Source organism: Saimiri boliviensis, chromosome 7 (assembly GCF_048565385.1).
Source record: "Saimiri boliviensis isolate mSaiBol1 chromosome 7, mSaiBol1.pri, whole genome shotgun sequence".
NCBI classification, from domain to species: domain Eukaryota; kingdom Metazoa; phylum Chordata; class Mammalia; order Primates; family Cebidae; genus Saimiri; species Saimiri boliviensis.
This window is the reverse complement of record NC_133455.1, coordinates 84,015,761-84,159,939: the sequence shown is the minus strand read 5'-3', so window position 1 is coordinate 84,159,939 and position 144,179 is coordinate 84,015,761. Positions and strand designations below refer to the sequence as shown.

The following is a 144,179-nucleotide window of genomic DNA, read 5'->3' as shown; positions in this document are numbered from 1 at the left end:
GCAGGAGGCAGAGGTTGCAGTGAGCTGAGATCGTGTGACTGCACTCTAACCTGGGGGTGGGAAACATTGAGGGTCCTGGAGCAGTGACAATGGAATCGCTGTTGGGTGGAGCTCAGCTGAAAAGTCAGTTTAGGAGCTATCAAGGCAAGTGGGAAGAGCTAGTGAAGAAAGGGATAGAAGATGGAGCCCCGCAGACCCTAACATCAATGGGAATGAAACAGTCCAAGAAAAGCCAAGAAAAAAACATCAGCCAGAATTAGGAGGAAAACCAAGATCATATACGGCTATTGGGTTATCATTCCTGAATTGTGAGAGCACAGCACCTATAGCAATAGAGGTGGAAGCCAGGTTGAGGGGTTTGAAGGGATGAGATGTGAAGAAGGGGAGCAGCAATAAGAACCACTCTTCAAAGTAGTTTTTTGTTTGTTGGCTTTTACGGGAGCCTGGAGTTTTATTTTTTTCTCAAATCAGTCTCCCCGAAATTTGGGAAGGAGAGTTTTTAAAGATAATTTGGTGGGTTGGGGAAGGCCAGTGAGTCGATTGGTTCAGAGATGAAATCATAGGAAATTGAAGCTGTCCTCTTGCACAGAGTCAGTTCCTGGGTGGGGGCAGCAAGATCAGATGAGCCAGTTATCAATCTGGGTGGTGCCAGCTAATCTATCAGTGCTGGGTCTGCAAAATATCTCAAGCACTGATCTTAGAAGTTTAGGGAGGGTCAGAATATTGTAGCCTGCAGCTGCGTGACTCCTAAACCACAGTTCTCAATCTTTCAACAAATTTGTTAGTCCTACAAAGGCAGTCCAGTCTCCAGGCAAGAAGGAGGTTTGTTTTGGGAACCGGCTGTTATTGTCTTTGTTTTAAACCATAAGCTAAGTTCTTCCCCGAATTAATTCAGCCTACACCCAGGAATGAACAAAGGCAGCTTGGAGGTTAGAAGCAAGGCGGAGTTGGTAAGGTCAGATCTCTTTCACTGTCTCAGTTATAATTTTGCAATGGCACTCTTCCAAGAAGTTTGAGAATAGAGGATGGGGACCAGATGATGTGGGATCTTGGGAGAGAGAGGTAGGATTAAGGCACAGATTAGAAGTGGTTGGGGAGAGAAGATGAAGGGAAGTCAGAAAGACTTTAGAAAAGGATAGGTGAAGGAAGGCAAAATAAGCAACAAGGAGAGAAAAAGATTGGGGGGGATAGTGAGAAATGAGGATGTTCTGATGCTCGGTGGTGTTTGGTATCACTGTTGACACCAGTTATCACTGCTCTTTGAGATTCTGATAAGCAAAATAATCAGGATTCACACATCACATCCTACAAACTTGCATAAATTTACTCTAATAAGAAAAGAGTTAATCTCTGATCAGCCGCACTAGTAACCCTGGTAAATATCTTCGGGTGAAATCATACCAACGTGATTGTAGCTAGTAGTAGAACTAATTAGACATTAGTTCTATGTATTGAAATTCTATCTAATATTTTTCTTGTGCTGGATCTAATCACAGAAGGTTACAAGTGGAAACATCCTCACTGACGGCTGTCACCTGAGCACCTGTTGCAGCATTAAACACGAGGATGAACCAACAGAACCCGTTTGGTTCGCTCCTGTCATTGATTGATTGGATGGGGTGGGAGTTGGGGAACTATCATTTGAAAATAATTATTTCAAATAAATGACTGAAGTCATTGATTCAGACTTGTTGGCTCACAGAGTTATTTCTCACTTTACAAATAATTTATGCTTATGGTTCTCTTATTTTTTATTATTCTTTATTTTTAGTAGAGATGGGATCTCACTATGTTGCCCAGGCTGGACTTGAACTTCTGACATCAAGTGATCCTCCTGCCTTGGCCTCCCAAAGTGCTGGGATTACAGGCATGAGCTGCTGTGGCCTGCCTGCAGTTCTCTTTACTCTCACGTCAGAAATAGAACTGATATTCAATAAAGTCGGTTGGGAGCAGTGGCTCATGACTATAATTCTAGCACTTTGGGAGGCTGAGATGGAGAGATTGCTTGAGGTCAGGAGTTCAAGACCAGCCTGGGCAACATAGTGAGACCCAGTCTCTATAAAAATAAAAAGAAAATAAATACTTTAAAAAATAAAAAAGCAATTATAGTCATCATGGAGATAAGGTGAGAAGTGAGAACACAAGTGTCACAAGTCCCAAGGCCTATACATATTAAAAGTCAGGGGGAGAACTACAGGCGGATGGAAGGATGTATGGACTGGATGCATCTTGTAATATTGCTTATAACAGTGAAAACCTAGAATGTACTTAAATGACCATTAATCAAAAACTGTTACTAGGTAACCATATAGGGACTTCTATGAAGTCATCAAAACTATAGAATATTTTATAAGAATAACTAGTATTTATTGAATGCGTCCTATGTTTCAGGCACGTTACTTGCTTTATCTTAAACATGGCAGCAGACTTGCGGATGACATTCATGCTGTCCACATTTTGCTGAGAAGTCAAGCACCTGAATAATTTGTCTAAAGTCACAGAGCTAGTAGAAGGTAGACTCAAGCCTTGAATTCAAACAGCCTTATTTGTCTTCTCTTTACTTTTAGTCTAACCAAAGTTTTGTCAATGATGTTTACTTTTCAAAAAACTACTTCTAGTTTTGTTGACTATTTTCCTATTATTTTCTATTCTCTATTTTGTTTATTTCTGCTGTAAATGTTATTATTTTCTTCCTTCAGCTAACTTTGGGCTTAGTTTATTCTTTTTATAGTTCCTTTAGGTATAAGGTTAAGTTGTTTATTTGAGATCATCTTCTTTTTTAACATAAGTGTTTAGCCCTATAAACTTCCCTCTTTGTACTGCTTTTTCAACCCACCAAATATATTCTATAATTTTTTTTTTTTTGAGATAGAGTCTTACTCTGTTGCCCAGGCTGGAGTGCAGTGCCATAGTGTCAGCTCACCGCAACCTCTGCCTACCAGTTTCAAATAATTCACCTGCCTCAGTATCCCGAGTGGCTGGGATTCCAGGTGCCTGCCACCATGCCCAACTAATTTTTTATATTTTTAGTAGAGATGGGGTTTCACCATGTTGGCCAGGCTGGTCTCCAACTCCCAACCTCAAGTCATCCACCACCTCAGCCTCCCAAAGTGCCGGGATTACAGGCATGAGCCACGGCATCATTCTATATTTTTTTATATGTTGTGTTTTCATTTTGTCTCAAGATATTTTCTAATCTTTTGATTTCTTTTTTGACCTACTGGTTACTCATCTTGCTCTACTGAACCATGATTCTTATTGTAGGTGTGTGTGTGTGTGTGTGTGTATGTTTGTGTATGTATATATACACATATTAATATTACTCTAGAAGATATCAAAGTATAATAAGTAAAAAAAAAGCAGGTTGTAATTGTGTGATTTTTAAATGTAGTTTATACATCTGTGTGTCTGCAAAGAAAAACATCTGGAAGAATGCATGTTAGCAGGTCTGTCAGCCATGTTAGCTGAGTATATTTACTTGATTTCATCTTTCACTTATATAATTTTTCATATCGTACATATAAAATTACTATATTTTAAAGCATTTTTTTCTTTAAAAAAGGGGAAAAAATTGGTAAGGCAAAAGAACAAGTTAAAAACAAGACAAAGAAACAAAAGACAGGTCAAACGAAGTATTCTTACAGAAGCCAGAAGGTAGAACCAGAAAGGACCAAAGAATATTGACAATTGCAAGCACGTCTCATAGACTGCACTTTGCTTTATTTCAGTTTGCAGATCTTGGTATTTGTTTTTATTTTATTTTATTTTAACAATTTTCAGAGTTGTGACAACCTTGGGTTAAATCTATGGATGCCATTTTTTTTTTTTCAACAGTATGCACTCACTTTGTGTCTCTGTGTCACATTTTGGTAGTTTTCTCAATGTTTCAAACACTTTTATTATTATATGTGTTAGGGTGATATGTGATCAGTGATCTTTGATGTTACTGTTGTAATTATTATGGGTGCCATGAAGTGTGCCCATATAAGATGGTGAACTTAATTGATAAGTGTTGTATGTGTTCTGACTGCTCCACCAAACAGCTGTTCCTGCATCTGTCTCCCTCTCTTCTAGCCTGCCTATTCACTGAGACACAATAACATTGAAATTAGGACAATCAATAAACCTGCAGTGACTTCTAAGTGCTTAAGTGAAAGGAAGTGCACATCACTCACTTTAAATCAAAAGCTAAAAACAAACTTAGTGAGCAAGGCATGTAGAAAGATGAAATAGGCTGAAATCTGGGCTTCTTGCACCAAACAGCTAGCCAAGTTGTGAATGCAAAAAAATGTTCTTGAAGGCAACTTAAAGTGCTACTTTAGTGAACACACCAACAATAAGAAAGTGAAACAGATTTCTTGCTGAGATGTGGAATGTTTGAGTGCTCTGGAGAGAAGATCAAACCAGCCACAGCATTTCCTTAAGTCAACGCCTAATCCAGAACAAGGCCCTAACTCTCTTCAATTCTGTGAAGGCTGAGAGAGGTGAAGAAGCTATAAAAGAAAAGTTTAGAGCAAGCAGAAGTTTAAAAAAAGAAGCCATCTTTAGAACATAAAGACAGAGAAGCAGCAAGTGCTGCTTTTTTTTATGTTATAGAGCTGTTCTTCGTGTTACAACACAAAGCTGTCTTTATTTTTCCATTTTGGTAGGTTTTTGGGGAACAGGTGGTATTTGGTTACATGAATAAGTTCTTTAATGGTGATTTCTGAGATTTTGGTGCACTCATCACCTGAGCAGTGTACGCTGTACCCAATGTGTACTCTTTTCTCCCTCACCACCCCTCACCCTTTCCCCTGAGTCCCCAAAGTACAATGCATCACTCGTATACCTTTGGATCCTCATAGCTTAGCTCCTGCATGAGTAAGAATATGTGATTGGTTTTCCATTCCTGAGTTACCTTATTTAGAATAATAGTCTCCAACTTTATACAGATTGCTACAAATATAATTATTTCATTCCTTTTTATGGCTGAGTAGTATTTCATGATATGTATATGTAGAATCCACATATTTGTCATGGTTTTTGTTGTATTTGCTGGTGGGTTTTGGTCATGAAGTTTTTGCCTAAACTAGTGTCTAGGAGGGGTTTTCCAATGTTATGTTCTAGAATTTTTATGGTTTCAGGTCTTGGATTTAAGTCTTCAATCCTTCTTGAGTACACACACACACACACAAACACACACATACCCCAAGTATTCTTTATTCACTCATTGATTGATGGGCATTTGAGCTGGTTTTATAATTTTGCAAGTGCAAATTGTGCTGCTGCAAACACGCATGTGCAAGTATCTGTTTTGTATAATGACTTATTTTCCTCTAGGTAGATACCTAGTAGTGAGATTGCTGGATAAAACAATAGATCTATGTTTAGTTCTTTAAGGAATCTCTACGTTGTTTTCCATAGTGGTTGTACTAGTTTACATTCCCATCAACAGTGTAAAAAAGTGTTCCCTTTTCACCACATCCATGCCAACATCTATTTTTTTATATTTCTTATTATGGCCATTCTTGCAGGAATAAGGTGGTAATGCATTGTGGTTTTAATTTGTATTTCCCTGATGATTAGTGACGCTGAGTATTTTTCCATGTGTGTTGGTCATTTATAGATGTTCTTTTGAGAACTGTTTATTCATGTCCTTAGCTCATTATTTATGAGGATGTTTTTCTTGCTGAGTTCTTTGTAGATTCTGGATATTAGTCCTTGGTCAGATGTATAAATTGTGAAAATGTTCTCCCACTCTGTGGGTGATCTGTTTACTCTGCTTATTGCTTCTTTTGCTGTGCAGAAAGTGTTTAGTTTAATTAAGTCTCACTTATTTTTCATTGTTTTTGTTGTATTTGCTGTTGGATTTTTGGTAATGAAGTCTTTGCCTAAGCCAATGTCTAGAAGGGTTTTTTCAATGTTATCTTCTAGAATTTGTATGGTTTCAGGTCTTAGATTTAAGTCTCTGATCCTTTTTGAGCTGATGTTTGTATAAGGTGAGAGACGAGGATCCAGTTTCATTCTCCTACATGTGGTTTGCCAATTATCCCAGCACCATTTGTTGAATACAGTGTCCTTTCCTCACTTTGTGTCTTTGTTTGCTTTGTCAAAGATCAGTTTGGCTGTAAGTATTTGGCTTTATTTCTGGGTTCTCTATTCTGTTCCATTGGTCTACATGCCTACTTTTATACTAGTACCATGCTGTTTTGATGACTGACCTTATAGTATACGTTGAAATCAGATAATGTGATGCCTCTAAATTTGTTCTTTTTGCTTAGTCTTGCTTTGGCTATGCAGGCTCTTTTTGGTCCCATATGAATTTTAGGATTATTTTATTCTAGTTTTGTGAATAATAATAGTTGTATTTTGATGGGAATTGTATTAAATTTGTAGATCACTTTTGTCAGTATGATGATCGTTTTCACAATGTTGATTCTACCCTTCTGTGAGCATGGGTTTTATTTCCATTCGTTTGTGATGGCTATGATTTCTTTCAGCAGTGTTTTGTAGTTTTTCTTGTAATGGCTTTCACATCCGTGGTTAGGTATATTCCTAAGTTTTGTTTTGTTTTACAGTTATTGTAAAAAGATTTGAGCTGTTGATTTGATTCTAAGCTTGGTCACTGTTGGTGAATAGCAGAGCTACCACTTAGTGTATATTAATTTTGTATCTTGAAACTTTGCTGAATTCATTTACCAGTACTAGGAGCTTTTTGGATGAGTCTTTAGGATTTTCTGGATATGTGATCATATCATCAGAAAACAGCGGCAGTTTGACTTCCTCTTTACTGATTTGGATGACCTTTATTGCTTTTTCTTGTCGGATTGCTCTGGCTAAGACTTCCAGTACTAAGTTGAATAGAAGCGATGAAAGCAGGCATCCTTGTCTTGTTCCAGTTCTCAAGGGGAATGCTTTCAACTTCTCCCCATTCAGTATAACACTGGCTGTGGGTTTGTCATAGATGGCTTTTATTGCCTCAAGATATGTCCCTTCCATGCCAATTTTGCTGAGGGTCTTAATCATAAAAAGGTACTGGATTTTATCAGATGCTTTTCCTATGTCTATTCAGATGGTCAGGTGATTTTTTTTTTTTTTTTGAGATGGAGTCTTGCTCTGTCACTAGGCTGGAGTGCAGTGGCACGGTATCAGCTCACTGCAACCTCCGCTTTCTGGGTTCAAGTGATTCTCCTGGTTCAGCTTCCCAAGTAGCTGGGACTACAGGTGCATGCCACCACACCCAGGTAATTTTTGTATTTATAGTAGAGAAAGGGTTTTACCATCTTGGCCAGGATGGTTTCAATCTCTTGACCTCATGATCCACACCCCCTAAGACTCCCAAAGTGCTGGGATTACAGGTGTGAACCACTGCACCTGGCCTGATTTTTGTTTTTAATTCTATTTATGTGACTGTATCACATTTATTGACTTATGTATGTTAAACCATCCCTGCATTTCTATTTCCAGGCAGCTGGTGACCAGGACTGAGAACTTGTCCCAGACCATGAGCTTCCGCATTGAGAAAGCAAGCAGACTCACAGTTTTTTGGTGTCTCAGGGATCCTGCAGCAGTGACCCAGTTCCTTCAAAGGGTCTGTGGATTCTCTCTCTTTTCCTGGTATGTTCCTGCAGTAGTTCTTGGAGCCAAAGTTCACGATGTGAGTCTCCACATGCTGCTCTGTCTGTCTGAGTGGAAGCTACAAGCTAGTTTTGCTTCCTCTCTGCCATTTTCACTCAGTCTCACCAAGATGTCCTTATAACATATAGATGCAAGGAGAAACAGCAAGTGCTAATGGAGAAGCTATAGCGAGTGATCAGAAGATTTAGTTAAGAACAGTGATGAAGGTGTCTACACTAAACAAGATTTTCGATGCAGACAAAATAGCCTCTTGTTGGAAGAACATACCATCTGAGATTTTCATAGCTATAGTGGAGAAGTCAATGTTTCAAAGCTTCAAGGAAAAGACTGGCTCTCTTGTTAGGGGCTAATGCTTCTAGTGACTTGAAGTTGAAGCCAGCGCTCATTTATCATTCCAGAAATTCTAGGACCCTTAACTATTAGGGTAAATTGACTCTGCCAGCTCTATAAATAGAATGACAAAGCCTGGATGACAGCGCATCTGTTTGTAGCATGATTTATTAAACATTTGAAGTCCACTGTTGAGACCTACTGCTTAGGAAAAAAAAAAAAAGGTCCTTTAAAATGTTGCTGCTCACTGACAGTTCTTCTGGTCACCCAAGAGCTCTGATGGTGATATAAAAGATGATGAATGCTATTTTCATGGCTGTTCATGCCTGCTAACAGAACATCCATTCCACAGCCATGGATCAAAGACTAATTTCAACTTTCAAGGTCTTATTACTGAAGGAATATGTTTCATAAGGCTATTGCTGTCATAGATAGAGATCTCAGAGTAAGGAAATGACATTGACCCTAAAAAGCACCAATTGGGAAACAAGACCAACTTCATGAGGTCAAAGTGCCTGGTCTAGTTAAAGGCATACCTCAGAGATACTGCAGGTTCCGTCCCAGATCACCCCAATGAAGTGAATATTACAACAGAGTGAGTCACATGAATTTTTTTGTATCCCAGTGCATAAAAAGTTATATTTATGCTATACTGTAGTCTATTAAGTGTGCAATAGCATTATGTCTAGGAATAAACAATGAACATTCCTTAGTTAAAAATACTTTATTGCTAAAAATTGCTAACAGACATCTGGGCCTTCAGTGAGTTGAAATCTTTTTGCTGATAGAGGGTCTTGACTCCATGTTGATGGCTGTTAACTGAACAGAGCGGTAGTTGTTGAAGGCTGGGATAGCTGTGGCATTTTCTTAAAATAAAACAGTGAATTTACACAGCAATTGACTCATCATTTCACTAAAGATTTCTCTGAGGCATTCAATGCTAATAGCATTTTATTCACAGTAAATCTTTCAAAACTGGAGTCAGTTCTCTTAAGCCCTGCCACTGTTTTATCAGCTAAGTTTAGGTAGTAGTCTAAATTCTTGGTTGTTATTTGCACAATGTTCACAGCATCTCCACCAGGAAAAACCGCTTTTTTCCCCTCATCTGTAAGAAGCAACTCCTCAGGGCCAGGCACGGTGGCTCAAGCCTGTAATCCCAGCACTTTGGGAGGCCGAGGTGGGTGGATCACAAGGTCAAGAGATCGAGACCATCTTGGTCAACATGGTGAAACCCCGTCTCTACTAAAAATACAAAAAAATAGCTGGGCATGGTGGTGCGTGCCTGTAATCCCAGCTACTTAGGAGGCTGAGGCAGGAGAATTGCCTGAACCCAGGAGGCGGAGGTTGCGGTGAGCCGAGATTGCGCCATTGCACTCCAGCCTGGGTAACAAGAGCGAAACTCCGTCTCAAAAAAAAAAAAAAAAAAAAAAAAAAAAAAAAAAAAAAAGAAGCAACTTCTCATCTGAATGAGTCCATTTTCATAAACCTATTAAAAAAAACTTCCCAAGACTAGGTAATTTCTAAGGGAAAGAGGTTTAGTTGACTTACATTTCAGCAAGGCTGGGAAGGCCTCAGGAAACCCACAGCCATGACAGAAGATGAAGGGCTAGCAAAGTTTTCAACTCTCTGTTATCAACTTTGTAAAATAATGTCTTTAAAATTAGACTAATTGCTGCCACCCTCCCGTCACAGCACAGCTTCTGCTGTGGAGATACGTAAGTCAGGAAATAAATGAAACATCCTTGTGCCCACAGTGCTTGCTTTATGATTGATTATATTAAGTTTAGATGAGAAACTTTGCCTGCTAGAGTAAAACTATGGCATTCATGTATTTTTAATCTGCCTTTATTTTCCAGAAATAACTTTTTAAACTGCATAATACACAACCATTACAGAAGAAATTAGAAATAACAGATAAGCAAATTAAGAATAATCCCCTATCATCTTGGCACCAAGAGATACAAAATGTTCACATTTTATTTTAAAACTGGCAGATTTCTTTTATGAATACAATACATTTAAATTGGTTCTTGTCTGATACATTTCCAATCTTTCCAGGAATGGCAGGTGATTGGATAAATTACTTCAAAGCAGAAGAGTATTTGATGAACTATTCAGAGAGAAGATAGAACACAGTAAACTGGTAAGACAGTTTGATGTTCACTCTTAATACAAATGGGAAATGAAACCAATTTTTATTTTATGCAATGCAGTGCTTGGGGAAAACGTAAATATTGTTCACCATTTTAGAAAGCAGATTTTTTTTTTTCAGTGCAAAAGGGACACTATAAGTATGTCAAAAGTGTCGTGTGTGATAGACTATTATCATATTTGGTGATAGCAGAGAATTATTAGAAAAAAAAAAAAATGAGGTGGTTGGCCAAGATGGCTGACTAAAGCAACTAGTCTGTGCTGATCTAAGAGAAATAGAAGGGGTAAGCAAATACAGCATCTGTAACTGAAGAATCCTGGTACACACATTGGGATTCACCGAGGAAACAACTTGACTCATGGAGAATGGAGAAAAGCAAGGTGGGAAAACTGCCCACGCAGAAGTGACATGGAAGCAGGGGAGCCAGCCCTGCCCAGGGAAGTGTTGACTGAATGAGGAAGTGACTGCAGAGACCCATTCCTCTCCCACAGATCTTTGCAACCCTAAGGTCAGGAGATTCCCTTGATGGACCCACTCTATCAGTCTTCAGTCTGACATGCTGGGCTACATGAAGTCTGCAGAGCAGCCACTCAGGCACATGTGGAGTCCTGGGAGCCGTAGATATCCAGCTTCCTGCTGAAAAGTAGTTGCAACTCTTGCAAAGTGAGAGGCTAGACCCTCATACATACCCAAAGGAAAGGGGCTGAATCCATGGGTGTGAGCAGAGTCGGACTGCAGGCACTGCTTCCACGGCATCTCATGGGGTAAGACCCACTGGCGTGAAAATCCAGCCAGCCACCAACAACAACAGTAGGTGGAGCTCCCAGAGGGAGGGGTGGGCCACATCTTTGTTGTTTTACAGACTTGGCAGTTGTTGCCTTTGGACTCTAAGGAGTAGGGGGCTGGAGCGGACCCCCCCAGTACAGTGCAGCAGCACTGCAAAGCAGCAGCTGACTGCCTTTCATGTGGATCCCAAATCCCATTTCTCTTCACTGGGTGGCATCTCCTGACCAGGACCTCCTGTCACCCCCACTGGTGTTTTCTGGCTGACAGCAGTTTCAACCCTTCCCTGAGATGGAGCTCCCAGAGGGAGGGGCCGGCCTCCATCTTTGCTGTTTAGCAGCCTTGGCCACCGTTGCCTTCAGGCATTAGAGAGTTCGAGGTGACCAGGGGCTGGAGCAGACCGCCAGAAAAGTACAACTACCCTGAGGAAAAGCAGCCAGGCTGGTTTTTTCACATGGTTCCCTGATCTATATCTCCTCACTGCATGGGATCTCCCAATTGGGGTCTCCAGCCACCTCGTGCAGGTGTATTCAGGTCAGTAACAGGTCTGTACCTCCCACGGATGGAGCTCCCAGAGGAAGAGGCAGGCTACCATCTTTGCTATTTTGCAGCCTTCATGTGATACCTTTAGATACTGGAAAATTCAAGGAGACTTAGGGACTGGATTGGACCTCCAGCATACTGCAGCAGCTCTATAGAAAAGTGGCAGACTGTTACGTGGGTCCCTGATCTTGTAGCTCCTCACTGGGTAGGTCCTCTTGGCCTGGGTCTCCAACTACCCTCTGCTGGGGCTATAGAGCCAGTAACAGCTCTGTAACTTCTGGGAGCTCCTCACAGTAGAGGCAGATTGCCATCCTGGCTGTCTTTCGGGTCTTGCCCTTGGTGTCTCCAGGCTCTGGAGAGTCGGTGGGGATGAAGGGCTGGTCCAGACCTCCAGCACACAGCACCAACCCCAAAGTGGCCAGATTGTTCCCCATGCAGGTCCCAGTCCTCACTGCTTACTGGGCAGGGCTACCCAACCTCCAACACAACCACCCTGCCCCTGCCCGATCACTTCAGTCAGAGCCAGCTCAGCATCTCTCCAAGGAGGAAATTCCAGAGTCAACCCACAAACCCCCCTCCTCTGCAGCTGCAGTGGTACAGTTCTAATAGTCCTCGTGCTTGGGAAGGAACAAAGGGCTTAGTCATTATGCTGGCACCTCCAGCACACCACAGCCACCATACAGAGAGGAGCCCAGCCCCTCTTCCAGGGGAGCCCTCAACCCACACTCGCTCCTGACTGCAGAATAGCCACTCCACCCCTGGCTGAACATATCCACTGACAGTGGCCTGAGCAGAGGCTTACAGAGACATGTTGCAGCCCCTTTGCCACTGGTTCTGTCCCTGCTGCTCTCAGTCTGAAAAAGAAACAAAGAGTGTGAGGGCTACATCTGAGCTAACAGCATGCCACAGTCAGATGGAGAGGAAACCAATCTCTCCTCCCAGTGAGCCCTTGACCCCCTGCTCCCAAACAAGCAGAGCCACAAGCTCATGCCGGCACTGCAGGCGCCCCTCCGCACTGGCTGAAGGCTCCCAGTAAGAGCAGCTCTGTTTCACAGAGGTGGAGCCCCCAAGGGCAGCCAAAAGCCTCTCTGCCACTGCCTCTGCAGTGGTACTACCCCTGCTACCCTCAGACAAACAAAGGCACAGGCAGTGGCAGAGAGGCTTTTGGTTTCCCCTGGAGGCTCCACCTCCAAGAAACTTGGAGTGCAGGAAAGGGAACCCCTGGCTTGGGCCCACAGCACAGACCCATCCCAGGCTGATTGCACTGAGCGATTGCTGACCTGCATTTCTTTAGGGTGGAGCCCCTAGGAAACAAATAAAAGACCACTGGCTACAACCACTGCTAAGGTTCCTTCCTCTGCTGCCTCTAAGTTGGGGAAGAAACACAAACCCTGAGTTTACCTAAAGCTCTGGTGGACAGCCTCGGAGTGCCAAGCCACAATTTACAGCCAGGGGCTCATGCTTTCAGACCATTGAGAGGGAACATGGCTGCAGCTGTGAAGAAGACACAGCTGAGCCACACTACTGAGGAGCCACACAACTGAGCAAGAGTTCACCAACTGAACACTGTGCCTAAGCGCCACCTACTGATCACAGCCCAAAGCCTCAACACCAAATATCGAGGTAACATACTCTGTAAAACCAAAGACAGGAAGTTAGCCACAAATAAAAACCCTTCACAAAGTTTCAGCCCTGTGAAAACATCTAGAAAAGAAATCTATTGACTATACCCAATCTACACTGCAGTTAAAGGAACTGCCACATGCAGAGATGAAAAAGAAGCAAGGCAAGAACTCCGGTAACTCAATGGCCAGAGTGCCTTATGTCCTCCAAACGTTCTCCATAGTTCCCCAACAAGGGTTCTTAACCAGACTGAGTTGGCAAAATGACAAAAATAGAATTCACAATATAGATAAAAACAAAGATCATTAAGATTCAGGAGAATGGCAAAACCCAATCCAAGGAAAATAAAAACCCCAGTAAAACTATAAAGGAGCCGACGGACAAAATAGCCAGCAGACACACACAAAAACTAACTGATCTGACAGAGTTGAAAAAAAGACACTACAAGAAATGTGCAATGCAATTACAAGTATTACCGGCAGAATAGGCCTAGCTGAGGAAAAAAATCTCAGAACTTGAAGCCTGGTTCTCTGGAATAAGATAGCCAGACAAAAATTAAGAAAAAATAATAAAAAAATGAATAAAAACTCCAAGAAATGTGGAATTATATTAACACACCAAATCTAGAAATGATTGGCATTCTGAAAAGGGGTGGGGAGAAAGCAAACAACATGGGAAACGTATTTCAGGATACTATCCATGAAAATGTCCCCAACCTCACTAAAGAGGCTGAGAGTCAAATTCCAGAAATACAGAAAACTCTGCAAGATCCTACACAAAAAAATCATCTCCAAAAACACATCATCAGATTTTTCAAGGTTGAAATGAAAGAATGTTAAAGGCTGCTAGAGAGAAAGAGCAAGTCACCTACAAAGGGAATTGCATTAGGCTAACAGCAGACCTCTCAGCAGTAACACTACAAACCAGAAGAGACTGGGGGACTATATTCAACATTTTTAAAGAAAAAAACTTCAACCAAGCATATTATGTCCAGCCATACTAAGCTTCTTCTAAGCAAAAAAGGAAAAAGAACCTTTTCAGATAAGCAAATGCTGAGGGAGTTCTTTGCCAGTAGACCTGCCAAAGAAGAGATCTTGAAAGGAACACTAAATATGGAAAGAAAAGACCATCACCACTCGATATAAAAACACACGGGCACAGAACAGTGACACTATAATGCTACCACGTAAACAAGCTGGCACAGTAACCAGCTAACAACACAAATGACAGGATCAAATTTGCACATATTAATACTTGCCTTGAATGTAAATGAACTAAATGCCCCTTTTAAAAGGCACAGAATGGCCAGCTGGGTAATAAAGCAAGACCCAAATAATATACTGTCTTCAAGACACTCATCTCACACACAGTGACAGCCATAGGCCTTAAAATGAAGCAATGGAGGAAAATATATCAAGCAAATGGAATATGCATGAGAAAAAGCAAGGGTTGTAATCCTAACTTCAGGCAAAACAGACTTTAAACCATCAAAAATAAAAAAAGAAAAAGAAGGACATTACATAATCGTAAAGGGTTCAGTTCAACAAGAAGACTTAACTATCATAAACATATATGCACCCAACATAGGAGCACTGATTCATAAAGCAGGTTCTTAGAGACCTGCAAAGAGACTTAGACTTCCAGACGATAATAGTGGAATACTCCATTGACAGGATCAGACAGATCATTGAGGGAGAAAATGAACACTGATATTTCAGTATCTGAATTCAATATTGAAACAATAGATCTGATAGACCTTTACAGAACTCTGTAGCCAAAAACAGAATATACACTCTTCTTATTGCCACATGGCACACATTCTAAAATTGGCCACACAATTGGACATAAAATAATCCTCAGCAAATGCAAAGAAACTGAAATCATATCAAACACATTCTCAGACCACAGTACAAAATAGAAGACTTAAAAAGAAATCACTCAAAACCATGCAATTACCATGGAAATTAACCTGCTCCTGAACAAGTTCTGAGTAAATAATGAAATTAAGGCAGAAATCAAGAAATTCTTTGAAACTAATGAGAAAAAAGATGCATTATACCAGAATCTCTGGGACGCTGCTAAAGCAGTGTTAAGAGGGAAATTTATAGCACTAAATGCACACATCAAAAAGTTAGAAAGATCTCAAATTAACAACCTACCATTACAACTAAATACCTAGAGAATCAGGAACAAACCAATCCCAAAGCTAGCAGAAGAGAAGAAATAATGAAAGTCAGAGCTGAACTGAAGGAGACTGAGACACACACACTCACACACACACACACACACACACACACACACACATTCAAAAGATCAACAAATCCAAGAGTAGGTTTATTGAAAAAAAATTATAAAATAGGCCATTTGCTAGGTTAATAAAGAAGAAAGGAGAGAAGATTCAAATAAACCTATTTAGAAATGACAAAGAGGATATTATCACTGATCCCACAAAAATACAAATAACCATCAGAGACGACTACAACCACCTCTATGTGCACAAACTAGAAAACCTAGAAGAGGTTAATTAAATCCTGGACACATACACCCTCCCTATTATACTGAACCAGGAAGAAGTTGATTCCCTGAGCAGACCAATATCAAGCTCCAAAATTGAATCAGTATATAAATATTTTACCAACCAAAAAAAAAAAATCCTAGGAACAGACAAGTTCATAGCCAGATTCTAAAAAGAAGAGCTGGTACTGTTCCTGCTGAAACTATTCCAAAATATTGAGGAGAAAGCATTCCTCCCTAACTCATTCTCTGAGGCCAGTTTCACCCTGATACCAAAACTTGGCAGAGACACATACAAAAAAGGAAATTTCAAGCCAATATGCTTAATGAATACTGATGCAAAAATCCTTAACAAAATACTTGCAAATGTATTTCAGCAGCACAACAAAAGCTATTCCACCATGATCAAGTAGGCTTTATCCCAGGGATGCAAGTTTGGTTTAACTTATGCAAATTAATGTGATTCACCACATAAACAGAAGTAAAGACAAAAACCACATGATTATCCCAATAGATACAGAAAAGGCTTTTGATAAAATTCAACATCGCTTAATGTTAAAACCTCCTAATGAACGAGGTATTGAAAGAACATACCTCAGTATAATAAGAGCCATCTGTGACAAACATCTATGAGCCAACATCATACTGAATGAGCAAAAGCTGGAAGTATTCCCATTGAAAATTAGCAGAAGACAAGGATGCCTTCTCTTGCTACTCTTATTAAACTCAGCATTGGAAGTCCTGACCAGAGCAAGTAGGCAAGAGAAAGAAATAAAGCGCATCAAAATAGAAAGAAGGAAAGTCAAACTATTTCTATTTGCAGACTACATGATTCTATATCTAGAATACCCCATAGTCTCAGTCCGAAAGCTCCTTTAGCTGATAAACAACTTCAGCAAAGTCTCAGGATACAAAATCAGTGTACAAAAATCACTGACATTTCTATACACCACCAACAACCTAACTGAGAGCCAAATCAAAAAGGCAATCCCATTCAGAATTGCCACAAAAAGAATAAAATACTAAGGAATACAGCTAACTAGGGAGGTGAAAGTCTCTGCAATGAGAATAACGAAACACTGCTCAAAGAAATCAGAGATGACACAAACAAATGGAAAAACATCTCATGCTCATGGATAGGAAGAATAAATATCATTAAAATGGTCATACTGCCCAAAGCAAGTTACAAATTTAATGCTATTCTTATCATATAACATTCTTCACAGGACTAGAAAGAACTATTTTAAAATTCATATGGAACCAGTCTGAGCCTGAATAGCCAAAGCAAAGCATAAAGAACGAAGCTAGAAGCATCTTGTTACCTGACTTCAAACTATACTACAGGGCTACAGTAACCAAAACAGCATGCTACTTGTACAAAAACAGACACGTAGACAAATGGAACAGAATAGTGAGCCCCAATATAAGGACACACACCCATGACAATCTGATCTTTGACAAAACTGACAAGAACAAGCAAAGGCAAAAGGACTCCCTATTCAATAAATGGTGCTGGGATCACAGGGTAATCATATGCAGAATATTGAAATGGGACCCCTTCTTTATACCATGTACAAAAAAAATCAACTCAAGATGAATTGAAGACTTAAATGTAAAATCCAAAATTATAAAAACACTGGAAGACAATGGAATAGGCAAATACCATTCAGGGCATGGGAACTGGCAAAGATTTCATGATGAAGACACCAAAAGTAATTGCAACAAAGCACAAACTGAAAAATGAAATCTAATTAAACTTAAGAGCTTCTGCAAAGAAATTATCAATGAGTTAGCAGCCAACCTATAGAGTGGAAGAAAATATTTGCACTATGCATCTGACAAAGGTCTAATATTCAACATCAATAAGGAACTTAAAAGAAAAAAACAACCCAATTAAAAAATGAGTCAAGGACATGAACTGTCACTTTTCAAAATAAAACATACATAAGACTAACAAGCATATGAAAAAAAGTTCAACATTATTGATCATTAGAAAAATGCAAATCAAAACCACAATGAGATACCATCTCACGCCAGTCAGAATGGCTGTTATTAAAAAGTCAAAAAATAACAGATGCTGGTGAGGTTGGAGAGAAAAATAAACATGTATACACTGTTAGTGGGAGTGTAAGTTTGTTCAACCATTATGGAAAGCAGTGTGGCAATTCCTAAAAGAGCTGAAAACAGCCACCATTTGACCCAGCAATCCCATTATCGGGTATATACCCCCCAAAATAAAAATCATTCTATCATGAAGGTACATGCATGTATATGTTCACTGTAGCACTGTTCACAATAGTGAAGACATGGGGTCAACCCAAATGCCCATCAATGACAGACTGGATAAAGAAAATGTGGTACATATACATCATGGAATACCGTACAATCATATAAAAGAAGGAGATCATGTCCTATGTGGAAACATGGATGAAGCTGGAGACCATTTTCCTTGGCAAACTAATGAAGAAACAAAACCAAGTACCACATGTTCTCACTTATAAGTGGGAGCTAAATGGTGAAAGTACATGAACACAAAGAAGAAAACAACAGACACTAGGGCCTACTTGAGAGTGAAGAGTGGGAGAAGGGAGAGGATAAAAACAAATAATTATCGGGTGCTAGGTTTCATAACCGGATGTCAAAATAATCTGTACGACAAACCTTTATGACATTAGTTTAGCTGCACATGTACCCTCGAACCCTGAACCTAAACTAAAAGTCTTTTTTAAAAATGGAAACTTTTAAAGATGGCAGTACTGCACCAAAATGCAAATTGTGAAACTCTTGGCCCTTCTATTCAAAGCTCTATAAGTGTTATGTGTCACTTTTCTCTCTCTTTAATTGTGAGTGCAAGCAATCCTAGAAGAATAAGGATCTCTGATGATTTATATAGAAATAGGTTACATCAACTTCTTATCTCTGAAGAAAGAAACCAAATGTAACTCACTTTTTGGGGGAATAAATGAGTGAATCGTTTATGCTTGCATTAATAAAAAGATGATCTTATTGGGATCAGAAAAAAAATTCAAGAAGCATTGAGTGTCACCAGTGAAAAAGCCACATATGGCCATAGACTAGTAGATAATTTTGATTATTATTGCGCAGCTTTTTTTTACATGAGAAAATGAATATGGCCAAATGAGTTTCTCCATAAATGTCCAATTTACTTCTTTTTAGGTAACTAATTTTGTTTATCCTTGCATGCCTCTTACTGATAATGAGTTACTAATAGACTGGTTTATGATTTTAACAAATTGATCCCCATGCGTTTGTGTAGCCAGTTTATCTCCACCCTCCCTCTCCTTTTGTTTTCAAGTGGGAGAAAAAACATCCTGTCATGTAAAGGAAATCTTTTATAGTTGTTAAAATGTATTATTCATCGATAGTGAAGTAATGTGGTTAGCTTTTTTAATATAGTTTTTGGCAGATGATTCACATTTGTGCTGTGTCTAAGTTGACTCAGAAACACATTATCAATGTGCAAGAAGCGATAGAGTCTGGTGGAATAAGACGTCTGAAATGAGACTAGCGGTCCTTCCTGCTTTTCTTCTTTTCTCTGGGCCTCGGTTTCTATACTTTTTTTTTTTTTTTTTTTTTTTTGAGATGGAGTTTCTCTCTTTCACTCAGGCTGGAGTGCAATGGGTTTATCTCAGCTCACTGCAACCTCCACTTGAAAACCAGGTGATTCTCCTGCCTTAGCCTCCTAAGTAGCTGGATTACAGGTGCCTGGATTAAAATTGCCTTTATTTTGAGCAAAAGAAGGTAATAGCCAAAGTACCATTCATCAATTGATAAAACTGCTTCACCAAAAATTATTTTTCTCTTGTAATTAACTGTTAACACTTCCATTTGAATACATTTCTATTCTTCAGTTAAAAGATAAATTATTGTTTTTTTTCTATGGTTTTCTACTTCTTCTAACAAATATTTATTGAAGGCACACTATTATATATGGATGAAGTACTCTGTTAATGCCATGAACAAGACATACTAGTTGTGAGATTTTCTGTTTGAATCACCAGAATTGTTCATTTATTCATTCAGCATATATTAGTTTGCCTACCATAGACAAGACCTGATGCCAGTCTCATGGGTCTTATCAAGATGAAAAAGGCCAAAATGCTATGTGTCCAGAAAAACAGAGATCATACTTGACTGGGTAAATCTCAAAGTCAAGGAATACTTCGCAGAGTAAAAGACATTTGAGTTGTGCCTTAGAATAAAGTGGGTAAGATTTTTAACATGTGCAATGTGCTCACGGGGAGGCCTTTATAGGAGGGAGGAGGAGCAGAGACAAATGCATCAGTGCTGGAAAGCAGTACGCTAATCAGGAGGTGTAGTCTGACTGAATTTTGAGTGCACATAGAACAATGTAGGCTTAGTCCTGAACATAAGTGAAAGCCAAATTATTGAATGCCTTAAGTGTTGTTAGTCCAAAGAGCTTAGATAGATATCTACCTGTTCACGTGAGATTTAACTGAAAGCATGGACAGATACTAGCAAATGTTAAGAACATTTCTCCTTAGATTCTGAGTTTGGAAACAGTAGACTGTGTTAAATCAGACATATGAGCTAATCTAATCATATGTATTTTTGAGATTTGTCTTTAGATCTTCTAAACTTATTTTAGGTTTGCAAAAAGACCACACAAAGAAATACAATATGCAAATACAAATAATTTCAGCAAATCTTATACAGTTTGAAATTAAATGTCCATCTTTTACTGGTATTCATGGTAGTTACGCAGAGAAAGATCACTAATTCTTTTAATAAATGAATTCTTTTAATAATAAATACATTTTTAAAATTAAAAAAAAGGAAGTGTAAATTTTTCGAAGGCCAAATTGTATATTCGTTTTCAGGATATTCAGTAAGGCAAGAAGAATACTTCTATTCAGAAAGAGCACATTACTATAGGTGTTCTATAAGCTGTGTTAATGTCCAACTAAAAGGATGAAGGATTTTCTAAAATAACAAATGTCTGACAATTTATTTTCTGCCTATTTCGAAGATTATGACCTCTAGACAATCATTTTTACTTCAATATTCCCTGGTGTTTGTGTAGAAACAGTCTTTATGTCATCATAATGAGAAACATAATCTTACTAAGGTGGAAACAGTCAATAGATAGATTATATCAAATAACCATGCTCCAGGATATTGGTGAGAATAAAAAATGAAAAGATAGTCTGTGCCAGGCTCAGTGGCTTACGCCTGTAGTCTCAACACTTTGGAGAGCCGAGGAAGGTGATTCACTTGAGCCCAGCATTTTGAGACCAGTTTGCAACATGGTGAAACCCCATCTTTACAAAACTTAGCGAGGCATGGTGACATGTGGCTGTGGTCCCAGCTAATCAAGAGGCTGAGGTAAGAGGATCACTTGTGCCCAGGAGGTCAATGCTGCAGTGAACCATGATTGTGCCACTGCACTCCAGCCTGGGCAACAGAGTGTAACCCTATATGTGTAAAAAAAAAAAAAAATGCAGGCCAGTGCAATGGCTCAGGCCTGTAATCGCAGCACTTAGCACTTTGGAAGCCTGAGGTGGGCAGATGACTTGAGGTTGGGAGTTTGAGACCAGCCTGACTAACATTTGTCTCTACTAAAAATACAAAATTAGCCAGGCGTGGTTGTGCATGCCTGTAATCCCAGCTACTCAGGAGGCTGAGGCAGGAGAATTGCTTGAACCCAGGAGGTGGAGGTTGCAGTGAGCAGAAATCGTACCATTGCACTCCAGCCTGGACAACAAGAGCAAAGCTCCATCTTAAAAAACAAAAACAAAAACAAAAAACAGAAAGAAAGAAAGAAAAGAAAAGAAAAGAAAAGAAAGTATTTCACATTAACACTGGCTTGGCATTCCAGTATTTTCTTTATTTTTAATGACATCAGTTAAATCACAAAATTTCCTGTTTTCCAGTTTGGGAAAGCACAATTTTCCTTTAGGTGTTTATGATTTTTTACAGTAGTTTGAATGTATGCTTTTCTCTAAAAGAGTTCCCAACATGAATATAATTTCTAGAATTCTCTCTCTTCTGTGACCAATATTTTTCTAGGTTAGCCTAGAGGACCTTGTAATGAAAATACTTAATTTAGGATTATTACCTAAATGACAATATAAAAATTATGTCAGATTGTTTCCATATATCATAGCTAACTCAAGGCTTAATTGGAAATCAAAATTGTATCTTGTATGTAACACTGAGCACTGAATTCAAAGCAATGGGTTGAGTTGGTTAATTCAGTCAAACACTTTGGTTTTATATCGTAATGCATGGTGACACTTACATTTAGTAACAAATCTATTGGCATCTTTTGCATCGAGTTCATCACAATTCAGTAAGCAGTTAGATCCTTGTAAATCTTATATATATATATATTGTTATAAGTAAAGTGTACTGTTATTGACTTCATGCAATTCAGTTTTTTTTCCTTCAAAATTAACATTCATAGAGATTTACTTAGACATCTCCCTTCCCAAACAAATGAGGTTAGTAGATGAGGAAGGTAATCAAATGTGATCTGGTGACGTCTTCATGTTGGAGCTGAAATCACACCTGATGTTGGTGTTCAGGTGATGACAAAGCCATCAATCAGAGTAAGGCAGAGGAGATCTGAGGATGGCACGTAAAGAAAATGACAGTAGTGTTGGCGGAACCAAATTCTATGCATCTATATCATCCTCTCTCGACATTATAATAATTTCTGAAGTTGAAAAAACTGAAATTGGGATATATTTGATGACATTATAGTATTTTAGATCTGTAAGGTACCTTTGAGATAGTATAATCCAGTTTTGATAAGTAATCGCTTAAGGTAAAAAATATAAAGGTGTAGCCAAGAAACTTAATATCCAATATGTTATCAATGAGTCAAAAATATTGTTGAGCACCTTTTGTGTTCCAGGCTCTATTGTAGGCAGTTTGGACACATGAAAAACTTGGAGTCCCTGATGTCAAGATGCTTATGTTCTAGAGGAGGTAGATATGTAGTATTTTTTTTTAAGTAAACATATGAGGCTAGACATGGTGGCTCATGCCTGTAATCCCACCACTTTGGGAGGCTGAGGTGGGTGTATCACTTGAGGTCAGGAGTTCCAGTCTACCCTGGCCAACACAGTGAAATCTCATCTACTAAAAATACAAAAATAGTCAGGCATGGTGACATGTGCCTGTAGTCCCAGCTATTCAGGAGGCTTAGGCATAAGAATCATTTGAACCCAGGAGCCAGAGGTTGCAGTGAGCCAAGATCATGCCACTACACTCCAGCCTGGGCAACAGAGTGTGACTCTGTCTCAAATAATAAAAATAATTTTAAAAAGTAAATATATGAGCTATTCTAGGTATCAATATGTCCTATAAAGAAGATAAAATAAGGTTAATGCAGTGACTACCTTAGCTGATGTGTTTGGCCAAAGACCTATAAGGTAACGCAGGAATTCCAATGTGGATGATGAATGGGGCTGGATGGGCTTCGAAGCATGGCAGAGTTTGGATTTCATTCTGGGTGGAAGATTTTCCATAAGCAAGGGAGACATTCTGGCAGACACTTTTGAAAGATTACTCAATTGCTGGATGGAAGATGGACCTAACGGGTCAAGGGCAGTGGTGCAAGCATAAATGGCTATTGCAATGGTGTAGGTGAGAGAAGAGAGGTCTTGGACTATTATTAGAGCAGTGGAAACAGTGAAAAATGGGCAGTTTCAGGGTATAATATGGATATAGAGCTGGCTTAACTATAATAGGTATAAAAAACAGAAAGAAATAGATGATGAAGACTAGATTTTTAGCTCATCAACTGAATATCTGAGGATGGCACTTATTTAGGTATAAAGGTATATTAGTCTGTTTTTACACTGCTGTGAAGAACGACCTGAGACTAGGACTTATAAAGAAAAGAGGTTTAATTAACTCACAGTTCAGCATGACTGGGGAGGCCTCAGGAAACTTACAATCCTGGCGGAAGGGGAAGCAAGGCATGTCTTACCATGATGGAGCAGGAGACAGAGAATGAAAAGGGAAGTGCCACACTTTTAAATCATCAGATCTCATGAGAACTCACTATAACAAGAACAGCAAGGGAGAAATCTGCCCCCATGATCCAACCACCCCCCACCAGGCCTCCCTTCTGACATGTGGGGATTACTGGCCACAGAAATTGTTCAATAAGTGTGTGCTGCATGGAAGAATGAATGAATGAATGCATGATTTGAAAAATGAATAAATGCGCTCCTGTCTTTTTAATCTACTGCTCAGCTTCCTGATCCTGTAGGCATGAATGCTTAGTGTCACTTGATTCTTTGCATTTCCTCCACTTTCCAAATCAAACCAGTCCCAGTATGTTATTGATTCTTACTTTTCAATACCTCCGAATCCATTCTAAGTGTAATAAAAAAAATTTTCCCATCCTCCTTCAAAACATAAAGGTAAGCAAAAATCAGTCATAAATCATAAAACTAGCCTATAGCTACTACCTATATGATAAACACATCTGGCAGAGAGGTCGATGGGTTTCACCCAGTGTATTTTAGCCTTTTCTCTTTTTTTGATAATTTCTCCTTGTAAAGTGTAAGACTATAGAACAGAATTTCTTTCTGCCTTTAAGCAGCTCATTCACGCATTTATAAAATGCCAATTAAAGTCAGGTGCATTAGTCTGTTTTCACACTGCTATAAAGAACTACCTGAGCCGGGCGTGGTGGCTCAAGCCTGTAATCCCAGCACTTTGGGAGGCCGAGGCGGGTGGATCATGAGGTCAAGAGATCGAGACCATCCTGGTCAACATGGTGAAACCCCGTCTTTACTAAAAATACAAAAAAATTAGCTGGGCATGGTGGCGTGTGCCTGTAATCCCAGCTATTCAGGAGGCCGAGATCGCGCCATTGCACTCCAGCCTGGGTAACAAGAGTGAAACTCTGTCTCAAAAAAACAAAACAAAACAAAAAAAGAACTACCTGAGACTGGGTAATTTATAAGGAAAAGAGGTTTAACATGCTCCACAGTTTTAACAAGAAGCATGACTGAGAGGCCTCAGAAAACTTACAATCATGATGGAAAATGAAGGCGGAGGAAGCATGTCTTACCATGCTTGAGAGAGTGAGTGAGGGGAGAAGTGCCATACTTTTGAACAGACGGATCTCATGAGAACTCACTATCACGAGAACAGCATGGGGAGAATCTGCCCTCATAATCCAGTCACTTCCCACCAGGTGCCACCCCTGACACATGAGGATTATAATTTGACATGAGATTTGGGACACAGAGCCAAACCACATCAGGTAGCTAAACATCAGTGTTAAAGAAGAATAATGTAGCATTTAAACAATGTTCACATTTGTTTTATTTATTTTTATACTTCAATAAACTAAAGTATAAAGTAGCAGAGGAAATGGCCCTTATGGCCACTTTGGATGAAAAGCTATATGACACCTTAGTAAATAAGGAGTCATCCACCCACCTAGCCCCATGAGTAACCAATTAGGAAACTAATTACAGGCAAACACTGTGCCCCATTTAGGTAAGAACAGTGGATTACTATGTTTCCAAAATGTGAGGAACATAAGCTATAACTAAACAAATTTTTAAGTAAATTTGAGCAGTTTTGGTTCAATTACAATATAATCATTAGTAGTTTTAAATCATCATGACTATTGCTGTATAGCTATGAGAGTTTACTCATCACTAATTGTTGGCTGGCTGTATTCATTATTGCTGAGATGAAAAGGAAATTCTCAAGCTGCAATTAATAGCTGCAGTACACATCTGAGCCAATTTGTATCTATGATAAACATGTATGTGTATGTATATTTCTGAAAATATCCTCTTGTTCAACTCAAATTTGCTATTTTTTTCAATTGATCATATTAATTTACAGTATCAATTTGGCTTAATAGAGAGAAGCTATAGGTCTTTAGGTGTTCTTATTTAGATTGCTCCTTCATTTTGTGAAAGTTTTGCAGTCTACCAGGATCTGTATAAATGACAGCTGAAGGGAGATTCAGGCAGGCAGGGAGAGAACATCCTAGTGATGACTAGCTGGATTTTAGAAAAAGGGCATACTTCTGAGTAATTGATCCAAGGGAATTTTAATTAAAATAAATTAGCGTGACCAGCTAAATTTTGCTAGGTAGTATGTAGCTGAGCTGGAAAATGATATAGAGAAGTTTATTTGCTCCAGACAAAATATTTTAAGAGTATCAGGCAAATATACAAATTAATAATGTTAATTTTGCTCCAAAAAAAAAAAACCAAAATTCAATAAATTTAATTCTACCCAATTCAATAAATATTTCATTCTTTTGCTCATACAATAAAGGCCAATTATCCCATTTTATGAGAGTTTGGCTTCTAATTTCAACTGAGGTTATAATGTTTCTGTAGCCAATGGAATAGTTTCCCCCATGAGATTCATAAAACCTAAATAGGAATCCCTTGAGTCCTCTACAAAATGCAAATAAAGCTGAGGCCCAAAGCGTAATGAGGCTGCAGCGACAGGCCTTGTCACCAGTACTCCTTTTGGGATGCCAAACAGCAAAGGAGCAAGTATGGCAGGAAGGACACCTAGTCAGTGCACTAGTCAGGCCTCATTCGATATACGAAGGGTAACCTGTAGGCTCATGTGAGCTCTTGGCCTCATTCACGAGTCCTGGCTCTCCCAAGGCTTTTCTAGGCCCAAGTTTCTGCAATAAAATACAAGACATGAAACTTGAAGTAAGCTTAAGAAGTAATATATTTATTTCTGGAAAAGAAGGAAATAGTATAGAAAGACCCCCAAGGGCCCATCCAGGTCAGGACTATTTCTGTGCCCTGAAATGCCTGCTTCCGGGACATCACCCCTTGGAAACACGGAATGAGGCGTGTGGGAGCAAGTGCTGGTGGAGGATGGAACAGGATACAGAGATGTGAGGTCACTTCCCAGCCACAGTCATGTGCTCCGGCTCTCATCGGTGCTTCAGGTTTTCTGCTAAGCGGGCACAAAAAGGTTTCATTTTGAAGAATTATCCCACTATTTTTACAGTGATAAAGGAAGGACAGAAAGTCCTCTACAAGGGACTCCAGGAGCTGTACCAAACTCTGAAAATACTGATGATCAAGTCAGACAGTGTTGTCTTATCTGAGTCTCTGTACAGAAGCGAAGGGTGATAATTATACAGGAAAAGTGTGGTGATAGAGGTCTGTAGATCTGAATCTGTGTGTGTGTGGTGGGGGGGCTCAGGCATGGGGCTCAAGATAGAGCCCTGAGACTGCAATTGGGAAGCAATGCTCCCTCAGACACAGTAGGTACACTGAATGTACAACTGTTCTGGTGGACCTGTGCCCAGGGTTCCCACATAGCAAACAGGGTCTCATCTTTTGTGAAATATGATCCTCTGGCCAGGTGGGTCAGGCACGAGCGGAGACTATGGCTGAACTTGATGGCTCCTTGACAGACCCCCACCCTCAGTCTCTTATGTATGGTCCAAAGCCACAAAACCAGCCTTAGTTTAACGTTGCCTAGAGGGGTCATAATCCAACTTTTTCAACTTTCTTGGCATTCTTTTCTCAGTTGTACGTTCATATTCTTTTAGACCATTTCTCAAAGCATGTTTTGCAAAATATCATCATGCTAATATCTCTGAAGTAATCATTTAAAATTCCATTTGGGAATTGTTGCTCAAGAACAGTAGTTGTCAACTCTGGCTGCACGTGAGAATCACAGGGAAAAAAAAAAATTGTTTTAATACCAGTTATCTGGGCCCCATACCAAAAGACACTGGTTTGATTGGTCTGGGTTATTACAGGCATCTGCGTGTGTTAGAAGCTCCCCACAGTGACTTGAGTGAATTATAGTCTCTACCAGTGAACGGGTATATGTCTGGAGGCAGATGGGTGGGATGAGGCCACCTGAGTCCTGCTGGTAACCAGGAAGAAGGTCTCCAACACACACTGAGTATCTATCCAAGAGACTAGGATGGTTCTTGAGACTGGATTCCATAGCTATGCTTTCAGAGGGCTGCTCGCACTCTCTCTCTCTCTCTCTCATTGTTTTTTTTTTTCTTTCTTTCCAGAAGACAGAGACTTCCCAATTTCACTCCTCCAACAAATAGATTCTCGCAATTCAGTGTGCATAAAAGTCACTTTACTAACACGCAAATTCCCAGATGTTATCCTGGAATTTTTGATTTAGTAGCACTAGGAAGGTGCTGGAATATATATTTTGCAATTACTATGTGATTTTGATGAAAGTGGTTGAGGGGCTGTCTTAGAGGAAACACTACCTAAGCCTTCACCAAAGGTATAATCTGCTACCCTTGAGAATGTTCTGTGTCTTAAATTTTGGATCCAGCACCTACTGTTTGGCCCTGGGTGTAATTATTAACCTTTCTGTGCCTCAATTTCCACATCTGTAAAATAAACGAAATAAAAGTGCTTTATAGGGGTTGTGAGGATTAAAAGAAGTTAACATAGAGGTCATGGTAATGGCCTGAGGTAACCAGGTGATAGATCTGGGTAGCTTAGGGAGTGTGTGTGTGTGTGTGTGTGTGTGTGTGTGTGTGTGCGCGCGCGCTTGTTTTGAGAAGAGTCTTGCTCTGATACCCAGGCTGGAGTGCAGTGGCACGATCTCAGCTTACTGCAACCTCTGCCTCCCGGATTTGAGTGATTCTTGTGCCTCAGCCTCCTGAGTGGCTGAGATTAGAGCCATGTGCCACTGTGCCTGGCTAATTGTTTTTGCATTTTTAGTAGAGTCGGGGTTTTGTCATGTTGGCCAGGCTGATCTACAACTCCCAGTCTCAAGTGATCCACCTGCACTGGTCTCTCAAAGCACTGGGATTACAGGCTTGAGCCACTGTGCCAGGTGGGAATACATCTTCCTTTTCTGTTGGCGCTGATCCTCTACTAAGGCAGTAGTTCAGCCATTTACATGCCCTCTTTCTGTCTCAGCCTTCCCACCACAGTTCCCCACTCAAGGCTCACTCCAGACATGGTTAGAAGAAACTTTACTTCTATCCATGTGATTTGTTGTAAAGAAAAACTAAAAAGTATCCAAATTGTGCTTTAGAAAGGATTTCCTATAGTGGAGATTAAACATTCGATATATGAAGGTCGAATGATGAAGATGTGTCATTAAGCCTCATCAGACTCCATTAGTTCATTTCAATCAGCAGGGGACAACTGACAACCGCACATTTTGTAACAGTTGTCTGTTTTATGTCATCACATAGATCTGTGATGACACCCAGTGGCCAAAATGTCAACTACTGAAATTTTAAAAATATATCAAGTATTTTCATCATCATACAAATAAGATTGCCTCTACTTTAAATTTTGAGAGCTATTCAATAAAGCATGAAATGGTTCTACATTGGAAATATCATCAATGAAATGTGAACACACTAACATTCCTTAGTGCTTTATTTAGTAAAACTGTCACAACCAGTTCAGGCAGACAAAAGCACCAGGTTATCAAAGGTGACATAGTCCTTAAAAAAAAAAAAAAAAAACTTTTAAACTTAGAAAAAATAATTTTTTATCAATAGCAAAGAAACAAAAATAGCAAAGAAACAGAAGATCTAATACAGGAGAGTACAACAGAGATTATTAAGACTTCACACACAGCCTTTTAAATAATTTGTAAATCATTAACTGGCTTAGCTTGGCAATTCAGTTAACAGTAATTACTTTACCCAGTACCCATCCCAAAAGGTATAAGATATTTTGAACATTCTTTCACTTGCTCATTCAAAAATATTTCCTGGTTTCCTGGGTTGAGAAGCAGACTTGGAGAGGGAGATTAATGGCCGTGACATTTCTGAAGGCAGGCTCTTGGGAGCGCACTTGCAGATGGAAAACGAAGGAGGAGGACTGTGGAGAGAGAGAGGAGATCGTTCCTATACAGTCTCAGTTGACATCACAGAGAACTCTGAAGCTAGCCTGGCCTCTCAGTCTTGTCCCTTCTTGGGGTAGTGAGGCAGGGCTTTTATCCTCTGCCTCCATCCAGTCATTGGATGTGGGCTCCTCCCAGAAAGGGAGTAACCTTAGGTGAGGCAGTTCTGAAGAGGGCTGATAGCTGAGGCTTGTCTACTGACAACACTCCCAGCTCCAAGCAGCTAGTGGGTGATAAGACCTTCAGTTTCAAGGGTGATCTGCGTGGTCCACCATAGCATCCACTACACTAACACAGTATGATGCCAACAAAATAAACAGGCTTTTTGATCTTCAGTAACTTAAAGATATGCATTAAGCCAATGAACACTTTGATATATACTTAGGGCTGTGAAGGAAGAGAAGGCTTTAAGAGAAGAATGGGCAGTGTCTGGGGAAAGGAGAGGAGAGCTAATGCCTGGCTGTCTGCTAGTTTCATAGTCAGGGCAGAGTGGCAGGAAGGATACAAAAGAGAACTATAACACTTGGACTGGGATTTGCTTACCTTATTCTGTGGGCAGCATGGAGTCACTGCGTTTTACCAAGGGAACAGAAAGAATAAAGTAGACAACTAAAGTGGTAGTGGAATAGATTAATTAGAAGGAAATTGAGCATTTCAGAGTCAACGCAGGAATTGAGCATTTCGGAGTCAACATGGGAATCAAGCATTTTCTTTTGAAGTTCATCTACAATTCGGTCTTGTGTTTCTGGTCTCATTTCTCACCATTACCTTCTACATCCTTTCAGGCCTGTACACAATGGCCTCTTCCATTATCTGAATACAAATGTTAACTCCATTTTTTTGGTATTGTCCTTTGACACCGATGAAATTTTCCAGTCTTTAAGATCCAACTCAAATTTCACCTCCTTTTGAAAAGTTTTTTCTGCTTCATGCTCTTTAAGGAGTTCTCTCTCTACCCTTATTTTCAAGATAAAGCAAAAATGTCTTAATGTAACTCCCCAAAACCAGTACTATCTGGCCTCTGTTTATTCACCTCACCAGACTCATCTCATCCCATTCCCCTATGTTTGTTTGCCAAGGTGGTGAACTCGTGCCTTATTTGGCTTTTTATTAGGTTGGTGCAAAAGTAATTGTAATTTTTTTTGCCATTAGCCACAATTATTTTTCACCAACTTTATAATTTCTGGAAATATGATAATATCTTTGACATGTGAAATGCTTCATTGTTAAATTGAGAAAAGGTAAACAATCCTCACAAATAATATTACTTTTGATATCTCTTCTCCTTCAAAGAATCATGATTTAATACAGAGTATTGGCTGGGTGCAGTGGCTAATACCTGTGGTCCCAGCTATTTGGGAGGCCAAGGTGGGTGGATTGCTCCAGCATAGGACCTCAAGACCAGCCTGGTAATACAGTGAGACCTCATCTCTACAATAAATAAATAAATAAATAAATAATAACAAAGAGTATTTCTTTCTAATTTCAGTGATGTACTAAAAAATTTAAGACTTCTGCACTATGATTTGTAGCCAATCATCTCCAGAGCCTTGAATGCTCATGTTAATCATAAATATGATATATGTTTCTTCTATGTGAAATATTTCTTCTAAGTAAAACATTAGTACATTTGCAACTGTAGCATTACAAGGTACAACAAAGATTGTTGATTATAAGCCTCTCAGATTATAGTCAAATAAACTGGCTGAGGGGTGTTAAATAGCTTGAAACACATCCCTTAGCTAGTTTGTGACAATGTTGAAGCTAGAATCGAAGTTTGTTTATTGTCAATAATAATAAACATTTAGAGGCCCTACATGAGCCAGGTACCACTCTAAACATGCTACGTAGATTATCTCATTTAATCCCACAATCCTATGAGGTGATACTGTTAATTATCTTTAATTAGAGAAAAGAAGCTTAGGCATGGAAAGTTTGGCTAAACTTGTCCAAATTGCAAAATGCCTAGTAATTATAATAAAGGCTCTCAAAAAGATCTTTCTCTTTTCAGCTTCTCAATTTTCCAAACCCATGTATATCAACATATATAATGCATTAAAAATTAAACTCCTTCTATTGGGAAGTAGACTGCATTTTCTGACCTCTTGATCTGAGCTGGATGGTCAGTAACTTGACTCACTTTGACCACTAAAACTGAGGATGAAATAACATTGTGTGACTTTTGAGGGAAGTTATCAAAAGGTGTTGCAGCATCTAATTTCACCTTCTAGCTGCTCAGAGACTGCCGTGTTAAGATACCTAAGCTAGTTTCCTTAAAGTTGAAAGACTGCAAGAAAAGAATGGCCCAGATGCCAGTAGATATAAAGTGAGGGAAACTCACTTGGACTGTTCATCCATTCCCACCATCAGCTGACTACAACCACAGAGTGAGACCACAAGAACAACTCTACTTACCTCAGCCCAGATTGCTGATCCGTAGAATTATGAAAAACTAGTTATTGTTTTAAGCAAACATGCTTTAAAGCAATTTGTTATATAGTAATTGATAACTGACAGAGTGTATGTTATTGTTGTTTGATCGATTTAGCATGATATTTCTTTTCCTATCATTTTGTTTTTCACTTTTCTGAGTCTTTATATTTAAAGTAGGTTTGTGGCAACCAGCATGCAGTTAAGTCTAGTTTGTTTTTTGTTTTTTGTTTTTTTAAATCCAGCCTGACAGTCTCTCTCTCGTGTGTTTAGAACATTCACATTTAAAGTGATTCTTGATACGGTTGCATTAAAATGTACCATCTTTGTAACTGTTTTCTATTCATTGCATTTGTTCTTTGTTTCTTTCTCCTGCCATTTTTCTGACTTCCCTAGGTTTAATTAAGCATTTTGCATGATTGGATTTTATATCTTCACTTAGTGTATCATATACATTTTATTTAAAAATTTAGTGATATCCCTAGAGTTTACAATATACATTTTAAAATAAGTCCACTTTCAAATAACATTATATAACTTCACTTTTAAGAGTGCACTCTCAATTCTTCCATTCCTTGTGACATTGCTATCAATTATTACACTTATCCATATGCTATAGTCACCCTATACAGTGTTACTAATATTACTTTAAGTATCTATCTTTTAGATCTATTAAAATATTATTATTTTGTGAAGGCCCGAGGCAGGTGTTGATGTGATGTAATTTCTGCCCAGTGCTCTGAATGTCAAAGTGAAGAAATTCAATGAAGTATGAGTAAATGGCGGGAGTAACTATGACTCTCTTGAGGCAGCCAAATGCCTTATCATCTAAGTAGTGACATGCATGAATGGATGAAAGAGATTCCCACTGTCCCTACCTACTATCCAGCAAAACCACAGCCAAGGGAATGGGCTTGGAAGAATCAGTGGAGAAAGAAGACCCTGTTGAGCTTGATTCTAGTCTGGCATGGTGAAGAGACATGGGAGGTGTACAATAAGTGGGAAGCCCCTGGCATTCCACCCCAACTTCCCCTCTCCGTGAAGGGGAGGGGTGGGGTCAGTTAGCCTTATGGGCCTCCAGTGAAATACCACTACTTTGATCATTTTTTCACTAACCCAGTGAGAGGGGGTGGGCAGGGGTGAGCTCTCACTTCTGGCGCCAAGTGTCCAACTGCGCACAGGGAAATTTATAGCAATAAATGACCACATGAGAAGCAAGGAAAGATAAAAAATTGATACCCTATCATTAAAATTGATAGAGCTAGAGGAGTAAGATTAAAAAAAAAATCAAAAGCTAGCAGAGGACAAGAAATAACTAAGATCAGAACAGAATTGAAGGAGATGGAGACACAAAAAAACCCTTCAAAAAAAATCAATAAATCCAGGAGCTGTTTCTTTGAAAGATCAACAAAATAGACCACTAGCCAAACTAATAAAAAAGAAAAGAGAGAAGAATCGAATAGATGCAATAAAAAAAAATGACAAAGGGGATATCACCACTGATTCCACAGAAATACAAACTACCATCGGAGATTACTACAAATAACTCTATGCATGTAAACCAGTAAATCTGGAAGAAATGGATAAACTCCTGGATACTTACACCCTCCCAAGACTAAACTAGGAAGAAGCTGAATCCCTGAATAGCCCAATAACAAGATCTGAAGTTAAGGCAGCAATTAACAGTCTACAAACCAAAAAAAAGTCCAGGCCCAGATAGGTTCACAGCTAAATTCTACCAGATGTACAAAGAGGAGTGGTACCATTCCTGTTGAAACTACTCCAAACAATACAAAAAGAGGGAATCCTCCCTAACTCATTTTATGACACCAACATCATCCTGATACCAAAACCTGGCAGAGACTCAACTAAAAAAGAAAACTTCAGGCCAGTATCTATGATGAATATCAATATAACAATCTTCAATAAAATACTGGCAAACCGAATGCAACAGCACATCAAAAAGCTTATCTATCACGATCAAGTAGGCTTCATCAGGGGATGAAAAGTTGGTTCAACATATGCAAATCTATAAATGTAATCCATCACATAAACAGAACCAAAGACAAAAACCACCTGATCATCTCAATAGTTGAAGAGAAGGCCTTCAACAAAATTCTACAGCCCTTTATGCTAAAAACTTTCAATAAACTAGGTATTGATGGAATGTATCTCAAAATAATAAAAGCTATTTATGACAAACCCACAGCCATCATCATACTGAGTGGACAAAAACTGGAAGCATTCCCCTTGAAAACTGGCACTAGACAAGGATGCCCTCTCTCACCATTTCTGTTTAACATAGTATTGGAAGTTCTAGCCAGAGCAATCGGGCAAGGAAAAGAAATAAAGGATTTTCAATTATGAAAAGAGGAAGTCAAATTGTCTCTATTTGCAGACAACATGATTGTATATTTAGAAGACACCATTGTTTCAGCCCCAAATTTCCTTAAGCTGATAAGCAACTTCAGCAAAGTCTCAGGATACAAAATCAATGTGCGGAAATCACAAGCATTCCTCATCACCAACAACAGAGAGCCAAATCATGAGTGAACTCCCATTCAAAATGGCTACAAAGAGAATAAAATACCTAGGAATATAACTAACAAAAAATGTGAAGGACCTCTTCAAGGAGAACTACAAACCACTGCTCAAGGAAATAAGAGAGGACACAAGCAGATGGGAAACATTCCATGCTCATGGTTAGGAAGAATCAATATCGTCAAAATGGCCTTATTGCCCAAAGTAATTTATAGATTCAATGTTATTCCCATCAAGCTACCACTGACCTTCTTCACAGAACTGGAAAAGAAACACTTTAAACTTCATATGGAGCCAAAAATGAGCCCGCATAGCCAAGACAATCCTAAGCAAAAAGAACAAAGCTGGAGGCATCACGCTACCTGACTTCAAACTATACTACAGGTCTACAGTAATCAAAACAGCATGATACTGGTACCAAAGAGATATAGACCAATGGAACAGAACAGAGGCCTCAGAAGTAATGCCACATATCTACAACCATCTGATCTTTGACAAACCTGACAAAAATAAGCAATGGGAAAAGGATTCCCTGTTTAATAAATGGTGTTGAGATAACTGACTAGCCATGTGCAGAAAGCTGAAACTGGACCCCTTCCTTACACCTTACAGTAAAATTAACTCTAGATGGATTAAAGATTTAAACATAAGACCCAATATCATAAAAACCCTAGAAGAAAACCTAGGCAAAACCATTCAGGACATAGGTATAGGCAAGGGCTTTATGACAAAAACACCAAAACCAATGGCAACAAAAGCCAAAATAGACATATGGGGTCTATTTAAACTTAAGAGTTTCTGCACAGCAAAAGAAACAATCATTAGAGTGAACCAGCAACCAAAAGAATGGGAAAAAAGTTTTGCAATCTACCCATCAGACGATGGGCTAATATCCAGAATCTACAAAGAATTAGAGCAGATTTACAAGAAAACAAACAAATTCATTCAAAAGTGCGTGAATGATACAGACACTTTTCAAAAGAAGACATTTATGCAGCCAACAAACATATGAAAAAACACTCAACATCACTGGTCATTAGAGAAATGTAAATCAAAACCACATTAAGATACCATGTCACACCAGTTAGAATGGCGATCATTGAAAAATCTGGAGACAACAGATGCTGGGCAGGATGTGGAGAAATAGGAACACTTTTACACTGTTGGTGGGAGTGTAAATTAGTTCAACCATGTGGAAGACAGTGTGGCGATTCCTTAAGGATCTAGAAATAGAAATTCCATTTGACCCAGCAATCCCATTACTGGGTATATATCCAAAGGATTATAATTTGTTCTGTTATAAAGACACGTGCATACATATGTTCACTGCAGCACTGTTTACAATAGCAAAGACCTGGAACCAACCCAATGCCCAACAATGATAGACTGGATAAAGAAAATGTGGCACATATATACCACGGCATACTATGCAGCCATAAAAAAAGGATGAGTTCATGTCCTTTGTAGGGATATGGTTGAATCTGGAAACCATCATTGTCAGGGAACTGACACAAGAACAGAAAACCAAACACTGTATGTTCTCACTCATAGGCAGGTGTTGAACAATGAGAACACATGGGCACAGGGAGGGGAACATCACACACTGGGGTCTGTTGGGAGGTGAGAGGCTAGGGAAGGGACAGCAGGGTGGGGGGAAGTTGGGTAGGGATAACATTGGGAGACATGCCTGATGTATATGATGGAGGGATGGAGGCAGTGAAACACCATGGCATGTGTGTACGTATGCAACAATCCTGCAAGATCTACACATGTATCCCAGAACTTAAAGAACAATTAAAAACAACAGCAACAACAACAAAACAGACATCTGCCTGCTTTTCTCCCTCATAGCTGAATGTAATCAATTAAATGAACCATCATGCACTTAGACTTCAAACATATCTCCCTTACTTTTGTAGTACAACCATTTGCCTATTAAATTGTAAGTTCCAAAAAAAATTAATATTTTAATTTCACTTATTCCTTTTCTAATGCTTTTCTTTGTTTACATACAAGTTTTTGATCTATATTATTTTTTCTTCTCTCTGAAAAATATCTTTAATGTTTTTGCAGGGCAGATCTGCTGGCAATGAAATCATTCAGTTTTCTCTAAAAAATTATTTGTTTTTCACCTTTGAGGGAAAATTTTGCTGGATATAAAAATATTGGTTGACAGGCACTTTTGTTTTCAGAGTTTCAAAGATTTCACTTCACTCTTCTTGCTCGCATGGTTTCTGAGGTCAAATCTGTTATAATCTGTATCCTCACTTCTGTTTTTTGTTGTTCCCCCATCCCCACCCCTTCTGGCTTCCTTCAAGATTTTCTTTGTCTTTGACTTGCTGCAGTTTGAATATGAAAAGCTTGGTTGTAGAATTTTATTTTTAATCATTTGTTTTGGCATTCTCTGGGCTTCCTGGATCTGTAGTTTGGTGTGTTTGGTGTCTGTCACTAGTTTTGAGAGTTCTTGGCCATGTATTATTTCAAATATTCTGTCATGTTCTATTTCTTATCCTTCTGGTATTCAGTTATACCTTTTGATATTGGCCCACAGTTCTTGCATATTCTATTCTTTTGTAAAACTTGTTTTCCTTCTGTTTTCAGTTCGCAAACTTTTCAAATTTTACCAATATGCAAGCTTACCTATCTTTCATTAGCTATCTTAAGTCTACTGATAAACCACCAAAAAGGCATTCCTCATTTCTGTTACTGTTTCTTCAATTTCTAGCATTTCCTTTTGATTCTTTCTTATAGTTTCTATCTGTATTGACATTTTCTATTTGATTTTGCATGTTGTGTACTTTTTTCATCCCTTTATTCATTAATCATAGCATAACTGAGTACCCTCATTTTTCTAAGAGAGTTTTTTATTCTCTTTCTTCTTCTTTCTTTCCTGCTTTTCCCCACTTCCTAATTAGGTCTTTAGAAATGCAGTTATAGCTTTTACCCTCTTCACCAGACACTCCCTAGAGAGCAAGTTTATTTAACTATGTACTTAGAAGCTCCAGAGTGAAACTCTCCTACCAGGTGGCTGCCTAAAGAAACAACAGTCCATCACCAACCCAAAGTGTTTCCACTATGAAACTCTCTGCCACTTGGAGAATTTTCTGCTGCTTTTACAACCTAGTCCTGTCCTCAAAGGGACCAGCAGTCACCGGCTTGACACCCAGTAGATAAGGCACCAAAGCTAGTATGCAGACCCCCTACCTGCTCACTTCTTCCTCTGCATGTCATTCATGCCAGCATGCTGGGCCCCCTTTAAAAGCACCCCATTTTCTGCTCCAAAAGTGAAGTGGCATCCTTAAAGGCAAGATCCTGCTATCTTCCCCTACGCAAGCTGTGGAATAAAATGTCACTTTCTTTATACCAGAACTTGCTCCTATTAATTGGAGTGACTGAACCTGTGTTTTGGTTGCAATTTTTGTGGCTCATATGGGGAAGTGCTGCATGCCTGGGGTGAGCTAAGTTTGTCAGCCTAGTTTCACTACCAGGTAAGGTGTGGGGTCACCTGTGAGTGCCAGCTGCTCAGAGCTAGCACATCCCATAATGGGAACGTTAGGCAACTTCCCAAAAGCTGCCAAAAATGCATTTGTTTTAGGGGAAGCTCCCTTTTGCCTCATGGCATGGCATCTGCTGCCTTTAGTGCTTTACTGGTGCAGGCAAAAGGGCCTCTTAAGAAGCTGACAAACTTTGAAACTGAGTGAGTAGTTGGAGTTTACCCGAACTGGGTGACCCTTTTGGGGTATTGCTGGGGCCTTGCCCTATTTAAGACTTGGCTCTTTGGGGTGTCACTGGGGCCCTGCTCTGTTTAAATGATACTATTTGAGCATTTTGTGCATTTGTATTTATTTGACTATGTGACACTATAAGAACTCGGCTCAGACTCAGTTCTCTGTGAAGCCATTTGGAACTGGGGAGGGAGATTAAGGGCTTTGCCCAGACCCTTGACTGGCGACTCATTTGGAAGCACACTGTTTGCACGTGTGCATGAATGACTTTTTGTATGGGCCCTGCTGCCTTTCTTTACTCTCTACCTCTCATTTCACCCCCCCGACTATCTCGGAGAGTTGCCCACCTAGGGTGCTGAGACCCTCCCTGACAGAAGATAAATGAGAATGGTGGGTGTAGTGACCTCACTCTGTGTAGTGGCTGAAAGGTTCCCAAGTTTCCTTCTGGTCACTATCTTTCTTTTTTTCTTCTCCTCCTTTCTTTCTCACACCTCACCTGTGAAACCTGGCTCCTATGCCTCGCACTGAGTTCACAGGAACATAGACCTGGATCCTATGGCAGGCTGTATTTCCCTTTCACTTCTTTTCTGCCTGCTTTAAATATGCTGTCGCTAAGCTGCTGGTGCTGAGACAGGACTCTTGTGGTCTAACTAGAATGTAAACATTAGAAACACTTTTGAAACTGAGGGAAGAAAAGATGAGGTTTTTTTGTTTTGTTTTGTTTTGTTTTGTTTGAAGGAAGGGATCTCTTTTGGAGCCAGGAGCTGTGCAGCCTGGGGTTAGGGCAGGGGATATGCCAAAACTCCTTTAGCTGCCCCAGCTGGTGTCTAGTAGGTCACGTGCCCCTCCAGTCCGCTGTCTCTAGACCCAGTCCAGCACTAGAACTTTTCTAGCTGTTGCAGTCCTTATGGCCTCGACTGCCTTTCAAGTTTATTTAGAGCCTCAGAGCGCTTTAGCTCATAGCGGCAAAGCTTGGAGGAGCTCAAGGTCTGACGGTTGGGATCAGTGATTCCCTTCTGGCTAGGGCAGGTTTAAATGCTCCCTCCATGGACAGACATCAGCTGAATTTGGTCTGATTTTTTTCTTTCTGCTATCAAAGGCAACACTGAGTTCAATGCCTTACAATTGGAATGTTCTCTCTTCTCCAGGACTCAGAGACACTCTCGGCCCCACACTGCTGCTGCTAGGGCTAGGTTGGGGCAGGGGGCAAGGGATGGCGTCGGTGATTCAAGAGTGTTTTTTCTACCTGTTCAGCTCTTCTTTCAGTGATACAAAGCTAAAACCAGGTACTGGGAGTGCTCACCTGATGTTAGATGCTTTAAGGTCATAAAATAGTTTTAGGAGTTAGAATAATTATTTGACTTGCCTCTTTTGCTATTGGATTCTAGATAACGTCTCGGGACATAGGGATTTAACCAGGTTCCCTGCGTAGACTGGAAGAATCAGACAGTTGTCTGCAGCTCTGTCTTGTCCTGGGCTTTACAATCGATGTATGGTTAAAATTACTTACTTGCCGGGTTTTCACCAAAAATAAAAGTTGCTGAGAGTTAACATTGTAACATAATTGAGACTACTGGAGAAACAGTTTCACATGCAAGATATATATAAGGAAAGTGGAAGGTGGTTTTGGCAAAAGGTTATAAGAAGGCACGTGATATGGTTTTTGTTAAAGAGAATGTAATTTGTCTAATTCAGAGGTTTTTAAGGATTGGCCTAAGCTAAAAGAACAATAGGACAAAACTGAAAGTTTAAACAAATTGTGAAAGACTTGTTAGAGATTAATCTTACAAAAACAGTTCTATGGGTGTGAGAAAGCTGGCTAAAATTTCAAAGGGATTATTTAGTTTTTCCATAAATCAAACATTAAAAGAACATGGACACAGGACCAGAATCCAGGCCCATGTGTCTGAATAACAAGGTTTTCTTAGAAAGTTGAACTGCTCTTTAATACAACATTGTAAAGGATTATAAGAAAACAAATTATGGAAATTTTACCTTATGGTAAAATTAATTAATATTGGATAGATTGTTTATAAGGTTTTATTGAGAATTTGGTTTAACATTAATAGTATACTAATGCAAAGGTGAAATTTGGCTTTCTCTTTTGAAGAAATCTTTGTATAATATTTTAAAAAATTTAAAATATTTTGTTTGCCTTTTGAATAAATGACAGAAAAAGAGTGAAAAGAAAAGAGACAGATTCAGTTGGCCTCATACGGTCTTTACTGGGTTTTCTTTGAAGAGCTGTCTATCCTCTATCCACAAGTAAAGATTTTTCCCTTTTACTTACGGTGACCTGAGATTTTATTTTGTAATACCAAATGTTTAAACCTTTGATATTTGACAAACGTTCCAAAGTCAAATTGTAAATTATTTTTTTCAACCTGGTTAACTTTTTCAGATAGTAGGTCCCCTAGAGTTGAAAAGAGATGTTCTTCACCTGCTCCTGCCAGGGCCATTGGGAGATTTTTCTTGAATCCTCAGAACCTCCCTGTGAGGACCTACTGATATTTCTGGAAGGTGTATGTACAAGCCCGCCCCCTGCATGACAGCAACCACCAGGAGTTTCTCACTCTCACATTAGACCATACTCAGGCTCTAGCAGTTCATCAGAATTACTAGTTAAGTGTTCCTATCAGGTTAGGGCATCCAGGAGCTTCTGCTCCAGGTAAGCAAGTGTCAGATACTCTTATATGTCTCTGGATGTGCATTTCTCTCCAGATGGGTGGCTGTTTGCCCTGAGACCTTGGTTCTCTGGTAGGTCCAAAAGCCATTGATTTTCCGTTTGTCCAGTTTTTCTTGATGTAAGGATGGGAATGGCAGCTTCTAAGTTCCTTGCATATTGGAGCTGAACATAAGATATTTTTTAAAGATTTCCTACTACTAGGAACAGAGGCAGTAGATGTAACAGTGAGAACCAAATTATCTCCTTGTACTTGGCTTGGAGTCATTGAAACAAAACAAGGACTCCAACATGATTTATACTCATACAGAGTAATTGATTTGGGAGGTATTTTCGCAGAATTTTTTTGAGGAATGAATTGTTCATGCTGATAAAGGTAGGACTTGAGAATAAGCTACGACTGGGGTGAAGAAGCCCACAATAACTTGCAGAAACTATGGCTGGAAATGTTAGGTTGTGACCAGGCTACAATGTTTGGTTTGAAGTATGTATAAGCATGTATTATTCCGTGGTCAGCATAGAGTCAGTAGAGATTTTGAGAAGGTTAATAACTAGCAAAAATCTGAACAAGTGATCTGGTGATAGTACTGGATAAACTGACAGGACCCTGGGTTAGTAGTATCAAACTCAAGCTTTGGTATCTGAATAGAAATAAAAAGGAGAAACCGAAAAGCTATGACATCTTAATGATAAAATCACAAACTTGAGAGATGAAGTCCAGGTGTCTGGCCTATAACATGAAAATTTGAGATGTGCCTAGAACTCACAACAGAGTATTGTGGTTGAAGATTATATGAGGTTCATCTGCATCTGAAACCTTAGAGATGTGATTCCTGGGAAAGAATAAGAAGTGGGGTGAGAACCGTCATGGATGTGTAAATGTAAAGGGGTGGGAAAAAATAAAGTTAATGGTGGGAAAACCAGAAGGATGAGAGTAAAACTAGGACAAGATGTAAAGAAAACTAATAAGCCATTAAAGTTTATTAAAATAAAGCATTAGTTTTATAGTTAAATTTTTTTTTTCTCCGACTTCTATCGGTCCTATGGGAGCACTCTGGAGTGTGCAAATCTAACAGTCCTGACAGAGAAAAAGCAGCTTCCTGTATAGTTGGCCTGAGAGGTCAACTTCTTGTCACATGAATTACTTTTATGATGGAAATAGATGTAAATGTTCCACTGCAAATGAATTTTATCAGGCCAGTGTCCACTATGAGATAATTCTCCACTATTGGAATCTAATCAGGTAGAACAATTTATGTCAGCTGTAAAATCGTGATGATAGCCAAATATAATACAGGCATACCATGTTTTATTGAGCTTTGCTTGATTGTACTTCACAGATAGTGTTATCACAAAGTGAAGGTTTGTGGCAACCTTGCATCAAGCAAGTCTATTGGCACCACTTGTCCAACAGCATGGACTCACTTCATGTCTTTGTGTCACATTTTAGTGATTCTCACAATATTTTGAACTTTTTCATTATTATTTTATCTGTTATGATGATCTGTGAATCCATGGTCTTTCACGTTACTGCTGTAATTGTTTTGGAGGGCTGTGAACTATGCTCAGAGACAGAAAACTTAATCCGTAAATGTTTCATGCGTTCTGATTGCGCCACCAACCAGCTGCTCCCTGATCTCTCTTCCTCTTCTTGGGCCTCCCTAATCCCTGAGACGCAATATTGAAATTAGGTCAGTTAATAAGATCAACAGTATATACAAATAGAAACATCCAAACAAAATTTATATGTTATGAAGGTATGTACTGATGGGAGGAGGCAAATTATTTGCAGTTGCCCCTGAGATTATGGTAATTTTGTATACAGGCATATCTAGGAGATATTACAGGTTTGGTTCCAGACTATTGCAATAAAGTGAGTCATAGGATTTTTTTGGATGCCAGGTGCATAAAATGTTATGTTTAAAGTATACTGTAGTCTATTAAGTGTGCAATAGCATTATGGACAGATAATGTATATACCTTAATTTAAAAATAGTTTATAGTCTTTGAATTGTATGGTCCACTTTTACGTGAATTTTTTAACCACATGCAGATCAAAAATACAATATTCTCAGGATATGAACCCTGCAGTATATGGAGGGCCCACTTTTTGTATATGTGGGTTCAACAGTGCTGACTATGGTAACTGAGTATGCACAGATTTTGGTGTATGTGGGTGGTCCTGGAACCAATTCCCATGTAGACTGAGGGACAAATGTATATGCTGTTACATATGCCTATGTGAAGTACAATCAGATGCTCTACCCCGGCATCGAGTGACTTGTTTCTCACCAAGATTGATTAATGTTTGAAGGAAACAAAATGCTTGATAGATTTCTTCTATAGCAACAAGGCAGTTTTCATCAAGTTTGTGAAATGTAATTTTATTAATAGGAGGGCATGTATTACCATACACATTGTTCCCAGATAGATAAAATCCCAACATCTCTGAAAGCACACAAACACACAGTTTTACAGGGTACAATACAAAGTGAATTTTGATGATGTTTCTCACTTGCATTTACTAAAAATCTGAGAAAGACTATAATCAGTCTCTAAATAATTATCTTGCATAAAGAGAAAAGTAGAGCACAATATATATATCACAAACAAAATCACACTCTCCATAACATTACAACATGGAATTTTACTTAATCAAAAATAAAAGCAAACTGGCTGAAGAAGGCGGTATCATTTTTTTTCTCAATATTACACGAATTTCTATTTTTGGCATGAATTATTAACCTTTTCCATTAGTAGGAAAATGTGCTCTGCAAATTCTCGGATGGCACCACGGCCACCATTACATTTGCAAATGTATCCAACAGCCTTCTGGGCAGTGGAACAGGCATCAGCAGGAGCGCTACTTAGGCCCACTCTCTTCAAGCACTCTTCATCAGACACTTCATTGCCTATCATGTAAAATAAATACTGAGCAAACATTTGAAGAGACAAAGAATATTCTAGCTAAAATAATGCAGATAACCACCAACAGGTAACTCTGGCAACTTCAGTAAGAGCTAAAGGCACTGCATATAAGAATGCTAAAGATTAGATGGAACAAAAATATTTTACAGTATATTTGAGGTTAGGAATTTTCCCTAAGCAATAAAAAATCAACTCTTATCAGCTAGAGAAGAATGGAGCATAATTCCTACCTGCCATGCATATTACAAATGTAAGAAATTTTATATATGAATTCTAAGTTATTTAAATTTTTATTAAGCAGAATTTGAAACATATGCAAGAACCTCAATTTTATATTGAAAAATTATCAGAATTTAAAATCACTTAGTAATATTGTTTTCTGTTCACTGCCCCCTAGTTTTTTGGGGGAGAAGGAGAGTAAAGAATTCCCAGACATCATATTTTAGCCAAAAACTCTTCAGCATTTATCTCTAATAGATATAATTTTTTAATCTGACGGAATATCATGAAACCCATAAAATCAGTAATAGTTCCTTAATATCCTCTAGTAACCTAGTATATGTTGAGATCTCCCTAGCTGTCTCAAAATTGTCCTTTTATAGTTAACTTATTTGAATCAGGAGTGAACTAAAGTTCACATATAGTCTTGTTTATATATATTTTAAATCTCTTTAAATCTCCAATAGTTCTGATTGATATGCCACTTATTAATATTTGCTGAGAAATTACCACTTTTAAAGAATAAAAATAAATACTAAATCAACTGACATAATTATATCCTTTTTCTCCCTGTCCATTAACCCCTTTTTTGGAATAGGATGCCTTTTAGAAGCTCCCAGTATCTTCAATTCACCATTCTGAGTAAAGCATTTTAGAACACAGTTAAGTACTTTAGAACACATACAACAATAAAATCTTGGTTGAAAAGTTTTTTTTAAATGTGTTCTATGCTTATCTACTGCAATTTTCTCTTTTATTACTAAATGTGTTGAAATTTGAATTGTTTTCACTAAAACATAGTACAAATTAAAGTTAGTATTTGCATAATCCAGTCCTTAAACTCTACTTACCAAATTTTACTCATAAAAGTATTGATATTTTTAAAGAAATATATTTTTAGATGTTTATGTCACCCACATAAACGCTGCTGAGTATTTTTTTTTTTTTTTGGTAGACATGGGGACTCACTCAGTTTCTTGCTAAGGCTGGTCTTAAAACTCCTGAGCTCCAGGAATCTCGCTGCTACAGCCTGCCAAAGTTGTGGGATTGCAGACCTGAGCCATCATGACTGGCCTGCTCTGTTAAAATAAAAATTTAAATGCTATTCTCTATTTTTTTACTCTCCTTTTAAAGTAATTCTTTATTTTAAAATGTCATATAAGTAATACCTATTTGTGGTAAAAAGATTTTTTTTACAAAAAAAGCAAAAAAAAAAATCAAAATCATCCTAATTATCACTATTTGTAGATAATCACTACATTTTGACACATGTAATTCTAGAGTTTTACCTATATAAATGATACACTTATTACCATCTGTAGGAACTATGTTAAGTATTTTATATTATCTTTGCTTCTCTTTCTCTTTGTTTTTTGAGATGGAGTCTCACTCTTTTGCCCAGGCTGGAGTGCAGTGGCGTGATTTTGGCTCATTGCAACCTCTGCCTCCCAGGTTCAAGCAATTTTCCTTCCTGAGCCTCCCGAGTAGCTGGGATTACAGGCACGCACTACCATGCCTGGCTAATTTTTTGTATTTTTAGTAGGGATGGGGTTTCACCATGTTGGCCAGGCTGGTCTCGAATTCCTGACCTCGTGATCCGCCTGCCTTCGCTTCCCAAACTGCTGGGATTACAGGCATGAGCCACCATCCCTGGCCTGTTTTTCTTTCTAATGGCCTTGTAAAAATTGGTTTGTGTTTACATTCTAAGTAGAAAACTAAGGCGTATAGAAGCTTGCTTAATATCCCAAAGATACTAACTTTAGTTAGAATTTCTTATATATTCCATTAAAATTGTTTTAGTAAAAATTGGATCTGTCTTTAAAAAACCTTCTGCAGTATTTATGTGCATTGAATCCTCATGTGTGGTTTAAGGGTTATTTCTGAAGTCCCCAGATCATATGCTCCCAAAGTATTCCTGTGCTTCTTATTTTGAGGCTCATATTACCCTTTTAAATATTTCTTTCATACATGATTTGTAGTTGTTATGCATCTTATCATTATCAATTTTAAAATGTTGACATCATCAGACTGTAAGCTATGTAAGCAGGAAGTTTAAAGTTCCCACAACCATTTCCATGCTGCATATATAGCTAACTGTACGTGCATTTGCTTAATATTAAAGTGAAAAAACTTATTGCTATATCTGATCATGCAAATAAATACAGATCACAGCACTGTTTGTAATGGTTGCACAGTATGCCTTTTTAGGGATATTCATTCTGTTTTTCACAGGACATTTAAGTGGATTCTTTTAACTTCACTATTGGCCCATTTGTCTTATTTCTTTCCTGGAATTGGAATTTGGAGGAAAAAGTATGTACATTCAATTAACAGCCAAAAATATTCAGTGTACTTCCTATGTACTAGAAATTCTGCTAAGTGCTTTAGTCAGATTATTTTATTAATCCCTACCAGAGCCCTATGACAATAGGTACTCTTGGTATCTCCAGTTTACAGATGAGGAAACAACATTAATCTTATCACAACTGGCTAATCAGTAATGTGGTCTGACTTCATAGCTTGTGCTAGTAATCATTCTACATTTGATATATATTATTAAACTAACCTCCAGAAAGACTGTCCCATTTAACATTTTGATTAGCAGTGTAAGAGAGTTCCTATTTCCCTACAATCATGCCCATTTGGGGGATGTGCCTTCTGATTTACCTGCTTCTTTTAAAATAAGTAAATAAATCCTAGTCCATTTTACTACGGATGAATAAAAAGATACCAACCAAGATATGCCACTTCTTTCCAGCACAGGCCCATTTCTTTTCTCCATTCATCTACAACTGCCAGCTTGTCTGATACACTGACTTCCATTTTGCAATCCAGTTTTAAAGAAGAAAGTGTCTGCTTTGAACAGGACCTTTCTGAGATTAGCCTCACCTTAGAAAAAAGGATTGAAGGAAGAAGGGAAAAATTAAAAAGTGAAGAAAACAGAAATCTTTCATAATAATTAACCTTGTAGATAATCCAAATCACAACTGAGTCATCTTTTAACCTTCTGAAGGCCTATGTAAGAAAACGGATTCTCATTTTAAAATAAAATTAAAGCTTATTTTATTTCTAATAGCCCAATAAAGGTGAGTAACAGTATTTTATTTTCTACAACAGAAAGGATTCTATCTACAGGTAAAAAAAATACAACATACATTGTCTGATACTAATCTAAGATTCTCCTATAGTTCAATTTATCCAGAGGAAAGTCTATAACTTCTCTTGTGCTGCTTAGCAACACATATTTAGGATTTTTAGTGAATTATAATTATCTTAGCCTTCATTGAAAAAATATACTTAAACATTATTTTGAATCAAAAATGTCATTCATAGGAATAAGCTAGATTTTAAACATCTACAAGATATTTTCTTTTTTTAAAATAGCATACGTATTATCTAGGGAATCTCTTTTGTTGCAAGATCCTATGGGAAATACTAGATCGCTCCCATTTAAAAGTATAATGCTTATAGTTACTGAATAAACAAGAAATACTATTTACTGCTTAACAAATTCCTAATTCTACTCTTCTAAAAGAAGAGTAAAAACAAATAGTATAATAATTTTCTAGGCATATGAGGGTCAAATTTCAGGTATTTTAATAGTTAATACTAAAAATTTAAATCTCTTAATTCCTTGCATGTTCTTCCACCCTGAATCAAAATATTATAAAATACTGGTATATTCAGGGAGCACATACCTCAATACCACTTTTCTTTAATAAACTTATCCCAATAGCATCTTTTACATCATAAGATATTATTTCTTTTTGGTCTCCTGATACATAAATGTGGCCATTGGTGAGACATCCATCAATATTGCAAACCAAAAGTTTTACTTCCTTAAGCTTCTCTTTGCCAAAATAGCCATATCTAAAAGAAACCAAAATAGACCTTTGAGTATAAGTACAATACTAATCACTCCCTCTCATCTGGCTAAACCAAGGAATTAAATGTCACCCTCCATTCAATTATTCAAACATTACTCTTCAAATTTACTTCACATACACACTTCAACTTATAGTACAATAACTAAAAATTGTATGGTCTAACCAGATAATGTGTTTCTCAGTTTATTGAATAAGCCATGTAAACACATATTTTACATACATCTTCCTCACATGAACAAAGTAATTACAAAGATCCTAAGATGTTTGAGGTTTCAGAAATCAGTATCAAGAAGTATAATTATTAGGACTTAGTAGAAAGGCTATACAGATTTGTTTGTTTTTACCTTAATACTCTTTGCTCTGCAATAGGCCAATCAATATCCACATCTATATCCACACTATGCTCAGCTCGCATTTCGTAGTATGCCATTTTTCCACCCTGAAGATAGAACAAATGTCATGAATACGGTTTTTAATACTCATTCACATATAACAAAACTTTAATACAGAACAATGAATTCATTTCTGCAGTACTGAGAAAAATGAGTAACTCAGTAAAATCAGTCACATAAAAATGATTTTTAAATTTATTTTTACTTTTTATTTTTTAGAGACAGGAGTTTCACTCTGCCGCCCAGGCTGGAGTGCAATGACGCAATCATAGCTCATTATAACCTTGAAATCTTGAGCTCAAGTAATCCTCCAACTTCAGCCTCCTAAGAAGTTGGTACTACAGGTATACAAAAACCATCCCTGGCTAAATTTTTAAAAAAAATTTTGTAGATATAAGATCTCTCTATGTTGCCAAGGCTGGTCTTGGAAACCTGGCCTCAAGCTAGTCTCTCAAAGTGCTGAGATGACACCCTTGAGCCACCATGCCCAGCTTGATTTTTTTTTTTTTTAAGGAGAAAGCTCACACAAAACAACCTTAACATTTTTCAAATTCTATCTAGTTCAAGTTCTCTATTTTTTAAAAAAAATTAATTTCTATTCTAATATTGAAAAAGTAGAAATGTTACCTCTTCCAGGATTCTGACCACAGGGATTTTGTGGAAATCCCTTAGTTGTATCCTCTTTTTTTAAGAAAGTCTCTCCTGTCATCATCCAAAAGCAGTATAAAGGTTTTTGGAATTTCTGTTCTAATTTGCAGCTAACAGGCAACACAGGAGAGGAAAAATAACTGTAGTGTCTGTTGTCCACAGTTTTCTTAGATTCCTGAGCTACAGATAAAAATGGCTAATAGTCATCCAAGATATATGCGGACAAAGGCAAGGGCAGTCTCTTGATTCTATGGCAAGGGGGCACGAGAAGGGGCCTCTCTTCTGATGGTAATAATTTGAATGACCAGATCAATTACTGGACAATTTCATTTTTTTTTTTCCAAATTGTTAGTCTCTTCATAAATCTTGTTTTAATGAGAAACATTTTTCTCCGCACTTTAGGAATGGGTTACACCATAGTCTTCCTTAGAAAAGAGCTTAAAAATGTTAGTATCTATGTACATAAAATCTAGTTTTTCTGAACACTTACGTTGAACTAAACAGCCAGTCTATAGTTTGCCTATATCAGGCGTCCCCAAACTTTTTACACAGGGAGCCAGTTCACTGTCCCTCAGACCGTTGGAAGGCCGCCACATACTGTGCTCCTCTCACTGACCACCAATGAAAGAGATGCCCCTTCCTGAAGTGTGGCGGGGGGGCTGGATAAATGGCCTCAGGGGGCCGCATGCGGTCCTAGTTTGGGGACGCCTGTCCTATACACTGACCAGATGATCTGTAAAAATGTTATTCTTTTTTGCTCAGAATAAGAGTCACATTGGAATTTTTATTATACAGTGGAGAGGTTTCTCTCTCTCATTTTAAATGTGCAATTTCTTGAGTAAAATAAGAACCTGAATATAAATCCTGACAGTACCATTTACTAGCTGTTTTTGCCTGGAATCAATTACTTCATTTTCCAGAGACGCAGTTTTCCTCCTCTGTAAAACTGGGTAGAAATGTCCACTTCATTCAGCTGCTATGTAGTTACATAAGACAACATATACAAAGTGTTTCACATACTCCACAGTACACAGTAAGTAATAAATAATAACTAAACCTAACAAGTTAAGAAATACGTAATGCAACCATGTTGCAGGCTCTAAAATGAGAGACATTAAATCCCTTATTTGAAAATGAGAGAAATTAGAGTCAGGACAGATAAAATGATACATATTCAAGGTTACATAATAAAAGAGTTAGGATTAGAAGCTGGGTTTCCTGAAGGCCAGGCTGTTACTCTTTTCACCTCTATGATGTTGTTTGTCTTTTTAAAGCAATCAAAGTTATTCAAGCCTAGAGCGGCAACATAACTACAACACAAACATGGATTACATAGTTTTGAATAAAATAATATGAGTACCAGGACATGTGTAGACATGCAGTACTTGATTCATTTTTTATCACTGTAGCAAAATTCCTTGCATATTTACTGAATGGATTCCAACGATCACTTTGGGGTAAATCTGCAGGATAAATGCCTCAGATGACAAATCTTGTCAGCTATTACCTTTCCTCTATAGATTGATACTTTTCTTTACCATAAAGAAATTGTACCATACTTCTTCCCTAGAACTCAAAGTATGCACACGAAAGAGCTTAAAAGGTTTATGCAGAATGAAGGTACAAACCTGTAAGTAACCCATCTCTATCAAATGTCTTTTAGCAAAATAAAATGAGCCATTTTCATATAATTCTCCATCCCAGTCTTGTCGACGAGGCCGTTTAGCTGGATTTAAATTCAGAGGTTCGGTCACTTCACGAACTAAAAGCAAAAAGTTAGAATAAGTCCATGTTGCTCTGAAAAAACTGTTCATTTAAAAAATAAAAATAAAAATAAATAAAAATAAAAAAGTTAATAAAAATGAACTCAGAATGCAGGGCATTTCTCTATCTAGGTAAATAACTTTTTTTTTTCCAGACTGAATCTCACTCTGTCACCCAGGCTGGAGTGCAGTGGCATGATCTCGGCTCACTGCAACCTCTGTCTCCCAGGTTCAAGCGATTCTCCTGCCTCAGCCTTCCGAGTAACTGGGCCACCATGTGGCTAATTTTGTATTTTCAGTAGAGACAGTGTTTCACCATATTGGCCGGGCTGATCTCAAACTCAATAGGCGCAGGTCACCATGCCTGGCTAATTTTGTATTTTCAGTAGAGACAGGGTTTCACCATATTGGCCGGGCTGATCTCAAACTCCTGACCTTGTGATCTGCCCTCCTCGGCCTCCCAAAGTGCTGGGATTACAGATGTGAGCCACTGAACCTGGTCTGATAAAGAACTTTTTCCTCACACCTTAAAGTAGCTTTAAGTAGTTTTAAAATACTTATATTCAAATTTGAGCCCTTTAATCTATTTCTCATTGTTTGCATATATAGAAATATGTTATTTATCTGATAAGGTTGAGAACTTGTTTTTCTAGAATTATTACTGAAAATTAAATATTTCTCCATTAAATCACTGAAGATTTTATATTGATGAAAATGTTTATGTAACATATTATATATTCCTATCATTAGTTAAAAACATACTAAACATAATAAATTATGTATATGAGTATACATGATAATAAAGGCTCAGTAATGCCAACATTAATGAATAGAACATAATGTAATCAGTGAAGCCTTTGGTATCGCCAAATAGAGATTTCTTTGCCTTTTCACTGAGTTTTCCTCAAATCTGTGTGTGTGTGTGTGTGTGTGTGTGTGTGTGTGTGTGTGCGCGCGCACGCGCGCACGCGCGTTTGTGTCTGTAACAGCTAGTTATTCTCCAGAATCTTTCTTTACTTTTTGCTGTCATTTCTGTATGTATAAAGGCTTCTAGGAATAACCTCTACTTACTTGTTTAACTAAACCATCCCCTGTTCAGTTCCACCCCAGTGTTTGCAATAACCCAGGAAAAAACCTTAGCAAATACAAATCAAATAGCTAGAGATAACATAGCTCTATAGCCAATGGCTACAGAGTAGGGACCAGAACTCTCTTTACTCTCATGAGTGTACAATCTAGGGTGGAGATAGGTAATAAACCAATTAGATAATTCACTTTGAAGAAAAGGAAAGAGAGGGACAAGTCTTTCCTAGTATCCGTGGCTGCTTTCTTCCTGGGCATAGCTGCTGAGTATGAGGAGAAGGTGCAAGAGAGATCAAGCTTTGCATAATCAGAGGGATTCTGCTGAGGTAGGCAAAAACTACATGGGGTTTTAATGGCCTTGTGGACTTGAGTTACAGACTGTCATCTGTAGGAACTACAAACATACAGCTAGTTCTTCCAACCTAATGCTTCCCCCTACAAGACTTAGGCTGAGTGTACTGTATGGGAAGCTGGGAATGGGCTGGGAAGCAGGGAGAGATCATTATAGAATGTGGTCTGCAGATCCCTTGGAGTCTTGTTAGCAAGAGTAGGGGATGGGTGTGAGTGTCGGCAACACATACAAGATAAATCTCCCGATAAGACACCTATACTAAGAGGTGAGATGAAATTAAAATTTCAACCCAGCCCAACTCTTAATTGGATCAAAGTGATCAGCTCCTTATCCTATCTGCCTGATAGAAGAAAGGGTATACCCCCTCTGGAGGAAAATAGGTACTCTAGTGTCTGTGTCAGATATACAATTAAACATGAGCCAAATGAAGAGGCAGAAATATGTGACTCACAATCAAGAGAGAAGTAATCATAGTACAGAACTGTAAGTGACTAGATGTTGAAATCTGCAATCAAGGACTTTTGAACAGCTATCAAAAACATGTTAAATTAGAAGAAAGGCCGGGCGCGGTGGCTCAAGCCTGTAATCCCAACACTTTGGGAGGCCGAGGCGGGTGGATCACGAGGTCGAGAGATCGAGACCATCCTGGTCAACATGGTGAAACCCCGTCTCTACTAAAAGTGCAAAAAATTAGCTGGGCATGGTGGCACGTGCCTGTAATCCCAGCTACTCAGGAGGCTGAGGCAGGAGAATTGCCTGAGCCCAGGAGGCGGAGGTTGCGGTGAGCCGAGATCGCGCCATTGCACTCCAGCCTGGGTAACAAGGGCGAAACTCCATCTCAAAAAAAAAAAAAAAAAAAAATTAGAAGAAAGGACTTTTTTAAATGGATTAAAAAATGGAGAATTTCAACAGAAAATGGGATCCCTAAGAAACAACTCAAATGCACACTGCTGAATGGAAAATCACAGTCAGATTTACAGCACATGAGACGTGTCAGGCGAAATGCCTAGTAAACCCTATGGAACCCTTCTTATATATGGAGTTACAAATCTGGGGTAGAACTTCAAAATGTCATTCTTGAGATCCTTCAGAACACTTGGGTGGATGCTTTCTATTTCCATATAATTTGTATGGAGTTCATCAACCATGTCTAGAACAAACAAAAGTATTTGATCTAGAAAAATGGCACGTCTGCCTCAAAAGGCAGACAGAAATAAGAGGATTAGAATGTCCCTCTGTAAAGAGTAAAGCAAAGAAATAATTTGGTTAGCTATGTTGGCTCAATAACAGATTTTGAACTGATTGTAAATGTCATTACCTACTAAAGTAATGAATCAAACATTCTCTTTTATAGCTCCCCTTTTGCTCTCCTCATGCCTAAAGAATATTTATATACAACAAAAGTTGATTCTCAATAAAATGATCTAAAATAAAGACTGATAAGACATTACCTCCTTTCTGAATTTCACTCCATCGAAACTGATGGCGTCTCACAACAGAGAAAACAGAATCATATCCTTCTTCTCGAATCATTTCTGCAACTTTCTGAAGATCAGTAGGATGTAAACACGGAGAAGTAGCTTGAATATTTCCTACAATGTCAACCTCTTAAAAACACAAGAGAAATAAAAAGGATATTTTAAAAAAAGTTCCTTGCAAGCAAGTAAGATTAAAGTTTGTAATGAAAATGTTAAAATAAGTCTCATGAGATGATAAAGGAAGTAGCAAAGTACATGAAAGTTTAAATAAACTCATACCATTATGATAATTAAGAAATTCTATGATGGCATCTAGTGAGGTAGAGCTGTCTTTTGAAACTTCAGAACTTCTTCGATGAACTTGTGCACCAAATTGTTTGGCCACATTCTCAATTTCATCATGGTCTGTCGAAACCCATACACTGTTCAGATATTAAAAAACAAATGAAACAGCCAAATCAAAACAAATCATTAACAATTAAATGGAGCTCTGTAACCATAAAATACAGCTTATGTAATGTGAGAATCGTTTTTGCACAATAATAATGTTAAAGATCCAAAGGTGTATAAAATGTAAGAAATTATAAATTATTTTGTATATAAATATATTAATAAATAAAAATCCAGTCCTAGATGTTCTTTATTTTTTTTTTGAGATGGAGTTTCGCTCTTGTTGCCCAGGCTGGAGTGCAATGGCGCGATCTCGGCTCACCACCACCACTGCCTCCCGGGTTCAAGCAATTCTTGTGCCTCAACCCCCCGAGTAGCTGGGATTACAGGCATGCACCACACACCTGGCTAGTTTCTGTATTATTAGTAGAGATGGGGTTTCTCCATGTTGGTCAAGCTGGTCTCAAACTCCCGACCTCAGGTGATCTGCCCGCCTTGGCCTCCCCAAAGTGTTAGGATTACAGGCGTGAGCCACCTTGCCCAGGCCAGAGATACTTCATAAAAAGAAAGGAACAACAGACACTGGGGCCTACTTGAAGGTGGAGGGTGGAAGGAGGGTGAGAATCAAAAACCTACCTATCAGGTACTATGCTTATTACCTGGATGACAATCTGTACACCAAACCCCTGCAACATGCAATTTACCTCTGTAACAAACCTGCCATGTACCCCTGAATGTAAATTAAATGATTTTTAAAAAGCACTAGAAGTCAAAGCTAAAGAAAATTTAAAATCTTGCTTATTCTTCATCCAAGTCCAAAATATTACATAAGATATTTTAATATACTTGCTAAAAAAAAAAAAAATGGACCTGGCTTAGTCAAACCCTAAAGGTAAAACAGTTTTAAGCTTAGAAGAGAATAAATGCCCAAGTCTGGGCTCAAAAAACAATCGGATAATACAACTCTTTTTTTAAACAAACAATGGATATATATACAATCAGCTGGGTTATAGCCATGGATAACAAGAAACATGGAGAACATGACTTCATTGGCTCAAGAAAATTTAATACTCAAATGCAGGTTACACAGTTGCCTATTTAGACTTTATAAAATGATGACTAGGCAAAATGCTATTTTGGGGAGGTATACTAGTTTCTATTGAAGTTGTGTTTCCTGGACAGTCACAAATTCCCATAGAAGCAGAATATGTGAACACTACTCTAGCCACAGTGTTTGGTCAGGACTGGAGGCTCACACCTGTAATCCCAACACTTTGGAGGGCTAAGGTGGGTAGATCACCTGAGGTCATGAGTTCGAGACCAGCCTGGCCAACACAGTGAAACCCCCTTTCTACTAAAAACAGAAAAATTAGCTGGGCATGGTGGTGCATGCCTGTAATCCCAGCTACTAGGGAGACTGAGGCAGGAGGATCACTTGAACCTGGAAGGCAGAGGTTGCAGTGAGCCGAGATGGCACCACTACACTCCAGCCTGAGAGACACAGCGAGACTCTGTCTCAAAAAAAAAAAAAAAAAAAACCCACAATGTTTTTGTTTTTCTGACAGAGTCTTGCTCTGTCACTCAGGCTGGAGTGCAGTGGCGCAATATCTGCTCACTGCAACCTCCACCTCCTGGGTTCAAGCAATTCTCGTGCCTCAGCCTCCCGAGTAGCTGGGATTACAGGCATATGTCACCACACCTGACTAATTTTTTGTATTTTTAATAGAGATTGGGTTTTGCCATGTTGGCCAGGATGGTCTCGAACTCCTGACCACAAGTGATACTCCTGCTCAATTATCAAGAGTAAAAAGGAAGTGAGAAAGTAAATTTTCTAACATCCCTGGATTTCATTTATTTATTTCATTTATTCCCTTTAATATTTATAGAAGGATTTAAATCAAGGAATAAAGTCAATGAGGAAAAAAAAAATCAAAGGAAGCCTAGCAAACAAGATGAGCAACTGGCTAGGGGTCAGGAGTCCCGTGATATCTACTCATGTCACTCTGTGCAAAGCAGAACATAGGAGCCCCCATTTTCCTCCATCTTGAAATCTGAAATAATGGGAAAAAAATTTCTCTCTGGAAATGTCATATTCAAAGGCATACAACAAAGAAAAGTATGAATAAAAACCTAGTGCATTTTTAAAATAGAGAAGGTGAGGTGGGGATGATAAGATGTAATTAGAATACAGTAAAAAATTAACAGGGAAAGCAAAAAATATGGTCATTTGACATCTAATTTACATTATTAATTGAAATAAATTACTGAAGCCTGATTTTTACTGCAATGAAAATTCAATACCAGAAGGTTCAGTAGTCTTTAAGAAATTTTAAAAGGTAAGTAAAAAAAAAAAAAAAAAAATAGAATTTTGGAGGAGGTTTGCCTTTTTCCCTTCTTCTCTTCTTTCATTCATTCATTCCTTCATTTATGAACTATTTACTGAGTGCCTATTCTGTCCCAGGCATGATTCTGTGCACTAGGGATATAATAATGTATACAGTATATTTTCTTGAGTAAGTCTTGGCCTATCAATAGAGACTGAGGCCGAATGCTGGGAAGATGGCCGCCTAAGAACAGCGCAGGACTTCAGCTCCCAGTGAAAGTGCAGAGGGTGAGTGGACGCCGCATTTCCAGACGAACTCTTATTACCCACAGACCAGGAGATACCCAGGCAGAGGGGTCGCCAGCGTCACAGTCCCAGCCGGTGCGGCTGTTTTGGCCCCCGTGGGGCTGATTCCGCCCGCACGGCTGCTGTGACCACGCCCTGTTGCTGCGGTTCTCCGCACAAAAGCCACTGGTCTGGGAGCCCTCTTAGCTGGCGAGCAGAGCCCTGAGATGGCAGAGTTGCCCATTCATCTGAAATAGCGAGTCAGGCCAGGAGATTCCTAGGCAAAAAATCCTCCAGGAGCCGGCGCCGCAGTTCGAGCCGACTCCGTGAGTCGCAGCACGGGAGATCCCGGCGCCTTTTCAACAAGCGACCGGAACTCCGGGTCGTTCAACTTAAAAGAAAAGACTCTGAGTCAGGGAGCCAGGTGATCAGGCTCGGTTGGTCCCACCCCTCCACCCCCAACAACAAGGAAAACAAAAACAGTAATTGGAAACCCTCTGGGTTGAGCCCTCCAAACCAAGCACAGCTGAACTGGGACGGTCCGGCTCCGTGGGGGAGGGGCTTCCGCCATTACTGAGACTCTCCACCGCTACGGAGGCAGGCTGCCGTTGCCGAGGCAACCTGCAACAACAGAGAGAATCCGCCATAACAGAGGCGGGGCCACCGTTGCCAAGACAGTTCTAACTACGCCCATATAAAAAGGACTACAGGGAAGAGCTCAGGGCAGCTGGGCGGAGCCCACAGCAGCTCAGCAAAGCCCCTGCGGGCAGGCAGTGGCTAGGCGTGCTGCTAGCTGGGCCGGTCAGACCTGAAAGAAAAATCAAAAAAGGCAGTAGTGCAACGGAAACTCATAAAGCTCCAACTCCCTGGGACAGAGACAGACAACAGGTGGATAAACCCACAAAAATGGGAAGAAACCAGCGCAAAAAGGATGAAAACTCCCGAAACCAGAACACCTCTCCTCCTAAAAGGGATCATAACTCCTCACCAGCAAGGGAACCAGACCGGATGGAGAAGGAGGGTGATGAAATGACAGAATCAGACTTCAGAAGGTGGGTAGTAAGAAACTACAATGAGCTAAAAGAACATGTTCTAACCCAACACAAAGAAAATAGGAACCTTGAAAAAAGATTGGACGAACTGCTGACGAGAATGGACAGCATAAGTGGAGTATAAGTGAATTGATGGAGCTGCAAAACGCAACACGAGAACTTCGTGAAGCATGCACAAGCTTCAACAGCCGAATTGACCAAGCAGAAGAAAGGATATCAGAGGTCGAAGATCAACTCAATGAAATAAAAAGAGAAGGCAAGAACAGAGAAAAAAGCACAAAAAGGAATGAACAAAATCTTCAAGAAATGTGGGACTATGTGAAAAGACCTAATCTACGTCTGATAGGTGTACCTGAATGTGATGAAGAGAATGAATCCAAGCTGGAAAATACTCTTCAGGATATTATCCAGGAAAACTTCCCCAACCTAGCAAGGCAGACCAATATTCAAATCCAGGAAATACAGAGAACACCACAAAGATATTCCTCAAGAAGAGCAACCCCAAGGCACATAATCGTCAGATTCACCAGGGTTGAAATGAAAGAGAAAATGTTAAGGGCAGCCAGAGAGATAGGTCGGGTTACCCACAAAGGGAAGCCCATTAGACTCACAGCAGATCTCTCAGCAGAAACCCTACAAGCCAGAAGAGATTGGGGGCCAATATTCAACATCCATAAAGAAAAGAACTTTCAACCCAGAATCTCCTATCCAGCCAAACTAAGCTTCATAAGTGAAGGAAAAATAAAATCCTTTGTGAACAAGCAAACACTCAGAGATTTCATCACCACCGAACCTGCTCTACAAGAACTCCTGAAAGAGGCTCTACACATATAAAGGAACAACCAGTACCAGCCACTCCAAAAACACACCAAATGGTAAAAGAGCATCAACACAATCAAGAATCTGCATCAACTAACCAACAAAACAGCCAGGTAGCATCAAAATGACAATATCAAATTCACACATAACAATACTATCCCCAAATGTCAATGGACTAAATGCCCCAATCAAAAGACACAGACTGGCAAATTGGATAAAAAGCCAAAATCCATCAGTGTGCTGTATCCAGGAAACCCATCTTACATGCAAGATTACACAAAGGTTCAAAATAAAGGGATGGAGGAAGATCTACCAAGCAAATGGAGAGCAAAAAAAGGCAAGAGTTGCAATTCTCATCTCTGATAAAATAGACTTTAAAGCAACAAAGATCAAAAGAGACAAAGAAGGACATTACATAATGGTAAAAGGATCACTGCAACAAGAAGAGCTAACGATCCTAAATATATACGCACCCAATACAGGAGCACCCAGATACATAAGGCAAGTTCTTAATGACTTACAAAGAGACTTAGACTCCCACACAATAATAGTGGGAGACTTTAACACCCCATTGTCAATATTAGACAGATCATCAAGACAGAAAATCAACAAGGATATCCAGGACCTGAATACAGACCTGGAACAAGCAAACCTAATAGACATTTCCAGAACTCTCCACCCCAAATCCACAGAATATACATTCTTCTCAGCACCACATCACACCTACTCTAAAATTGACCACATAATTGGCAATAAATCACTCCTCAGCAAATGCAAAAGAAAAGAAATCATAACAAACAGTCTCTCAGACCACAGTGCAATCGAGTTAGAACTCAGAATGCAGAAACTAACTCAGAACCACACAGCTTCATGGAAACTGAAGAACTTGCTCTTGAATGTTGACTGGATAAACAATGAAATGAAGGTAGAAATAAAGATGTTCTTCGAAACCAATGAGAACAAAGACACAACATACCAGAATCTCTGGGACACATTTAAAGCAGTCTCTAGAGGAAAATATATAGCAATGAGTGCCCACATGAGAAGAAAGGAGAGATCTAAAATTGACACCCTATCATCAAAATTGAAAGAGCTAGAGGAGCAAGATCAAAAAAACTCAAAACCTAGCAGAAGACAGGAAATAACTAAGATCAGAGCAGAACTGAAGGAAATAGAGACACAAAAAACTCTTCAAAAAATCAATAAATCCAGGAGCTGGTTTTTTGAAAAGATCAACAAAATAGACAGACCACTAGCCAGATTAATAAAAAAAGAAAAGAGAGAATAACCAAATTGATGCAATAAAAAACGATAAAGGGGATATCACCACAGATTCCACAGAAATCGAAACCATCATCAGAGATTATTACAAACAACTCTATGCACATAAACTAGTAAACCTGGAAGAAATGGATAAATTCCTGGACACCTGCATCCTCCCAAGCCTAAACCTGGAAGAAGCTGAAACCCTGAATAGACCAATAACATGGTCTGAAGTCGAGGCAGCAATAAAGAGCCTACCACCAAAAAAAAGCCCAGGTCCAGATGGGTTCACTGCTGAATTCTACCAGACATACAAAGAGGAACTGATACCAGTCCTTCTGAAACTATTCCAGACAATCCAAAAAGAGGGAATTCTTCCCAAATCATTTTACGAGACAAACATCATCCTGATACCAAAACCCGGCAGAGACTCAACAAGAAAAGAAAATTTCAGGCCAATATCCATGATGAACATAGATGCAAAAATCTTCAATAAAATATTGGCAAACCGATTACAACAGCATATCAAAAAGTTCATCCACCATGATCAAGTAGGATTCATCCCGGGGATGCAAGGCTGGTTCAACATATGCAAGTCCATAAACGTAATTCACCACATAAACAGAACCAAAGACAAAAACCACATGATTATCTCAATTGATGCAGAGAAGGCTTTTGACAAAATTCAACAACCCTTTATGCTAAAAACCCTCAATAAACTAGGTATTGACGGAACGTATCTCAAAACAATAAAAGCTACTTACGACAAACCAACAGCCAATATCATACTGAATGGGCAAAAACTGGAAGCATTCCCTTTGAAATCTGGCACTAGACAAGGGTGCCCTCTCTCACCACTCCTATTCAATATAGTACTGGAAGTTCTAGCCAGAGCAATCAGGCAAGAAAAAGAAATAAAGGGTATCCAAATTGGAAAGGAGGAAATCAAATTGTCTCTATTTGCAGATGACATGATTGTATATCTGGAAGACCCCATCATCTCAGCCCAAAATCTCCTGAAACTGATAAACAACTTCAGCAAAGTTTCAGGATATAAATCAACGTGCAAAAATCACAAGCATTCCTATACACCAGTAATAGACTTCAAGAGAGCCAAATCAAGAACGAACTGCCATTCACAATTGCTACAAAGAGAATAAAGTACCTAGGAATACAACTAACAAGGAACGTAAAGGGCCTCTTCAAGGAGAACTACAAGCCATTGCTCAACGAAATAAGAGAGGATACAAACAGATGGAGAAACATTCCATGTTCATGGTTAGGAAGAATCAACATCGTGAAAATGGCCATACTGCCCAAAGTAATTTACAGATTCAATGCTATTCCCATCAAGCTACCAATGACCTTCTTCACAGAACTGGAAAAAAACACCTTAAACTTCATATGGAACCAAAAGAGAGCCCGCATAGCCAAGTCAATTCTAAGCAAAAAGAACAAAGCAGGAGGCATCACACTACTGGACTTCAAACTATACTACAAGGCTACAGTAATCAAAACAGCATGGTACTGGTACCAAAACAGAGATATAGACCAATGGAACAGAACAGAGGCCTCAGAGGAAATACAACATACCCACAACCATCTGATCTTCGACAAACCTGACAAAAACAAGCAATGGGGAAAGGACTCCTTGTTTAATAAATGGTGTTGGGAAAACTGGCTAGCCATGTGCAGAAAGCAGAAACAGGACCCCTTCCTGACACCTTACACCAAAATTAACTCCAGATGGATTAAAGACTTAAACATCAGACCTAATACCATAAAAACCTTAGAAGAAAATCTAGGCAAAACCATTCAGGACATAGGTGTAGGCAAGGACTTCATGACCAAAACGCCAAAAGCAATGGCAACAAAAGCCAAAATAGACAAATGGGACCTAATCAAACTCCACAGCTTCTGCACGGCAAAAGAAACAGTCAGTAGAGTGAATCGGCAACCAACAGAATGGGAAAAAATTTTTGCAGCCTACCCATCTGACAAGGGGCTGATATCCAGAATTTACAAAGAACTAAAGCATATCTACAAGAAAAAAACAAACAAGCCCATTCAAAAATGGGCAAAGGATATGAACAGATACTTTACAAAAGAAGACATACAGGAGGCCAACCAACATATGAAAAAATGCTCATCATCACTGGTCATCAGACAAATGCAAATCAAAACCACATTGAGATACCATCTCACACCAATTAGAATGGTGATCATTAAAAAATCTGGAAACAACAGATGCTGGAGAGGATGTGGAGAAATAGGAACACTTTTACACTGTTGGTGGGAATGTAAATTAATTCAACCATTGTGGAAGACAGTGTGGCGATTCCTCAAGGACCTAAAAATAGAAATCCCATTTGACCCAGCAATCCCATTACTGGGTATATATCCAAAGGATTATAAATCATTCTACTACAAGGACACGTGCACACGAATGTTCATTGCAGCACTGTTTACAATAGCAAAGACCTGGAACCAACCCAAATGCCCAACGATGATAGACTGGATAGGGAAAATGTGGTACATATACACCATGGAATATTACACAGCCATCAAAAACGATGAGTTCACGTCCTTTGTAGGGACATGGATGAACCTGGAAACCATCATTCTCAGCAAACTGACACAAGAACAGAAAATCAAACACCGTATATTCTCACTCATAGGTGGGTGTTGAACAATGAGAACTCATGGACACAGGGAGGGGAGCACTACACACTGGGGTCCGTTGGGGGGAAATGGGGGAGGGGCGGGGGGGTGGGGAGGTGGGAAGAGATAGCATGGGGAGAAATGACAGATACAGGTGAGGGGACGGAAGGCAGCAAACCACACTGCCAAGTGTGTACCTATGCAACAATCTTGCATGTTCATCACATGTACCCCAAAACCTAAAATGCAATAAAAAAAAAAAAGTGAAACTCCGTCTCAAAAAAAAAAAAATATATATATATATATATACACATATATATTTATTCAGTAAATGCTGCTATTCCTATTAAAAAAAAAAATAGAGACTGAGGCCAATATAGCACTGTGATTCTTTTTAAACCATCAGGAAAAGAGAAGTGAGATCAATTAGGTAACTATGCTCTTTTCAATGCTTTATTTTTCACAAAGTACTTTTGAAGTGCTTGCTACATATCAGGTGCTCAATATAGATCTGCTGAATGAATGAAACAGTAAGAGGTTAAGAGAATGGGTTCTGAAGGAAGAGGTTCAATTCTTGCTCCACCACATGCTAGTTATGTGACCATGGGAAAAATCCATAATCTCCCTCTGCCTCAATATTCAGTAAAATGGAGGTAAGTAATAATAGTGGGTACTTCATATAGTTGTGTAGAGGATTAAATATAAAGCATTTACCACAGAATAAACATTTAATAAATGTTATCTATTCAAAATACTTAAATAGGAGTGGTAATAAAGTAGCAACTACTCTGTCTCACTTAATCCACACACTCAATCTTCAGAAGGTAGCCTCAAGTTCTGCTTCCAGACCTTCAAAATTCCAAATGTCTAATTTGTATGCATTATGTAGGGCAATTACACTATGAAAAAATATGAAAATAGTATGCCATACATACACGTAAAATCCTACGATCACCACCTATGAAAGGGACTAAGTGAGTAGATAATTTTCCTTTGGTTTAGGGACATAAGATGAGGATGGGCAAAAGAGAAATGAACAAGTGAACAAACAGGCCAGTTGAGCAGAGTGAATGTCAAAGTCTAATGCCAATGGATTTAGCCTCAAATGACCACATCTAACAGGACCAACAGGAATATCAAACATGGTGCTTGTGACAACTATTTTAAATCATAAGCTGCCATTTTAGGGATAATAACAGCATAGGCCTTTCACTAACCAAAAATCTATAAGCATAAAACTAAATCATGTTTATTTTTCACAAGTATGTTAGGCAACACTTACAAATCAATTTCTTCTGAGGTTTACTTACACAGCACTGAACCACTGCTGAAAATTAAGCTCTTACAAAATCAACTCTGGCAATAACTCTGTACTAAAGGAAAAAAAATTACCTCAGCATTTTTCTTAACTGCTAACTAGCCTAGTTAGTATGCAAAGTTAACAACCTTGAAAAGTACTGTTAGCTTTGCTTCTGAGCAGGCCAGAGAAATCTGCCTCAATTAAGTCAAATCGTGGTTGTGAACAAAATAATCTCAAAGGTATCGTCTAGCCTTGAAAAACACAAATCACACAGCTCCAATTTTCTTCAGTTCTCTCCTAAGGTAAACATTTTTTGAAGGAAGAAAGGAGAGGGTAAGAGACAGGAAGGGTGCTCTAAAGTCCTCCTACAACTTCATAGTAAGTCAGCTGAATTCAAGGCAACACGTTTTAATGATCTAATACATAAACCATACCAAGATGAATAAGAGGGTACTTGCTCACAAGAAGCTTTTCACCTTGTATGGCAGGAGTCTCCCCGGGCCAAATTCTGCCCACTCCTCCGCCTGTGTCTGTAACATTTTATTGGAATACAGCCACACACTTTCATTTATGTATTGTCATGGCCACTTTCACAACATACAACAGCAGAGATGAGTAGCTGCAACAGAGACCATCTGGCTTGCAAAACCTAAAATATTTACTATCTGACCCTTTACAGAAAAGGTCTGCTGACCACTGAAACTGAAATAGAAAATAAGACATATTTCCAACAACTCTTCAAAGTCAAAGAATGTTAGCACTACGAAGAATTTTGAAGATCATTACAACTTTCCCATTTTATAAGCAATGCGAGAGTTTCTCATTTATAAGCATGGAAGATAGTTAAAACCTTCTAAACAAGGGGAAAATGTCAATAATAGATTACATACTATGTGTCAGGTACTATTCTAAGGGCTGCACACATAGGGGATATTTCACGTAATCCCCTCAACAAGCCTGTGAGGTAGACACTTCAGTATATTTTGCAGATGAAGAGAGAGGCACAGAGAGGTTAAGCGATTTACCCAAGGTTGCACAGTTAATACATGGTGATGCAAGAATTCAAATCCATGGTTTGACTTCAGGGTCTATGATCTGATCTTCCTGCATAGGGCATGCACTAAATGAAGGTACAAACAACATTGTTATGTACAGAAAAACAAAGGCACTATTACTTTTCACTGAGGGATCAGTAAAGGCGTCGTGCAGAAAGAAGGGCTGGTCCCTTGTACTACCTTTCGACCTAATCTTTCCAGATCCCTGGAAATGATGACAAACAACACAGAGCCACAAAAATTGAACAGAGTAAATTCACATGATACTGTAAGTTAGAAATATATTCATTTTGCTAGGTTTTGTTTTGTTTTTTTTTTTGAGAAAGTGTCTTGCTCTGTTGCCCAGACTAGAGTGCAGTGGCCCAATCTCAGCTCACTGCAATGTCCGCCTCCCGGGTTCAAGTGATTCTCTTGCCTTAGTCTCCAGCTACTCCTAAGTAGCTGGGATTACAGGTGTGTGTCACTACATCTAATTTTTGTATTTTTGGTAGAGATGGGGTTATGTCATGTTGGCCAGGCTGGTCTTAAAACTCCTGGCCTCATGTGATCCGCCTGCCTTTGGCCTCCCAAAGTACTGAGATTACAGGTGTGAGCCACCATGCCCAGCCAATTTTATTTCTTCTAATCGCCACTATTAATATAGTGACAAATATCACAGATGGCTTGAAGAAGTGTAAAACATTATCCCTATGGTCAATAAGCTTATACTCTAGTCTAGATGTATTAAATAAAACTAAAATCTAATTGGTACAAAAAAGTTGACACTAGAGTCTTTTTTTTTTTTTTTTACAGAAATTTTGTACAAATGCTAAAATGTGGAAATGAAAAAAATCACTGATCAATATATACACATATTTTTCAATCACTTCATAGAAAAATCCTCAATGCCTACTGTAATGGTTGGTTGTTGGGTTTTGACCAACAGAATCTATTCCCCCTCAATTTTGATAATTGTACTCCAGTTTTCCTCTTGATGAACCTGTCATGTCATTCAGTGGGGGCTGCATTGTTGGGTCCAAGAGTGGAAGATGCAACTATACTGTACCAATACAAGCACTGTGTTCTACTTGCCATAGTGACTGGTTTAAGAATAAGCAGGGTATCCAATGGGATACAATGAAACTTGTTAAAGTTTTGAGGAGAGTGCTCCTTCTGACTACATTTAAACAGGGAAGAATAAGAGGCCCAGTATCAAAGATACATAAAGTCAGCGACTAAAGTGTTAAGGACAGATTGTATTCTGTTACTACTGCAATAGGGAAAAAGAGTCCAGAGTCAAATACATTCACAGCCCCAGAGAACAAAAGGCTGGAGTAAAGGCTAAGGTGTGCTAAGGAAAAGGCACTGAGGGGTGCTCAGGGGGATTAGACCATGTGAATAGGCCATCTGGATTTGCTAACTGGTGCTTATCTGGAAGAGAAACAATATTCTATCTTTATGAAAGAAGGCAGTTGAGCAAGTTGAAGCAAGGTGTCCACTGAACTTAGCCCCTTATCTTCCCAGAGGGACTAGGAAGGAGAATAAGAGTTATTTTCTAGAAAGCTCCTGTTTTATTGAGACAGGGTTCTGGGGCTCTCAGGTCCTCGAGGAAGCAGTTTTGTGTGTTAGATTTACATCTCAAATGGCAGAGAAAGTTTTTATAATTGCAAGCTTTCTAAACTAACTGTCTAAAGAGTTCAGGGGCCTATCACCAGGTTTTTCCTGGATCAATCAGGAAATTCTGGCAGCTCTGAGCCTCTTCAGGTAGGCATTTTAAGGGAACCTGACATCATCCTAAGGACATGGCCTTAAGCAGCCAGAAGCCATGACAGGGCTTGGTCAAGTCTCTTGGTGCAGAGGTTTGGAGCAAGTCATTATATACCCTGAGAGCTGAGCAGTTCTCAGCACAACCACCTTGAAGCTTTCTTCATAAAGTGTCTATCCATAAATAAGAAACTGAGGATTTTGGCAACAAAGTACATCATCCTGTTAGCCTGCTTTACTTTTTCTTAAAAACATTTATCATCACCTGATACAACACATATTAATGTCCTTGTATACTGCATGTCTTTCCTTATTACATAGTAAACTCTATGAGACTAAGGGCTGTCTCTACTGCTACTACACCTGGTTTGGTACATACAACAGTGCCTGTAACATATTAGGTAGGCAGTAAGTGTGCCGAATGAATGAATCATTTTTTTGTCCTTGAATCTGATTGTAACTGAAATAAGCCTTCCCCTCTCTTGTTAAGCTAGTTTGAAAGGGGTTTCCTGACATATACAACCTAAAGACTTGTAAATGGTATTGATAGTTTTGTTCTCAATTTACTGTAAATATGATTTTGATCCCTAGTTCATTTCAAAAAAAATGCTATCTTACTTTGTTACTGCTGCCTGGATGCATCTACTTCTCTCAGTCCTTTTTAGTTTGTACCCTTTCTAAGAAGGTAAAAACATCCCACAGTCTGTGAGCTTCACAAAGACAAAAACTGTGTCCCAATTGTCTTGGTATTCCCTTGGACATGTATAACAGAAATTAGGGTTCCATAAATATCTACTGAATTGAACAAAATCCCCAGATCTTTCCCCATTTCTCCTTTGCACACTTCCTATTGCACTAGTGTTATCTTCTCAGTGCTGGCTCATATTTGCCTTGCTCCACCCAGGACTTCCTTTGGGTTGAAACATCAAGAAAATTAGTACATTTATACTTTTTTGGCATCTCTCTTTTTTAAACAAGACTGGTTAAATGAAAATCATTTACCCATATATTCGTAAGAGTATGCAATTATAGGTTCAAAAGAAAAAAGATGACTTCAAAAATAGTCATCTCTTTAAAAACCAAAACATCAAAAGGTTAGCATAAATTAATTTCCACGATAACGACACATTCAAATGTAATTAGGTTGAAGCTATATGTGTAGATTCATTCTTGGCACAGAATTTTATCTCCTTTCTTTTATGAATGACATCAGCTTGTAACTTCTGACCAATTTGGCAATGTATCTAAATGATGCATAATTAAAACTGTCATTAGGGCAGGCAAGGTTCCAAAGGTATGATTAAATGATTTGTAAGTATTAATGCATCATAAAACAACCAGTTGTATACCTTCCCACTGGGTCTCACGTATTTATAAATGTGGGGAGCTTTCTAGATTGTGCTGACTCACAGGCAGATAGCTAGAGTGTTTTTCAAAGGTTAGGGAAAAATCTCCAAGCTGAGCTGGGAATTCAGCTCTGACACCGCGACACTCAACTCCATTCATGAACCTTATGCCTCCCTAATCGATCAGCACCAAGCAGTTACCAGAGGCTGAGCAACAGGGGAGCCTCAATGGCCCTCGTCCAAAGGAGTTCACAGATTATCACAGACGTTGCACGGGGGGTGGCCTCCTTTCCTTTTCCCCGTAAGGTCAACCGGGAGGAGGGGACAGTTGGGGAGGTGTAATCTCCCATTTTTCGGATGATTCTCAAGGGCGGGGACAGGAACTGTCCCAGGTTATGACCATTGGCAGCTACAGAAGAAGGAAAGAGCTAGAGCCCTTCCTCCTAGGCTCTCAGCCCGGCCCCAGGCACCCGGGATCTTGCACGTCCCTGGCAAGAGCCATGGGCCCCTTCTAGGAGCGGTGGCCCCGGGGGCCCAGCCCCTCCAGCAGTCCGGCTCCCTCTCCCGACCCCCACCCAGGCCGCGCCGCCCACTCTCGCACATGCGCACCTCTGGAAGGCCCCTGAGTCCAGGGCCGCACGCAGGACCCAGCCAATGAGCGGGACCCCCGCCAGGTGCTTAATGTTCTTCAGGGGGATGCCTTTGCTGCCTCCCCGGGCCAGAATGAGGGCTGCCAGGTGCGGGGGCTTCTCCACACCTCGGCCCTGTCCGCCGCGAGAGTTGCGCTGCAGCTTCGGCGGCCGGCCCCGGGACGGCCGCCCCCGCGGGTTGGAGACGGAGGTGGCGGCCCCCTTCTCCACCGAGTCCATCTTCCTCCCACGCCTTCTCCCCAGCTTCTCCACATCCGGGAGCTAGTCCCTCGCTACCTCAGCTCGGCGCCGCCCGATCCCCGCCTGGCAGCTGCCGCGCGCGGCCGTCCCTCGCTCCGCCCACAGCCCGCCCCTCGCGGGGCTCGCTGGGAATTGTAGTCGGTGGCCGCCGCCTCTGGGGCCAGTAGGCCAAGTAGGCTCTGATGAGGTGACCCCAAAACTAAATCAAGCAGTGGGAGTCCAGAGATGTTTGGAGGAAGTGCGGCTTTTGGGGTGCTGGTAAGTCTCTGGAGATTACTAAAATAAAAAAAAATAGAGTAGTGAATTTCCTCACTTTAGAATTGTGGTAGGTTTCCTGTGGCTTACCTTGATGTACCCTAACACGAATCCATTTTATGTTAAAAAATGTATATTTTAAAAATACGCGTTTTTTAAATGCTCCTGGGTCATTTTTTCCAAGAGATTACTGACCAGCTCATTCACATATCCTACGTGCACCTTAAACTCGCCGTTTTAAAAACTCAATTTTTCGTATGTGCTCAAACTGTTTTTATCTCTGCACTTTGATCAACATCACCATTCCCTGGCAGCAGGAACTTGGAAGTCAGCTTTACTGCTCACCTCTACTGTAGCGGACACTTGGTTCTTGGGTTTTCTTTTGTTGTCTGCTAAAAATGTTTTCCTTTTAGGAACTGATGCCTCTCTCACCCGGTGAGGCTTTCCCTCACATTCTCTGCACTGTAATAGTGAGTGTGTGACCCAAGCTGGTCCATCTAAGCACCCCATCTTCCTGAACACAGCTGTGGTCTAAGGACACGCATATGACCAAGCAAAGCCCACTGGAGTCCTTTTTAGAGACTCTTGGAAAGAAAGGATCTTTCTTGTGCTGACTTTTTGGGTGTTAAGGACCTTGTTAACCTGAAGCCTCAGGGAAAGGGTAGGGTAGGGTGGCAGGGAGACTTTGCTGTTATGAAATGGGCTGGGGGACTGACGTTCACCCAGAGGAAGCAAGACAAAGACGTGCTAAAGAGAAAGAGCTCCAGAGGCATCATTTAAATTCTTTCTTTCTTTCTTTCTTTTTTTTTTTTTTTGAGATAGATTCTCATTCTGTTGCCTAGGAGGCTGGAGTGCAGTGGCGCAATCTCGGCTCACTGCAAACCCTCTGCTGCTCATGCTCAAGCATCCTAAGTAGCTGGGATTACAGATGTACGCCACCACAACCAGACAACTTCTGTATTTTTAGTAGAGGCGGGATTTCACCATGTTGGCCAGGCTGGTCTGAAACTCCTGACCTCAAGTGATCTGCCCACTTCCGCCTCTCAAGGTACTAGGATTATAGGCATGAGCTACCGTAGCCAACCATTTAAACCCTGATCCAGCCAAGAGGCTCAAAGACATACACCCACACACACCTCTCTTTAAAAAAAGAAAAAAGAAATAAAAAGCAGACTTTAAAGCAGGCATCTCTGACCTAGCATGCATTTTGTCTTTCAGCATGTTTGTGAGCCTGTATTTGGAAATAGTGTCTTTTGCATTTGTGAGATGGAGGCTGATACAAACAGCAGGAATAGACTGTGGTGTATTGTCTTGCTTTCTAGAAGGTAAAAGGATTTTGTGCTTCTCAGGTCTTGGCCATTTTTGAGGGGAGAGAAGAAGTCTTTGATGTTTTGGGTCTTAGGAGAGGTACTGGATACTTCACATCTCTTAGTCTGTGAATTAACTGATGGCCCAGCCCTTCCTGTAACCGGTGCTGGGAGAAGGTGCTTGTGCAGACACAGAGAAGGGAAGCTGCCAACAGACATCAATGCCATGCCTGCGCAAGGGGCAGGCTCTATGATACATTCCAGCACTGCAGGGCAACTTGCCCCCATTCGCTGGCTCTTTGAGTAGTGCCTTTGCAGTTGCTGTGCTTCAGAGACACCAGTACTGAGCTTTTGGTATTCATGTGAGGACTCCTACTACACCCCAATAACAATCTTAGTTCCTATTAATGATTTAGTCGCCATTCTCCACAGTAATTCCCTACAGGCCCATAAATCCTGGTGGGCCACAGACACTTGAGTGTTTTGACTCCTGGGACACATTGGTGTCCTCTAAGCTTGAGAACAGAGCAGGTGGCACCACTGTTACTTATCAAATGAGGTTACGGTGATTTGCATAAATTCCAAGAGACTGAACTCTTCAAGGAGACGGGCTGTTCCTTCTTTGTAATCATCTCATCCAGAACAATGCATGGGTCACAGTACTGCTCAGTAAACATTGGCGAACTGCGTCTCATATTATTTTTTCGGTCTATGCCCACACATGCTTTCTTTAATATAGTTGCAAACCTGTGATAATAAAGCATTTTGTATCCTTTATATGGTTACAGCACAATTAGTTTTAGACATGACAATTGGCTAATATCAACCTTGAGAGAAGGAGACAAAGGAAGAGCGAGGGGTGGTGGTAAAAGTGGAAGATGAAGCATCTAGTTCAGTATATCGCACATAGAAATTTGATGAATTTTTAAAAATGAAATCAGAGTATACTCATTTGCAATATTTTTATTTAGACCAAAGAGAGAATGATTGTTCAAGGAAGAGGAAGAGGATAGGTTATGTTGTCTTTTTCTTTGGATTACTTTTGAGGAATAAAATAAACTACTCTCAAAGCAAATACTCAGTCATCTTTCCTTTAAAGATCAGTATGAAGTGTCGCTGCTGAGAAAGAATTCATTCATATTTATTATGAAAGAATATATCCTTATATTATCTCTTGTTTTATGATTTTGTAAGTGAATAAACTCTGTACACAGAGTTTCACTTATTCATTTGTTCACATTTACTGCATTCTGAGAGGCAGGCTCTGTGCTACACATTAGAAATAACCAAACCAAGAGGCAAAAGGCAGCAAGCTTAGCATTATGACAGGGAGACAGGCACACCCCAGTAGAGTGTGGTTTGTGCTGTGAAAGAGTGTACATGAGGTAGGCAAGCACAGAGGGAGGTATTTTGGCTAGAGTAAGATTTTTCTTGGCTGAGATGACTCTTGAAAGACTGTTAAAGTATAAAAAAGACCTCAGCTGAGGAAATGGCATTGTCCAAGGTGTAGAGAAATAAAACTGCGTGATGATTTGGGAAACTTGAAATGGGTCACTGTGATTGAGGCAGAAGATACTGGTTGGTTAGTGGCAAAAGATGAAAATAGAGAGGAAGGCGTGGGCCAGATTACAGCCCATAAAGACCTTATGTGTTCAGCTTTGTTAAGGATGTTATAGATAGGAGGGATATAACTGGATCCATGCCATTCTTTTAACAAATTGTTATTGCATGACGATTGTGTCAGGCACTTTTCTGAGCACTGAAAATATACTGAGGTGATGAAAAGTGCTCAAATTCTGGATATATCTTAAAACTACAGCTAATAGGATTTTCTGACAGACTAGGTGAAAGGCGTGAGAGAAGGGAAAAATGGTATGACAACAGGATCTTTGGCTTGACTGTTAGCAGGAGGGAGTTGCTGTTAACTGAAATGGCAAAGCTAAGAAGGACTAAGTTTTGGAGGCAACTTACGAATTCTGTTTTATAAACGCCATGTATGAAACATTTATTCGCTATCCAAAGGGAAATAAAAAGTGGGCTATTGAATTTGTTAGCTTAAAGTTCATAGGAGGGGTCTAGGATATAAATATAGCTTTGGAATCATCAGCATATAGGTACTATTTTCAGCCACAGGACTAGATGAGAATGAGAGGTGATGGTCGATAGAAAAGAGAAGAAACTAGATGAGATCAGCTAAGATTTAAAAGTAAACAGAAGAGAAAGCAAGTCCGAAGACTGTGCCCTGGGGCTTTCTAACACTGAGCTTAAGAAAATGAGAAGATGCAAAAGATACTGAGACAGAATGCAAAACAGAAGCCAATATGGTAGCCTGAAATCTATGTGAATAAAAGTGTTGGAAGGAGGGAAAAGTGCTCAATTAAATCAAATGCTGTGATTGTCACTGTGAAAGTTATCAATACCAAAATGAAGTTGCTTATGTATAACCCTGAGATAATAGAGCCAGGAGGCCATGAGGGAGGAGCACTCATGCCCTATGCTTCCACCAAAAAAAATACCACAGGACATTTTTTCAAAGTGCAGTTTGCTACATGAGTCACACAAGGAAAGCTACCAGCACAGGGACAGCTAGCCACACAAGGACAGCTAGCTGATTTCACAAGAACACTTGCCTGACTATTTCTCTAATAAACAGATGTCAATTCCTGCCATAAGTCTCTGTAACCAATGTTTTTTGTTTCGACATAACTTGTAGATACTTCTTTCTCTCTTTTGTCATTAGAACTTTACCCTTACTACAACCTTGGATGTGTCTATGATCCACAATAATGTACATGTCCTGACTTGTAATTCTTCCCTAATCCCAAATAAGCTTTCTTTTGACACTTGTTTAGTCCTTCGACTTATATCCCTATTCTCCTTTTTCTTTACAACAAAACTCTTTAGTTGTCTATAATCATGATCTCCACATTCTCTCCTCCCATTCCTCCTCTCATTCCTTAATCCATTCTAATCAGGGTTTTTTGTTTTTTTGTTTTTGCTTTTGTTTTGCCAACACAAAACCAGTGGACTTACTTTTCTTAAGATCAACAGTGAGTCCACATTCTTAAATACAGCACATGACAATATATTCTTTCTCTTACAGGATGTCAACCTAAAAAGGAACAATATATTCTTCCTCTTATATGTCGTCAGTCTAAAAAGGAAGAATATATTGTCATGTGTTACTGTATTTAGGAATGTGGACTCATTGTGGATCTTAAGAATAGTAAGTCCACTAGTTTTGTGGTGGATAAAGGAGGAAGTAGGAGGAGGTAATGAGAAGAGAGAATGTGGAGATCATGAGTACAGACAACTAAAGAGTTTTGGTGAAAAGAAAAAAGAGGAAAGGGACAGTAGTTGAAGGATTAAATGGGTGTCAAAGAGTTGTTTTTTTTAAGAGGTGGGAAATAATACTAGCTTTGTGTGTTGATAAAAGTAATCCAGTACAGAGGAGAAAGTTAATGATACAGAGAAGAGAGGGAAGAACTGCTGTAGCAATTTCCTTGATTAGATCATAGGGGATATAATCTAACTCTAGGTTGAAAGACTGGTTTTGGTTAGTAACAGAAAAGATGAACCTTTTGTGCATGAAGCTATGGAACTGAGCCCTCAAAACTGATTTAAGATCACCAAAACTAAGAAAGATTCTGCCTAGCAATCTTGGAAAAAGAATGCTTCCAGAACAATACCCTGCAATATGATAAATGAAAAATGCTCACTACTTTGATAATGTTAATGGAGAATGTTCATTTTCTAGAGGTATCTAAACATATTCAGTTTACCTTTATGGAGAATTTATATGGCATTCACACTGCTCAGTGTTTAGAAGCATTATCCCATTTTATCCCTGCAGCAACTCTGAATGACTCAACATCATCCCCAATTACAGATAAGAAAACAGAGTCTCATTTAGAGATCTTTAACTCCCATTCAAATCCTCAGAGCTGGCAAGTGGTCAAGATAAGATTATTAATATTATTTTTTGAGACAGAGTTTCACTTTTGTTGCCCAGAATGGAGTACAATGGCATGGTCTCTGCTCACTGCCACCTCCACTTCCTGGGTTCAAGTCCTTCTCCTGCCTCATCCTCCCAAGTAGATGAGATTACAGGTACCCACTACCACATCTGGCTAATTTTTGCATTTTTGGTAGATATGGGGTTTCATTTGAGTGTAGTCTTAAGCTCCAGAAGCACTATTCTAGGTCCTTATGCTATGAAAACAAGCTTGAATGATTTAGTAAAGTTGAATTTGATGGGGAGAAAAAAAAAATAGAGGTATCTAGTATCTACCTAGACGCAGAATAGATATGCTCTACTGAGAAATATCTTTACAACATGTTCTCTTCTTTTGGATAGATGGTGCCCACGGGCAAGATAGTAGATGAGATCTTAGGAGTGACAAGAAGAAGAGAGTACTGGTAATATCAAATGTCCTCCCAGCTTACTTCCTGAAAAGGAGCTGATGAACTGCACTGTTGACTACACACTTGCTGTAGAGGCATTAAGGCTGGAGTAGGGTTGGAAGGAACTGTTCCAACTGGAACCACCAAGATGTAAAGACAAAAGTGTAGCCCCTCATCAAAGGATGAAGAGGGTGGGTCATATTACCAGATCTTTGTCCCCAGATGTCTTGAGAAGACAGCTGTTAGCCCCAAGTTACACAGAAACATATCAACAGGGGCCAACCCCATTGCTGAAGGAGCCCATGTTGGGGAAAGGATGCCCTAGACAGAGGTGGGTTATCTATAGGGAATGTTACAAAGTTGCCCCATGTCCTGCCCACTTGTGCTGCTGCTTCTCAGTGTGGGAATGGGACTGGATAGCATTGCTCTTTTCAAGCAAGTAGGAATCTGTGACCCTGGGAAGATGCCAGAAATGCCAGCTTTTCCTAGTTGACACATTGTCCATTTCTCCAACTCCCACGATGTGATGAGTGCATGCATTGTGCTCAGTGGCCTATGTGTTCAGATCTTTCCTTGACCACTTATGAGTGGACTGACTTTGGGAAAATAACTTAGACTCTATGAGTCTACGTTTTCTCATCTGTCTCATAGATATGATAATAATAATGACCACATCATAAGGTTGTTTTGAGGACTAAGTGACAGTGCATAAAAAGGATTTAGCACAGCGAATAGCATATAATAAGAGTCCAACAAATGGAGTCACTAAGATATTTGTATGTCAACAAAGTTTAGTTTATTAGCAGATGGAAAATATCATATTTTACAAGAAGATAACTGAAGTGCTTCATTTTCTTAAAGCATAGTACCAACAGAGACTCTGCATAGAAGAGGTGGAGGGTATTGCCTGGATGAGCTAGAATTAGGGCATTTTAAGATGTGTGTTGTGTTCTTGCTGAGCTTTGCTATAAACACCTTCTATGCCTTCCTGTTTCAACTAGAATCAGCTATCCACATAGCCTCTGGCTGGATTAGGGTCAGGGTCAGGGAGTGCAGTTCTCAGGGCTATGTCCAGCATGTGGAAGAGTATGTCAAAGGGACATAAAAAGCACAGGATACCAGATATGAGTGGGATTGTGAATATTGCAAAAGCAAGAAGTCAGAACTAGTGATGAGCAGAAGTGCAAATCTCCCAAGTGCTCTGAGAAACAGGGAGAGATAATGGCTGTGCAATTATATGTAATGCAAGAGTTGGAGGATTTTTTTTTTAATCTTGTAGCACAGTTATACTTCAGTTATAAACACACCAGGCTCAAGGACTCTGAGGACTTATACACAGCTGTTACTTAGGTTACAATTATTACTGGTTTGATTCCAAACTTAATAATCTTAGCGAATGATTAGCAAAAATGGTGATGGTTCTTGAATTACTCAATTGTCTTTGTTTTCATGAAGGCATTTAGATTTTGCTAAAGGACAGTGCAATAGGCCGAATATTGGCTCCCCCCAAAATCTCCAAATTGTAATCCTTAGAACCTGTGATGATGTTACTTTACATAGTAAAAGGGGCTTTGCAGAGGCAATTAAGTCAGGGATCTTGAGATGACAAGATGACCCTGTATTATCCAGAGGAGACAATGTACTCAGTGTAATCACAAAGGTCCTTGTAAGAGGGAGGCAGCAAGGTCAGAATCAAAGACCTTGTAAAAATGGAAGCAGGGTCAGGGAGGAGGGAAGATGCTAGCTTTGAAGACAGAGAAAGGGGCCATCAGCCAAAGAATGTAGGCAGCTTCTAAAACCTGGAAAAGGGAAGGAAATAAATCCCCCCTGGAGTTTCCAGAAGGAACTCAGGACTGCAGATGCCTTGATTTGAGCGCAGTGGGCCGGTGTGAGCCCACTGCATGTCGTTAACGGTTTCCAGAGCAATAACCTGAGCACTTATAGGCTGTGGGTACAATTTTTGTTTGTTTTACCAGGTAAGGTTAATGCACAAGCTCCTTTTTTAACTTTCGTTTACTCCAAGTGTTTGGTCACTTGCACATTGAATAGGACCTTCTTATCTATGAAGTCATATCATTCTGTGTTACCTAGTAGGCTTGAAATGTAGAAGAGAAAAACACTGAAATTAACCTTGTTTCAAAGATGTAATTTCTTTCTCCTTTTGAGAAGGATGGAGAGATAGAATACAAAAGAATTTAACTGTTTTTCACTTTAAATGTTGTTAACAACAATATATTCATCCAACTCTTCATCAAACAAACATTTTTTGAAGGCCTATTCAAAGCAAAACACATTTACTAAGTATTGTGATAGGTTATATAATTTTTTTTTGAAAACCCACAGCTCTAACTGTAAAGAACCTTAAGATTTCATGGACGAAAACAGATATGTAAATTATTAAATATGACATATGGGAAATAAAATATATAATATAAACTGTCTTCAATCTTCATGCATTCAACTGTCAGACGTTCTTTATTTTTATACTTGATACATTGCCACTTCCTTTCACTAACATTTGTAATATTATTACACCAGGAAAATGTGTTTGAGCTCCCAAACAACCGACAGAAAATAAAATCTTGAAACATTGCCATTATAAATTCAGCATTCATATCCCTAGACATAAGAAAAATGACATGTATCCATAAAATTGATCTGAAATCATTAGAAAGTCCAGGAAATGAGAAAAATGGAGTATTTTACTTTGTTCTCTAAGTGACCAATGAAAAATGAAATGGAAACAAATAAATACATTATAGTAGAATAATATTTTGAAATACTAATAATATTTGAAAAATACTAATGTATTCTCCTTATTATTTAATTTTTTTATTTTTTTGACGGAGTTTCACTCTTGTTACCCAGGCTGGAGTGCAATGGCACTATCTCGGCTCACTGCAACCTCCGCCTCCTAGGTTCAGGCAATTCTCCTGCCTCAGCCTCCTGAATCCCCTGCCTAGCTGGGATTACAGGCATGCACCGCCATGCCCAGCTAATTTTTTGTATTTTTTAGTAGAGACGGGGTTTCACCATGTTGACCAGGATGGTCTCGATCTCTTGACCTCGTGATCCACCCGCCTCAGCCTCCCAAAGTGCTGGGATTACAGGCTTGAGCCACCGTGCCCGGCCCGTATTCCCCTTATTACCTAGTTGTCCTTCTCACTGTTTGGACAGCAGATTTTGTTTTGTTTCTTAAGTTAAGGTGATGAGATTTGAGATAACAGTCCTGTTTATTACATTCTCTTGTCACTGGTCTATGAGAGCCTCCCCTCTAATTTTATTTTTTCCCTTTCATTCTTACTCTTTATTCACTTTCTCTTGCCACTTACAGACACTTACCCTATTATGGTACATATATGTCTTTGGTTATATATGTATATGTGGATGTAGCTTTGGTTTGTATATTTTAAATGTACTATGTAATAATAATTTAAAAAACAACCCTTCTTTTATCATTTAAGTGTATCCAGAATATATACCAAGCTAGTAGTATAAAGAAGGGAGCAAAAATACCAGATAACTTTGAAGATACCAAAAGCAGAAGAGACCAATGCCCTGTTCCTAAGTAGAGACTGAGGAAAAGATAAGACTTGGGAGCTAATGTTGATTGCTTCCTTTCAGGGAAGCTTTCAAGTCTTACCATTTTTTTTTTTCAGGAATTTTTTTAAGTATACAGTTGACCCTTGAACAATATTGGGGTTAGGTGCACTAACCCCCTGTGCAGTCAAAAATCTGTGTACAATTTTTGGCTCCCTGAAAACTTAACACTTAACAGCCTACTATTGACTGTAAGACTTAACTGATAATGTAAACCATCCATTAACACTTTTTTGTTTTTACTTTTATTTTTATTTTGAGATGGAGTCTTGCTCTGTTGCCCAGGCTGGAATGCAGTGGCACAATCTTGGCTCACTGCAACATCAGTCTCCCAGGTTCAAGGGATTCTCTTACCACAGCCTCCTGAGTAGCTGGGACTACAGGTATGTGCCACCTAATTTTTTGTATTTTTAGTAGAGATGGGTTTCACCATGTTAGCCAGGATGGTCTTGATCTTCTGACCTTGTGATCCGCCTGCCTTACCCTCCCAAAGTGCTGGGATTAGAGGCATGAGCCATTACACCCGGCTATTAACACTTATTTTGTATGTTTCATGTGTTATATAGTGTATTCTTACAATAAAGTAAGCTAGAGAAAAGACAATGTTGTTAAGAAAATCATAAGAAAGAGAAAAATGTACTTACTATTTATTAAGTGAAAGTGGATCATCGTAAAGGTTTTTATCCTGATCATCTTCACATTAAGTGGACTGAGGAGGAGGAGGAAGAACAGTTGATCATCTGTTTCAGGGGTGGCAGAGGTAGAAGAATGTCTGCATATAAGTGGATGTCTCAGTTCAAACGTGTTATTCCAGGGTCATCTGTCACCTCAAATGCATATTCTGTTCTATTATTGCAGTTTTGTTTGTTTGTGTTTGTTTGTTTTTTGAGATGGAGTTTCGCTCTTGTTACCCAGGCTGGAGTGCAATGGCGCAATCTCAGCTCACTGCAACCTCCGTCTCCTGGGTTCAAGCAATTCTCCTGCCTCAGCCTCCCAAGTAGCTGGGACTACAGGCGTGCACCACCATGCCCAGCTAATTTTTGTCTTTTTAGTAGAGACGGGGTTTCACCATGTTGACCAGGATGGTCTCGATCTCTTGACCTTGTGAACCACCCGCCTCAGCCTCCCAAAGTGCTGGGATTATAGGCATGAGCCACCGCGCCCGACCTGCAGTTTTATTTAACACGGAATTTTGGTGATGAGTGTTGTCTGTCTTGGCCTTTTGTCAATTTCTATTACTTTTTTTCTAATTATTTGTAACTCTTCATTTTCGTTTAATTTTGTGAGCTCATTTTATCTTTGTCTTTGATGTCACTTGCTGTATTTTCTGTAGTACCTGTTTCCCTTGTGCTTCTTCCACCTCAGATTTGTTCTGTAGTGATTCTATGTATTCCCCTCAATTCTGATTTCTCCCAGCTTTTATTTCATCTCATTCTACGTTCTCACTAAATCTAATGCTGAGCTACTGGATCTTTGCTCCTTATTCTTTTTTTTTTTTTTTTTTTTTTCACAGAGGCAATTGCTACATTAAGATTTTCTCATCTATATCAAACACCCAGTGAGAATTTTTATTTACACCTTGGCAAAATTATTCTGCTGAGTGTCCCTCATTTGTCAGTTGATTTTCCTTTTTCTTCTTCTCCCCTCACCCCATTCTTATTTTCCTTCTCCTTCTGGTATATTTATGTGGCTTCTGAACAGACTTCCTTTTTATTATTTATCACTGAAACAAGTACATTCCTCCAGATATCTACAGGAATTTGGGGGTGTGAGGGAGGACTAAGGTCTTGTGTCAGAATAGCTGGATAGGCAAGCTAAGTTTTGTTAGTTTGTTTAACAAGGCAAAGTCTCTCCTCCACAGAGAAGGCCTGCTGCAACCAAAATGGGCCCTGTGTGTGGTTCCTCATGTGGCCTAGCCTGCACCATTTGAAAACAAGCTGACTTTTTCTTATATTTAGTGCATGCTTCTTCCTCCTACCATTGTGGACATAGATTTTTGCACCTTAAGGTGTAACCCTGTTTCGTGAAATGTCCTTTTGTTCTGGCTCCTTCCGAGGTAAACAGCAGCAGCATGTTTTTTATTTCTCTACTTCCTTGTAAGAATTTGCTTGCTTGAACTTCATTTCACCTATATTATGGGAAAATTTTAACTGACTTCTAGTCTTACCAAAAATAGCTTTAGTCTTTTATTTCTCTTTTTCCTCATTGCTTTTGGATAAGTTCCAGGAAAAATCAGAAATGCCAACTCGATATTACTATTTTGAAACAAATATCTCTTTCTTGAATTTGGACATTTCTTGCACTTGCTTTTTTTCCCCCTCTTCTTTCAATTTACACTCTTCTTGGTAGTTTCATTTGTGCTCACAGTTTCATCTAAATGAATAACGATTAAATCACCATCCTTTTCTTGCTTTTCTCCTATTGATTATTCTTTTTTGGCCTATTGTCAGTTTCACATGGATATTCCCAGGAGACTTCCATTATTGTCAATCTCTATATCAATGCTATCACAGGTTCTCCCAGCTGACCTGGCTGAAATGCCTGGACTCCTATTTGATCCCATTTTTCTGTTCATTGCATTTTCAAAATATCTCCTGCCTTGTCATCTCCTTTTTATTTCTACTGATAACACCCTAGTCTGGACCCTACATCTGGATACCACCTATTGTATTTTGTTTTATCTAATAGGCTGCATATTATACCACAGTTAACTTTCTTAAATATATCTGACCATGTTACTCCTTTCCTGCGAAACCTCTGTGGTTCACCAACACAAACAGAATAATCTCTTTAACCTTCCATAAACTGACATTCAAATTCTCTACCAACATAAAATTATTGGCTGTTTTCTACTCTTCATTCATTGATTGCCATGAATTTTTTTATTTTTTATTCTTTTTCTGATAGGACTATTTATTCATCCCCATTTACTGATGTCATGATTAGCTTCCAAAGATCTTCTTTTTAAAAACAATTATTTTAATTTTTTTGATAAATTATAATTGCATATAAATATGGGCTACACAAGGATGCTATGACATATGTATACAATATGGAATGATTGAATCAAGCTAATTCAAAGTTCTGCTTAATGAAGACCTTTCAAAATACCCATTTGCAAATTACTCCTTTCCTTATTCCCTCCCTCCCTCCCTCCCTCCTTCCTTCCTTCCTTCCTTCCTTCCTTCCTTCCCAGCATCTCAGTCTGTTGCCCAAGTTGGAGTGCAGTGGTGTGATCTTGGCTCAGTGCAACCTTTGCATCCCGGGCTCAAGTGATTCTGTCACCTCAGCCTCTGGAGTCACTGGGGCCACAGGCATGCACCACCATGCCTGGCTAATTTTTTGCATTTTTAGTAGAGATAGGGGTCTCAACATGTCACTCAGGCTGGTCTTGAACTCCTGAGCTCAAGTAAGCAGCCCCCCTCGGCCTTTCAAAGGGCTAGGATTACAGGTGTGAGGCACTGCTCCTGGCCTCCTCCTTTTTACTTTTTTTAAACTTAGGTGTTATACCCACCATTGCATGCCTTGTATGTGTCGGCCCTCCCCATTACTTGTGGATTTCCTGAAGCATAGGAGCCATGTCTTTTTCAGCTTATATTAACCACATTACCTAACATAGGTTCTTGCAGAGTGGATACAGTTCTTTTGATTTGAATTTAAATAAGTTGAGCTAATATATATTTGTAATGTATTCTAGTGACTGTATTTGACTTTGAATATATATTAAAATATTTTGAATATATATCCAAAATGTATATCTAAAATATTCAAGTATATTATATATAGTATAAATATATATATATCAAATCGTATGAAATTGTTTGATATATATGACAAATTTTATATATACATATAAAACAATATTTTATTGCTATTTTATAGTGGCTCTAATAAAATGAAACAAATAAAAAGTATTTCTTAGAGCTGCTATAATCAAATGCCATAAATCAATTGGTTTTATACATTTTAGGGAAACATAAGACATCAATCAATACATGGTTTGATCTGAAAAGGCAGGATAACTCGAAGTGGGAGTTTCTCGGTGGATTCAAAGGGCAATTGGTTGAGAGAGTTTTATCTAAATACCTGGAATCAATAGAATTGAGTGTCTATGATAAGATAAGGGGTTGTGGAGACCAAGATTTTTTGTTATGCAAATGAAGACTCCAGGTAGCAGGCTTCAGAGAGAATAGATTGTGTTTCTTGTCAGACTTAAAAGGGAGCCAGACTCTTAGTTAATTTTCTCCTGGATCGGGGAAAAAGACCTCAAAAAGGAGGGTGATTCTTTTCAGATTAGATTTTCCTCACATGAGACAGCTTTGCAGGAAATCAATATATAGATTTTGAAGGAATATGAACATTTAATTAAGTCATAGCAATATTTAATTTATAGTAATCCTGGTATTTGAAAGCAACAAATCTGTATTTTTTATTTTTTGAGACAGGGTCTCACTTGTGTCACCCAGGCTAAAGTGCAATAGTATGATTACAGCTCACTGCAGCCTCAACCTCCCAGGTTGGGGTGATCTCCCCACCTCAGTCTCCTGAGCAGCTGGGACTACAGGCATGCACCCCTAGACCCTGCTAAACTCTTTTTGTATTTTTGAAATGGGAGAGTTCCTTGATTCCCCTCTCAGGGCATGTAACAGGGGTGTGGCCCCCCTGCTTGGTTGCCCCAAAGCTCACATCTGTAGGGGGTAGGGAGAACATGCAGACGGGCAGGTGCAGAGGCCAGGGCAAGCACTTCTGGGTTCTGGCCCTACGGCAGTACCTAGGGGTGGGCGTCTGCAATTCCCAAAGCCCAAGTGGGTGTGTGTTACAAAGCTCTTTCAGATTTGCTGTCTGCAGACAGCCTTCGTGTTAATCAGCTCAGTGGACCCTCTGCCTTATTGCAAGGGCAGGGGGCCAGTGTGACAGCCTTCTGTATCCCAAGCTCCCAAAAGAATTGGACACTTGCCCAGTGTCCCAAAAGAATTAAATCGCATGTGGGCTTGAAGGATGAGTGCAAGGTTTTATTCAGTAGTGGAGGTGGCTGTCAGTGAGATGGATGGAAAGCCAGAAGCAGGGATGGAGTGGGAAGGTGGTCTTCCCTTGGAGTCAGGCAACCCAGCGGCCAGACTCTTCTCTGACCAACCCCAGCCAAACTCCTCTCCGAATCCAGATGTCCCTCCTCTTCTCTCTTTCTTGCCGCCATCATTCCGCCGTGGGCTGGTCTTCTGGCCTGCTGGTCTCGATGTGATGTTCAGCCCATTGCACGTATGCTCACTAAGGTCTTGGGTTTATATGGATACAGGATAGGGGTGCATGGTGGGCCAGAATGGGCTTGGAAAATGCAAAATTTGGGCATATAAGCAGGAGTGCCTGTTCTCAGGTTCATGGGCACAGGCCTGAGGGTGGACCCCTTGCCAGAGACCCTGCTCTTCTCTACCCAGCACTTTCCTGATCCATATACATATATATATATATATATTTTTTTTTTTGTAGAGATGGAGGTTTCACCAAGTTAACCGGCCTGGTCTTGAACTCCTGGAGTCAAGCAATCTGCCTGCCTTGGCCTCCAAAGTGTTGGAATTACAGGCATGAGTCACAATGCCTGGCCTTAATCTGTATTTATTTAAAGACTTTTATAATTTTGATTTTACTAATGAAATATTTTTAAGTATTTCATTGAATTTCATTTTATTATAAATAATAATATAACCAAGTAATTTAGCTTCATAATTCATTTTAAACCGCTTTTTTTCTCCTTGCTGGCCTTGAAATGTACTTTGAAGCCCTTTATTTCCCTCCCTCCCACTGGGTACTTCTTTTATTGGTCTAGTTTATCTAATTACATACTTGCTTAGAAACTACAGGGGCTAATCTTGAAATAAACCCAGCACGGAGATCCGGCTGTGCCAGCTGTGAAATCCTCCCCATCTAGAGATTATCTCAGGCTGGTTCATATACAACACAGCTATTGTCAAAATGATACAAGCCTGTACCAGAGTGACGATAACTCAAGATAGCCACTGGAACAAGACATGCAGATCGTGTACCCTATGCTACTCTTGCATGTTTATTCACCAAGTTTCCCTTCTTAATTCCCTTACCCAGATCCAAATTGGATGGATATGCTAATTTGCTTTATTGCAGTAATCATTTCACAATATATACATATATCAAAGCATCATTTTGTATACTTTGAATATACACAATTTTTATTTGTCAGTTGCACCTTAATAAAACTAGTTAAAAAGAGAGAACTTAAAACTCAGTCAAGTGTCATATTTTTACTTCATCACCTCAATACCAATTCAGTACTTTGTCCTGGTTCTTAACTTACCCAGCTTTGATAACCTGGCCGAGTCTCTTTCTCTTTTTAAAAAAATTCAATAGCTTTAGGGGTACAGTGGTTTCTGGTTACATGGATGAATTATATAGTAGTCAAGTCTGTGATTTTAGTGCACTAGTTGCCTGAGAAGTGTGTATTGTACCTGATGCACATTTTTTAAATCCTTCACCCACTTTCTCTTTTCCTCCTTTCTGAGTCTCCAATGTCTGTTATACCATTCTGTATGCCTCTGTGTTCCCACTTATAAGTGAGAATAGAACATGGTTTGGTTTTTCATTCCTGAGTTACTTTAGTTAGAATAATGGCCTCCAGCTCCTTCCAAGTTGCTGTAAATGACATTATTTCATTATTTTTGTGGCTGACTAGTATTCCATGGTGTATATATGCCATATTTTATTTATCCACTCATTGGTTAATAGGCACTTAGCTTGGTTCCACATCTTTGCTATTGTGAATTGTGCTGTGGTGAACAGGTGCATGTAGGTGTCTTTTTGATGTAATGAGTTATTTTCCTTTTCCTTTGATAACTGCTGGATAAAATGGTAGATCTACTTTTAGTTCTTTGAGAAATCTCCATACTGTTTTTTGTTAAAGAGGTTATACTAATCTACATTCCTGCCAATAGAGTATAAATGTTTCTTTTTTACCATATCACGCCAACAGCTATTTTTTTTTTTTTTTTTGAGACGGAGTTTCACTCTTGTTACTCAGACTGGAGTGCAATGGTGCGATCTCGGCTCACTGCAACCTCTGCCTCCTGGGTTCAGGGAATTCTCCTGCCTCAGCCTCCTGAGTAGCTGGGATTACAGGCACGCACCACCATGCCCAGCTAATTTTTTTTTTTTTTTTTGGATTTTTTAGTAGAGACGGGGTTTCACCATGTTGACCAGGATGGTCTCGATCTCTTGACCTCATGATCCACCTGTCTCAGCCTCCCAAAGTGCTGGGATTACAGGCTTGAGCCACCACGCCCGACCAGCTATTGTTTTTTGACTTTTTAATAATGGCCATTCTGGCTGGAGTAAGGTGGCATCTCATTGTGCTTTTAGTTTGCGTTTCCCTGATACTTAGTGATGTTGAACTTTTTTTATATGTCTCTTGGCCATTTGTATATCTTCTTTTGAGAAATGTCTATTCATATCATTTGGCCGCTTTTTGATGGGATTTTTTTCCTTGCTAATTTGTTCAAGATCCTTGTAGATTCTAAATATTAGTTCTTTGTCAGATGTATAGTTTGCAAATATTTTCTTCCATTCTGTAGGTTATCTGTATATTTTGATAATTGTTTCTTTTGCTGTGCAGAAGCTTTTTCATTCAATCAGATACCATTTATTTTTATTCTTGTTGCATTTGCTTCTGGGGTCTCAGTCATAAATTCTTGTTCTAGGCCAATGCCCAGAAAATTTTTTTTTTAAGGTTTTCTCTAGAATTTTTATGGCTTCAGGTCTTAGATCTAAATCTTTTCTCAATCTTGAGTTAATTTTTGTATATGGTGATAGATAGGGATCCAGTTTCATTCTTCTGCATGTGGCTGTCCAGTTTTCCCAACACCATTTATTGAGTGGGTTGTGTTTCCCCCAATTTATGTTTCTTATGCTTTGTCAAAGATCTGTTGGTTATAAACATTTGACTCTGTTTCTGGATTCTCTTTTTCTGTTCCATTGGTTTGTGTTTCTACATTTATACCAGTATCATGCTCTTTTGGTTACTATAGTCTTATAATATAATTTGTGGTTGGATAATGTGATGCCTCCAGGTTTGTTCTTTTTGCTTAGGATTGCTTTGGCTATTTGGGCTCATTTTTGGTTCCATATGAATTTTAGGATTTTTTTTTCTAATTCTGTGAAAAATAATTTTGATAGTTTGATAGGAATTGCATTGAATCCATAGGTTGCTTTGGGCAGCATGGTCATTTTCCCAATATTGATCCTTCTAATCTGTGAACATGGTATGTATTTCCATTCGTTTGTGTCACCTGTGACTTCGTTTGGCAGTGTTTTGTAATTCTGCTTGCAAAGATCTTTTACCATCTTGGCTTAGTGTATTCCTAGGTATTCTGCTTTATTTTATTTTTGCAGCTACTGTAAAACGGGCTGAGTATTTTATTTGATTCTCAGCTTGGTCATTGTTGATGTATAGCAGTGCTACTAATTTGTCTACATTGATTTTGTAACCTAGGACTTTACTGAATCCCTTTATCAAATCTAGGAGTATTTTGGGGGAAGTCTTTAGGATTTTGTAGATATATGATCATATCATCAGCAAGCATAGATAATTTGACTTCCTCTTTTCCAGTTCACATGCCCTATATTTCTTTCTCTTATCTTATTCCCTGGCTAGGACTTCCAGTAATATGTTGAAAATAAGTGGTAAAAGTGGGCATCCTTGTCTTGTTTGAGTTTTTAGGGGGAATACTTTGAACTTTGCCCCACTCAGTATGATGTTGGCATGGGTTTGTCATATATGCCTTTTATTATTTTGAGTTATTTTCCTTCTGCTCCTAGTTTGTTGAGGATTTTTTTTTAATCGTAAAAGGATGCTAGATTTTATTGAATACTTTTTCTGCATCTATTGAAATGATTATATGGTTTTTGTTTTCACTTCTGTTTGTGTGATGAATCATATTTATTGAGTTGCATATGTTGAACCCTCCCTGCATTCCTGGGATGAAACTCACTTGATCAAGTCGTATTATCTTTTCAATGTGCTGTTGGATTCAGTTTGCTAGTATTTTATTGAAGTTTTTGCATCCATGTTAATCGGGGATATTAGTCTGTTCTGTAGCTCTTTTTTTTATGTCCTTTCCTGGCTTTGGTATCAGAGTGAAACTGACTTCATAGGATGAAGTAGCAAGAATTCTCTTTTTTCTTAGTCTTTTGGAATAGTTTCAGTAAGATCAGTACCAATTTTTCTTCGAATGTCTGGTAGAATTTGGCTGTGAATCTGTCTGGCCCTAGACTTTTTTGGTTGTTGTGACAATTTTTAAATACTGATTCAATCTTACTGCTTATTATTTGTCTGTTCAAGATTTTTATTTCTTCCTTATTCAAGCTAGGATGGTTGTATGTTTCCAGGAAATTGTCCATTTCTTCTAGAATTTTTAGTTTGTATGCATAGAGGTATTCATAGTAGGCTTGAATGATAACTTTGTATGTCTGTGGTATTGGTCATAATGTCTTCATTTTCACTTCTAATTGAATTTATTTGTATCTTCTCTCTTCTTTGCTTGGTAATCTAGCTAATGACCTTTTAATTTTGCTTATCTTTTCAAATAATAAACTCTTTGTGTCATTAATCTTTTGTATTGTTTTCTGGTTTCAATTTTACTGAGTTCTGCTCTGAGCTTAGTTATTTCTTTCCTTCTGTTAGCTTTGGGTTTTGGTTTGTTCTTGCTTTTCTAGTTTCTTGAGGTATGCTGTTAGGTTGTCAGTTTGTGATTTGGCAGACTTTTTGATGTAGGCATTTAGCACTATAAACTTTTCTTTCAGCATTTGCGTGAAAGTTTCCTCATATGTTTGCTGATATATAAAATAGCTACTTGCTCTAAAATTATAACCTTCTGCAAGTTGATGAGGCATAGAGAAACATCATACTGCTTGAGAATGTTTATTCTGCCTGGTCTAATTTTGGCTTACTTAGATCCATAATGATAAAATATAATATTTAATTAAACATGCAAATGATTAATAATGCTGACAACCTTAAGTATTCATTATATAACAGAATGGTTTGCATTTATTTTTAATATTTTTCAATGTGAATATATTTTAGTATCATATCAATGTTTTTTAAAGCTTTAATGAGGTATATCTGATATACAAAAATTTGCATGTATTTAATGTATACATTTTGATGAGCGTGAATGTATGAATAAACCTGTGATATTGTCACCACAACCAAGGTATTGAATATATCCATCACCTCCAAAAGTGTGTGTGTGTGTGTGTGTCTGTGTGTGTGTCTGTGTGTGTGTATGTGTATGTGTTTTGGTTAGAACCTTTAGCCTGAGATCTATCCTCAACACATTTTAAAGTGTGCAATGCTGTATTGTTAACTATGGCACTATGTTGTACACAAGATCTCTGGGACTTACTTATCTAGCATGACTTAAACTTTATACCTATTAAAACTTTGTACTTTTATACCTATTGAACAATAATTTCCCATTTTCCCTTTCTTCTACCTGCTAGCAACCACCATTGGTTTTTTGCTTTTATGAGTTTGATTATTTTAGGTATCCTATGTAAGTGGAATCATGAGCATTTGTCTTTTCGTGACTGGCTTATTTCACATAGTGTAATAATCTCTAGATTTTTCTGTGTTGTCACAAATGGTAGGATTTCCTTTTTTTAAAGGCTAAATAACATTTCATCACAGTGTATACTACATTTTGTCTATCCATTCATCTCTTCATGAACATTTGTTTCCATGTCTTTCCTATTATAAATAATGCTACAATAAAAAATAGAAAAATACTTATTATGAGGAATTGGCTCATGCCACTATGTAGTCTGAAAAGTTTGTTTGATATTTGTAAGCTGCCAACCCTAGGAAACGTGTGATGCTGTTTCTGTCCAAACCTAAAGGCCTAAGAATGGAGCCAATAGTTTAAGTCCCAGGAGCACTGATATCTGAAAAGGGAATGTCCCAGCTAAAGCACAGGGAAAATTCACCCTGCTTCTGCTTTTTATTCTACTTGTAGGCCCTCAATAAATTAGATGATGCCCACCCACGTTAGTGAGGATAATCTTTATTCAGTCTGTCGATTCAAATTCTAATCTTTCCTAGAAACACCCTCACCGACATGCCCAGGGGTAATGTTTTACCAGCTATCTGAATATTCCTTAGCTCAGTTAACACATAAAATTAACCATCACATGGCCAGGCATGGTGACTCATCCCTGTAATCTCAGCACATTAGGGGTAGAGGCGGGCAGATTGCTTGAAGTCAGGAGTTCAACAACAGCCTGGCTGTATTAGTCCATTTTTATGCTGTTGATAAAGACATACCTGAGACTGGGTAATTTACAAAGAAAAATAGGTTTATTGGACTCACAGTTCTGCATGGCTGGGGAGGCCTCACAGTGATGGCAAAAGGCAAAAGACACATCTAACATGGTGGCAGGCAAAGGAAAGAATGAGAGTCAAGTGAAAGAGGTTTCTTCTTCTAAAATCATCATATCTCATGACACTTATTCACTACCATGAGAACAGTATGGGGGAAACTGCCCCCATGATTCAATTATCTCCCACCAGGTCCCTCCCATAACATGTAGGAATTATGGGAGCTACAATTGAAGAATATATTTGGGTGAGGACACAGCCAGATCACATAAGTCCATCCCTGGCCCTCCCCAAATTTCATATCCTCACGTTTCAAAACCAATCATGCCTTTTCAACAATCCCCCAAAGTCTTAACTCATTTCAGTATTAACTCAAAGTTCATAGTCCAGGTCTCATCTTAGACAAGACAAGTACCTTCCACCTATGAGCCTATGTAAAATCAAAAACAAGTTAGTTACTTCCTAGGTACAATGGGAGTACAGGCATTGCATAAATGCAGCTGTTCCAAATGGGAGAAGCTGGCCAAAGCAAAGGGGCAACAGGCCCCATGTAAGTCTGAAATCCAGCAGGACAATCAAATCTTAAAGCTCCAAAATGATCTCCTTTGACTCCATGTCTCACATCCAGGTCCCACTGAGGCAAGAGGTGGGTTCTTATGGTCTTGGGCAGCTCCTTTTGTGGCTTTGCAGAATGCAACCTCCCTCCTGGCTGCTTTCACACACTGGCATTGAGTGTCTACTGCTTTTCCAGATGCACAGTACAAGCTGTTGGTGGATCTACCATACTCGGTTCTGGAGGTTGGTGGCCCTCTTCTCAAAGCTCAACTAGGCAGTGACCCAGTGGGGAAGACTCTATGTGAGGGCACCCACCCCACATTACTCTTCTGCACTCCCATATCAGAGGTTCTCCATGAGGGCCCCATTCCTGCAGCAAAATTGTACCTGGATATCCAGGCATTTCCATACATCCTCTGAAATCTAGGCAGTGGTTCCCAAACCCTAATTTTTGATTTCTGTGCAACTACAGGCTGAACACCATGTAGAAGCTACCAAAGTTTGGGGCTTGCACCATCTGAAGCCATGGGCCAAGCTGTACCTTGGTTCCTTTTAGCCATGACTAGAGTGGCTAGGATGTAGGGCACTAAGTCCCTAGACTGCGCACAGCAAGGGGGCTCGCAAAACCATTTTTTCCTCCAAGGCCTCCAGGCCTGTGATGAGAGGGGCTTCTGCAAAGGTCTGTGACATGCCCTGGAGACATTTTCCCCACATTCTTGGTGATTAACACTTGGCTCCTCATTACTTATGCAGATTTCTGTAGCTGTAACATTAAATGCAGAATCTGTGTAGTGGTCCCATGTCAATAAACTTGGTCTGGTCAAACTTTATGTTGTATTCAGGCCCTCAGTGGATTGGATGATACTCCCCACATTGCCAAGGGTGATCTTTACTCAGTCTGCTGATTCAGATTGTCCCAGAAGTATCCTTGCAGACACACAGAGATAATATTTTACGAGCTGTTTGAGCACCCCTTAGCCCCATCATGTTGACAAATGAAATTAATAATCATGCTACTATTTTGCCTTAATTTACTACCTACATTCTAAACTACTATCAGTTATTTGTAATACTCTTAATGAAAATTTAAAATCCTAACAAAAACTATTGCTTGAGTAGATGTTTATCTCCACTATAGAGGTGAATCAAGGGAGTATCTAGAGGAAGCATTTGTTCTGGGGTCATATTTTATATGTCTGGTCCCTTAGTTGCCATGATTTTGATTCTAAAATCATTTTGAACCTTTTGGGTTCTAGCACTAAGCATCTTTATGGTTCTTCTAATAATCTGGACTGTTTCTCTGACTACCTATGTTGTAACCTGCTAGTTTTTTTTGGGTTTTTGTTAAACTTAATCCATAGGCATATTATTTACAGAAAATTTCGAAAGAAGCTTTCCCCAGAGTTGACAATAGAACAGCATTATTGCATTATGCTCAATTTCTGAATTATATGACAGATTTTATAATATTGTTTACTTTGCTAAGTAAACAAAATTTTGTACATGTTATTTTTATCTTTCTTGTCTCCTTTTGATTTGATCTTTCAATCACAATTCTCTTTTGTAGACTTCACACAGTGTTGGGGGTTATCTCCTATGAGGTTTCAAATGAACAAAGAATTTTTATCATAACTTTTACTTTCATATAAAAGGTTATGAATTGAAGATGAAAGATAGCTCAGTAACCTGGAAAATGATTTTATTTTATTTAAATGAGATCAGTTTGGAAGTGCTCAGAGAAGTAACCTTTTAAATTTATAGTGATCCCTTAGTAAATGCAATAGAATAGCTTATAGATGGAAACATTTTGCTAAATTAAATACAAATATATAATTTTATAAATATATGTGACCATATATGTATATATGGGTGTGTGTATACAGTTTTGAAATGAGCATATTTACATTCCCAGCTGTGTGATGACAATAGGTGGTAAACAAGTCCATTTGATTTGAGTAATGTGCTTATAGGCAGATGAATTATAACTTTTCAAGGTTCAATCAAATCAACATTTATTAAGCTCACGTTATGTAGAAGACACTGGCATGAATAAGAGACAGCTTCTGTCCTAAAGGAATTATACAAACAGACTTAACAGAAGATAAGTGGGGAAACATATGCACCAAAAGATGAATAATAGAGTTTGGTTGTTTAAAGGGAGAAACAAATTATGTCGAGTTTGGAGGATCAGAAAACACTTCAAGGAGTACATGACCTTTTGAAATGAGCCCTACAAAGGCATGGGAATTTTAAGGAACTGAGGAAAGCATATTGATGGGGTAGGACAGGAAAATTTATGCTGTCAGATACTACAGGTATTTTTATTTCTCTCTCATCACTACCTTTTTCTCTCTCTGGCCCTCTTCCCTAAGAGCCTCTTTTTCTTTGCATCCTAATAGGACACAAGTGAATTTGAGAGTTCACTTTTCTTTTTAACACAATGGAGTATTACTATGAACCAAAGAATAACTGGTTAAAATAAAATGAAAATCTACTGAGACCTTCTTCATACATACTTTTTGTCTTTGTTTTCTCCTTGCATTTCTATTCCTGTGATTCACACTTCATTTCATGGCATCAAAGTTTGCTCACCCAGAGCCTGCAGGTGTCACCACTGCACACCCAGAGCCTGCATGTGGCAGGAATTCAATAAATATTTGCTGAATGACTAAACAAATGAAAGAATAGAGGTGAGGTAGGAACTGAGGAAAGCATAAAGATTGTTTATTTGTTTGTTTGTTTTGAAACAAGCGTCTCCCTCTGTCACCCAAGCTGGAGTGCTATGGTGTGATCTTAGCTCATTGCAACCTCTGCCTCCTGGGTTCAAGTGATTTTCCTGCCTCAGCTTCCCAAGTAGCGGGATTACAGGCATGCATCACCATGCCTGGCTGATTTTTCTGTTTTTAGTAGACAGGGTTTCACCATATTGGCCATACCGGTCTTGAACTTCTGACCTCAAACGATCCGTCTGCCTCAGTCTCTCAAAGTGTTGTGACTACAGGTGTGAGCCACTGCCACAGGCTGCATAAAGATATTTGCACTTAGAATTCTTTCATTTTACTAACCTCATATCTTTAATATTTACCAGTTATTCTGTAAACTTACTGTAGAATAATTAGAGTGTTGACAGGTAAAATGACACTTAACTTTGTTGTAGATGCAGAGCACTTAAATCCCAGAAAGTAAAACAGCAAAACAATGACCTTCTATTATGAAAACACAAAGATTGGTATCCGTCCAGAGTTTAAAAATTAAAATCATCAAACAAAATATCTTTGTGTAACTTTAAAGGGAATTTCTAAAAGGGAGCATAAGGTGAGAAAATGTTGAATATAAAATTTTTTAAAGCTTGTGAATATTTGAAATTAAGTGATAATATTTGAATTCAGGTCAGGTTGTTGCCTACCAAAGATGTGACACGTCTGTGCAACACACAGACATTAGTTAATAGAAATTTAGTCTGTAATTTCCTCAATGTGTTGAAGTCTACAGACACCCATGGAAGTCTCTCTATTCAACAATTTCCTATTAAAAATGGCTGTTGGTGTTTCATACCCTAACTTCATAGAACATATTTGTTACTTATTGCAATGTGTTTTTCTGCTGGTTTATATATTTTCTATTTACATTGCTAAAACCCAGTACAGCTTTTAATTTCTTTCATCTTATTTACTTGAATTGCTTTTCCTATTTAATTGTGCTTTCAATTATGTAGTTGAATCTACTAAGCAAGGTATATTCAAGGAAACCTTATTTCCATTTTTTTTTCCTCTGCTCGAGTCTCTTTCTGTTTCTATAGGATACTACTTAACACATATATAAATATATATACTTATTTATTTATATAAAACATGAGAGTTAGGAATGCAGATCCCCCATGTAGTCAGAAATCCATGCATCAGTTTTATCTCCTTCAAAACTTAACTACTAATAGTCTACTGTTGATGAGAAGCCTTACCAAGAACACAGCTGGTTGGTTAACACATCTATTGTATATTCTATATATAGTATACTGTATTCTTGCAAAAAAGTAAGCTAGAGAAAAGAAAATGTGAAAGAAAATCATAAGGAAGAGAAAATACATTTACTTTTTTATTAAGTGAAAGTGGATCAGCACAAAGGTCTTCATCCTCATTGTCTTCATGTTGAGTAGACTGACGAGGCAAAAGAAGAGGAAGGGTTGGTTCTGCTGTTTGAGAAATAGCAGAGGTAAGAGGAAATCCGTGCATTAAGTGGACTCATGCAGTTCAAACACGTGCTGCTCAAGGGTCACTGTATATTATCATATCTTCCCCTTTTTCTTAAATAAATAATAGATTATATACAATGTGTTCTACCTTACACGTTTAAGTTAATGATAGACCCTACAGGTAACTCCATAGTATTATAGTAGATATAAATATTTAACAGAATGATTAGGGGAAAAAGGCTAAAGTAATATCACAAATAAAATTGCAATCACTTGTAGACTTTTGGAATCTATGTCAATGGTCAGCTAATGTTACCACCAACTAAAAACAGCAGTTTACTAAAAACTATACTAATTGGTAATTGGAAAGTAATGTTTTAAGCATTTATACCCTAACATAATGATTTGGGGTGTGTGTGTGTGTGTGTGTGTATGCTTTTTTAATGGGCTTTTGTATATTTTACAAAAATTGTTAGGAGTTGCAGGTTGATGAGTACTGTGTTAGTTATACTTTTTCTTCATTGAGATAATATGATATGTTCTCTAAGTTAGTGCTATCACATAGAATGTCTGATTTCCAAAAAGAGATTACTGATAATAAGAGTAGTATGTATTTTATTTATCTTAATTCACCTGTATGGATGATTGATGTTAAGATTTTACTGCCAGACAGTAGGTGGCACTGTAAGTATGTATTTATTAGAGACCAAATTCATTTATAAGAAACTCGAACAAGTAGTTTGTATTTAATACTTGAAGTTGTTGCACTTAATGTTGCTCAAAAAATGGACCATTGTCTAATGTCTAGAAATATATTTCTAATATATTTAGAATTTATATCCAAACTTTATTTAAAATACTATCAGTTATAGCTATTAAGGCTGTGTGTTTGTGTGTGTGAGAGAGTAGAAAAAGCTTATGTTACTGATACTCCAATACCAAATTATTGTTTAATTTAGTATAGTGAATAATTTTAATGGGTCAATCATTTCTGTGTCACATTACCCGAAATGAAGACGGAATATATTCCTTCGGCACTGACAAATGAGCTACCTTTCCCCCAATTTTTAAATACTGCTATTTAAAACAGGAAATCTGGCCAGGCATGGTGGCACATGCCTGTAATCCTTGCACTTTGGAAGGCCAAAGCAGGAGAACAGCTTGAGGTCAGAAGTCCGAGACCAGCCTGGGAAAACATAATGGGATCCAATCTCTACAAAAAACTAAAAATAAATAACTTAGCCAGGTGTGACAACATGTGTGTGCCTGTAGTCCCAGCTACTCAGGAGGCAAAAGCAGGAGGATCACTTGAGCCTAGGAGTTGAGTCACTAGCCATGATCATGCCACTTACTCCAGCCTGGGTGATAGAGTGAGACAGTCTCAACAAAAAAGAAAGAAAGAAGGAAAGAAAGAAAGAAAGAGAGAGAGAGAAAGAAGGAAGGAAGGAAGGAAGGAAGGAAGGAAGGAAAGAAATCAAACTAGACTTAATGTCAAAATTAGAATTTTATTGGTCTTCTTAACTGTTACTATAATTTTTTTTACTTTGAAGTTTTAATGGTGCTTTAAAAAAACTATTACCACTGACCTTTGTGTTGCTAAATCCAATTTTCAATTCTCGGGACTCAGGATGTTTGACATATCAACAGTATTTTTCACATACAGCAGATTACTCTTTTTTTTTTTTTTTTTTTTCTTTTGAGGCAGAGTGTTTTCCAGGCCGGAATGCAGTGGCGAGATACTGGTTCACTGCAACTTTTGCCTCCCAGGTTCAAGTGATCTTTCCACCTCTTCCTCTATAGTAGCTGGAACTACAGGTGCCTGCTACATGCTTGGATAATTTTTTGTATTTTTAGTAGAGACAGGGTTTCACCATGTTGACGAGGCTGGTCTTGAACTTCTGACCTCAAGTGATCCACCCACCTCAGTCTCCCAAAATGCTGGTTTTACAGGCGTGAGTTATCACTCCTGGCCCTACTATTTTCTCCTGAAATCATCTTTTTTTCCTCCCTTAGCTTTTAGGATACCACAGACTTCTGGTATTCCTTCTACATCACTGTCTGGTCCTTCTCTGTTTTCTTTGCTTTTTCAACTTCCCCTGAATCTTCTAATGTTGAGTGTCCCAGAGATCAGTTCTTGGTCAACTTCTTTCTTATTCACATTATTGCCTCATTGATATCATCCAGATTTATGGTTTTAAGTATAAGTAAAAATTTCATATTTTAAGTGGAGTTCAAAAGCTTCAGTTGTATGAAAGGGGCTACTACATTATTTTAAAGGGAACCTGATTGCAAATCAAGTTATATATAAGTTCCACAAAGTCATGAGATGTGTTATGGTAGCTTCTGTGTTTCACCATTCCTAGGGTGAAAATTCCTAAATTTATATCTCTAGCCTACACCGCCTCTCTGAATTCCCAACATAAATTCAACTGCCAGTCTTATTTGTCTCAGGTGATGTTAGCTACACAAACTTTCCATTGCTCAAAACCATTGAACATTCTTGACTCTTTTATTTTCAACCTGCCAGGAAGTCCTGTTGGCTGTACCTTCAACATATACCCAGAATCTGACCGCTTCTCACAATCTTCACTGTTACCACCATCCAACAATTATCAGGTTTCACTTGAATTACTGCGCTAGCCTTCCAACTGATCTCTCATCCTCCATCTTGACTGCCTTACTATACCTTTCAACACAGCAGCCAGAGTTTCTATCAAAATGGAAGTCAGTTTATTTCACCCTCTGCTCAAAATTCTGTAGTGACTCCTCTTTTCATGCAGAATAAATATCAAAGTCCTTACAATATACTCGAAGGTCAAACACGACCTAGTCCTCATCACCTATTTGAGCTCATCTCTTACTACTCTTTCCTTCTCTCCGCTTTATCCACTTCAGCCACTTCATCCACACTGTGGCCTCTCTTCTGTCCTACAAACATGGCAGGTGCACTCCTATCTCAGGGCCTTTGTATGAGGTGTCTCCTTTACCTAAAAGACTTCCCTCTTATTCTTTTTTTTTTTTAAATTGAGACAGAGTCTCACTTTGTTGCCGAGGCTGGAGTTCAGTGGTGTGATCTCAGGCACTGCAACCTCCGCCTCCCAGGTTCAAGTGATTCTTCTGCTTTAGCCTCTTGAGTTACAGGTGCATGCCACCATGCCTGGCTAATTTTTGTATTTTTAGTAGAGACAGAGTTTCACCATGTTGGCCAGGCTGGTCTCGAACTCCTGACCTTAGGTTACCTGCCTGCCATGGCCTCCCAAAGTGTTGGGATTACAGGCGTGAGCCACTGTGCCTGGCCATCCTCTTATTCTTTCTGTGGCTTGCTGTCTCGCCACCTTGTTCTCTTCTCCTTTCACATTGAGGGGTGTAGGAAAGCACCTATTTACAGTTTCAAACTTTATTCCTGGCCCCAGCATCCCATCTATCTTACCCTACTCTGTATTTTTTCCAAATAATATATCATCTTTTGTATAATGTATATATCATTTTTACATAGTATATAAAATATAAATATATTATAGAAATAATATAAAAATACATTTATAGCTGATCTAGAAATGATATAATGGCTTTTTATATCTATTATTTTTTGCACTAAAATATAAGTTTCCTATGAACAGAGATTATCTTTCTGAATCACTCCTCTATCAGTGATTAGAGCAATGCCTAATTGTGGATAATCTATAAATATTTATTAAATGATGAATAAATGAATGAATGGTGGGAAGACAGTATACCATAAACTTCTCAGTATTCAGGGTCTCTAAAGATTGCTTGGTGTTAATTTAGAAATGGTCACTCAGATTTTAAAGGATGATTTACTGATATAATAGTTTGTTTTTCCTTTATAGTTGATTGAACCAATGGACTCACTGGAATGAAGTTTCAAACTATTATATAGGTGGTCTAGTTAAAAATATGATTCACACAATTTAAGGTATAATAAAAAGGTATCTAATATTTGAGAAATATTTAATATATTGAACATCTAGATTGCCCAGTAAGAAAGGAAATTGATATTAATTAGGCTATTAACATACATATTGCACTACACATCTTTCACATACATATTATCATTTACTCCTTGCAACTCTGGATTAGTTATTGCCCTTGTTTTGCTGACTTGGAGGCTTTGGCTTGGGAGCATACAATTGCTTGACTGCTATCACATACTACTTCGGAGCATCCACTGGGATTCAAATTCAGTTTTGATTTCTAAGTTCATGGTCATTAATGACATGACTCTGCCTCACTATTCTTTAAGAAGAAATATATTTAAATCTTTAACAGAATGTATTTGTTGTACCAAGAACAAGTACAGGTAATAAAAAGTCAGGTAGACGAACCAGTGATTTGTGAACATTTACAGTCCAGAGATACCTCAACTTCTGGACCCCTCTTCGATTTCAACCTTGGTCTCGGGTCAATTTGATTTTATTTGATTTTGATTTAGATAAGAAATAGATTAAAAGGAAACGCTGATATTAGGTCCCTTCATACTCTAGATCTGGATAACTGAAGATAGTGTTTGTCAAGTCCTATTGTACATTCAACTCTTTAATTCTGTCATAATGAACAAAGTAAGGTGATCTGTATAATAAAATCAACCTGGCCAGGACATAGTCAATCTGATTATTCTGACCATTTTGGCAGCCAAACTAGATTTTGGGTTGATTCTCACAAAAAATTAACCTATCTATCTCCTCTCCTAAACTTGGATGGGAAAAAAAAATAGAACAAAGTTCTTCTGTCTGAAGTAGATTCTGCTTCCTGTCCCAGCCTCCAGATAATAATGACACAAGGGGCAAAACATAAGCAAAGTGCATGCAAGGGTCATCTGTTGTTTTCAAATGAAATGAAATTGCCTAACTCACACATCTGCTCCCCACCGCTGCTCTGTGGAGATGGCTAATGATCAGACAGAGCCCAGATTCTTTTCATACCCATTTTGTGGCAATACCACCAGGGAAAGTTTTCCCTTGGCACTTAAGCTATAACTCAGAGTCCCAGAAAGTTCTTTCCTGTCTCATGCCCCAGTGTTAGTTGTGTGACTTTTGAGGCTTGAGGATGTTCTGCATCACTTTTATTTTGAGATCACATGTCTTGACACAGCTGGTGAGTGTTAATGACCAGGCCACAGCGCTCAGGTCTGCACGTCCACTCTCCCCATTTCCCAACAAGGGAAACATCCTGGGTTGTGGTTCTCACAACACAAAGGAGACACTAAAGCCTTGGAATAATCCTCAGTGGGAGAGGAGCTATTTTTCAATTTGGCTCAGGACCAAGTGCCAAAAAAACGTAAAACCATTGATTACATATTACTCCTTTTGGCCAAAAAGCAGAAATTTTACAAACACGCAGGAACAATTTATTATATTTCTTTCCCACATTCTTTCTTTTCCCCAGATATATTGTTTAAATTTGAACAGTTCTGCAAAAGAGCCCATGGGAATAACACTTCCCACATGAACAGCTTCCTTGCTTATGAGAGTCAATTCAGTTCTCTGGTGGCCTGAGGGGCCAATTTTAGGTTACGTAATATAACCCCAGAAGTCCTCATATGCCATTCTGTGGGGGAAGGGAAGAGGGAGAATCATAAACCCCCATATCTATGAGTTAATAAAAGACCATTCTCTGTGGCTTTGGGCTTAGCGTTACCTTCATACTATTCTTGCTCCTGCCAACACAAAGTGCTAGTGTTAGAGCAGAAAAGACAGGAGAACTGAGGTATGATGTGGTTCAGCTCAGATCAACAACCACGTGTTACAATTGATATTCTAGGAATTAAGCTGAAGATTCAAAGGCAAGTTACTTTCAGTCTTTGCCATGAGCATCTAGCAGAAAGAATGGGCTAGAATTTAAACCTGATACCTTATCAACCAAAAACAAGAATCACACCTACAAGTGGCATGTATCAGTCACTTTACAATTTCTTTCAACACAGGGATACTACTCTTGTTGGCCACTACCAAACACAGGGATAAAACAAATTAGCAGTTTCAGCCTTGTATTAATGAAGCTTCCAAAGCAATGGAAGTACAGTAGCAGTTCACCTAATAGCAGGAAATAATTTATTTTGTCATTCATTCTGTTATAATCCTATGAAACCCAAATGATGTTCTCTGCCAAATAGAGAAAAAATTGGAGTATGGATAAAATTGGAAGGGTTCAGTCAGGTTTTCTGTTTCTTGGCTAAATGTTGTTTTAGTTATTATATTATCAAAGTCCAGTGGGGTTTCCTGGCCCTCATATTTCTAAGACTGAGGAAGATCTGATTCTTATGCTATAAGGAATTACTTTACTTTAAATAAAACCTTGAGTATCTTTTGAGCAGCAGACTTCAACCTATAGCAAAGCCTACTGAGCAATTTATTGAATGTTAATATATGCCAAGTTCTAGATTAATTGCTTTCTATATCCCATCTCTTTTACTCTTTGTAACCATTCTGAGAAAGTTAATATTGTTTCTGTAATTCTGGAGAAATACATTGCTATGGGCTACCTAACTTGCTGAAGATTACTCACCAATTAACCTGTGATAGAGTGGTAGAGCCAAAATTCAGAGCCAAAGTGTCATAAACAATGGCCAAATATGATGAAATAAGTATATTGTGCTCAAATTTTTAAAATCCATCAAAAATATAATTTGTTAATAATAAGTGTTTTTACTTAGATGTAATTGCTGAGAATGTATTTGCATTTTCCAGAGTAGCCTTGAATTTTGCAAAGCTATTTATTTATTTATTTATTTATTTATTTATTTATTTATTTATTTTTGAGACAAGAGTTTCTCTCTGTTGCCTGGGCTGGAGTGCAGTGGTGTGATTTCAGCTCACTGCAACTTCGAACCCCCAGGTTCCAGTGATTCTCCTGCCTCAGCCTCCCAATTAGCTGGCATCAGAGGCGTGAACTCCTGACCTCCAGGAATCCACCCACCTTGGCCTCCCAATCTGCTGGGATTACAGGCATAAGCCACTGTACCTGAAATTTTGCAAAGCTCTAATTCCACTTGAAAGAACAAGATTTTAACAAATGTCAGGTCAAATATTTTTCTGAAACAAACGATTTTGGGGGAAAAGGCTGGATATTTAAAAACAATCTCTTTGTGTTTTTTTTTAATCTTTCTTTTTCTGAAAATTAACCAATACATTCTCATTGACATTTCTGCCAGGACATTTAAAAGTACCATAAATATAGAACATGTATGCTCAATGGAACAGACAAGGAAAAAAGAGATACTTAAATAGTGCTGTTTGAATGCAAAATAAGAAACTAGGCATGCATGTAGAGTTAGGTTGTATGATTCAATTAACCTCAAAGCATAAAACATGCTTTATGCCCTTAATAACCTTCTTTATTCTTTTTCTAGTTCATAATTTGCTTTTGCACTGTAAAGAAAGTGTTTTTATAGAAATACAGGTAAGAATTATTTATGTGGTAATAAAATCTTACCAAACAAAAATTTCTAATACACACATACACATAAATATCACTTAAAAAGCATATAATATCAAAACAAATCAACTTTGTACATGACCTGAATTATCATCATTTTTTTAGTTTTTTTTCATTTTTTGGGTTTTCTTTTTTTCTTTTCTTTTCTTTTTTTTTTTTTTTTGAGACAAGGTTTTGCTCTGTCACTCAGGTTGGAGTGCAATGGTGTGATCATGACTCACTGCAACCTCCACCTTCTGGGCTCAAATGATCCTCCCACCTCAGCCTCCCAAGTAGCTGGGACTACAGGCACACTACCATGCTTGGCTAATTTTTGTATTTTTTTTAAAGACAGGGTTTTGCCATGTTACTCAGGCTGGTCTTGAACTTTTGGGCTCGAGCAATCTACCTACTTCAGCCTTGCAAAGTGCTGGAATTACAGGTGTGAGCCACCACAGCCTGCTTGTTTTGTCTGTTTTTAATACCTACTAATATGAAATGGGAATGGCTGCAAACAAACTCAGTCTATGAACTTTGTTTTGGGAGGTCTATTTAGTTGGTTTATCATCTCATTTCAAAGCTTTTGTAACATTAAAAAACACAAAAACTAAACTTCATTTTGAGGTTTTATAGCTATGAACATCTGCGCAATTTCAAAGTATAGGGCAAGTATATGTTTATTGTCTTTTTTTTTTTTTTTTTTTTTTTTTTTTTGAGACAGGGTCTCACTTCTGTCACTCAGGCTGCAGTGCAGTGGCGTGATTATGGCTCACCACAGCCTCAACCTCCTGGGCTCAGGTGATCCTACTACTTCAGCCTCCCAAGTAGCTGGGACTACAGGCATCCAACAGCATGCCTGTGATGAGAAGGGCTACTGCAAAGGTTTCTGAAATGCCTTGGAGACATTTTCCCATTGTCTTGGTGATTAACATTTGGCTCCTTGTTACTTATGCAAATTTCTGCAGCTGGAGATTTCTGAAGAAACTAAAACTAGAACTACCATATGATCCCACAATTCCACTACTATGTATTTTATAAGAAGAAAAGGATACCAGTATATCAAAGGGATTCCTGCACCCTCATGTTTATTGTGGCACTATTTACAATAGAAAAGATGTGGAATCAACCCAAGTATCCACCAACATACAAATGAATAAGGAAAATGTGGTATATATACACAATGGAATATTATTCACCTATAAGAGAAAAAATTATGTCATTTGCAAAAGTACAAATGGAACTGCAGGTCATTACGTTAAGGAAAATGAACCAGGCACAGAAAGACACATGTCACATGTTCTCACTCATAGGTAGGAGGTTAAAAAGTCGATCTCATGGAGGTAGAGGGTAAACGATAGATACCAGAGGCAGGGAGGATGTGAGGTGGGAGGGGCAAATGAAGAGAGGTTGGTTCATAGATACAAACATATAGTTGGATAGAAGGAATAAGTTCTAATGTCCAATAGTAGAGTAGGGTGACTAGTTAACAATAACAATGTGTATTTCAAAATAACTAAAACAAAGGATTTGAAGAAAGGATAAATACTCAAGGTCATGGATACCCTAAGTACTGTTACTTGATAAATACACACTTTATGCATGTAACAAAATATCACATGTACATCACAAATATGTACAAATATTATATATCAATGATACAAAGAGATACAAAATAAATTAGGTAAGAAAATTCTTTGCTTTGGTAGTGCAGCAGCCACAGGCTGTGATTCCAGCCATGTGGCCATGTGAAAGGAGCTGATTCGTAGTGGGGGAAATAAACCTAACAAACAGAAAGATGAAAAGGTGTGTGTTTGTGTGGGTGTGTGGGTGTGCATGCACGTGTGTGTGTGTGCGTGTATGTGTGTGTGTGAGAGAGGGAGAGAATGAATGTGTCTTTAATTCCTGGTTCTTTTCCCTAAGGGATCTGAGGCTGCTCTGACTCCTATAACAAAATACCATAAACTGGATAGCCTATAAAATGCAGAAATTTATTTCTCATAGTTGTGGAAGCTGGGAAGTCCACCATCAATGTGTCAGCAGATTTAATGTCTGGCGAGATCCTGCTCTCTGATTTATTGACGGTGCCTTCTTGCCGTGTCCTCACATGGCAAAAGGGATAATCGAGCTCTCTGGGACCTCTTTTATAAGGATAATAATCAGGATAAGGCAGGGCCCTCATGAACAGGACTATTATCCCCCAAAGCCTCCACCTTCTAATACCATCACTTTGGGATTCAGGATCATCTCCCAAAGCCTCCACCTTCTAATACCATCACTTTGGGAGTTAGGATTTCAATGCATAAATTTTGAGGGACATAAACTCTAGTCCACTGCAGAGTCCTTTTACATACAGGGATCTTTTCATCTCAAAGGCTGAAGGATAATTTGAAAACCAAATTATATAACCAAGAAGCAAAAGATGACACACAGGGTATTGCCCTTCACCTACAAAATAGTTTTCAGGTCCTGAATATCAAATTGCTGTGGAAAGGCCACGATAATAATGTTTTTTTTTTTGTTTTTTTGTTTTTGTTTTTTTTTTTTTGAGACGGAGTTTCGCTCTTGTTACCCAGGCTGGAGTGCAACGGCGCGATCTCGGCTCACCGCAACCTCCGCCTCCTGGGTTCAGGCAATTCTCCTGCCTCAGCCTCCTGAGTAGCTGGGATTACAGGCACGCACAACGATGCCCAGCTAATTTTTGTATTTTTAGTAGAGATGGGGTTTCACCTTGTTGACCAGGATGGTCTCGATCTCTTGACCTCGTGATCCACCCGCCTCAGCCTCCCAAAGTGCTGGGATTACAGGCTTGAGCCACCGCGCCCGGCTGATAATAATGTTAATTAAGAGGTAAAGATCATATATTCTAGTTTGCCTAGAAAGATTATACCAGCTGTCCTAATCTCCTGTCTGGCTTAGCATTTGCCAGTTTTTATTTTCCAATTAAGCATTATTATTAATAGTTACAATAAAATAATCCAGCATGGGTCTGATGGAGATCCACTTTTCATTTCTAGTTTCTGTACTGGGCTTAGGTAGTGAGTGAGATGTATGAGCAGTGAAGATTCTACTTCATATGTGATTAAGTATGAAAGACAGCAAGCAACATGCTGTCTCTCTTTTCTAAACTATCCCACATGCAGTGTAACTAACACTTCTTTTTAAATGGCAGTATGCAGAATGCCTAAAGGTGCATAAAAAGACAAAAAATTCCTGCCAGTCTTCAGTGGTGGTAGAGAAGTGTTCACACTCACTGCCCTTGCCTCTGCTAAAGGACCCACCAGTCTATGCCACAGTCTGCAAGAGGCAGGAAGCTGCCAGACCACCAGTTGCTAGGGTTAGGGTGAATTGAAGGAAATCACAGCTTAGGTCTATATAAAATACATGCAGGAAATGGTAATTGGGCAGTCTTCACTTAAGTCATACATAATGTACTGTTTCCTACAGTGTTGTTGTTTTTTTTTTTTTTTTGTTATTTATTGTATGGTAGAAATCTGCAACTATTTATATATTATTGTTGGGTAGTGTTTTTATATTTTGTCATAGTATTTAGGCAATACTGAGCTCTGAAAGACAAAAGTAGCTATCTTTTGAAAAATTAAATACTTAATTTCTAATTATCAAGAAAGTTCACAAGGAACATGTAATTTTGAAAAAAATGTTAGTTGACATTTATCATCACTGACTACATGAAACCCAGAAGACACAATCTACTAAAGGAGAATCAGCATCTACTTTAAAATTGAGTCATTATTTTAAGAGTAATGTGCCTAAAAGCAATTATTTTATAAATTCAGCTGTAATGTGTATATTTCATATCATTTATGCAGCTCAGTTAACTTCTTGTTTTATTGTGTTTTTGGCTTGCAAGTTTTGTTGTGTATATTTGAAAAGGGGAAAGATAGTAGGTGCTAAAATATACATATATATTTTTAAGTGAATAACTTACTTGTCGACAAATAAGAACAAAGCAGAATGAAACATTGCATTTGAGATAATTATAGATACCTTTGAAGAAACTAAACCTTAGATATCGTCTATATATGAGATGTTTAGTAAATAAATATTCAAAATGCAAAGCTAATTGCTTATATTTCCTTCTGTCAATCCTATTCTCTTATTGACTTGAAAAATTTTTTTAAATACTGAAAGATATTCAGAATCTTTTAAAGAAATTATATAAGCTTCTTAGTATGCCAGTAATTTTCTAATTTAATTTTATGGGTTGAATTACATATATATGACTGTGTTTCATATATATATATATATATATATATATATATACACACACACACACACGTATATATGTGTATATATACATATATGTGTACATATATGTGTATATATACATACATGTGTATATATGTATATGTGTATATATGTATATATGTGTGTATATATATATATATATGAAACACAGTCATATATATGTAGTTCAATGTCATTATATTGACATTGAAATATATTCCTGTCATTAATCAAGGAATCCAAATATAATTTATCTTTTATAGAAGTGAAAGATTGTATAAAGGCTTACTGTTTTTTCCTAGTTTCAAAATGTCTCTGTCTGTATGTATATGTGCATTCAGGTACCACCTTAACAATGTTTTGGTCAATGACAGAGCACATATAAGATGCTGGTCCCATAAGATTATAATGGAGCTGAAAATTTTCTATCACCTGGTGACTCTGTAGCTGTCCTGCTGTTGTGGTACAATATATCACTCATATGTTTGTGGTAGTGATGGAGTGAGCAAACCTACTGTGCTGTTAATGGTATGAAAGTATAGCACATATAATTATGTATAATACATAATACTTGATAATGATCATAAACAACTATGTTACTGGTTTATATATAGGTACTGTACTTTTTATCATAATTTTAGAGTGTAGTCTTTCACTTGTTAAAAAGGAAAGTTAACTGTAGACAGTCTTAGTCAGGTCCTTCAGGAGGTATTCCAGAAGGCACTGTCATCACAGGAGGTGACAGCTCCATGAGTGTTATTGCCTCTGAAGACCTTCCAGTGGGACAAGATCTGGAAGTGGAAAACAGTGATATTGATGATCCTGACCCTGTGTAGGCCTAGGCAAATGTGCATTTTTGTGTCTCAGTTTTTAGCAAAAGAGTTTTAAAAGTAAAAACAGAAACAAAATATTTTTCACAAAAAAAGCTTATAGAAAGAGGATATAAAGGAAGAAAATATTTTTGTACAGCTATACAAAGTGTGTGTGTTTTAAGTTTTAAGTTAAGTGTTATTACAAAAGAATCAAAAAAGTTAAAAAATTAAAAACTTTATAAAATAAAAAATTAGAGTAAGTTAAGGTTAATTTATTATTCAAGAAAGAGATTTTTAAAAAAATTAGCATAGTGTAAGTGTACAATGTTTATAATGTCTACAGCAGTGTACAGCAATGTCCTAAGTCTTCACACTCATTCACCACGTACTGACTTACCCAAAGTAACTTCCAGTCCTCCAAAGTCCATTCACGGCAAGTGCCCTATACCGGTGTAACATTTTTATCTTTTATGTCATATTCATACTGTACCTTTTCTATGTTTAAATATGTTTAGATACACAAAACTTAATATTGCCTACAATATTTGATAGAACAACATGCTGTGCAGGTTTCTAACCTAGGAGCAAAACACGTAGGATATAAGCTAGGCTTGTAATAGGCTGTATCATTTAGGTTTGTGTAAGTGCACTTGATAATGTTCACACAATGGTGAAATTGCCTAATGATGCATTGCTCAGAGCATATCCTTCTTGTTATGTGATGCATGACTGTGTGTGTGTGTTTAAAAATCAGACTTTTAAATTGTGAATCTTACTAGAATTCTTTGTAAATCCAAATGAAGCAAACGAATTTTAAAAAGAAATATGTCAGGCAACTTTTTCATGAATTTAACCAAAGGAAATAGCTAAGGCTGAAAATTACACGTAGTTTGTTCATTGCCTAAACTCAAATAATAATTGCTCATATTTTTATTTTTCCTTGCTTGTATAGTATAGATTTGACTGAAGCATGCCAAAATATGTTGCTAAAGAGGAGCATACCAAAGATGTAGCATATAACTTGCTCTTATTTTTCCTCTTCTATGTAAGAATCAATGATTAACAAGACATGGACTTAGTCACCTCGATTTGTCATCTTATTCAAGAAGATAATCTGTCCAGACAGATTATCAATAGCTCCTGGTTCTTTCTTTATTCCCTAATTAAATCTCCCCACAAAGTTCGGATTTCTTGCAAGCTGTGTGTGAAGTTGGAACATTTGCCAGTTACGATAGCATAGTAATGTAGTGGCCTAAAATCTCCCCAGTACCCAGTGAAAGTAGGCAATAATAATAACAACATTAAGCAAAGCTAAGAATTCACCCCCCCCTGCAAAAAAAATCAAGGGAAAAGGAATGACATCAAGACATATATTTCAAATTTTTTATTTTTTAATAACAGAAACCACAGTTTCTGATGTGGCCACATTTTTTTTTTCCCAGAACCCTCATCCAAGAGCTGTACTGAGGACAAAACAGAAACTGATGAAATCCTAAGAAGTATCACTAACATCCTTTACTTTGAAGAGAAGCTGGCTAATGCAATCAGAAGGCAAGAGGACAGTGCAAGGAAAGAATCCATGAACATGTCAAGCAAAAGCAAGAGTAGAAACCCCTGCATCCCATCTCAAGTGCTCAGTAGAGGCCCCATGTAATTTAGCTGAGGTGGAGCAAATGAATTATAGTTCACAGGAGTCACACACTGATTGGAAAGAAGGGCCTCTGGTATAGGATAATTAATAACATCTTAGAAGGCAAAACAGAATCTAGGTCCTGGGCAGACATTTCATTCAGCCCCAACTGGATTCTTCCCCTTCTTTTTTCCATACCTTCAGACTAGAGCAAGTGCATAGAGCACCTGGTACTTCAGTTTTGATATAAGGAGGTTGAGCAGGGGTGAATGGGGAGAAATAGTGTGGGATAACTGGGAAGAATATTTTTACTATTCTTCTCCAGAAAAAAATTCAAAACTAATCATTTAGGAAGACGTCTCTTGAGTGCAGAAACCTTTAAGATTGGTTTACAAATTTGTTTCACATGAACTAATAACCAAAGGAAGAATTTTGACATTAGTCCTCCAAGTGTGTCAATACAACATGGATATATTTTCCTAACCCCAAAGAGTGTTCACACTCTTTCCCACAGTCGCCTTGACTTTTCTGACATTTCATTCTAATCAAATTGTCATTAACATCTGTTTTAAGCAAAAAGACATTCCCACGGTAGCAAAAAGTATAATGATTTTTTCATATGGAGAATGTAATGGAAACAAATGAATTGAGGAAAACAATCAGACAACTTGAAAATTCGTGGGTTTAGAGAGAAAGATAAAAACTTTGATCAATGAACATAAACCTCATCTTGTAAGAGGCATGTGAAAGAAAGACGAAACAACCAGTAGCAGCACTTAAGTTATTCTGAGACAAGCCTCATCTAATGGTTCTGTCTTATTGCCCTTTCCAGAAACTTTCTCAAAATGGAAGAAGCCTTTTAGATTTAGTCTGTATCGTCATTAGTGGGGTTTTATTGCCAGGGGTAATGTGGCAAGACAAAAAACATTTCCTTAGTAGAGGATAAACCCAGGTGTCAAGAACTATTGGGCAATAATCAGTCTCCCGCCTGCCTGTTGTCTTTGCTGTTAAAGCCACTCAAAGTCTAACACTGTGTGTACCTCCCATTGCCACTTGTGTAAAATTTTACCCAATTCCTATTACCACTAGAAGAATTGAAAGAGGACAATAATAATGACAACAACAAAAAAACTGCCAATATGTTATTTTTAGATCAGGTTTTTGATCACTTTCTACAAATAAAAGCTCTCTTCAGGCCCATTCAAACATATGTTACTTAAGGCTCCTTTAAAGACCATCCTGTGATGCTGTACCCAAAATAATTATGCACCCAAAAAAGCAAAGGAAGAATTGGTTTAGCAAAAGCCTTTTAAAAAGCAAAAGCATTCTCTATAAATGGTCTGAGATGTTGACTAACACTATAGAAAATTTTTTGGCGAATCAAGATTTAAAAATTAAAATGTCAGAGGTGGAAAAATATCTCAAAGATATCTAGTATATCTCTAGTCTATTCATTTGATGTATATTTTCTCTTAATTACATTCCTTAATTTATTTGCTTAGCTGACACTTAGAAGTCTATAAATTTCTGTTAAGTACTGGGTTAGAGCTCTGAACAAAATATGTGGTCTCTGACCTCAAGGAGCTTCAAATCTACTCACAGAATAAAACATTGTTATGTAAATAACTGTGTAATCTGAATTTGGTAATATTAAGTTATTCCAGTTGCATGGAAATTTTTTTTTTTTTTTTTTTTTTTGAGATGGAGTCTCACTTTGTCACCCAAGCTGGAGTGCAGTGGTGCAATCTCGGCTCACCGCAACCTCTGCCTCCCAGGTTCCAGCAATTCTCCTGCCTCAGCCTCCTGAGCAGCTGGGATTACAGGCATGTGCCACCATGCCCAACTAATTTTTGTATTTTTTAGTAGAGACAGGGTTTTACCATATTGGCCAGGCTAATCTCAAACTCCTGACCTCAAGATCCACTGGTCTTGGCCTCCCACAGGGCTGGGATTACAGGTGTGAAGAATTTATTATTTTTATAGGTAGCCAAGCTATTTACATAGTTCTGTGAGAACTAATACTTCTAAGTCTATTTTTACCTCATGTACTATCGGCCATCATTTTTCCTGTGCTTTTCTAGGAACCATCTTAACATCATGTTGACACCCTCTCCTTAGGTCTTTGCCAGAATTTGAAAGCATGTATGCCAGGAGAATGCTCTCTCTTTTTCAAATTTATCTTCCACCACTCTTGATCTAGCACTCTCAGAATCCAGCGCTAGGTGAATTTTTCCAGCTGCTGCCAGTATTATGTTGGTCAGGTCCTACAGCTTTTTTGGGGTAAAGTCCCTTTTCTTTCTTATTGGGATGTTCCAGCATGTTTCAGCTGGGCCACTATTGCCCCAGTGGCAAAGAGGGGAAGTTGGGGAGATCCTGGTTGTAACTTCTGCTGTGCTGCAGGGGATGACCTGTCTGCATTATCTTCAAGTAAAGGGGGAGTTCAGAGTTTTAATAGAAAGGAGCAGGCCACTTATGAGGCTCTCAAAGCAGGGGAATCTGGGGATTCCAGGACTTTAGAAGTCACCATTCCGTGAGTGAGGATCCCATTCTTTCCTATACAAGGCCTGATCTTGGCACAGCAGGCATGGCAGCAGAATTTGAAGTTCTACTACTCTTACTATGTGCTGAGCTTGGTCTTCAGCTTGTATTGCCCACTAACTAGAAGATCAAAATATCTTCTGCATAGTGCAAAGGAGGTACCCTGGTTAATAGACTCAACTTTTTATTGCCAATTAATCACCCTCATCATTTAATTTTTTCCCAAAGTGCCCATAGACTATAGTACCCATTTTTTCTGACCCTATAGTTATTATTTACCCAATATTTCCCAAATGCCAGAAACCACACATGCCAGTGTATTTTCTTTAATCAAAATATCATTGTAGTTCACCACCAAGTTTTAGCAGTAGCATGGAGACTTTATGCCAGGGACTACCTGTTTGCTTCTCAGCCTTCTGGCTAAGATCAAGTGCAGGGACCATATGTATTTCAACTATTACAAGTGCTGAAATCCTCAGTACCAGCTGAATGTTAGGTAATGCGACTTCAAAAGTCCATTTTAATGTCTGCTTTCTTGACTCCACTTCTCTTTCCAATATTGCAGGGTTAGTTCCCTAGGAAGCAGAGATTACAGAGCAGGAAGTTCTTTTGGAAATGCTCTTGGAATCAGTATGTATGGAATGGAAAAGAAAGACAGGAGACAGGATTTCACAGAGGAATAAATTGGGCTGTAACATAGTCTCAACAGAGGCCTCAGCTGCCTCCTTGGGGAGTTCTGAAACTGCTCTGGGTAGTCCTTTAGAGTTGTCTCAACTTAGGGCAAAGGGGCAGATGTTTATGTCTCTGAGTCAATCAGTGAATATAGACCACCCTTGGAAGAAACCATGACACTGGGAGAGGTTGGACTCTTCAGCAGAGGGACTCACCAAAGAGAACTGGGCTATCTGCTGGGAATCCTTCCAGCAATTAGGAAAATAATTTTTTTATTCATGAAGGATATGTTGGTGCTACACTGTGTCTATTACTGAGAACATGAGAAAACTTCTGAAAATCATCCATTTCAGCCAGGAATGTGGGTATCTTAGTCATTTGGGCTGTTATAACAAAATACTGTAAACTAGGTAGCTTATAAAAACCAGAAATATATTTCTTACTCTTCTGGAGATTGGGAAGTCCAAGATCAAAGTACGGGTGGATTCAGAGTCTGGTGAGGGTCTACTTTCTGGTTTATAGATGGTACCTTCTTGCCAAGTTCTTACATGGGTATGAGTAGCTCTCTGGGATCTATTTTATAAGGGCATTACTCCCATTCATGAGGGATCCATCCTCATATCTTAATCACTCCAAAAGGTCCTACCTTCTAATACCATCACATGGGGGGATTAGGATTTCAATATACAAATCAGATGAGAACAAAGACATTCAGACCATAGCAGTGGGCAAAGGCATGTAGGGTGGCTGGGGCTATCTCCAGTACTCTCTGCTTACACATCCTTTAATATCATTCTCCTTTGCAGTAAATGCCTCATGATTGAGACCAGTTCCCATGGTGGGGGAAGCGCAGCCCCCTCCCACTCCCAGGATGGTGTTCTTGCAGGCTCTTGGTCCCTCACTCACCCCAGAATGGGGGAGAGGACCCTGCCGAGTGCGGTGCACTGTTAAGTAAATCTCAGACCCCAAAGAGTTTTTTCAGAAAGTGATTTACTTAGGCAGAGAGAGAGAAAAAGCAGAAATAAATGGATAGAGAGAAAAGCTGCTTCCATGAGGTTGTGGAAGGGGATCCAGATATGGAGTCTGTGAGGGATGGGGACTTTTAACCTGGGAGGAATTCCCACTCCATTCAAGTTTCCTGGCCTATGAAAGGAGTTCCTTTAAACTTCAGCCGAAGTGATTGATCTTTGATTTTTTTTCCCATGGGCGCAAAAGTTAAACAAAGACTTCTCGTCTCTCGAATGGAGACGTGGGTGGAGATACGGGGCAGGGAAGTTCTTGCCTTTGAAACGACACCCCCTTGTGGACCCGGGAAGAGAAAACATACCCTCATGATGGCAAGAGAGGGTGCCTATTTCTGTGAAATGATCTGTTTTGGCTCCCTTATTGACATACTTTTTTTTTTTTTTAACTATCTCAAGAACACTTTAAAATATTTCATTCTCAAGAAAAGGAGTAGAAACCCTTGAGTGTAACTTCTTCTTCCACCCCACCTGCATCTTGCCTTCCTTTTGAGTTGATAATATTTCTTATGCCACGTTCTCAGAGCACTCTTCACTCTGAGTTGTATACTAGCTCCCCTGTCAAATTTTATGAGATTTGCCTTGTAATTTGTAAATGGTATTTTGGAGTTTAGGAATGGCCTTTCTCTTTAGACCGTCTGGCTCTTAAATCAAGTATCTCTCTACAGAGTAAATAATAAAACATTTAATTAGATAATCAAAGCTGATTAGGAACTTCATGGTTCCCTAATGCCCTAAAACCCATTGTTTTAAAGGATGAAGAATCACAAAGAATCACAGTGTGAATGAAATGAGAACACTTGTGATTAAAATTTTCCAAATATTATACCTGATATAGTAGTATTTTCCTAACTTTGTAGATATATTGGCATAATAGACTTAACATTTTTATATTATTTGCATCCTGCCCCTATCTTTGTATTTATTGTTATCTCCAAGTGCTAAAAACAGCTTTCTATGGACCACACTCAAATGTTGGGTAGATACAGTGTACAACAAATAAGCTAATTAAAATTCTAAATGGGATTTGTAAATCTATAGCAGAAACAAATAATCTTGAAAACACAGCTTTTATTTGAGAGAGCAAGGCTCTATTGAGAGAAAAGGGATAAGTGAATTCTGACATGACTGAACCCTTATGACTTAAAAAAGATTATTGAATATATGACATGACACCAAAGAATAAGTTATATTACCCACAGGAAAAGAAAGAGATATGAGTTAAAGCAAATGAAAGAAGAAAATGGAGGTGATGCATTGAGAGGTCAGAACAAGTTTGTTTCTAAGAAACATCCTTTCCTACCCACTCTTGGAATGAGAGAATTGAAATCTTAGATATGATTAGAAGTATTAAAGAGTAGACGTTATCCATTTTCTGGACTCTGGAAAGTGGCCTAGGAGACACAAGCCTCACAGAGAAGTTTCATGTCAAACACTGTGTCTTAGAGGTAAATCAGCAGTGATCAAGTGAGTTGACTAGACTGAGGGGCCTGAGGGTGGCCTTACAGAGTCGTAGTCAGCTCAGGAGATAGACATTATCATTTTCTATGCAATACTCCTTTCTTCTTTCTCCAGACATATGAAAGAAACATTTTCCCCTTCTCTTGGAATTAGGTGGACCACGTCCTAATTTGATTAATAAAATGAGACTGTAAGCATCTTAGTCAGTTTGGCTGCTATACTAGAATACTGTAGACTGGGTGGCTTAAACAACAAACACTTATTTCTCACAGTTCCCAGGCTGGAAGGTCCCAGATCAAGGTGCAACGGGATTTGGTGTCTGGTGAGGGCCCTCTTTCTGGTTTGCAGATGGCCACTCTTTTGTTGCATCCTCATACGGCAGAGACAGAGGGGAAGGTGGCTCTGGTCTCTTCTTATAAGACACCAATACCATCATGAGGACCCCACCCTCATGGCCTCAGCTAGATTTAATTAGTCTCCATAGTCCTCACTCCCAAATATTATCACCTTAGCAGGGAGGGTTCCAACAGATGAATGTTGGGGGACACAAGCATTCAGTCCCTGGCAGGAAGGGGTGCTATATCAATTAGGCAGCTGATAGTGAAAAACGCAAGGTGACTGTCCAGTCTCTCTTCCCCTACCATAGTGACAGAGAAGACCACATGGTCTAGATAAGATGGCTAAAAGTTTGTTGGTAGAATCTTCCTGACTATGAAGAGTGACTGGGCCTCTGAGTGACTGTGCAGAGCCTTCCAGAAACATCTACAGACATGCAGTGTGAGTTAGAAATGAACTTTAGTGTGTTCATTCACTGTAGCCTTTCTGTTTTCTTTTCTTTTCTTTCCCTGCAGCATAGCCTCTCCTATGCTAACTATGGGCAAGGACAGAGTCTCTAACCTTGAAAATGGCAGAAGATTGGAGATCCTAAAGAGACCGGAGGTTGAAATGAGTAGGATTTGGAGTGTATAAACTTTATGACCAGGGACCATAGAGAAAGCATAGACTCAGCAGTAATACCAGCCTCATAATGGCAATAAAAAGTCTAGCTGTGACCCTCTTTTGATTGCGGCATAATATGGTAAGTTCTCTGGAAATTTAAGTTTACTTTAAGGAAAGGGAGGAAAAGGAAAGATATGAGGGAAAATCTTGAGTGATTGAATTTAAATACTAAGTTGACTGCTTTAAAATCATAAATGATGGTATGCTATGTCATCACATTCTGCTACAGAGACTGTTGGTTGTCTGCTCCTCTATCTTTCTCTGTCCTTATGCCTTGATCTTATTCAGCACCATCCATGAAGTAGAAGTGGAAATGTGCAACTTCTGAGAAATTTTCATAAAAGACAGCTGGAGGGTGCCCTCTGGCCTCTCTTCTACTTCCTCCTTCCTGCTGCCTAAAATGCAGATGCAATGCATTTGTAAGCACTGTGGATGGGAGAGCTCCGAGATCTCTGCGGGTCCCTGTGACCCCAGGAAGCCACTGTATCAGGCCCCAGCTGGATTCTCTAATATTTAAACTTGAAAGCATGAACCTGTGAATTTAAGCTTCCATAGTTGACTCTCTGTTCTATGAAGCTGAAGCCAATCCTAACTGATACCCTTTCCTTCTCTTGTTTATATGGCAATTTCAAAAATCAGAAGCCACAGGAAAGCAGCAGCAGAATTTTAGGTAGAAACCACATTTTGAAGACATCTCAAAGATAATGGTGGGGAAGATTTTTTCTCCTGTGTATTGGAGAAGACAAATTAAGACAAACATTCACTGTATTTTATTAATATATTCTTACAAACAGGAAAATTATCTCTTCCAAATCCATTGCTTATATCCTGAGAAATGTAGAGCTCCTTCTGCTAGCATAAAATGGTGCATTAGTAAACCAAAATTACCCAGGATCAACTAATAGGATAGTAGAACTTGCAATCCAGTAAGCATATTTGATGAAGTATCAACTATCTAAACAACAGTGAGGCACAGAGAAGTATGGGATTCCTTTATGTGCTTCAGCAATGGTTTTGAATTTTTGCATTATATAACACTGGAAATAACCTTATCTAATTCTTCTATACAGATTACTAGCCTGCAAGGTAGGAACCTTTATTACACTAGAATCTTGTCTTTTTGTATTCTCTTGTGGCTAAACTGATAATAAAATTTCCTAACTCTAAACGATTGCTCATGCAGTTGGTTTAATGCAGATTAACAGCTTTTATGAGGCTGTGGCTTGCCCTCAAAGGAGTCTTTGTGAAGGTTACAAGAAAACTAATGATAAGCTACTTGCTTCCATAGTTCAGAGAGACATTAAGAGTCTCTTTAAACTTATTTAAACATGCAGTGAATGATCAGAATAGAAATGACCAGAGAGATATTTTGTTTCCTTCATAGAACAAGAGACTGAAATGTGTCTTTTCATCTTTTTTTTTTGTCTTCACCCCCAATTCACACACATTTATATGATGGATCAAAACATTTTAACATATGTGCAAATATGTGTGTGTGTTCTTAACCTTTTTTTTTTTTTTTTTTTAACTTTTGCTGGCCTAAGAGATTCTCTGTCTGCCAATCTGCCAAGTCTTCTTTCCTTCATCCTCTGTGAATAGTTCTGTTTTTTGCCACCCAGGTTCTCCTGAGCTTTGCAGAATAAGAAAAAAAGTGATAGATGCAGGACAAATAATAGGAAAGACTGTGGAATGGAGGAAAGAAAGATGGAAAAGAAGAGGGAGCTACATACAAACTCCACAGTGTTTGTGAAGACATTTAATTATTCTGAAATTACTTTTTGGTAGCTGTTTTGTGTAGTTGTGAGCAGTCTTAGAGTTGTATAAGGTCATGAGACCTAAGCCCTCATAACTCTTCAGAGTCCCTTCTAACTTAGACCCACATATCTCAACTATTGAAAAACCATGGATAAACACAAAAATTTCACGACCACCCTACTTCTAGGGATTCTGACATGGCCCTTGAGGGCATAGTTGAAAGTTACTAGGGAATCTACGTTTTTTCACCAGCCAAGGCAATTTTGTCAAATTTACTTTCTGTAGATTGTGTTATAAAAATCAGCAGAATGCCTCTTAGATGTATATGGGTAAATTATAACATATTGAATAGCATATGACCTATCATGCAAAATGTGGATGTCTTCCTGTCCCTGTTACTTTAAATGGAGAATCCTGCTCCAAATCTGAAGTACTGTAGAGAGGATCCTAGCCAACAACCTTCATGTCAAAGAGTAAAGTGAATAAAATATGCTCAGCTAGAAAATAGAGCTATTTTGATTTGGGAGCATTAAGCAAGAGAGGTGAAAAGTAAAGATAATACTGGAAGCAAATGGCTGACCACTGAGACAAGAATTCAAGAGAGCTCTGATTGGGTAAGTTACACTGAATAAAGCAAGCTTTGCCAACAGCTATCCCCAACACCAAAGGACTATGGGATTCATGGAAGTTTAGTAGCTCTAGCTTGTGGTATGCAGAAGAATTCCTCAAAAGTCTGTGTGCACGACATCCAGATTTCAGTGTTCCTGCTAAGTTAGAAACTGCTAAGTTGCTTTTTCCTATGTATATTTGAAGCACATACCCTATTCTTAAGACAAATATCCTAAAGAATTAATTATTTCATTTTGCATAGCTAGCTATATAATGCTGTTCTATAAGATGTTTCTAAAATTTTAGGTGTCACTACAAAAGGCACATCTTGAATTTAAAAATGTAAGATAGAATCTTAATAATTTTTTTTTCCATCATGTGTATTCTCTCAGCAGTTTGGTTGAAAACATATTTCTTAGGAGTCAATGCTGCACTGGCTTCTGGAGGTATGGTAATAAATAGTACCTACCCCTGGCATTTAGAAATATTTTTAATGTGTAAATATTATATTTATTTCCACAGTTAACTTTTCGGTTAGTTAAATTAGCAAAATTTTTATATTGTCTAATATCCAGTCTCTCAACTCAGCACTAGAGGGAGCAACACTGCAGAAGAAAAAGCTACAAAAAATGCGAGCTTCGCCATTATTATAGCAAAATTGAAAATCACAAAATTTCACACAAAAAAATGGCTGAAAGGTGGCAGAATGTCTAACAGTCTGTGGACGTGAGTAGCTAACCTGTCAGTAAAGCACCTTCTAAGTGAAGTTAGACAGGGGAGGTCGGAGATACTGCTTTGGAGGACTGAAGTCTTTTTGAGGGAATTTTTTTTCCAAGAATAGGACTTGAAATCTACATTAAACAGTATCTAGGAGACTAAGAGACGTCACTCTCAAATACTTTACTGTCAATGTTTATTGACAAGTGCCACAAATCAGCAAGGATAAGACAAGAATAAGTGGGTAGAAATGTTTTTGGCTGTAAGCAATACAATTTTGACCTGGTCAATGAGCAGACCCTTGAAAACCAAGTACCTTTTAGAATGTATAACTATATAATGCAGAGGGCATACTGTGTTATTTCCTGATAAGAACTTTTTAAAAAAAAATTCAAAAACTGGCCGTGCGCGGTGGCTCACACCTGTAATCCCAGCACTTTGGGAGGCCGAGGTGGGTGGATCACGAGGTCAAGAGATCGAGACCATCCTGGTCAACAAGGTGAAACCCCGTCTCTACTAAAAATACAAAAATTAGCTGGGCATGGTGGCGCGTGCCTGTAATCCCAGCTACTCGCGAGGCTGAGGCAGGAGAATTGCCTGAACCCAGGAGGCGGAGGTTGCGGTGAGCCGAGATCGCGCCATTGCACTCTAGCCTGGGTAACAAGAGCGAAACTCCGTCTCAAAAAAAAAAAGGAAAAAAAAAATTCAAAAACTTTTCAATGGAAGACAAAGAATTACACAAAAATTTTGGTACTGAGGACAGAATGATAACTGCCATGTACTACGTGCCTGTCCTTGGCTTTAAATATATTATTATGCACACTTCACTATGACTCTAATGAGGGAGGTAGTTCCAACTGTATTTCTCATATCCAGGAAACAGGCTTAATATAAGCCAAGTGTTATACTAATAATTACTGGATCATCACACTATAGTATATTTACATAATATATAAATACTTATTAAAAATAAGTAACATTAACAGTCATATTCGTGGTCAGGAATATGATTAAGATTGATACAAAACATGGCTAAATTTATTTTTTGATTTAATATAAAGACCTAAAAATGTGCATTATCTAAGAAAAATTTGTAGCTTTTGGCTTTTGACATTTAGTAGACATATTAATCATTCAAAAGTGAACTATATATCTGATTACCAAAATAAAAGGCTTAGGTCGTATTGTTCTTGACTTTTAAAAGTGGTGGTTTAAATCTTGACATATTTAAGCTAATACATTAGAAGTGTTTATTATTAGAAGTCACATAAACCCTATAAAGTCCCTGTGATTCCTTGTACTGATTCAGATGGTGTTGATATCACTTTCTTTGCAAGGTTTCATGACATGAGTGTGTTGATGTAGACAATGGGATGTGATGTACTAACTTAGATTCTTTCTAGCTCCCTGATGTTACTGCTTTTGTGTAGAACTTGCTAAACTAATAGCTGAGAACAAAATGTACTTGGAGTTCACCTTTTAACATGAGCAATGTCTGCTGTTCCTCACTCCTGTAGTATGGGATACCCAGCATTCAGTTTATAAAATGATAGGTTCTCACAGCACCCTGAAGGGTAAACATAGTCGTTTTCTCGAGAACCCAATTTCTAAAGCATTTAACTTCTCCCTTGACCCCTAGATTGAAGGAGGCACAAGATTTATATATTCTAAAATATTGGAGGACTCTAAAAATTGGAGAATGCCACTGACTTTTCAACCAGAGATTTCTGAAGGCAGAAACCTCACTGCTTTTGAAGCCAGAAGCCAGCAGAGCATGAGAGTATCACAGTGTGCCTATGAAGATGAGAGGTGAGGGCCACTATATCCTAGTTCCCAGAAGTCATGGAGGCTAGTCCTCAGGATTCCACATGAGAGAGCCAAGAGTTGAACAGAGGGACAAGAGCCACTCAGATTGCTCAGGAGAATGTACAGAGAGAAAGGTATGTGCACCACTGCTGGGGGACGAGGGAGAGAAAATTTTCTTACGTTGGCTAAGAAAATTCCACAAGCCATCTACATGGAGACCCCACATGGAGACAACTGACAGACTGAATCTGATTGAGAACGTGGTCTCCCGTGTCTTTGAAAGCAACTGACTATGATTTTTGTCTTTCACCAGGACCTCCAATTCCAGGGGTCAGACCAGGGATGAGATCAGTGGCAGAAACTTGTGAGGAGCAACAGGATTGGAGGTAGGCAGAGAAGGACGGCATGGGAAGATGACCTAAATCTGGAGAGTGCACGTTTTCATAAGATTAGGTGACAAAGCTCGGTGGGCGGGATGTAATTCATCAGGAAGGGTGGAAGCAGTGGGGAGCAAAGGTTAAGAGCACAGGCTGCAGAGCTCAGCTACCACATTTTGAATCCTAGTTATACCATGTACTAGCTATGGGACTTTAAGCAACTCGTTGTCCCTGCACTGGGGGTTTTTGAGAGAATTAATTGGGTTAAAACAGTGTCTTGAATATAGGAGCCACTCAGTCCATGTGAGATCTGATGACCATGGTGATGATGGCACAAGTGGGCTCACTGAAAGTAAACTTTACACCAGTTATGGGAAAATACATTCTAAGTTTTTACATAACTAAGTTCCAGTGCTTGACCTACATCTATTTCAGTGTTCCTATAAAGCACCATGTAAAGTTGATTATGAAATGTCCTTTATCACCTATATAGTGTATGCAGTTATATATTATATGTTAACTAAAACGGAGCTCATAATAATTACAACCAAAGAGTTGTTGTTTTCAAACCAAGTAGGAGCATTCTTTACTTTTAAAATTAAATCCCCAAAGGGGATTTAAATTTCCCATTTTGTATGGAAACAAATGGCCGTCGTGCGCACTGTTATTGGTAAAATGAAATGTCCACTGTTTTTGCATAGCAACCAGACTATTTGTCTCTGGCCCCCGCCTGCCCATCTAACTTCTCATCCTAATACCACAATATCCATTCTCTTGAGTTTACACAGGATCTTTGTTCTTCTTGATCACACAGACACACACACAGACACACACACATATACACACACACACACACCTTTTGCTGCAGGCAAATGTTTTCCTCAACTATAATTGAGATGACACTGTCCATGAATCCCCTATTCATTCTTTCACCTTATAGCTCTTGAGTACATAATTGTTTTAGGTATCATTCCATGCTCTCAGAGTAAAGTGATAAACAAGATAGACAAGGTCTCTCCCCTCAAAGATGTGGCACACTAGTGTGAAGAAACACAATAAATAGGAAAACAAGAAAATAAGTAACATTGAAATTCATTTGGTGGTCAGGAAAGACCTTGCTGAGTGAAAAAAGTTGCCAGCTACTAGAACATACGTTCCATAATTACAGATATTTTTGTTTATTCTATTTAATTGCTATATTCCTACTGTCGGGAACATCACTGATTTTCAGTGAACACTTTTTTTTTGTTTGGAGACAGAATGCAGTGGTGCAATCTGGGCTCACTGCAACCTCTGTCTCCCTGGTTCAAGTGATTCTCCTACCTCAGCCTCCTGAGTAGCTGGGACTAAGGAGTACACCACCACACCTGGCTAATTTTGTGTATTTTTAGTAGAGACGGGGTTGCACCGTGTTAGCCAGAATGGTCTCGATCTTCTGACCTCATTATCTACCTGCCTTGGTCTCCCAAAGTGCTGGGATTATAGATGTGAGCCATTGAGCGAGGCCATGCAAACACTTTTTTGGTGTAAATGTGAATGCAATGAAGAAGTTTGGAATGAATGCAAAAACAGAGCAGAGTGCTCCAGGCAGAGAAAAGATCAAGTGCAAAGGTCTTAAATAGGTGGAAGGAGGTTGGCAGGTTCAAGGAAAAGAAAGAGAAGAGGAGAGATAGAGGAAGAGTAGAAAGAAGTGGGGTTAGACAGAGAGGCAGGACTTGGCAGGAAGGACTGTCCTGGCATGAAGGACTCTAGAAAGCCACTGCACACAGGAGGAAACTTGTACATCCTTTCCTCATAAGTTATCATAATGTGCTATAATTTCTTGATCTACCCTATTGAGTGTGGTTTTTCTTTACTTTGTTATTATTATTTGCTCTTTATCATTATTTTTTTTTGTATGCCTGCTTTCATGGGGTGTATGCTTTTTTTCACTTCTGATTTTGATGCTTAGATAACTTATTTTTAATATTTCCTCATGTCTAATATCTAAACGTGCACTATAAAATTAATCTAAATATTGCTTTGACTTTATTCTGTGTTTTGATGTATAGTGTTTTTATAAAACATGAAGTATGTTTTTATTCTAATTAAGATTTCTTCTTTGAGATTGGACATGGTGGCTCACACCTGTAATTTCAGGACTTTGGGAGGTCAAAGTGGGAGGGTGACTTGAGCCCAGGAGTTTGAGATCAGTCTGAGCAACATAGAAAGACAATGTCTCTACATAAAAACTTTAAAATTAGCCAGGTGTGGTGATACGCCTGTAGTTTCAACTACTTGGGAGACTGAGGCAGGAGGATCACTTGAGCCCAGGGGTTCAAAGTGGCAGTGAACTATGATCACATGACTGCACTCCAGCCTAGGTGACAGAGTGAGATCCAGACTCTAGGAATAAAAAAAAAGATTTGACAAAGTTTTAAAAAGTGTATTTTAAAATTTCCAAGTATATGGGCTCTTAATTATCCCGTTTTAATTTTTAAAATTGTTATGGAAGAAAGAAAATATGGTTCTGCAATATACACATTCTGTGTTACTTGTTAAGACTTGCTTTGTAGCCTAACATGAAGTCAAGTTTTGTACAGCCATCCATTACTTAACGATGGGGATACGTTCTGAGAAATTCATCCTTAGTTGATTTTCTCATTGTGTGAACATCCTAGAGTGTCCTCCCACAAACCTAGAGAGTGTAACCACCTACACACCTAAGCTATGTGGTGTAGTCTATTGCGCCTAGGCTACAAGTCTGTATAGCACATTGTTGTACTGAATACTGTAGGTAATTGTAACACAATTGTCAGTATTAATGTATATAAACATATCTAAAAATAGAAAAGGTACAGTAAAAATACGATATAAAAGATTTTAAAAAATGGTATACCTGTATAGGGCACTTACCGTGAATGGAGCTTACAGGACTGAAGTTGCTCTGGGTGAGTCAGCGAGGGAGTGATGAGTGAATGTGAAAACCTAGGACATTATTGTATACTACTGTAGGCTTTATAAACACTGTACATTTAGGCTGCACTAAATTTATTTTTAATAATATTTCTTCAACAATAAATTGATCTTAGCTGACTATTTTACTTTATAAATTTTAAAATCTTTAAAAATTTTTTGGGTCTTTTGCAATAATACTTAAAACATATTATACAGTTATAAAAAACTGTGTCTTTGTAAGCTTTTTCTATTTTAATTTTTTTTTTAATTTTTACTTTTAAAACTTTTTGGCTAAAAACAAAGACAAAAACACACACATTAGCCTAGCCTACACAGGGTCAGGAGCATCAAAATCACTATCTTCCACCTACACATCTTGTCCCACTGGAAGACCCACTGGAAGGTCTTTAGGAGCAATAACATGCATGTCATCGTCTATGATAACAATGCCTGCTTCTGGAATAAGAAGGAAGTTCTGAAGGAATTGCCTAAAAATATTTTACAGTTAGCTTTTTTTTTTAAATAATAAGTACACTTTGAAATAACTATAAAAAGTACAGTAAATATATAAACCAGTAATAGTCGTTTATTATCACTATCAACTATTACGTACTGACCATAATTGTATGTGCTGTACTTTTATAGGACTAGCAGTGCAGTAGGTCAGTTTACGCCAGTGTCACCGCAAACAGGTGAAGAATGCCTTGTGTTATAATGTTAAAAAGGCTACAATGTCACAAGGTGTCACTAGGTGATAGTAATTTTTCAGCCGTATTATAATCTTATGAAACCACCTTCAAATATGCAATCTGTCATTGGCCAAAATGTTGTTATGTGGAATATGACTGTAAATGTTCTTTGGTTCCTTCAAATAATGCTTCTTTATGTGGAATATATAAATCAAGGATGTTAACTGTTGTTCAGATCACCTCTTGACTAATTTTTTGTCTGTTCCGATCAATTACTGAAGGAACTGTTCTAGAGTTTGTAACCATGATTGTAGACTTGTCACTTTCTCCTAGTAATTATGTCAGTTTTTGTTTTTCGTATCATTGTAATTTATATATTGGCAGGTGCATCTACAAATTCAGAATTAACATATCTTTCTGATGAATTGCTCCTTTTATCATAGTGTGACAACCCTGTCTACAAGTAACAATGTTTCCTCCCACCCAATTGTCTATTTTGTCTGCTGCCACTATCACCTGATTAGCTGGCCCACACATATCATTCTGTATTTCTACTTCCTATATTTTACTTTGTGTCCTTTCTTCTCTCTTTCTATTGGATAAATTATGTTTTTTTCAAAATCTCCTTTTATTATTATTGTAGGGTGAGAATGTCAGAAGCGTCCTAACCAGAGTGACTCCGTCTTGAATAAAGCCTGGAGAAAGCAAGACCTGCTGGGGTACATTCCCAGAAAGTTAGGCAGTCTTGATCACAAGATGCTTATGGTTGAGGAAATGAGTTAATGGAAAAAGACATTCTCAGTTTAAAACAAGTTTTGCTCTAAAGATAATAGTACAGATATAAATTCTTTCTGAAATTAATAATTACAAAAGAGAAAAAGCAATACTAATAGTCGGTCGCAAGCTAATCACAAGCCTTTATAATAAAGCATACTGTTCTTATCTTTAATATCCATTATAAGCAAGTGTTACATTTGAGGTAGAGGTTTTCCTTCTCTTGCTTTTTCAGGACACTCTACTCTGTATTGGAGCAGTTTCTAATAAGCCATTTTAACTTTATCGTACATTGTGACTCACCCTGAATTCTTTCCTGTGTAAAATCCAAGAACCTGCTCTTGGAATCTAGGACAAGGCCTCCTTTCGAGTAGTAAGAACATCTTCAGATAGATAAATCTATAATGTTCATATATTATATGTGGAGGATAAAGATAAGTGATATCTTTACTCTCCTCTTAGACAATATCTAATTTGTAGAATGCATTAACTCTGATCTCTGAACTCTACTCACATGTCATTTCTTCTAAAATTAATCCTGCTTTCAAGTGTCCATGTTTCCAAATGAACCATTTTTGTTATGGGGACTGTTATGTTTTAGAGTTGATGCTAATTTAGTTGAGCCCGCATATGTTATCCATTGTTTCTTTGTTCTACTTTGTTTCTTGCTTCTCAGATCTTCCTTCTGAGGTTGATTTCTTTCTTCATTGAAAATGTGTTATATGATGAAATCTCACAGTTATCATCTGACAATGTCTTTATTTTATCCTCTTTCTTGAGTAATATTGTAGTCAATTTACTTTACGTTGATAGGTATTTCCCATTTGAAGACATTATCTTGCTGTCTTTTGGTCTCTGTGATTGCTATTAATATAATAACCCATTCCTTGTAGTCTAATTCTTGTTTCTTTACAGGTTATCTGTCTTTTCTCTCTGTTTGCTTTCAAGATGTTTTCTCTACTTTTGTGTTGTACATTCTTTCCTTCATGTAGATTTAATTGTTATTTACTCTACTTAGGAATTGCATTTTTTCTTGTATTTCATAATTTCTATAAACTCCTTAAACACATTGCTTCAAAGAGTTCCTTTCCATTTCTTTCTTCTCTCTTCTTAGGAACTACTGTTAGACCTATGTCAAACTTTATCATTATATCCCTGTATACGTTAAACTCTCTGTCAAACTTGCCATTTTTGGTTCTCTCCGTTTGTATCCCGGATAATTCATATATTCTGTCAAGTACTTTTTCTACGCCATGAAGTTCTTAGTTGCATTAATACTTCTGTTATTGTTTCTACAGACTGTCTTAGATGATTTTTTTCCCTTGTATATACTGCAGTTATTTTCTTGAGTTTATCTTTAGAGGTGCTTGTTTATTTTCCTGTGGGAATCCTGCAGCAACGTGTTGGGTCCTGTCCTTAGAAGCAGACATGTAAGGTGAAGATCCAGAGACAGTCTCTATTAAGGAGGTGCTCTAGAGGAAACCGGCAAAAGAGTGGGGGAAGCCTGAACAGAGAAGTGGAGGAAGCCAAGCAAGGGTGTGAGCCCAGGCAAAATCCCACGGAAAGTGATCTCAGGCTGAACCTGCCGGGGACTCTGGTAAGTTATGCCTTAGCGTTATAAAAACAGAGACCAGCGGGGGCGGGGATGTGTCTTGGAGGGCAGTCCTCTGCAAAAGGAGACTCAGTAGGTGCTGGCTGTTGGATGAAAAAGCACACCATAAAGGGAGTCCCCTTGCCCCCCAAAAAATAGTAAAAATGGGCCCAGGGGATCTAAGTGAAACACATTGACATTATCCACGACAATGACTCCCCAGGGCAATTTTGCATTTGATTCTGCCAGGCAGTAAAGAATGTAACTGGCAGAGGATCAACATTGATGTTTTTTTCTCAGCTTGGGGATTCTCGGATACCATGTGGGTTTCTATTCTTAACCTGTGAAAAGTGCAGGCCAAAGGAGCTGATTTCTCATTTACAATTTGTTTTCACCAAAGTAGAAGCCAGGGCGAGCTTGAAGGTTAGGTCCCTGGGCTGCTAAGCCACTTTTTTCCTTCTTGGATTCTCTTTTTACTGAGGATACAGCTCTTCTGGGAAAAGCCATTAAGCAAAGTTTCAGTTCCAAATCCTAAAGCCCCATCCTACGCAAGGGTTAAAATCCAACCCAGGTATTAACTAATTTAATTATCCGTCCTCCTCCTTCTGTATCACCCTCTAGGACTATCATAGCATAAACTACTTACAACCCTTTAATTCTGATATCTAGATGCTTCTTTTTCTTTTGAGGGAGCTCAGCTATGCATCAAGCTTTTCTGTAAATCCAGATTTTCTAGAAGTTTATAGTGTGAACAATTTTTCACATAAGCTTTTCTTCCACGTTGTCGAAACCCAGAGTCCTAATAAACTTTTGTCTGTCCATTTCATTATGAAAATATAAGCGCCTTGAGGGTAGGTACTATGTATTTTGCTCTCCATAACCTGGACGACGTAAATTGTAAACCTTTGATAAAAATTTGTCAAACAAATGACTGAGTGGCTAAGAAAATATCTTCTTTGAAGAAACAAACATTGTTTTGTGAGTAGTCCATATTTGAGACCACAAAAAATGTAATGTATACACATGAAAGAATAGTGCCAGGTACATATTTATAATAGTGGCATAATTTCTTGTACAGAGTAAGAACTCAGTGATCATTATTATTATTTATTTGTCTTGAGACAGAGTCTTGCTCTGTCGCCCAAGCTGGAGTGCAGTGGTACAATCTTGGCTCACTGCAGCCTCCGCTTCCCAAGTTTAAGTGATTCTCCTGCCTCAACCGCCTATGGAGGTGGGACTACAGGCATGTGCCAACATGCCTGCCTAATTTCTCTATTTTTAGTAGAGACAAGGTTTCACCATGTTGACTAGGATGGTCTCGATCTCCTGACCTCATGATCCCCGTACCTTGGCCCCCCAAGGTGCTGGGATTATAGGCGTGAGCCACCGCGGCCAGCCGTAAGAACTCAGTGATCATTATTATTTCTCAGTCACTAGTTATAAAATGAGTTCAAAGTAAAAGTGTCTTGATGCTCTACTATACACATTTATTGCTAAATATGTTCACTTTTTTATAAACTCTTTCGTCATCAATGTTATTTTAAACAATCTCATGGATTGCTTGTATTTTTCAGAAACTACATTGTTGTAGTAATAGCCCCATTTCAGAAATTTTGGTCTAAAACCTGAAATACTTTTTATTCCTTTTCTCTGGTATCTCATGTTCCAATGAGACATGCGATTCTAATGTAGAGAGGATGAAAAAATGTGCTCATTATTTAGATGTTAATGGCATGTAGACACCTTTTTGTTACAGTGTGTATCACTGAATTTAGCAAAACCAATGGAACTTCAATGACATCAACTATCATTTCCTGGATCATGTTATTCTACTTCCCTTTTAGTCTTTTATCTCTACCTTTATTTTCATTACTCTAGTCCGTGAAAACCAAGCAACAATCTCAGTTGTGAGCTGTCTCTACCTCGAGTAGGTCTCTATCCCAGCATCCAATCTGCAGGTCACAGTCAACTTAATCTGTCTAAAACACAGTTTTAATGATGTCTTTTCCTGTTTAGAAATCTTCAATTTTTTTTCCTATTTCCTCGTGAAATAATAAATTCCTTAATCGGTCAACCAAAGTGTTTTCTTGATTGCAATCTAACCTATTTCCTTTCTATCTTTTTTTTTTTTTCTTTTTATTCACTTTAAATCCTCCCTGAAGTCTGGTCAAACTGAATCTATTACCATTTTGATTCTACTACAGATTCTTTACCTTTGCTTATGTTAGTCTTTTTGTCTTGAATGCTCTTTGCCAAATGTTTCAGTTATGCTCAGTTTTATAATGGTGGGAGCTGAATAAATATGTGTGGTATCAATTGTTTATTGAATTAAGTGCAAACCCTCAACTACATATAAATCCCTAGCTCAATTTGCCTAGCATTTAAGTAATGAAATCACTGAAGTTCCTATGGTTTTGCTATATTCAGTGATAGTCACTGTAACCAAAGAGTGTTAAATGCCTTTAACTAAAAAATGAGCTCCTTTTTTTCATGCTCTCTACATTAGAAAAAGCTCAGGGAACTGTGATTCTATGACTGGACATCAGGCGTCCCCAAACTACGGCCTGAGGGCCACATGGGGCCCCCTGAGGCCATTTATCCAGCCCCCTGCCGCACTTCAGGAAGGGGCACCTCTTTCATTGGTGGTCAGTGAGAGGAGCACAGTATGTGGCGGCCCTCCAACGGTCTGAGGGACAGTGAACTGGTCCCCTGTGTAAAAAGTTTGGGGACGCCTGCTGTACATGTTTGCACACTTTGGGCTATGCCTGTGAAAGGGCTCTTCTTACTGTTACTTTGGTTTTCTGCTTACTTAGTCCTTCAACTTTGGATCTTTTGTCTCATCTGTCTTTCAAATGAGTTGTTTTTTTCTGTGGGAAGGTGTTCAAATTCAAACTGGAAGTAAGATTCTTATCCTTCTAGTCTTGTTTTGGATTCTGTCAGTCTTGCGTGAACCCTAAATGGCCCTGATTGTTGAGATCAGTAGTGGAGGAATGCTGGAGAGAGGGTGTAGAGAACACTGTGAGATTAAAGAGTTCTGAGAATGGAAGTGGAGAAAAGTTGATATCCTCAAGAAAGATAAACAGGAAGAACACATCACCACTATAGCCAGAGGATGAGGTGAACATATTTGTGTGCTCTGTGGCCTACAGATGTATTTTATTTTGGCAGCATGAGAGGAATTGGCAAAGGAAGACTCTCTTTTACACTCTTTTTTCCTGCAAAATAATATATGATTTCTTTTTCTAGAAATCTAAACGGAACAACTGAAAAATGGCTTTCCTTTGTTTTCATTTTATTTCAAAGAAATTGAAAATTCCTGTGAATGCATGACTGAAAAGAGGAATAAAGTATTGAATTCTGATTTTTTTCTATATTGCTATCCTAAAAGTACTGACACAATATTGCCGCTTCAAATAGTTCGTGAAAATTAACATTGTCCTACATAGTAATAGTCCATATAAAGCTAAGTAAGAATCAATTTGTCTTTCTGTAAGAAAAACTTTTAACAAATCATTCAAATGCAAACTTCAGGACCAATACTGATCTCTTTAAGTTGTAGTTCCAAAATACAAAGCATGATTTTGACTTTCTTAAATGTAGGTTGCTGGACTGAAAACATTCTAGGGTGGTATTAGTGTAACACGTAACAAAATCAAACAGAGAGAAGTCTCAAGACTATCTATAAGGAGTGTTATATGTTGATTCTGCCCAGTTGGGAAACAGACTTATAGCAATAATGGCCATGTGGGACCTACCATTCTGCCATGAATAGTTCCTTAATGCTTTTTAAAGACAGGAAAAGGATTTGTTGAGAATAACTCTATTTACACTGTCAGTGATAATTGTAGCTCATGTCTTACAGAGATAGTTATTATGCTATATAAAAAGTATCAACTATTCAGTTAATTTCTGATATTAATTTCCCATTCCTTAGAAATCAGAGAAAACTGTTAGGCTAATGTAGCAGGTATCTCATGATACTGAAGCCATAACCACCCTAGGATATAAGAATATCTGCATAAATCTGAAATACCAGGGGAACCAACAGAACAGTCTATTTTTCTACTAAGAAAGAATTCATTCTATTAAAAAAAGAGAGAAAGTAGATATACAAACACCTGAAGAAGTCCAATACATTACTGTCACTTACATGATCAGTTAGACCAGCCATTCTCAATCTGAGAGCAAGAAAGCTGCAACAAAAAAGTAAGTAAAACCTCAAAAAGCTGTTGTTCTATAACTTTCATGAAACATTGAGTCCTCTTAGAAGTGATGGTATTGGTGATACAGGAACAGAATGTTAGCAATGTTGACGAGTTGCATTGATATGGATAATGATGAAATGCTGGCTTCAGTGACCTCTATTCTCTGGATATAAAACATCAGAACCCCTGACTAGAAGTCAGAACCCCCAGTCTTGGGTAACTTAGCATCCTATGGGGTAGTGTCTGGGAAGTGAAACTGCCAATGGTTTGGCATAGCTGGCACTCTTAGGAGCAGTTAGACACATTATCCAGTGATCTAGATTAGGAGATAAGAAAATTGGTAGATTCCCCCATGGTAGTCAACAGCATGTTGTTAGAACTCTTGTGAGACATCCACTGGATATTCACAAATTTATTTGGGAAGAACTTCTGGGGGTTATATTGTTTGAGGAGTAACTAGGATTACAGATCTTTTTTTCTTAAATAGTTGTTTCTGTAACTTTTTTCTTAAATTTGAAGTACTGCATCTCAGGGAATGAGGGTTATCTACGTAGGGTCACAAGAATGATTTCTCTTTTTTCTTTTCTTGATTCATCCAAGTTCTGTGTGTCTGTGGCAGATACTGAGATGTACTGCTCAGATCTCCCTTCAAGAGGGCTTTCTACCCAGCTATGAGGAATACCGTAGCTGACACTCCCACAACTGGCTCTCTTAGGATCTGCCTTAGCTGTTGAATAGAGGTCAAGTTCTTCGCAGTGTGGCCCTGTGGCCAGTGACTGAGCAAAGCAGTGTTACAAGGTGATACAAACAAGGGCTTAATTTTGGACACACTGCTCTGGAGCTCCCTGTTGGGTTGGCAGAAACCTCGTCATGTTCATGTCATGGTTTGAAAGCTCTGAATTCTACTTTCTTCACTTTTTAAAAAATACATTGCTCCTCCAATAAACTGTTTGCACTCTTAACTCACGTTGGCATCTGCTTCCTAGAGAGTCTAACAGGAGGGGTATCCCATACTGTCTTCTTTCTTTCCATACAGTTCCATGTTAAGATATTCTATGCAAGATAATGTCCTGCATTAGGGCCCCTGTTCTTGTTTCTTATGCAGTACTAGGAAAGGAGACTAAGATTCTCAGTTTGAATCCCAACACGACCTTATGCTAGCAGAATGAAGTTGATCAACTTGTTAATTGCTAAGAGCCCTAATTTTCTTATCTTTTCAATTTGGGCCTGAGCTGAACAGGTGCCCCATTGGATAAAAGTGTAGATGCATCTAATGGCTGTACAACACTATCAAACATTGTTAGACTGCATGAATTTACAGTTATATTTACTTTAAGTGTTTCTTTTCTTTTTTCTTTTCCTTTGTATTTTTTATAGAGACAGAATTTTACCATGTTGCCCAGGCTGGTCTTGAACATTTGAGCTCAAGCAATCCTCCCATCTCAGCCTCGCAAAGTGCTGAGATTACAGGCATGAGCCATGGAGGCTGGTGAAGTGTTTATTTTTCTATTTAAGAAGGAGAATTTTATCGCCAACATGTGCAAAATCAGTGAAAACATTATTTTTATCTTTCCCAGTAAAAGTAAATTTCCTGCAGTGTTAAATTTGCTTGTACCTTTCCCCACTTTCCCCCCAGTCCCTCTCTGGCTGCACTATACTTACTGTAAGGAAGCTCAGGGCTTCTGCTAAGTTCAAATCTTTGTAGTCTCCCTCCAGCTACCATCATGATTACCTACTAGGATCTCATTAGCTATAGCAAGACGTTATCTGACATTTATAAAATCTAGGAGCTCACTGCTGGGATGTGCTTGGAAGTGAAGGGGAAGATGGTAATTGGGACAGAGGGTAACATCAATGACTCACTCATTAATGGCAATGTCTTTGCTGAAGGTCCTAAGGGCTAACATACTGGAAGCATGGTAATCACTGGTGTTGCTGTCATGATGAGTCATCACTTGCAGGAAACTAGCTTCACAAAAGAAGCCTACAAGAAGTATACCAAAGAGTACATGAAATCAATCAAAGACAAACTTGAACAGATATTGCTAGAGTACAAATCTTTTATTGTAGGCTGTAGAACAAATCAACCACATCCTTGCTAATTTCAAAAGCTACTAGTTCTCTCTATTGATAAAAAGATGAATCCAGATGGCATGGAACTGTTCCTGGCCTAATGTGAGGATTATGTGACCCCATATATAATTTTCTTTAAGGATGGCTTAAAAATGGAAAAGTGTTAACAAATTTGGCAACTCCTTTGAATCTATTATCTGTCACAAAACTGGCTGTTTCTTGTCATCCACACAACACCAGGACTTAGACCAGTGGGACTAATGTCATCTTGAGCATTTCACTTTTTTTTCCTAAGATGGAGTCTGGCTCTGTCTTACAGGCTGGAGTGCAGTAACAGGATCTCAGCTCACTGCAACCTCTGTCTCCTGGGTTCTGGCGATTCTCCTGCCTCAGCCTATGGAGTAGCTGGGATTACAGGCACCTGCCACCACACCCGGCTAATTTTTGTATTTTTAGTAGAGACGGGGTTTCACCATGTTGGCCAGGCTGGTGATCTGCCCACCTCAGCCTCCCAGAGTGCTGGGATTGTAGGCATGAGCCACTGTGCCTGGCCACTTCATTTGTTTTGATATTGATTTACTTGGAGCAGAGGCATTTTAAGAAAAAGTATGTCATGTAAGTAGGAAACACATATTAAGCTCACAAACAGATCTTCTTATGTCCCCTCTCCCAAGACATGGAGTTAGGAGGAAACTTCCCTGACTCTTCCCCTTTGGGAGAGCTCTATTTAAAGACTCTTCTTCAAAAGTTCCCTTCAAAAATCATCTTCTGCATGCTAATTCTTGACTTTTTCTCTGCGCTTGTAGACAAAGAGATTTTAAAAATTATCTAGCCAGGCACGGTGGCTCACGCCTGTAATCCCAGCACTTTGGTAGGCCAAGACGGGTGGATCACGAGGTCGAGAGATCAAGACCATCCTGGTCAACATGGTGAAACCCCATCTCTACTAAAAAAAACTATAAAAAATTAGCTGGGCATGGTGGCGCGTGCCTGTAATCCCAGCTACTCAGGAGGCTGAGGCAGGAGAATTGCCTGAACCCAGGAGGCGGAGGTTGCGGTGAGCCGAGATCGTACCATTGCACTCCAGCCTGGGTAACAAGAGCGAAACTCCATCTCAAAAAAAAAAAAAAAAAAAAAAATTATCTAACTGGTTTTAGCCACATCATTTTTGTGAATCCAAAAATAAAATGCATTTAAATGAATTTAAATGCATTAAATATGTATTAAACTAAGAAGCATTCCTAGTTTAATACATATTTAAAGTAAATCATCCTGTAGTATTCTGAGACAATCTTAAGAATCTGTTTATAGATCACTAGTAGAAAGCATAGACTGTTTTCAGATAACTTCTACAGTGAAAACTGCTTCTGGGTCTAGAATATAAATCAAAAGTCTTAATTCCAAGTTGAAGCAAAGGGAAAGACCATGCTCAAAGTAGTACCAGCATTTGAAATGGGTTTTTATGCATTTCATCACCTGTAAACAGCAATATTTAACTCTGAAAGAGAGTTCCAAAAGAATAAAAAGAGACTAACACACACACACACACACACACACACACACACACTCACTCACACACACAAATACAGAAGAGACTAACACATTTAGAAAAAACATTTTGCATATTTTCCCATCCTTTGACTAGGTTTGGCTGTTATTGCTTTTGTTTTCTAATGAGGAGAGGTCTCAGATCCTCACCTTTATAATTAATTTGTCAGTTTTCAGACATGGGTTATGTCCATTGTACTATTTACTGTTTTCTTAAATGGAATAAGAGAGATCTTACTCCACTTAACTTCCTCTTTGTCTTTTAAAATAATTGCATGAAATGTTTTCCCTGGTGTTTTTCCAGAGAAACAAAAAATTGAGGGAGAGATGGAAAGAGAAGGAAAATTGTGGAAAATTTTTTAAGTGAACTTAATGTTTTTTTTTTTAAAGGCTTTTTACTTTCCTTGCCATGTTTAAGCCCATGACATCTTCACTAGAGACTAAATTTAGGAAAGCTTCAAACAAATGGAACCTGGTTAAGATATGGTCACATATACCTATATTGTGTTTTGAGAAGGGATCTTTTCAGTGCAATAAGTACATATGATAAATAATCATAATAATACTAATATCTTACAATTTTATGGCATTTTACAGTTTGCCAAGAACTTTCACTTTATCTTATTTTAATCTTGTGTAAAAATACCCAAAAGTCTGAATGTTGCTTTCAGAGTTTTCAGAGGCTTGAGAAAATGAAGAAGACTGAAAAAAACATGTAATGAAATGTGAAAACAAAAGCTTTTCTTTAGACTTCAAGACAGTAGATCTCGGAAATACCAGTCACCTACTGGGCCACCCTCCTCTGCTTCTGGGTGGGTGGGAGATGTCACACTCGCAGTGGAACAAGCACAAAAGATGGGAGTGAAGTTACAGCACTTTCCAAACTTCCCCTCCTGATCTAGCCTCTCATTCTTTAAGTTTATCAGGCATGATGCAATATTGTCCACTTTGTCTTTCAAACTGCAGGAGACATGTATTAAGCTCACGAACTGATCTCCTTAAGTCCCCTCTCTCACAGCATGGGTTTAGGAGGAAACCTCCCTGAATCTTCCCTTTTGGGAGAGCTCTATTTAAAGACACTTTTCTGAAAGTCCCCTTCAAAAATCATCTTCTGCATGCTAATTCTTGACTTTTCTTTGCCCTTGTGGGAAAGGAGATTTTAAGTCCTACAGGGTATTCTGGCTCAGTTTGATATATGATATCTGTTAGTCTCAGCGAAAGCTTCTATTTTAATAGCTTATTTCAAATAAATTTTTGAAAACCTAGTGGCACCCATACACTGCTTACACAGAGAAGCAGATGTCAGAGATCTGGTTCTCTATCAAAATCAATGGTCCCTACTTCAAAATTCATCCTTGATATTAAATAAACAGCTTCACATATCAAAAGATCATCACCCAAAATTTTTGAGCATCAACTTTATATAAGCTAATATAAAATTCTACATTCATATCTGATCTTCTAGACACTAAGCCAAACAAAATAAAAATATTTAAAATAATTTCAAATATTTGAAAAAAAATGGAAAAGTCACATTTAACAGTCATTTAAAAAATGAAACAAAGTTAACAGCAACATGTGAGCTTTTTTTTTCTTACCTTTTTTTTTTTGGGAGACAGAGTCTCGCTCTTGTTGTCCAGGCTGTAGTGCAGTGGTGCAATCTCGGCTCACTGTAACCTCCATGCCCGGCCAATTTTTGTATTTTTAATAGAGATGGAGTTTCTCCATGTTGGTCAGGTTGGTATGGAACTCTTGACCTCAGGTGATCCACCCGCCTTGGCCTCCCAATGTGCTGCGATTACAGGTGTGAGCCACCACACCTGGCCATGTGTGGTCTTTTAATACTTTCTGAGACAAAGGCCTTTAGCTGTTCCCTTGTCTTTTTGGCATATAGCTAGATTACATTTTCTAGCCCCATTTACAGATAGGCATGACTGTGTACCTAGTTCTAACCAACAGAATATGTGTCCCTTCTAAGACCAGGCGTTTAGGGAGACTGTGCCTTTTCACACTCTATTTTCCCAATCATTGTCTGAATGCCTTACTACCATGCCCCAGACATTCTAATTGAAATCATATGGGTTGTAATCTTGACATCAAAAAACTTTAAAGCTCCCAAGTAAATCTAATGTGCAGCAAAGCTTGGGAATGACTGTCTGAGGGGATAGCAGAGCCACCAGCTGAGGGAAACCTGAGGCCTGGAGTCACATGAAGGAAGCCAGCTGTTCATCAGAAACATAAAACTTGATCTACAATATAAGTTAGACTTTTGGGGTCTCTGAGAGAGTATTGTACTGATTAATAAACTTAATAAATCAGCAAAAAGTTCAAGAGGAAAATCGTAATGCTGAAGCTTACAGGTAGGTAAGTGATACGCAGTTGCTTTCATTGCTTTTGCTTCTAAAACCTTTTGTCTATATTAACATATAGTATAGGCAATAAAGTTATTTCTACCATTTAATCAGTAAGTCTATTCATAGTAATGTGTCAAAAAATAATTCAACACAAAGAAGTAGATGAGTGTAAAAGATACCTATATTGGCTTATGCAAAATAGAAAAAAAAGTAAACAATTTAAGTGTTCACCTGTTGGCTGGCTGTCTATTGACCTTAGAATAAAATCCAAGATCTTTGTTATGACCAAGGCCCCAACTGTTTTGTCTAATAATACCTCACTTTTCCTTGCACTAATAATATTTCAACTACTGGCCTTTTAGTGGTGCCTCAAAGATACCTCCTTCCTCTGCAGGGCTTTTGCATGTGTTCTTTTGGCTTAGAACATGGATATCTTCCCAAAGGCTTCTTAGCCATTACCTGGCTTGCTCCTCATCCTCTAAGCTGCAGCTTCAATGTCATTTCTATAGGGAGACTTCTCTAACTAGACTTAGTCTTGCAATAATATAATCTCATCCCATTCTATACTTTCCCTTTATAGTACTTACCACGATTTTAATTTTAAAAGTCTTTGTTATTATTTATTTAATGTTTTCTCCCTTGTTAGACTTAAGGTTCTAGAAAGACAAGAGGTATGTCTAAGTTGTTTAATGCTATTTTCTTCTACTACATGTGAGTCACGTGGTGGGCCCTCAGTAAGTATTTGTGAAAATAATACATTAACTCAAGTCTTAATACTCTTTGTTTCAATAATAATAATAATAATAATTTCTGAGGTTTGTGGGTGATGAAACCAAGAACATAAACCTGTTGATTTTCACTACTTTATTTTCATCAAGATTTAATGAACTGTACTTACTCTGGCTTAAGACTGGTATCTGTTTTCCCAAATGAATTATTAGAGAAGGAAATGCACTATTTAAATGGTTTACAGTTGCAATAGAATAAAAAATTGTTATTACGTGACCAAACTGCTGTAATCTCTAGTGCTTATCTAAGTGTATTAAATGCCCTCAGGATCTGGTTCCCAGATTCGTCTCTGTGATCTGCTATTCCAGGAACAACATCATGGTTTTTTGTTATTTTTTTTTTACTTTAACCTTATGTCCTTTCATAGCATTTCCTAAGGAAGTTCATCTGTATTCACATCCTCAATAGAAATTTTGAATATTAAGTATTAAAGGCACGTGTATGAGTTGGTGCTTCCAAAATTATAAGATACCTAATAATAGAGATACACATCTTAATTATGCCTTTTATTTTGTATAAGTGAGTATCTTTCATTCCTACAAACTGTCATCTTTAAGGAAAACTGCTCTCTAGTTTCTATTTCTTTCTTTCTTTCTTTTTTTTTTTTGAAAAAAAGAAAGAGAAAAAAAAAAGAAGGAGAGGAAGAAAGAGGAAGAGAAAGAGGGAGAGAGAATGGGAGTGTTGCTTTATTGCCCAGGCTAGAATGCAATCTAAAAATGTGTATTGAAAACCTCTTTTATGCCGATAATTGTGCTTAATAATGAAGACAGGAAAAAATGAGGGAAGAAAATAACAAACAAGCAGCCAACCAATATTTCATTTAAACCTATGAGTAGGTGTGATGTGGTACTCATGTGAGTGTATATTTTGTGTATTTGAAGTGGAGAGTTCTATAAATGTTTATTAAGTTTACTTGTTCCGGATCTGAGTTCAAGTCCTGGATATCCTTGTTAATTTTCTGTCTTGTTTGATCTGTCTAATATTGATGTTGAAGTCTCCCACTATTATTCTGTGGGAGTCTAACTCTTTTTATAAGTCTAATGTATCTGGGTGCTCCTGTATTGGGCGCGTATATATTTAGGATCGTTAGCTCTTCTTGTTGCATTGATCCTTTTACCATTATGTAATGTCTTTCTTTGCCTCTTTTGATCTTTGTTGCTTTAAAGTCTATTTTATCAGAGGCGAGAATTGCAGCTCCTGCTTTTTATTTATTTATTTATTTTTGCTCTCCATTTGGTTGGTAAATCTTTCTCCATCCCTTTGTTTTGAGTCTTTGTGTATCCTTGCATGTGAGATGGGTCTGGATGCAGCATACTGATGGGTTTTGGCTGTGTCTTTTGATTGGGGGATTTAGGATTGATAATAATATATGTGAGTTTAATACTGCCGTTTGATGTTAGCTGGCTGTTTTGCCCATTACTTGATGTAAATTCTTCATTATGTTGATGCTTTTTACTTTTTGGTATATTTTTGGAAAGGCTGATACTGGTTGTTCCTTTCTATGTGTAGTGCTTCTTTCAGAAGCTCTTGTAAAGCAGGCCTGGTGGTGATGAAATCTCTGAGTACTTGCTTGTTCACAAAAGATTTTATTTTTCCTTTGCTTGTGAAGCTTAGTTTGGCTACATATGAAATTCTGGGTTGAAAGTTTTTTTCTTTAAGGATGTTGAATATTGGCCCCCCACTCTCTTCTGGCTTGTAGTGTTTCTGCTCAGAAATCTGCTGTGAGTCTGATAGGCTTCCCTTTGTGGGTAACCTGACCTTTCTCTCTGGCTGCCCTTAGTATTTTCTCCTTCATTTCAACCCTGGTGAATCTGACGATTATGTGCCTTGAGGTTGATCTTCGTAAGGAATATCTTTGTGGTGTTCTCTGTATTACCTGGAGTTGACTATTGTCCTGCCTTGCTAGGTTGGGAAAGGTTTCCTGAATAACATCCTGAAAAGTATTTTCCAACTTGGATTCATTCTCTTTGTCACATTCAGGTACACCTATCAAACATAGATTAGGTCTTCTCACATAGTTCCATATTTCTTGGAGACTTTGCTCATTCCTTTTTATTCTTTTTGCTCTAATCTTGTATTCTCATTTTATTTCATTAAGTTGGTCTTCAACCTCTGATATCCTTTCTTCTGCTTGATCAATTCGGCTGTTAAAACTTGTGCATGCTTCACGAAGTTCTTGTGTTGTGTTTTTCAGTTCCATTAATTCACTTATATTCCTCTCTAAATTGTCTATTCTCTTTAGCATTTCGTCAAACCTTTTTTCAAAGTTCTTAGTTTCTTTGCATTGGGTTAGAACAAGTTCTTTTAACTCACAGAAGTTTCTTATCATCCACCTTCTGAAGCCTAATTCTGTTAATGGAACACACTCGTTCTCCATCAGGCCTTGTTCTGTTGCTGATGAGGAACTGGGATCCCTTGTAGAGGGAGAGGCATTCTGATTTTGGGCATTCTCAGCCTTTAGGCTGGTTTCTTCCCTTCGTTATAAATTTATCCATCTGTTGTGTTTGTAATTACCGACTTTCTAATTAGGTTTCTGAGTGGATGTCTAACTTGTTGGTTCCCAGCGCTGGAATCTGAGCAACCCACTGTGCCGGCTAAAACAGCTGCGTTAAGATTGATGGTGCTTTTCTGCCCAGGAATCTCCAATCTGGCTTCATTCTTGAGTCCGTCCTTCAATCAGCTGAATGGGCGTCTCTGCCTTCCCGGAGCTGCAAAGGTCGGCCAAAAGGGGGCTCAGTCCCGTTTACTCTGCACCAAGAACCACCGTCCCGGCCACAAGAGTCGCGCTGGTGACCCGTGGGGCTCCTCCACTGGGAATCTCCTGGTCCGTGAGCAACAAAAATTTGTCTGAAAGTGTGGCATCCTCTCCTCTGCGCTTTCACTGAGAGCTGCAATCCCGAGCTGCTTGTGATCAGCCATCTTGGACCTCTCCTCTCTGCCTAACCTGGATAGTTCTCTTTACTTGAATCTCTGTTCTCATTCTAAAGAGTTATGGATGGAACACTACCAAGTTTTCCATGTAAGTTGCTGTGGGGCAGTGGGAGCTGAGGTGTAGGCTTGCTTGATTCCAGCCTGCTGGCTTTTTCTCCTTTATCCTCTGGGTAGTCAGTGCTTTGCACTTGAAGGAAAAAGAGAAGGAAGGAGTAGCAGCCACTAAGACTGCTGCCTCCAGGCTCTCTTTATTTGATGAAGATTCTGCTGCTGGAACTGGAGCCTATTCTAAGTGGGGGAAACAGTGCAAAAGCCATGTTGAAGGTGTTGCTACTACTGCAGTTACAGGAAGAAAGGGTTTTAGCACCAATTTCTTACCTAGTATGTGTGGCAGACACTGCTGGCTTCAGAGTTAGGGAGACAGAAAATGAGATATCTGGGAAGAGTGTTGAAACAGGTCAGAATTCTTCAGAAATAAAAAGTTGAAAAGGACTATTTAGGCAGTTGGATGAAATTAAGTAAGGACATGGAAGTGGTTAGAGCAGGGGTGTGCTGGGGCTGTAAGTGGTAGAGTTTGGTTGGAATATAAGGAATCAGTGAAGATGGGGTAAGCTTTGTGAAGACTTTAAATGACAGAGTGACAACATCAGTGAGTCATGAGAGGGGTGTGTGTGTGGTAAAGCTGTAATTGGACATGTTTTCTGGAAAGATTAATATGATATATATGTGTAAAATGGTTCAGGTGGGAGAGGCCAATTAGAAGATTGATACAATTATTAATGATTGATCTAATAACTAATCGATACAATAACTAATGATACAATAACATTACTAATACAATAACTAATCTAAAGAAGAAAAAGAAAGCAAGGAAAAGAAGAGATGGAGGCCAGTAATTGCTGAGTGTAACATAAATGATTGACTCTTTGTATTAGAATGGAAGGGGACAGAGTAAGAGATAATGAGCTATGAGTTTAAGAATGACTCCAAGCAAGGCTTTAAGTCGGAGGTACCAGTGCAATACCTAGAAGAGCTGGGAGGTGGAATTAGTTTAGGAGCAGGGAAAGAGACAGAGGGAAAGAAGAAATAGACTATAGGTAGTTTAAATTTTTATTATACCTCCAAGGCACTCTAATATGATTTTTATTTCAGAAAAAAAGTTTAGATTTTACCGAAGTCCTAATGATATGTAGACATTCTTCTTGTTCAATGTCAATATTTTAGGTTTTTCCTATTGCCCTCCAAAATAATGTCTAACCCTCACTGTATTTGTGAAGCAGACATATTCTATTACCTGCCTATTTATCCCCACTCCATAAAGTTCTCTATGCTCCTTGCTCCTGGAGGGCAGCAGGAAAAATTCTGATTATATCTCCAGCGCCACTAGGTTGGTGGTGGGGTGGAGAGGAATGTAATTATTTATCTTCTTGTTAGTTTCTTCACCAGTGTCATAGGGATTATTAGAAACTTAGTTTATAGAATAGAAGTAAGATTGGGTAAGATGCTTTGCCTGCCCAGTGCTTTACCCATACTAATTGCTCAAATTACCTGTTATTATTGTTACTTTTCATGAATAACATAGTAAATCCTTGTGCCTTCCCAGTAGAATCACAAAGATAGGAGGGTTTTTTACTCTTCCTTTCTGGCTCCTTCTCCAACCAGGTTATTCATATAATTGTGTCATTTCCCAACTCTGTAAATTTTTACCTAAGTGATAAGGATGATTGCTTCTGCATTCTTCTTCACAGAGTCTGGACAAAGAAATAGCTGAAACAATCTGCAGAAGGAGGAGAAGCACTAACCACTTATGTGGTGAAAAGTTTGATTTTGACTGTTTAAATGATTGTTTTCACTAGTGCATAGCTAACTCAGTAAGGAAACAAAGATCAAGGTTAAATTATATTTACCTTGGACCAAGAACTATATTTGGCATCATGATCCTGCACCATTGCCTGCATTTAAAAGTATTTCTGGTAGTTATTGTGGTAAATTATTAGTTATGAGATCATTATACCAGCATGTTTCTAAACTGGGATATGTGCCTTTGATAGTTGACACAACAGAGTAATCATGAAATGTAGTCCTGTACACTGATTTTACTTGAAGATATAGGAAGGTATATCTCTTTCCATTAAAGTCAACTTGGATGTATAATTTAGTAATTGAATGAATATTTTTTGCAGTCAGGCAGAATATCAGATGCTACAAAATTCTGATTTAGAAAATGGACGTGGCTCTTTATTGGTGGTAGCGGTGGGGTTATAAGGTAAAGGGCAAAATTTATATCTATTTTTAAGTTGAAACACAAGATGATAGGAAATACTGATCTTGAGTTGGATTTCTTTGGATTAAACTGCTGGGTTCATGAAGATATACATTTGTTCTCAAATGTTAAGGGTAATTCTGTGGAATAGCTTTGGAGAAATGTATGCGCAGGTGGAGAAGCATGAGAGAAATATGCCCTGATAAGTTTTGTTGAGCAGATATAGCATTTTTCAGGTTTCTATTCTCTCTATGAGCTGCCTTGGCTGTCAGAGGTTGGCTGTCTTTAACAAACAGATAGTGTCTTCACTGAAACTAGTGATTAGCTCTTGGCCCAAAGAATACTCTTGGCCTGTGGCCTTTGAACACTAGCAGTGCATGAAAAACTTTCTCCCTCTTTTTTTTTGTTCACATCTGGTAATCTCTTTTTTTTTTTTTTTTCCTTTTTACTTGACATGTAATGATTATAGGTATTTTTGGGATACTGAATGATAAATGTATATAATAATACATGTATATAATGTATAATGATCAAATCAGGGTAATTAGCATATCCACCACCTTAAATGTTTATCATTTCTTGGTATAAGGAACTTTCAAAATCTTTTTGAAAATATAAAACAAAATTAACTATGTCAAACTACATTCATCCTACAGTGCTTTCAAATGCTAGGACTTACTCCTCCTATCTGGTTGTAACTTTGTTTTTTTTAACCAACCTTTCCCTATTTCTCCCCACAACTACCTTTCCCAACCTCTGGTAACCACAATTCTTCTCTCTACTTCTCTGATTGCAACTTGTTTTTAGCGCCCACATATGAATGAGAACAGTATTTATCTTTCTATGCCTGACTTATTTCAGATAAGGTCCTCCAGGCTCACCTATGTTGCTGCAAATGAACAGATTTCATTCTTTTTTATGGCTGAATAGCATTCCATATTTACATGTACCAAATGTTCTTTATTCATCTGTTGATGGGCATTCAGGTTGCTTCTATATCTTGGCTATTGTGAATAGTGTTATAATAATAAACCTGGGAGTGCAGATATCTATTCAGTATACTATAATTTATTTTATGAGACTGGCAGAATCCTAATATCAAAATCGAATGAAGACATTGCTGAAAAGCAAGCCAAAAAACAACCCCTAAACATCAAAAAAGAAAGAAATGAAAAGAAAATGAATGTCCTTCTTACAGACGAAGAAATTATAAATAAGATATAAATAAATTGAATCCAGGAATATATAAAACAAAGATGATATCATGACCAGGGAAAACTTATCCCTGGATTTCAAAGTTGGTTTAATATTCAACAGTCAAACAATTTTTGTCTATTGACAGAATAAAGGAGAAAGAGCTTATGGTCATCACAATATATGCAGAAAATTTTTTTACAAAATTCAGCAACAATTCATAATAAACTCAGCAAACTATGAATAACAGGAAATGTCCCTGATATGACCAAAGTAATTTCTAAAAATCCTACCCATAATATCATATTTAATAGTCAAAGACTGAATCCCTTTTACCTGTCATACTGAGACCAAGTCAATGATGTCCACTC

General features: G+C 38.4%; 1 protein-coding gene, 1 long non-coding RNA gene and 1 pseudogene across 5 annotated transcripts; 2 read left to right on the top strand and 1 right to left on the bottom strand.

Annotated features, from left to right (window-relative positions):
• Nucleotides 1-43,166: 43,166 nt before the first annotated feature.
• On the bottom strand, nucleotides 43,167-68,767 carry CMAS (cytidine monophosphate N-acetylneuraminic acid synthetase). Its single transcript, XM_003926567.4, has 8 exons — nucleotides 68,395-68,767; nucleotides 53,828-53,970; nucleotides 53,522-53,677; nucleotides 50,501-50,634; nucleotides 48,177-48,271; nucleotides 47,644-47,815; nucleotides 46,681-46,834; nucleotides 43,167-43,710 (listed from the first exon to the last, which is right to left on the bottom strand). Exons 1-8 carry the CDS (start codon nucleotides 68,652-68,654, stop codon nucleotides 43,520-43,522), a joined length of 1,305 nt encoding a protein of 434 aa, XP_003926616.2. The 5' UTR covers nucleotides 68,655-68,767; the 3' UTR covers nucleotides 43,167-43,519.
• Nucleotides 68,768-68,826: 59 nt separating this feature from the next.
• LOC141585150 (uncharacterized) lies at nucleotides 68,827-122,299 on the top strand. Of its 4 annotated transcripts, none has more exons than XR_012518492.1 (5): nucleotides 68,827-68,933; nucleotides 78,503-78,624; nucleotides 115,049-115,275; nucleotides 116,816-120,217; nucleotides 120,397-122,299. It is a non-coding gene; the product is annotated as an uncharacterized LOC141585150 (long non-coding RNA). The 4 variants fall into 4 exon arrangements; XR_012518493.1 differs by having other exon boundaries at nucleotides 115,049-117,565; nucleotides 117,953-120,217; XR_012518491.1 differs by having other exon boundaries at nucleotides 115,049-118,006; nucleotides 119,917-120,217.
• A 9,325-nt stretch (nucleotides 122,300-131,624) lies between these two features.
• On the top strand, nucleotides 131,625-133,029 carry LOC141585005 (translationally-controlled tumor protein-like; annotated as a pseudogene).
• The last annotated feature ends 11,150 nt before the right edge of the window (nucleotides 133,030-144,179 follow it).

Coding starts and splice junctions, on each gene's coding strand:
- CMAS (XM_003926567.4), bottom strand. CDS start 68,654: ATGGACTCGGTGGAGAAGGGGGCCGCCACCTCCGTCTCCAACCCGCGG. Junction 53,971..68,394: donor GACTCAGGGGCCTTCCAGAG/GTGCGCATGTGC, acceptor ATATCTGAACAG/TGTATGGGTTTCGACAGACC. Junction 50,635..53,521: donor GAGTGAAATTCAGAAAGGAG/GTAATGTCTTAT, acceptor TTTTGCTTTTAG/TTCGTGAAGTGACCGAACCT.